Source organism: Salmo trutta, chromosome 35 (genome assembly GCF_901001165.1).
Source record: "Salmo trutta chromosome 35, fSalTru1.1, whole genome shotgun sequence".
Taxonomy (NCBI): Eukaryota; Metazoa; Chordata; class Actinopteri; order Salmoniformes; family Salmonidae; genus Salmo; species Salmo trutta.
The window spans coordinates 16,287,778-16,423,968 of record NC_042991.1 but is presented as its reverse complement, the minus strand read 5'-3'; the positions used below and the strand labels follow the sequence as shown (position 1 = coordinate 16,423,968).

The 136,191-nt window shown below is 41.8% G+C and overlaps 8 protein-coding genes, 2 long non-coding RNA genes and 1 other non-coding gene across 27 annotated transcripts in view; 4 read left to right on the top strand and 7 right to left on the bottom strand.

Moving 5' to 3' along the window:
- adgrf6 (adhesion G protein-coupled receptor F6) overlaps nucleotides 1–13,964 on the top strand; it is a 54,975-nt gene extending 41,011 nt beyond the window's left edge. For all 13 annotated transcript variants that reach the window (XM_029733531.1, XM_029733529.1, XM_029733536.1 and 10 more), the window contains 19 exons: nucleotides 3,868–3,942; nucleotides 4,902–4,976; nucleotides 5,341–5,391; nucleotides 5,487–5,561; nucleotides 5,750–5,824; nucleotides 6,275–6,409; nucleotides 7,722–7,831; nucleotides 9,106–9,167; nucleotides 9,255–9,397; nucleotides 9,510–9,737; nucleotides 10,005–10,205; nucleotides 10,328–10,465; nucleotides 10,539–10,720; nucleotides 10,987–11,151; nucleotides 11,428–12,801; nucleotides 13,008–13,049; nucleotides 13,142–13,201; nucleotides 13,455–13,524; nucleotides 13,651–13,964. In XM_029733531.1, coding sequence (XP_029589391.1) covers nucleotides 3,868–3,942; nucleotides 4,902–4,976; nucleotides 5,341–5,391; nucleotides 5,487–5,561; nucleotides 5,750–5,824; nucleotides 6,275–6,409; nucleotides 7,722–7,831; nucleotides 9,106–9,167; nucleotides 9,255–9,397; nucleotides 9,510–9,737; nucleotides 10,005–10,205; nucleotides 10,328–10,465; nucleotides 10,539–10,720; nucleotides 10,987–11,151; nucleotides 11,428–12,801; nucleotides 13,008–13,049; nucleotides 13,142–13,201; nucleotides 13,455–13,524; nucleotides 13,651–13,724 — 3,335 coding nt within the window. In that variant the 3' untranslated portion in view covers nucleotides 13,725–13,964. The remainder of the gene's footprint in view (nucleotides 1–3,867; nucleotides 3,943–4,901; nucleotides 4,977–5,340; nucleotides 5,392–5,486; nucleotides 5,562–5,749; nucleotides 5,825–6,274; nucleotides 6,410–7,721; nucleotides 7,832–9,105; nucleotides 9,168–9,254; nucleotides 9,398–9,509; nucleotides 9,738–10,004; nucleotides 10,206–10,327; nucleotides 10,466–10,538; nucleotides 10,721–10,986; nucleotides 11,152–11,427; nucleotides 12,802–13,007; nucleotides 13,050–13,141; nucleotides 13,202–13,454; nucleotides 13,525–13,650) is intronic.
- Nucleotides 13,965–47,951: 33,987 nt separating this feature from the next.
- On the top strand, nucleotides 47,952–66,894 carry adgrf3b (adhesion G protein-coupled receptor F3b). 4 transcript variants are annotated; one of them, XM_029733507.1, is made up of 17 exons: nucleotides 47,952–48,098; nucleotides 49,792–49,838; nucleotides 60,857–60,917; nucleotides 61,281–61,293; nucleotides 61,518–61,646; nucleotides 61,763–61,915; nucleotides 62,144–62,208; nucleotides 62,360–62,418; nucleotides 62,561–62,682; nucleotides 63,075–63,302; nucleotides 63,493–63,714; nucleotides 63,920–64,057; nucleotides 64,262–64,458; nucleotides 64,752–64,922; nucleotides 65,005–66,327; nucleotides 66,435–66,476; nucleotides 66,600–66,894. In XM_029733507.1, the coding sequence occupies exons 3-17, from the start codon at nucleotides 60,864–60,866 to the stop codon at nucleotides 66,738–66,740; spliced, it is 3,057 nt and encodes a 1,018-aa protein (XP_029589367.1). In that variant the 5' UTR covers nucleotides 47,952–48,098; nucleotides 49,792–49,838; nucleotides 60,857–60,863; the 3' UTR covers nucleotides 66,741–66,894. The 4 variants fall into 4 exon arrangements, with proteins under 4 accessions (XP_029589367.1, XP_029589366.1, XP_029589368.1 ...); XM_029733506.1 differs by lacking the exon at nucleotides 49,792–49,838; XM_029733508.1 differs by lacking the exons at nucleotides 49,792–49,838; nucleotides 66,600–66,894 and having other exon boundaries at nucleotides 66,435–66,586.
- A 285-nt stretch (nucleotides 66,895–67,179) lies between these two features.
- Nucleotides 67,180–68,826, top strand: LOC115174723 (uncharacterized). The gene is made up of 2 exons (XR_003871828.1): nucleotides 67,180–67,388; nucleotides 67,602–68,826. It is a non-coding gene; the product is annotated as an uncharacterized LOC115174723 (long non-coding RNA).
- On the bottom strand, nucleotides 68,822–78,190 carry mep1a.2 (meprin A, alpha (PABA peptide hydrolase), tandem duplicate 2). Its single transcript, XM_029733513.1, has 14 exons — nucleotides 78,090–78,190; nucleotides 77,959–77,983; nucleotides 77,818–77,871; nucleotides 77,638–77,678; nucleotides 77,469–77,544; nucleotides 77,261–77,378; nucleotides 75,848–76,023; nucleotides 75,356–75,577; nucleotides 75,025–75,171; nucleotides 73,163–73,378; nucleotides 72,563–73,012; nucleotides 72,151–72,327; nucleotides 70,036–70,249; nucleotides 68,822–69,525 (listed from the first exon to the last, which is right to left on the bottom strand). Exons 1-14 carry the CDS (start codon nucleotides 78,150–78,152, stop codon nucleotides 69,375–69,377), a joined length of 2,130 nt encoding a protein of 709 aa, XP_029589373.1. The 5' UTR covers nucleotides 78,153–78,190; the 3' UTR covers nucleotides 68,822–69,374.
- Nucleotides 78,191–80,664: 2,474 nt separating this feature from the next.
- Nucleotides 80,665–84,815, bottom strand: LOC115174714 (meprin A subunit alpha). The gene is made up of 14 exons (XM_029733515.1): nucleotides 84,706–84,815; nucleotides 84,601–84,625; nucleotides 84,324–84,380; nucleotides 84,179–84,219; nucleotides 83,859–83,934; nucleotides 83,599–83,716; nucleotides 83,221–83,396; nucleotides 82,909–83,130; nucleotides 82,602–82,748; nucleotides 82,212–82,427; nucleotides 81,924–82,058; nucleotides 81,490–81,816; nucleotides 81,088–81,258; nucleotides 80,665–80,997 (listed from the first exon to the last, which is right to left on the bottom strand). Exons 1-14 carry the CDS (start codon nucleotides 84,766–84,768, stop codon nucleotides 80,930–80,932), a joined length of 1,842 nt encoding a protein of 613 aa, XP_029589375.1. The 5' UTR covers nucleotides 84,769–84,815; the 3' UTR covers nucleotides 80,665–80,929.
- Nucleotides 84,816–86,669: 1,854 nt separating this feature from the next.
- mep1a.1 (meprin A, alpha (PABA peptide hydrolase), tandem duplicate 1) lies at nucleotides 86,670–90,916 on the bottom strand. Its single transcript, XM_029733516.1, has 14 exons — nucleotides 90,760–90,916; nucleotides 90,595–90,619; nucleotides 90,453–90,497; nucleotides 90,281–90,321; nucleotides 90,051–90,126; nucleotides 89,784–89,901; nucleotides 89,379–89,554; nucleotides 88,949–89,170; nucleotides 88,600–88,746; nucleotides 88,258–88,473; nucleotides 87,694–88,158; nucleotides 87,291–87,464; nucleotides 86,980–87,057; nucleotides 86,670–86,816 (listed from the first exon to the last, which is right to left on the bottom strand). Exons 1-13 carry the CDS (start codon nucleotides 90,817–90,819, stop codon nucleotides 87,008–87,010), a joined length of 1,815 nt encoding a protein of 604 aa, XP_029589376.1. The 5' UTR covers nucleotides 90,820–90,916; the 3' UTR covers nucleotides 86,670–86,816; nucleotides 86,980–87,007.
- Nucleotides 90,917–91,361: 445 nt separating this feature from the next.
- Nucleotides 91,362–92,940, bottom strand: LOC115174722 (uncharacterized). The gene is made up of 2 exons (XR_003871827.1): nucleotides 92,640–92,940; nucleotides 91,362–92,044 (listed from the first exon to the last, which is right to left on the bottom strand). It is a non-coding gene; the product is annotated as an uncharacterized LOC115174722 (long non-coding RNA).
- A 121-nt stretch (nucleotides 92,941–93,061) lies between these two features.
- Nucleotides 93,062–93,143, top strand: trnas-gcu (transfer RNA serine (anticodon GCU)). Its single transcript has one exon. It is a non-coding gene; the product is annotated as a tRNA-Ser (tRNA).
- A 4,512-nt stretch (nucleotides 93,144–97,655) lies between these two features.
- LOC115174721 (protein FAM177A1-like) lies at nucleotides 97,656–100,020 on the bottom strand. Its single transcript, XM_029733522.1, has 5 exons — nucleotides 99,600–100,020; nucleotides 98,806–98,961; nucleotides 98,653–98,707; nucleotides 98,397–98,491; nucleotides 97,656–97,995 (listed from the first exon to the last, which is right to left on the bottom strand). The coding sequence occupies exons 1-5, from the start codon at nucleotides 99,618–99,620 to the stop codon at nucleotides 97,801–97,803; spliced, it is 522 nt and encodes a 173-aa protein (XP_029589382.1). The 5' UTR covers nucleotides 99,621–100,020; the 3' UTR covers nucleotides 97,656–97,800.
- A 546-nt stretch (nucleotides 100,021–100,566) lies between these two features.
- LOC115174719 (BRO1 domain-containing protein BROX) lies at nucleotides 100,567–108,418 on the bottom strand. Of its 2 annotated transcripts, none has more exons than XM_029733520.1 (13): nucleotides 108,336–108,418; nucleotides 107,620–107,753; nucleotides 107,431–107,537; nucleotides 107,170–107,266; nucleotides 104,843–104,938; nucleotides 104,614–104,686; nucleotides 104,200–104,305; nucleotides 103,727–103,816; nucleotides 103,501–103,586; nucleotides 103,136–103,217; nucleotides 102,869–103,019; nucleotides 102,594–102,753; nucleotides 100,567–102,394 (listed from the first exon to the last, which is right to left on the bottom strand). In XM_029733520.1, exons 2-13 carry the CDS (start codon nucleotides 107,718–107,720, stop codon nucleotides 102,305–102,307), a joined length of 1,239 nt encoding a protein of 412 aa, XP_029589380.1. In that variant the 5' UTR covers nucleotides 107,721–107,753; nucleotides 108,336–108,418; the 3' UTR covers nucleotides 100,567–102,304. The 2 variants fall into 2 exon arrangements, with proteins under 2 accessions (XP_029589380.1, XP_029589381.1); XM_029733521.1 differs by having other exon boundaries at nucleotides 107,620–107,750; nucleotides 108,336–108,412.
- A 4,031-nt stretch (nucleotides 108,419–112,449) lies between these two features.
- LOC115174718 (alpha-1,6-mannosyl-glycoprotein 2-beta-N-acetylglucosaminyltransferase-like) lies at nucleotides 112,450–115,141 on the bottom strand. The gene is made up of 2 exons (XM_029733519.1): nucleotides 114,924–115,141; nucleotides 112,450–114,826 (listed from the first exon to the last, which is right to left on the bottom strand). The coding sequence occupies exon 2, from the start codon at nucleotides 114,573–114,575 to the stop codon at nucleotides 113,331–113,333; it is 1,245 nt and encodes a 414-aa protein (XP_029589379.1). The 5' UTR covers nucleotides 114,576–114,826; nucleotides 114,924–115,141; the 3' UTR covers nucleotides 112,450–113,330.
- Nucleotides 115,142–136,191: the final 21,050 nt, after the last annotated feature.

Genomic DNA, 136,191 nt, shown 5'->3' with positions numbered 1-136,191 from the left:
CCTCCACACTCTGGAGGTTAACTGGGGACCCCGATCAGACACGATGTCCTCGGGCACCCCGTAGTGCCGGAAGACATGGGTGAATAGGGCCTCCGCGGTCTGTAGGGCCGTAGGAAGACCGGGCAACGGGAGCAGACGGCAGGACTTCGAGAACCGATCCACAACAACCAGGATCGTCGTGTTCCCCTGAGATGGCAGGAGATCCGTTAGGAAATCCACCGAGAGGTGAGACCAAGGTCGCTGTGGAACGGGGAGGGGTTGTAGTTTCCCTCGAGGCAGGTGCCTAGGAGCCTTGCACTGGGCGCACACCGAACAGGAAGAGACATAGTGTCTTACATCCTCAGCCAAGGTGGGCCACCAGTACTTCCCTTTCAGGCCTCGCACTGTCCGTTCCACCCCAGGATGACCCGAGGGGGGTAAAGTGTGGGCCCATCGGATCAGGCGATCGCGAACACCAAGCGAAACGAACCTCAGACCCGCGGGACATTGAGGCGGAATGGGTTCTGACTGAACCGCCCGCTCGATGTCCGCATCCACCTCCCATACTACCGGCACCACTAGACAGGACGCAGGGAGTATGGGAGCGGGATCGATGGTCCTCTCCTCGGTGTCATAGAGACGCGACAGTGCGTCGGCCTTCCGGTTCCGAGACCCCGGAATGTATGAAAGGGTGAACTGGAACCTAGTAAAGAACATAGCCCACCTGGCTTGACGAGGATTCAGTCTCCTCGCTTCCTGGATGTACACCAGGTTACGGTGGTCGGTCCAGATGAGAAAAGGGTGACGTGCCCCCTCAAGCCAATGTCTCCACACTGTCAAAGCCTTGACCACGGCTAACAACTCCCTGTCCCCCACATCGTAGTTGCGCTCCGCCGGGCTTAGCTTCCTAGAAAAGAAAGCACAGGGGCAAAGCTTCAGAGGAGCGCCCGAACGCTGTGATAGAACTGCTCCTACCCCAGCTTCGGACTCGTCCACCTCCACCACGAATGGCAAAGAGGGATCCGGATGCACCAGCACCGGAGCGTCAGTAAACAGAACTTTCAGATGACGGAAGGCCCTGTCCGCCTCCGCCGACCACCGCAGCCGCACCGGACCCCGCTTCAGCCGTGAGGTAATGGGAGCTGCCACCTGACCAAAACCCTGGATAAACCTCCGGTAATAATTGGCGAACCCCAAAAACCGTTGCACCTCCTTCACCGTGGTAGGTGTAGGCCAATTACGCACAGCCGTAACGTGGTCACATTCCATCACCACCCCTGTGGTGGAAATGCGATATCCTAGGAAAGAGACGGCTCGTTTGGAGAACTCACATTTCTCAGCCTTGACGTATAGGTTATGCTCCAGCAGCCGCCCAAGCACTCTGCGCACCAAAGCCACATGCTCGGCGCGGGTGGCGGAGTAGATCAAGATGTCATTGATGTACACCACCACCCCCTGTCCGAGCATGTCTCGGAGAACCTCGTCCACAAAGGATTGGAAGACAGCGGGAGCATTTTTTAACCCATACGGCATGACGAGGTACTCATAATGGCCAGATGTGGTACTAAATGCGGTTTTCCACTCGTCTCCCTCTCGGATACGCACCAGATTATACGCACTCCTGAGATCTAGTTTGGTGAAGAAGCGCGCCCCGTGGAATGACTCCACTCTGTAGCAATGAGAGGTAGTGGGTAACTGAACCCCACTGTGATGGAATTTAGACCTCTATAGTCAATGCACGGGCGCAGGCCTCCCTCCTTCTTCACAAAAAAGAAACTCGAGGAGACGGTTGATTTAGATGGCCGTATGTATCCCTGTCTCAAGGACTCCGTGACGTATGTCTCCATAGCCACTGTCTCCTCCTGAGACAGAGGATACACATGACTCTTAGGAAGGACCGCGTCAGCTTGGAGGTTTATCGCACAATCCCCCTGTCGATGGGGTGGTAATTGAGTCGCCTTCGTTTTACTGAAGGCGATAGCCAAATCGGCATATTCAGAAGGAATGTGCACAGTAGAGACTTGGTCTGGACTCTCCACCGTGGTTGCACCGATGGAAACTCCTACACACCTACCTGAGCACTCCCTCGACCACCCCTTAAGAGCCCTCTGTCTCCACGAAATCTGAGGGTTGTGAGTGGCTAGCCAGGGGAGTCCCAGTAACACCGGAAATGCCGGGGAGTCGATGAGGTATAGGCTGATACGTTCCACATGACCCCCCCACGTAGTCATAACCAGTGGCACAGTAACCTCCCCCACTTGGCCGGACCCTAGCGGTTGACTATCTAGGGCGTGCACGGAGAAGGGGTGGTCCAGCTGAACCAGGGGAATCCCTAACCTATTAGCAACCCCACGGTTCATAAAACTCCCAGCTGCACCTGAATCGACTAGTGCCTTATACTGGGAGTGAGGGGAAAAATTGGGAAAACAAACAGAAGTGTACATGTGGTCGACAGGGGGCTCTGGGTGTGTCTGGTGCTGACTCACCTGGGGGGTCGATGTAATGCTCTGCCTGCCCTCCGGACTCCTGGGGGGACCCCTCCAGCACCGGTCCGCAGTGTGTCCTCTGCGTCCACAGTGGGTGCAGGAGAGCCCCCCCCCCCCCCTCCGGTCTTCCTGGGAGCAGCTCCTCCTATCTCCATGGGCAGTGGAGCAGGAGGGCTGGGAGGTGGAATGAACAGACCCCGACTAGAACGTCCCCGGGTAGCCAGTAGGTGGTCCAGCCTGATGGATAAATCCACCAGCTGGTCGAGGGTGATGGTGTGGTCCCTACAAGCCAACTCCCGATGGACATCCTCATTTAGACTGCAGCGATAGTGATCCATCAGGGCCCGCTCATTCCACCCCGATCCCGCGGCGAGAGTCCGGAACTCCAAGGCGAAGTCCTGAGCGCTCCTCGTCCCCTGTCTCAAATGAAACAGTCTCTCACCCGTCGCCTTGCCCTCCGGGGGATGATCGAGTACTGCCCGGAAGCGACGGGTAAACTCCGGGTTGTCGCCCCGAGCCGAGTCTGGGCCCTCCCAAACTGCGTTGGCCCATTCCAGGGCTCTACCCGTAAGACAGGAGACGAGGACGCTCACTTTCTCCTCGTCGGAGAGAGAGGGGCGGACGGTCGCCAGGTACAGTTCGATCTGGAGTAAGAACCCCTTACACCCAGCGGCCGTCCCATCAAATTCCCTCGGTGGCGTAATCCGAATCCCACTCGAGCCCACTTCAGGGGGTGTCGGTAGGGACGCCAGCTGAGCCACTGGAGCTGGTCTGGTGGAGGAGGTACCTCTCTCCCAGCTCTCCAGTCGGGTCAGTACTTGGTCCATCGCCGAGCGTAGGCGGTGGAGGAGGCTGGCGTGTTGCGACACCTGCTCAGCTACTGAAGTTCCTTCGGGTCCTGCTGACTCCATAATAATTGGTGGTGCGGGATTCTGTCACGGGTACTTAGGGCAGGAGGAAGGAGTAGAGTCAAATGCAGGAGATATCGTCCAGTAGCTTGAAGTTTATTCACACCCAAACACTAGGTGATCAAAAGGCACTGGGAGTGCACAATACCCAAAAGGGAAACAGGAAATCCACAAAGGGAAAATCACGCACGGGGCGCAGCCCGGCGAGAAAATAAATCCTCCTATATAAAAACGATAGAGAAGACACGGCCACAGCGTAAACCTGCTGACAAACAAACAATCCCGCACAACACACAACCCCAAAGGAACAAACTAAATACCCCCCCACTAATGACAGAAATGACAACAGGTGCGGACCTAGACAGACAAAACACAATGAACACAGAAACACAGATCGGCGGCAGCTAGTAGACCGGCGACGACGACCGCCGAGCGCCGCCCGAGTTTCTGTTAATCTGCTTCTTCTCTATCACTATGTTCCCTCCCTGCTGTAGACTCTAGTGCACCTGCACCCACAACACAACAGAGTACTACAGCTGACCTCACAACACAACTGACCACAGTTACCAGTAAGTGTACGCTAATATATTTTAGTTCAGAACAAAGTTGCATTAACGTGTCACTATCTGTCACAACAGAACTAACACTAGTGACCAGTAGACTAAGTGCATTTGAAAGGCTGATAAAAAATTATTTCTAAACATAGTATGAGTTTAAATTAATCTGTTTCTTCTTCAATCTATCCTTATGTTGCTTATCTCTTGGTAGACTTTACTATACCAGCAGCCACAGCAAAACAGACCAGTACAGCTGACCCACACAACACAATTTACCAAAGTTACCTGGAAATACAGTCATTAACTGCTGAAAATAATTTGTTCTGATCTTCAGTTCATCACACATTTGTCACAATCTCTCTCTTTGTCTTGCTCTCTCTCTCTCTCTTTCTCTCTCTCTCACTCTCACTCTCACTCTCACTCACTCACTCACTCACTCACTCACTCACTCACTCACTCACTCACTCACTCACTCACTCACTCACTCACTCACTCACTCTGCTTAATAAGACTCTACGACACCTGAGTCCAGCACCACACAACAAATAACTACAGTTGATCTCACAACACAATTTACCACAGTTACTGCTTCAAACAAGTTTTGTTCTCCAGAACTTGATGATACTTACTGGTTACTGTGGCCAGTTGTGTTGTGGGGTCAGCTGTAGTTATTTGTTCTGTAGCGCTGGGCTCAGGTGTTGTAGAGTCTAAAGCAGACAGACAGACAGACAGACAGACAGACAGGCAGGCAGGCAGACAGACAGACAGACAGACAGACAGACAGACAGACAGACAGACAGACAGACAGACAGACAGACAGACAGACAGACAGACAGACAGACAGACAGACAGACAGACAGACAGACAGACAGACAGACAGATAGACAGACAGCAAATATTACTTTCTGAGTTTATTAAGAGTTTCTGTTAATCTGCTTCTTCTCTATCACTATGTTCCCTCCCTGCTGTAGACTCTAGTGCACCTGCACCCACAACACAACAGAGTACTACAGCTGACCTCACAACACAACTGACCACAGTTACCAGTAAGTGTACGCTAATATATTTTAGTTCAGAACAAAGTTGCATTAACGTGTCACTATCTGTCACAACAGAACTAACACTAGTGACCAGTAGACTAAGTGCATTTGAAAGGCTGATAAAAAATTATTTCTAAACATAGTATGAGTTTATATTAATCTGTTTCTTCTTCAATCTATCCTTATGTTGCTTATCTCTTGGTAGACTTTACTACACCTGCAGCCACAGCAAAACAGACCACTACAGCTGACCCCACAACACAATTTACCAAAGTTACCTGGAAATACAGTCATTAACTGCTGAAAGTAATTTATTCTGAACCTCAGTTCCTCACACATTTGTCACAATTTCTGTTTCTCTCTTGTTAAGACTCTACCACACCTGAGGCCAGCACTACTGAACAAATGACCAAAGTTACCAGTAAGTTTCAAGTTCTGGAGAACAAAACATGTCTGAAGCAAAGTTCACCACCAAAAGAGCTGACACTCAATCACAATGTTTCTTCCCTGCTGTAGACTCTACAACATCTGCACCCACAACAGGACAAAGTACTACAGCTGACCTCACAACACAACTGACCACAGTTACCAGTATGACGGCTAACATTTTATTTCAGAACAAAATGGCATTTTTATTGTCACTATCTGTCACAACAGAACTGACCACATTGACCAGGCTAAGTGCTTCTGAAGGCTATCAAATAGTACTTTCTGAGGCATTATGAGTTTCTGTTAATCTGCTTCTTTTGTTTATCACTACGTTACTTCTCTCTTGGTAGACTCTACTACACCTGCAGCTGGAACAAAACAGACCACTACAGCTGATCCCACAACACAACCGACCACAGACACTAGTAAGTGTCATCAATTTCTGTATAACAAAACCTGTCTAAAGCGGACTTCACCAAACAGACCTAACAATCTATGTTACTTCTCTGCTGTAGACTCTACTGCACCCACAAATACATGAACTACTGAATCAACACCAGCATTAAGTACAAAAACACCAACAACAATTGCAAAACCTGCTGGTGTGTGTAAGAATAGAGGATGTTTCTGAACACTTCTAAATGAATCCTGACCACATTCACCAGTAGGTGAACCATAGTTCACCAAACAGATCTAACAATGTAACAGTCGGTCACTACTGTATATTACCGCTTTGTTGTAGCCTCTGCAACACCTACGCCCAGAACAGAACAGAGAACAACCAACACAGGTAGCACAGGTGTTGTTCTGTCATCCACCTACAGTTTTGTACTATAGCTTTCACCTACTGCTATGCCATGTGTCTCTCCCAACAGGAACTACAGCAACTACTGAACCAACACCAGCAACTACAAAAACGACACCACCACCACCAACAACAACAGCAATACCACCACCAACACCAACAACAACAGTACCACCACCATCACCAACAACTGCAAAACCAGCTGGTATGTGTAAGAATTGAAGATGTTTCTGAACACTACTAAATGAATCCTGATTATGCCATGATTATGAAAAATCCTGAATCAATCATGAATATTGATGGGTGAGAAGGTTACAGAGGACACAACAAAACATGTTAACCTCTCAGCATTAGCGATGGCATTTTTGGGGGGTATGATCTTTGTGCCTCTGTTAATTTCTCAGTCATTATTATTCACGACTCATTTACGATTATACATAATCATGGTAGCATCCACATTAATGTAGAAGTGTTCAGAGACATCTTCTAATCTTACTTACAATAAAAGTGTCTCCAAAATAACACAATGCGTTATTCACCATTCAGTTCCTATAGGGAAAAATATAATCTGAAACACAAACAAAACATTATGCAAATGCATTCAATGAGTTTGTAGAGTCACAAGCTTGATTTAGTCATTGAGTGCAAGGAATATGGGAACAAATACTACACTTGTGACTACTTTACTACACTATAAGTACATTTTTCCAAATACTTATGACTTTCTCAAATGGGGGGACTAGATACATAAAGTGCTTTAATTTCTTTATTTTTTAAATGTTTATTATTTTTCATTTATATATATAAAAAAAAATACACCCCGTTTTCTCCCCAATTTCATGGTATCCAATTGGTAGTTACAGTCTTGTCTCATCACTGCAATTCCCGTACGGACTCGTGAGAGGCGAAGGTCAAGAGCAGTGCGTCCTCCGAAACACAACCCAACCAAGCCGTACTGCCTCTTGACACAATGCCCACTTAACCCGGAAGCCAGCCGCACCAATGTGTCGGAGAAACACCGTACACCTGGCGACCCTGTCAGCTTGCACTGTGCCTGGCCAGCCACAGGAGTCGCTAGTGCGCGATGGGACAAGGACATCCCTGCCGGCCAAACCTTCCCCTAACCTGGACGACGCTGGGACAATTGTGCGCCGCCATGGGTCTCCCGGTCGCGGCTGGCTGTGACAGAGCATGGACTCGAACCCAAAATCTCTAGTGGCACAGCAAGCACAGCCTTAGACCACTGCGCCACTCGGGAGGCCCTGTGCTTTAATTTCTAAACGGTAAAACAAATATGTATGAAAATACCCTCAAATAAAAGGACACATTCTGTACTGTTGCCTCATATGAAACATTTGATCTCAGTTCCAAAAGGGTGGAGTATAAAACCAAATGTAACACTTTATCTTCACTGTCCAAATACATATGGAGGGGAGTGAATAATAGGGTATACAGTATAGGTAGCAACAATTCCATTCCATTTAAGCATGTTTGTCATTCTTCTTCTTTTGTTTCAGATATTCTGTTGTTGGCGATGTCCTTCAAAATGAATGTAGATTTCACTAGCGACCTAAATGATAAAAATAGTGACAAATACAAAAAGTACAAAGGCGATATTGAACCAGTTGTAAGTACATGACTCAAGTTATTGTTGGCCCAAGTAAATAATCAAATGCATTAAATAACTATTCATACAATTATCTAGCCAGGGTACATTTTCAGTGTAATAATTATGAATGCTTAGGAAGTACACTATATATACAAAAGTATGTGGACACCCCTTCAAATTAGTGGATTTGTCTATTTCAACCACACCCGTTACTGACAGGTGTATAAAACCAAGCCATGCAATCTCCATAGAAACATTGGCAGTAGAATGGCCATACTAAAGAGCTCAGTGGCTTTCAACATGGCTGTTATTGTGAAGTGGAAACGTCTAGAAGCAACAACGGCTCAGCCGCGAAGTGGTGGGCCACTCGAGCTCACAGAACGGGACCGCAGTGTGCGGGCGCTCATTGCGCGTAAAAATCATCTGTCCTTGGTTGCAACCCTCACTACCAAGTTCCAAACTGCCTCAGGAAGCAATGTCAGCACAATAACTGTTCATCGGGAGCTTCATGAAATGGGCCAAGCCTAAGATCACCATGCGCAATGCTAAGCATTGGCTGGAGTGGTGTAAAGCTCACCCCCATTGTACTCTGGAGCAGTGGAAATGCGTTCTCTGGAGTGATGGATCACGCTTCACCATCTGGAAGTCCGACAAACTAATCTGGGTTTGGCGGATGCCAGGAGAACGCTACCTGCCCAAATGCATAGTTCCAACTGTAAAGTTTGGTGGAGGAGGAATAATGGTCTGGGGCTGTTTTTCATGGTTCAGGCTCCTTAGTTCCAGTGAAGGGAAATCTTAACGCTACAGTGTACAATGACATTCTAGATGATTCTGTGCTTCCAACATTGTGGTAACAGTTTGGGGAAGGCCCTTTTCTGTTTCAGCCTGACAATGCCCCCGTGCACAAAGCGAGGTCCATATGGTTTGGTGAGATCGTTGTGGAAGAACTTGACTGGCCTGAACAGAGCCCTGACCTCAACCCCATCGAACCCCTTTGGGATGAATTGGAACGCCAACTGCGAGCCAGGCCTAATTGCCCAACATCACCTCACTAATGCTCTTGTGGCTGAAAGGAATCAAGTCCCCACAGCAATGTTTCAACATCTAGTGGAAAGCCTTCCAGAAGAGTGGCTGTTATAGCAGCAAAGGGGGGACCAACTCCATATTAATGCCCATGATTTTGAAATGAGATGTTCGACGAGCAGGTTTCCACATACTTTTGGTCATGTAGTGCATTGGAAATATTGCAACATTTCTTTTTTTTACATGATTAATGTCATTATCTCACACAGATCCAGGACCAGTATAGGAAGAACATGCCAGGGTTTATTTCAGCAGCATTGACAAGTTTCAGGTAGGTATCTACTGTTGTTACGGAAGTAAGCTGTTTCCATTCAACATGTATTTATTTCTGAATTCTCTCTTTGGTTCCTGTTAACAGCCGTGGAAGTGTTATAGCCAACTTTGATGTTAGGACCACAGCTGCAGACCCCACTGCAATTAGCAAAGCTAATGCTGGACTTGCAACATCACTTTCAGCTGTTTATCAAGTTGATATTAGCTCTTTCAATATTATTTATAACAGTAAGTCCTTAAAAACGTTCTCAAATCACATTATTGCAAATTCTTATGACCAAAAAAAAGATGCTTTAGATCTAAAAAACTGTTGACCACAAATGTCTCAATCTATTCCAAGGTAACACAGTATTAAGTTATAAACCAACTACCATTTACTCTGGTGGCACCATGACTCTGGAGTGTGGACCTCCTCCTGATACTGTAAAGATGGGCACTATTAAAAACGTTGAGTGGAAACAAAACGGAAGAGTTTTAACATCGACTGGAAGGTTCACCATCAATACAGATGATTTTGCATCACAAAAGACACAACTTATTATCAAAAATGTAATTGCTGAGGATGTAGGTAAGTCGAAGAGTGCATCTTTTACAATTATTTTTTTTATACAATTAAACTAGGGGAAGCAGGAGTCTATAATCTAAATATTATCAATTGTGTAATGACAGTTTTATTACCTTTTTTTAATCACTGTTACATTTTGGTTTCTATAACATTGAAATCTCTAGACCCAGAGCATACCCACCCAAAGTTACAGAAGACAAAGGATGCTCATTTTTTTTCTGTCCAGATATTGTTTCTTGACTCAACAATGTCAATATTGTTTCATCCCAGGGAAATACGAATGCACTCTGAAGAGTGACGAAATCTATTTCTACCAAACGGGTCAAATTGATATCAAAGACGCTCCCATTATTCAAACGAATACAGAAATCAATACCCAATGTGTGGTGGGGAAAAGTCAGCCATTGGAGTGTTGTGTGCAGACTCCCTATAAACTAATGTGGAAAGAAGGGGATGTGGAATTAATCACAAGTAAGTGTTAGTTGATAATCAGACTTCCTTTTCAATATGACAAGATACCAAATAAATGAATGCATAAACCATGTTGTCTACATTATAACAATCTGACATTTTTTTACATTTATTATTTATAGATGAGACTCCTGACAATTGCATTAAATTTAACTATCAAATTAAAAACTGTAACGGACCATCCATTGTCACATTAACATGCCAAGTGAAAGACCCAAAAGGATATGAAAAGACTACAAAATTGACTATTTTCGTAGGAGGTAAGTACAGTATTTGCTGTCTTTGAATACAGTATTTGCTGTTTCAAATTTCTGAATAAAATATGTTTTCTAGCTATGATTTGCATAGAAGATCCGGTATATGGTAGTGGCCAAGTGAAAGACACATCAGTGGCACCATGTGCTAAAGGTGAGGATGGAGAAAAGACAGCGATATGTGGAAGCGATGGAAAATGGAAAGTTCAGAGTAACACTTGTGTCTTGACTGCAATCAATGTGCTACTGGCCTCATCTCAGGTAATACTTTTTAATAACACCTACCATGATTGGTAAACCCTAGCAACCGTTGTCTTAACTGTATTTATAATTTGGAGCATAATTTTCTGTTGTTGTTATCCATTTGAAGGAAAACTAATTTGTATGACTTGATAGTTTTGTAAGCAATTATGATATTTATTTATTTTCAAACTTGATCCACAGTATGATATTTCTCTTAGATGTCCTAAATGTAAGTGTATGACATACAGTATATTTTCTAAGTATAATCATATCTTCCTCTGCAGGAATTGGAAGAGGCGACAGTTGGTGATTTCTTAACAAAACTTAGTAATACCTCTGGTAATCTAAAAGAGAAAATCGTTAGTTCAATTGCAACTATTTCGACCATTGTTGATATTCTGAGAATTGTTGCAAGTGTTTCAAAGAATATCAGCCAGTCTGCGATAAAGGTATGTTGAAAACAAACAAAACAAGCACAGATAAACTGTAAAGATCAGTGCAAGAGAAACAAAAATATACAGTATATCAGTTCACTTGGTTTTAGTATACTTTGAATGCATGAAGTTTGGAAAATAAGTTGATGCTTTAAATAAACTAAAACTAATGAAATACACTTAAGTTTATTGATAGTGGTGAGATAAGCATGAGTGCATGTATTGCTTTAAAAAAAAAAAAGGATTAACATTAAGTTTGGACCTAACTCAGATTTCTCATTGACTCCCCAGAACATTCTAGAAACAGTGAATGTCCTAGTTTCTGATGAAGCAAAAGATTCCTGGACCGCTCTCAATGCCAACCAAAGTAGAAACACCAGCTCTAGTTTACTGGGCTCCATGGAATTTTTTGCAGGTTCTCTCCCAACGAAGTCATTTAATGTGACAACACAGCTAATTCAGTTAAACCAAGACATATTTGACAACTCATTCAGCGCAAACTTAAATTCAAGTGTGTTAATAGAGATTCCAGAGACTAACTCCAATCACCTCACCATCACCACTCTAACGTTCTCCTCCCTCAGTAATGTGTTACCTGCCAGGAACGGCAGCAATCAAAGTGTCAATGACAACATCATCAATGGACTTGTAGTGCTGGTGAAGTTGAATGGAACGACTAAAAATGTCTCATTGGGCTTCGATAAGGTGAACAAGTCGCTCACATTCAACCCTCAGTGTGTTTTCTGGAACTTCAGCCTTTTTAACAGCCTTGGAGGATGGGATAACGCAGGATGTAAAGTGAAGTCTAATGACAAGGGCAAGGTCACCTGTCACTGTAACCATCTGACCTCCTTCTCCATTTTGATGTCAACTTCCATTCCAAAAGCGATTCAAGATGCTTTGGATATAATCACTTATGTTGGAGTTGGCATATCGATGGGTAGTTTAGTCATTTGTCTCATCATTGAGGCTTGTGTATGGAAGGCCATGACCAGAAACAACACCTCTTACATGCGCCATGTCTCCATTGTGAACATCGCTGTGTCTCTCCTGATTGCCGACATTTGGTTCATTATTGGTGCATCAATATCAAAAAATTCCCTTGAAAATCCAGGCGAGGACACCACAACACCTATACCGGCATGTACTGCAGCTACGTTTTTCATTCACTTTTTCTACCTTGCTCTGTTCTTTTGGATGCTGATCTCAGGCCTTCTCCTTTTCTACCGGACCGTCTTGGTTTTCTCCCATATGTCAAAATCAACTATGCTGGCTATTGGCTTCTCAGTAGGCTATGGGGCACCTCTTATCATTGCTGTTGTTACTGTGGCAGCAACAGCTCCAAGTGGTGGATACATCAAGGAAAACCAGGCATGTTGGCTCAACTGGGACAAGACAAGGGCTCTCCTTGCTTTTGTGATCCCTGCCCTGACCATAGTGGTCATCAACTTTTTGATCCTGATTGTGGTTCTGTACAAAATGCTGAGGAGAGGCGTGGGGGATGCTACCCAGCCAGATGAGAGAAATGCTGTTGTGGTCATTGCCAGGTGTCTGGCTATTCTGACTCCATTCTTTGGCCTTACCTGGGGACTGGGAGTAGGAACCATGGTTGATCCAACAAATAAGGGAATCCATATTGTATTTGCCCTCTTCAATTCACTGCAGGTAACTGAATACATTGGTGCATTATTTTCCATTATAGTGCCATACACTGAAATCATTATTTCATTTTTATTTTCCAACTGAAAGCTACAAGTAATGAGTTCTGATGTAAAATGTCAACATGTTTACAACTACATTTGTTTTCATGATGTCGAACAACATTTGCAACATTGTATTATGTACATTAATCTTTAATCTTTCTTAAAAAGGGTTTCTTTGTTTTGGTGTTTGGAACACTTTTAGACGGCAAGGTATGTGTTTGAAAAGTCCTACATTTTTTGTTTATACCCTCTTTGTATGCAAGAGTGTTGTGCTTTTTTATGAAATGGTCCTGTGCTTTCAGATCCGGTCAGCTATAGCAGGAACGTTCTCGTCCATCCTCCCAGGCTCTGACCGTACGAGGGTAAGTATATCTCTTCACACTGTTTCTTCTACATTTACCTCAAATGTTTCATGTTAATTACATGTGTATTATGTGCACTGATGATCCTTGTATTTAGACATGTTTTGCAATTTCAGAATTCGGAAGTTAAACCATGAGTTTAACGGGTTGCTTTTGGCCTTCCTCATAGGCTCGATTCTCTCTGATAAGACTTACTACTGTATCAACGAATATTGATTGCCCAATGAGTGTATATCATTTTTTTCCATTCCAGAGTACCAGTGGTGGTGCGGCAACATCATCAACCAGTGCATTAAACTTCATCCGAAGAAGGATAAGGAGGAGTAAGCTCACCATTTTTTATGAATTTTGAAATTATCACAGTTCTTTAAATATTTGTTTTGTTAAATAATCACTCCGCCTTGCTTTATATAACAAACCAACTGTTTGACTTCTCTTGCTTTTGACAGATGTCTACAATGTTTCGGAAGCTGCAAATTCTTCCAACAGCACTGGTGCTACAGAGTCTTTCATTAACACCTAAAAGTACCCAATTGTCATATTTGAGTAAAAGTATAGATAAATGAATATGAAGTTACTCAAGTAAAAGTCACCCAGTAAAATACTATTTGAGTAAAAGTATTTGTTTTAAAATATTCTTAAGTATCAAAATTAAATGTAGTTGATAAAAAATACTTACCTAAGTATCAAAAGTAAAAGTATAAATCATTTAAACTTCTTTCTTTTAAGCAAAGCAGATGACACCATTTTTTTGTTTTTAAAATGTATGGATAGCCAGGGGCACACTCCAACACACAGACATCATTTACAAAAGTCCGCCAGATCAGAGGCAGAAGGGATGACAATGTGTTTTCTTGATAAGTGTGTGAGTTGGACCATTTTCATGTCCTACTAAGCATTCAAAAAGTAACGAGTACTTTTGGGTGTCAGGTAAAATGTATGGAGTAAAAAGTACATCATTTTATTTAGGAATGTAGTGAAGTAAAAGTAAATTTGTCAAAATTATAAATAGTAAAGTAAGGTACAGATACCCCAAAAAACTACTTAAGTAGTACTTTCAAGTATTTGTACTTAAGTACTTTACACCACTAGGTAGTACAAGCTGTTATTCCGCTTGACAAAACGTATAGCCTTTGACCTGCACCTGCCATAAAACATGGCTTGGTCCAACACACAATTAATCTATTGATGTGAAGATTTGTGGACTTTTCTGGATAATGTTGTGAGTTCTACAGTGCCTTGCAAAATTATTCATCCCCATTGGCATTTTCCTATTTTGTTGCATTACAACCTGTAGTTTAAATAGATTTTTATTTGGATTTCATGCAATGGACATACACCGAAAAATCAAAATTGGTGAAGTGAAATAAAAAAAATGACTTGTTTAAAAAAATTCTAAAAAATATAACACGGAAAAGTGGTGTGTGCATATGTATTCAACCCCTTTGCTATGAAGCCCCCAAATAAGATCTTGTGCAACCAATTACCTTCATAAGTCACATAATTTGTTAAATAAAGTCCACCTGTGTGCAATCTAAGTGTCACATGATCTGTCACATGATCTCAATATATATATACCTGTTCTGAAAGGCCCCAGAGTCTGCAACACCACTAAGCAAGGGGCACCACCAAGCAAGCGGCACCATGAAGACCAAGGAGCTCTCCAAACAGGTCAGGGACAAAGTTGTGGAGAAGTACAGATCAGGGTTGGGTTATAAAAAATATCTGAAACTTTTAACATCCCACGGAGAACCATTAAATCCATTATTCAAAAATGGAAAGCATATGGCACAACAACAAACCTGCCAAGAGAGGGCCTCCCACCAAAACTCATGGACCAGGCAAGGAGGGCATTAATCAGAAAGGCAACTAAGAGACCAAAGATAATCCTGAAGGAGCTGCAAAGCTCCTCAGTGGAGATTGGAGTATCTGACCATTGGACCACTTTAAGTCATACACTCCACAGAGCTGGGCTTTAAGGAAGAGTGACCAGAAAAAAGCCATTGCTTAAAGAAAAAATAAGCAAACACGTTTGGTGTTCGCCAAAAAGCATGTGGGAGACTCACCAAACATATGGAACAAGGTACTCTGGTCAGATGAGACTAAAATTGAGTTTTTGGCCATCGAGGAAAACGCTATGTATGGCGCAAACCCAACACCTCTCATCATCCCGAGAGCATCATCCCCACAGTGAAGCATGGTGGTGGCAGCATCATGCTGTGGGGATGTTTTTCACCAGCAGGGATTGGGAAACTGGTCAGAATTGAAGGAATGATGGATGGCGCTAAATACAGGGAAATTCTTGAGGGAAACCTGTTTCAGTCTTCCAGAGATTTGAGACTGGGATGGAGGTTCACCTTCCAGCAGGACAATGACCCTAAGCATACTGCTAAAGCAACACTTGAGTGGTTTAAGGGGAAACATTTAAATGTCTTGGAATGGCCTAGTCAAAGCCCAGACCTCAATCCAATTGAGAATCTGTGGTATGACTTAAAGATCGCTGTTCACCAGCAGAACCCATCCAACTTGAAGGAGCTGGAGCAGTTTTGTGTTGAAGAATGGGCAAAAACCCCAGTGGCTAGATGTGCCAAGCTTATAGAGACATACCCCAAGAGACTTGCAGCTGTAATTGCTGCAAAAGGTGGCTCTACAAAGTATTGACTTTGGGGGGTGAATAGTAATGCACGCTCAAGTTTTCATTTTTTTGTCTTATTTCTTGTTTGTTTCACAATAAAAAAAATCTTCAAAGTGGTAGGCATGTTGAGTAAATCAGACGATACAAACCCCCCAAAAATCAATTTTAATCCCAGGTTGTAAGGGCAACAAAATAGGAAAAATGCCAAGGGGTGAATAAGCCACTGTATAAGGTGTCTGAGAGACTTGCCTCTTTTTTGTTGTACACATTTATGAGTCTAGACGCAAATGATAAATACATGTAAATGATGGACCAGCTTGAACCAACTTCTGAACAAGACATAGCACTGTAAATAATGTATGGTATTGAAGTACTTTTTCTTTTTTGCGATTCAGGTTTCCAAAGATACAGTAGTAATATTCAAATATAATAGATGACCAGACAATTACAGCAACGTCTGAAGGTCAATTAGCTGCATTGGTACAGACAAGTGTTAACTGTATGACAGAGAATTCGCCTTTTTTAAATACATTTTTACTGGTTTTCCATATTGTTGCCATTACCACTTATGTGCGTTGTATTAAGACATGTTATACATCTGCTATTGACTTTTCTTATGTAATGGCATATTTTAAATGTGTATAATTATATATCATGTTGGATACACAAGTAGTAACAAAGAGTTTTGTCTCGTTGCACCTGTCTCACAGACGGTGTTGCTGCAATTCGCTAAAAAAAGTATTGGTTCAACCATCTACCCAATAAAGATGCCGTGTTTGCCTTATTCACTGTACGATTTCTGCTTTCCTGATGACTTTGTACCACACTGATCAAATCAAATCAAAGTGTATTTGTCACTTGCGCCAAATACAACACCTTACAGTGAAATGCTTACTTACAGGCCCTTACCAACAGTGCAATTTTTCTGTAAAAAATACGTATTAGGTGAACAATAGATAATTAAGGAAATAAAAACAACAGTAAAAAGACTGTGAAAAATAACAGTAGCGAGGCTATATACAGGCACCGGTTAGTCAGGCTAATTGAGGTAGTATGTACATGTAGGTATGGTTAAAGTGACTATGCATATATGATAAACAGAGAGTAGCAGTAGCGTAAAAGAGGGGGTGGTGGGTGGTGGGACACAATGCAGATAGTCTGGGTAGCAAAGCGAGGGAGCAACAGTTTGTTGGGCTAAATGATGTCGTATGTACATGAAATGTATAGTTAAAGTGACTATGCATATATGATAAACAGAGAGTAGCAGCAGTGTAAAAAGAGGGGTTGGGGGTGGGGGGTGGAACACAATGCAAATAGTCTGGGTAGCCATTTGATTACCTGTTCAGGAGTCTTATGGCTTTGAGGTAAAAGCTGTTGAGAAGCCTTTTGGTCCTAGACTTGGCGCTCCGGTACCGCTTGCCATGCGGTAGCAGAGAGAACTGGGGTGGCTGGGGTTTTTGACAATTTTTAAGGCCATCCTCTGACACTGCCTGGTGTAGAGGTCCTGGATGACAGGCAGCTTAGCCCCAGTGATGTACTGGGCCGAACGCACTACCCTTCGTAGTGCCATGTGGTCGGAGTTGCCATACCAGGCGGTGATGCAACCCGTCAGGATGCTTTCGATGTTGCAGTTGTAGAACCTTTTGAGGATCTAAGGACCCATGCCAAATATTTTTTATTTCCTGAGGGGGAATAGGCTTTGCCATGCCCTCTTCACAACTGTCTTGGTGTGTTTGGACCATTCTACTTTGTTAGTGATGTGGACACCAAGGAACTTGAAGCTATCAACCTGCTCCACTACAGCCCCATCGATGAGAATGGGGGCGTGCTCGGCCCTCCTTTTCCTGTAGCCACAATCATCTCCTTAGTCTTATTCTGGCACCATCCGGCCAGGTCTCTGACCTCCTCCCTATAGGCTGTCTCGTCAAATCTCCGATTTGGCTCAAGGAATAAGGGAGAATTAAAACCTGTCGTTTCGCTATATGGGCCAGCAATTATAATGTGCTGAATGTTTTGCTGTGTCGTCTATAAGACATCTTAAGGAAGGATCTCTTACTTACAGTACGTTTTTTATGTCTAAACTACCTTTAGCCAAGTAGTTCTTGCAGAATGCTTATTCCATCTTTAACCAGGTAGGCCAGTTGAGAACAAGTTCTCATTTACAACTGCGACCTGGCCAAGATAAAGCAAAGCAGTGCGACACAAACAACAACACAGAGTTACACATGGAATAAACAAACATGCAGTCAATAATACAACAGGTCGATATACAGCATGTGCAAATGAGGTAGGATAAGGGAGGTAAGGCAATAAATAGGCCATAGTGGCTAAATAATTACAGTACAGCAAATAAATTAATAGATGTGCAGAAGATGAGTGTGCAAGTAGAGATACTGGGGTGCAAAGTAGCAAAATAAATCAAATAAATTACAGTATGGGGGATGAGGTAGTTGTTTTCTTGGTGACTATGGTCCCAGCTGCCTTGAGATCATTGACAAGATCCTCCCGTGTAGTTCTGGGCTAATTCCTCACCGTTCTCATGATCATTGCAACTCCACGAGGTGAGATCTTGCATGGAGCCCCAGGCCGAGGGATATTGACAGTTCTTTTGTGTTTCTTCCATTTGCGAATAATCACACCAAATGTTGTCACCTTCTCACCAAGCTGCTTGGCGATGGTCTTGTAGCCCATTCCAGCCTTGTGTAGGTCTACAATCTTGTCCCTGACATCCTTGGAGAGCTCTTTGGTCTTGGCCATGGTGGAGAGTTTGGAATCTGATTGATTGATTGCTTCTGTGGACAGGTGTCTTTTATACAGGTAACAAACTCAGATTAGGAGCACTCCCTTTAAGAGTGTGCTCCTAATCTCAGCTCGTTACCTGTATAAAAGACACCTGGGAGCCAGAAATCTTTCTGATTGAGAGGGGGTCAAATACTTATTTCCCTCATTAAAATGCAAAGCAATTCATAACATTTTTGACATGCGTTTTTCTGGATTTTTTTGTTGTTATTCTGTCTCTCACTGTTCAAATAAACCTACCATTAAAATTATAGACTGATCACTTCTTTGTCAGTGGGCAAACGTACAAAATCAGCAGGGGATCAAATACTTTTTTCCCTCACTGTATTTCATAAGACATTTTATTTGACCTTGTTTCAATGTTGGTAGTAAAATGGTATGGTTGAATCAATGTCATGTTATTAACCTAAATCGAGGTATATCTAAATAGAATGTGAAGCCAATTTCCAATGACTCCTACTGGTATGTGAGGGGTAATGCCCTTGAGTGAGAACAAGTCTACCATCCAGATGCCTATATCTATGTTCGCTGCTTAGCTTTAGAAACAAGCTGTGTTGGATTCAGCTGAGCTACATGTGCATGTACACGTGCACACAAATGCGTACACATCCCATGTAGTCCTCGCACATATCATGGTTGTGGCCCTCAGTTTTTCCATGTCAGATTACATTCTGAGGTAAATAATTAAGAAATTGCAAAGTTAAATACCAGCTCTTATACAGTAAATACATGTCACAGAGAATGTGTATAGGCTATACTCAAACACATTTTTTCCATCTGACACATCCTCGGGTACAGCACACAGCAAATGTGCCCAAGCAACTCTCTCACAAACCCAGGACCTGCATTTTGCTCTGATGTTTCCTTTATTTTTGTTTTCTCATTTTCATTAATGCTAAAATAGTTAATGCTAAAATAGACTAAAAGTCATGTCATGAGTGAGATCAGTTGATTAGTTGAACACAATAGACGTTTTGTTTTGTATGTATATAATGTATATTCTTCTACTGCTTAAGTCACTCTTTTCATGACCAACCTGCCTTTGCATCAGTTGAAGCTTGTGTGTATGTTCTTATATTTCCTTGAGTTTCTTTTTCCTGTTGGCTTTTTTCTCTCTTTCTCTTTCTTTGGGTGAATGGACAAAGGCAGATTCCTCTAAATTTAGTTTGGTGGGTGCTATCCGGAATCCTTGGGACGCCCCCATGTTGCACATGCGTTTGTAGGCGTTATCAAGTTTTGTAGGCGTTATCAAGTTTAGATGGCCAGAGATACAGTACTTAGACAAAGGAGCGGCTGGCTACTAAGAATCTATGTTTCGATCCTGTCAGGCAGACCCAAAAATCCTGACAGAAATATTATGATGTCGATAGCTAGCTAATGTTACTCCATCTTGTCAGGAGCTAGGCTGCTAGATAGCTAGCTAGTTAGCAGAGCAATGCAGCCAATTATACCACAGACAGAAGGGGTAACCCAGCTGAAGCGTCTGTTTAGAACATTTTCTCCGCCGTTTGGTGCGACGCAGACCCGGTGGTGAACGTGGTGAAACAGAGAAGACATTGTCTGTCCTGCTGAGTTTTGATGCAGAGTTTTGCCCAACAAGGTCAAGTTAGGATGTGTCAGTTATCCCGTGAGAGCTTTTGTTCGGAAAATACTACAGTGTTTTAGGTGCCTAACTTATGGTCATGTTGCAGCAGTGTGTAGGAGGGAGATTCCTAGATTTGAGAAGTGTGCAGAAGCGGCCCACTTCCGGGGGGGGGGGGGGGGGGGGGGGGAATCGGCCTGGTGTCGGACTCGGCCCGGAATCAAAATGAATTACATCGACCCGTTTCCGTCAACCGAATTCAGCCGACTTTGCTGGGATCTTAACAGAATCCCCCCAGAAGCGGCCCGATGCAAATTTAAATAAATGTATACAAAATGACCTGATTAAGTAATTTTAAATATTACTATTATACATTTTATACATACAAATTATACCCATCCACAACGTTTTTAATGCTGATCATTTGCCTTGCACACAGTATCTGTAAGGGGTGCGTACTGGCGGCAGAGAAGTCAGACGCAGGAGAGCAAAAACTGTTTTTCCAACAGCGCAGTTTAATAACAAAAACCACCGGAAAACAGAAAATCAATAAATGGGTACTGAGAACAATAAATGAGGTTCTCACCCAATTATTAGGAACCTTAATCACCTTTGTTGGCTGAATAGCTGGCTGGCTGCCGGAGGAAGAGCTGGGGCTACTGCTGGAATTAGCTGGCAGGCTAGAGAGACAGAGCAGAGATTTTTAGGTGTCAAATTGACTGCAAAAAACATTCATAAATTTGTGTCATTTTCAGGGAACACTCACCTTGATTAATCAGAAGAGGTTGATTAGCAGTTTGCTGTAAGTGAACATCACAGACAACGCAATCTGATTGCTGATTATGAAACTGGCCTCGAAACATGTTAGAAATCCCTTAACATTAGTAGTTTTATGCGTCGATATCCTAGTCTGTCCTATAAATTAATGTTAGGCTACTGTTAACCTGCCTTTTCACACTGGTAACTTAAGCGGCAGTAAAATAACATTTCAACATACTTTTCTGCAGAATATTGTTACAAAAATTATCCAGTCACTTAACGTCCAAATTGGATAAGAAATATTATTAACCGTTGAAGTTTTACTTTATATTGTAAACACAATCACAGAAACACATAACGTGAACATACTCTGATTTCCCAATTATTTTACCAGACCATTTAGCAAACGATACCACAAACAAAATATCATAAATAGATTACATTTAACATTAGAACTGTCAAAAAATAACAATAATTAGCTGGCTAGCTATTTTGTTTCCATCTTAACAAAAGGGGTGTCTACCTACCGTCTTGATGGTCGAGTTCCAGTGACAGTTTATGACAGTTGGAATAGCAAGCGCCTCATTAACCTCTTGACGGTCGCCTAGGATAGGGGGCACTACAGCGATTTTTGAAAGAAATTCGTGCCCATTTTAAACGGCCTCCTACTCAAACTCAGAAGCTAGGATATGCATATAATTAATACTTGTGGATAGAAAACACCCTAAAGTTTCTAAAACTGTTTGAATGGTGTCTGTGAGTATAACAGAACTCATATGGCAGTCGAAACCCCGAGACAGATCATAACAGGAAGTGGAATTCTGAATTGCGGACTCAACTTCATCACTTTGCCTATAAATCACACCGTGAGCAATGGTTCATTGAGCACTTCCTATTGCTTCCACTAGATGTCCCCAGTCTTTACAAAGGGATTTGAGCCTTCTACTGTGAAAACTGACAGAATGAGAGTCTGTGGAACGTGGTCACATGAGGAGGGCCATCACCATTATGACGCCGGCGCCCCTGGCTACCCTCCCCTTTCGAAACGTTTTGAAAGACAATGCAATCGTCCCCCTTGAATGTTATTGGAGCTCTGGTTGAAAAAGGCCCTAAAGATTTATATTATACAACGTTTGACATGTTTGAACGAACCTAAAAAATAAAAAAAATGCATTTTGTTGAGAGAGAAGTCCCGCGGCCGACGGTACTTTTGGAGCAGCCTTCAGAACGCGCTAACAAGAACAAGCTATTGGGACGTAAAGGATTAACTTTTTCGAACGAAAATACATTTGTTGTGGACCTGGGATTCCTGGAAGTGCCTTCTGATGAAGATAATCAAAGGTACGGGATTATTGACAATAGTATACAAGACTAGATTTGATATGGGATTGTTCCAAGATGGCGCTGACCTGTATTGCTAGCCTATTTTTTCTGAGTATCGCATCCCTTTTATCGCAAAGTGTGATTACCCAGTAAAGTTATTTTTAAATCTGGCATTGCAGGTGCTTTCAAGAGATGCTAATCTATAAATCTTAGAATGACAATATTACATTTTAAAAATGTTTTCGAATAGTAATTTAGTAAATTGTAGTGCTTTTTCACCGGACGCATTTGAGAGAAAATAGTTAGTCAACGTCACGCGCCGATGTAAAATGCAGTTTTTATATAGAAATATGAACTTTATCGAACAAAAGAATGCATGTATTGTGTAACATGATGTCCTAGGAGTGTCATCTGATGAAGATTGTCAAAGGTTAGTGCTGCATTTAGCTGTTTTTTGGTTATTTGTGATGCATGTGGTTGGTTGGAAAATGGCTATGTGGCTACTTTTACGATATACTCCTCTAACATAATCTAATGTTTTGCTTTTGCTGTAAAGCCTTTTTGAAATCGTACAACGTGGTTCGATTCAGGAGAGGTGTATCTATAAAACGATATAAAATAGTCCTATATTTGAAAAAAATATATATGAAATTTTGTTATGCTAATGGCGATAAATTTTTTTGCATACGGGACGGAGCCCGCCCAGAGGTTAACTCATGCACTGGTAGACAGGTTGAAGTTGATCTGCTCGAGTGCAGGTGGTGGTCCACCATGGATGGTCCATTTTGTTTTTCCCAATTTTGTATAATCGGAATTGAATGAAATGAATGTTCAATCGGACCAGTCATCAGCACTATCTGCAGTGTCTCTATTCAAATGACTCTCTCCTTGTCACGACTTCCGCCGAAGTTGGCCCCTCTCCTTGTTCGGGTGGCGTTCGGCGGTCGACGTCACCGGCTTTCTAGTCACCACCGATCCATGTTTTTGTCTTGATTATACACACCTGGTTTCAATTCCCTTATTATGTTCCTTATTTACCCTCTGGCTTACCTTTCTGTTTTGTCCGTGATTGTTCGTTGTCAGTGGTTGTTGGAGGTGTTTCTCCTCACCCTGTTGTTTTGCTGTTGGAGATTTTGATTGTTTTTTGAGTAAACAAGTCTGTTTGCACTCAAACCTGTGTCCTGCGCCTGACTCCGCTACGTCTCCAAACCAAAAGCGTTACACTCCTAACACACACGTCATACGTTGCTGCTACTACTTTTTTTATCCTGCTGCTCAGCAACTTTACCCCTGTTTGTATGCAGATAACTACCTCATCTATCACTGATATTGATATTGTTCTTGTACATATTGTATATTATTTGATCTATTTCTGATATTGCTACTATGCACGTAACCATTTGGCTGTACCGTTTACACCTTCTGTAGAGACCAATCCAATTGGCAATATGTGGCTGGGGATTTACAGCATTTCTTTCACATGACCCATCAATTTAGACAAGTGTGTCGGGGTAAGCGTCATCTAATATTTCTAAAATGTTTTTATCTGGACACTTTCTGTTTAACCTCTATGGGCTAGGTGGGACGCCTACTCAACAGCCAGTGTAATCCCGTGGCGCGATATTCAAATACCTTAGAAATGCTATTACTTCAATTTCTCAAACATATGACTATTTTACACCATTTTAAAGACAAGACTCTCGTTAATCTAACCACACTGTCCAATTTCAAAAAGGCTTTACAACGAAAGCAAAACATTAGATTATGTCAGCAGAGTACCCAGCCAGAAATAATCAGACACCCATTTTTCAAGCTAGCATATAATGTCACATAAACCCAAACCACAGCTAAATGCAGCACTAACCTTTGATGATCTTCATCAGATGACACGCCTAGGACATTATGTTATACAATACATGCATGTTTTGTTCAATCAAGTTCATATTTATATCAAAAACCAGCTTTTTACATTAGCATGTGACTAGCATGTGACTAGCATTCCCACCGCAAACTTCCGGTGAATTTACTAAATTGCTCACGATAAACGTTCACAAAAAAACATAACAATTATTTTAAGAATTATAGATACAGAACTCCTTTATGCACTCGCTATGTCCGATTTTAAAATAGCTTTTCGGTGAAAGCACATTTTGCAATATTCTGAGTAGATAGCCCGGCCATCACAGGCTAGCTATTTTGACACCCACCAAGTGTGGTACTCACCAAACTCCGATTTACTATTAGAAAAGTTTGATTACCTTTGCTGTCTTCGTCAGAATGCACTCCCAGGACTTCTACTTCAATAACAAATGTTGGTTTGGTTCAAAATAATCCATAGTTATATCCAAATAGCGCCGTTTTGTTCGTGCGTTCAAGACACTATCCAATGGGTAAAGAAGGGTGACGCGCCCGATGCGTTTCGTGACAAAAAAATTCTAAATATTCCATTACCGTACTTCGAAGCATGTCAACCGCTGTTTAAAATCAATTTTTATGCTATTTTTCTCGTAAAAAAGCGATAATATTCCGACCGGGAGTGGTTGTTTTCGTTCAAAGAGAGAGAAAGTAAACATGGTGTCGGCTCGGGCACGCGCCTCCAGTCTCATTGTTCTCAGATCGACCACTTACAAAATGCGCTAATGTTTTTCAGCCAGGGCCTGCAAAGCCACCATTCAGCTTTCTGGCGCCTTCTGAGAGCCTATGGGAGCGTTAGAAAATGTCACGTCATGCCAGAGATCCCCTGTTTTGGTTAGAGATGATCAAGAAGGCCATGAAATGGTCAGAGAGAGCGCTTCCTGTTTGGAATCTTCTCAGGTTTTGGCCTGCCAAATGAGTTCTGTTATACTCACAGACACCATTCAAACAGTTTTAGATACTTTATGGTGTTTTCTATCCAAATCAAACAATTATATGCATATTCTAGTTACTGGGCAGGAGTAGTAACCAGATTAAATCGGGTACGTTTTTTATCCGGCCGTGCAAATACTGCCCCCTAGCCCCAACAGGTTAACTGGAAATGTTCCTTATTGTAGGCTTCTACTTTGACCCCTTTTAGTCTTAATCTTTACTACACTACTCACTGCTTAGCACATGACCTCACATGTGAAGCCTTAAAGAGATGGATTGGGCTGGCTGAAGAGATTGTGAACAGTGCTGAAAATGGGTGTAGACAAAGGAGAGCTCTCCAGTAGGTATCAAAACATTCAAAGGCCATTTTCTCAAAAGTGAGTTTACACATTTTTCAACTTTCAAAGCAGAATTACTTTCTCATTGTTCTTCATGCAGTGTAGGATATATGATTTTGTAGCTCTGAGTCTCTACTTTTATCCAATGTAAAAATACCATTTCAAATGTTACTACATAAGACCTATTTGAGCCGGTCAGTCACATATATTTTTTTATTTCAATCCCTACCGTGGATACTATTGGGTGTTCCATTATTTGACTCCTCTATGGGAACTTTGTAATATGTGACTGACCACCTGGATTCGGTCTTATGTAGCAAAATGTTAAATGGTGTTTTTTACATTGGATAAAAGTAGAGACTCAGAGTGTCGGGTTCACCTAGGGGTCATGAAAAGGGTTGTACCAAAATGTTTGATGTATTAGAATAATTGATTATTCTTATGTAGTATTAATAGAAGGGAGGGGTTATAAGACCCCTCCCTCCTTACATGTATAGGGTCCTAGACTACAGATTAACAATATATATTCATTGTAGAGGTTTAGTATTCCACAATTGTTTTTTAGTTCTCTCTCTTTTTCTTATAAAAAGGCCCCTCTGAGAATGTGTGACTGTGAAGAAGGAGCTCTGCAGGGGAGTGGAGGAGATAAGACTAGTCAAACATTCCACAATAAATCAGCTTTGGGGAGTGGACGTTTACTGCTAAGTTTTAGATAACACTAAAAGCCATTGTTTATATAGGGTTTTGGTCTCAGGAGTAAAAAGGTAATGACGTAGGTAGTGACATCACCAGGATAGACTGAGGGTGTAACAAAACAACTGGAGACTTTTTGTTAGATGCAGAATTTACTCGGAAACATGTGTGCTATGTTCCTGATTGTCAACTTCTGTCTGCAATTGCATTAATAAAGGTTTTTGAATGATTTAATTAAAGATATTGTCATAATGCTAAATTCACCAATGAACCAATGATTGACGAGGACGAAAGAAATGAACCCTAACAAGAGCTATAAAATGGTATATCAGAAACTGCATTTGAGGAACAATGGGAAAGTAATTCTGCTTTGAAAGTTGATCAACTTGCAAACTCACTTCTGAGAAAATCGCCTTTGAATGTTTTGGTATCTAGTGAAGAGCTCTTCTTTGTCTACACCCATTCAGCATCGTTCAAACCCTCTTAAGCTTTAACCCCACCCATCTCATTTCGCTCTCAGAGTGCACACTTGACGCTCTGGCCGATGATTTGTTTACCTCTGGATAACACGAAAACAGCATAACCAGCTCTGATAGCAACAATTTCATTACGCTTTTTGCAGACGTTTACTGACACCGGCCGTATTCAATGGGTGTTGTACACACATCACGTAAAGTTAGCTAACGAGCCAGCCAGCTAACATTAGCTAGTTAAACAACAATGAACAAAGTGCAAACACTGCCTAACATTAGACTCCAACTAGAAAAGCAAACAGCTCTGGGAAACCAATAATAACGTCCGCTAGGTAGCCAGCCAGCTAACATTAGCTAGCTAACAGTACACTTTAGCTTAAGACATATAGCTAGCTAGGTAAACAATTAATCTAGCTAGGTAAACAACGTTTAAGTTCCCACCTGTCTTGTAACGTTAGCTAACGAGCCAGCCAGCTAACGTTAGCAATTAAAGAACAATGAACAAAGTGGTAACAATGCCACAGTGCTGGGAGCTAACTAACCACGTCCAATATTAGCTAGCTAACATTAGGCTCTAACTAGAAAAGCAAATGGCTCTGGGAAACAAATAATAACATCAGCTAGGGAGCCAGCCAGCTAACCTTAGCTAGCTAGCTAACAGTACACTTTAGCTTTAAATGAAACCACTTTCAAAATTTGAAATGTGTAATATCTGAAAATGTAGCTAGCTAACGCTAGACTATCTTACCTGTATACATCAACATGCATCATGGACGCGTCTCCCTGTCAGGAATGCCATACCACGGTTGCCCTTAGATTGAAGATGTAATCTGGGGACAGGTGTTTACTCCATCTCTTTAGCTATCATACTCTAATTCCAATGATTTCAAAACTTGATCCTTCAGAAAATGGAGAGCGACACTTACGCAGCTTCACTTCACAATACATTTTTTAAAAGCAGCATTCGACAAGATTACCAACACACACTGACGAGCTCAAATAGACAGATGACTTCAATATGGCAGACCAATCCGAACTTCTCTCTCGGCATGTCCAGCCCACTCATTATCTCAGCCAATCATGGCTAGTGGAAAGGTTGCTGGCTTTTTCTGTTGCTTAACCAACAAGGCTCGTAATTTCCCATTTTTATTCGTACTTACAGATGGCATGCAAGTTTGTTATTAAGACTGTTTTGCTCCATTCTGAATGTGAAAACTCAGTGGTACAACAGAAGCTATTTACAAAGAAAGCCCTCTAAAGTTTTGCTTTATGACATAATTGACTTACAATATGAATTATTACTTAAATGCTTACTTGTCATTTTGTATTAGGTTGAGATTAGTCTCAAAAGGGAAGAATATGGTGGCAAAATTACAAACTTTGCTATGCACATGCGCCATATGAGCCTTAAAACCTGTACATTTCCACTGTCTGTTTCTCTCATGTAAGAAGAAGCCAGTGTTTTTCTTCTTGTTTCTGAGCAACTTGGTCACGTGGCCAAAGACAAAGAGCCTCTGAGAGTGACCACAGTTTTTGGATCAACCTGTTCTTTTCGTATCTTTCAAGGGCACAGCTGTGTGGAGATATGAAGAGAACAGAGGCTTGCTTGAGCAGCAGCGACAATTCTATTAGCAGAAAGTAGTAACAAAACTGCCGTTATATTATTTGTTTGTGCACTATGCTCCCACACCTGCTAAACTGCCACATAGACAGAGGTTGTATTTTTTTAAATTTTATATATACATTTTTTTAACCTTTAATTAACTAGGCAAGTCAGTTAAGAACAAATTCTCATTTTCAATGACAGCCTAGGAACAGTGGTTAACTGCCTTGTTCAGTGGCAGAACGACAGATTTACCTTGTCAGCGCGGGGATTCAATCTTGCAACCTTTTGGTTACTAGTCCAACACTGTAACCACTAGGCTACCTTCCACCCCAGACACAAATGAGAGAACAGCTCACTCTGACCATTTTACTCACTCTAGCAAAGCTGGTTAGGCTGTTTTTATGGTATCCAGAGCGTTGGTGACTGTAACTGTGCTGCTGGCAACAATTTAATTATGCTGTTTTTGCCAACGTTTACTGACACTGGCCATATTCAGCAGGTGTTGAGCATTCGTAAATTTGTCAGTTATTCTGCACACTGGCACACTCAGACAAGAGTGCCCTGAAATCGGAGTAGGTAGCCAGAGTGAATTCACCAGCTACCTCTATCGAAAGTTGCCGCAGTGACATCATGCACATTCTATTGAAATAGTTACTTGCAAAGTGGAGTCTTGTTTAGACATGTAGCTAGCTAGCTAAACAATGAATCATATTCCCAACTCATAACGTTACTACCCTGCATGAATCTGCAGGTAGCTAACCAACCAGGTTCAATGTTAGCTAACATTAGCTTACTAACATTAGGCTATAACTGCAGCCAGAGCAAAGCGTCATTCCCGCACAACCGGCCCCACAACCCCAGCAGAAGCATATGTCTGTCCCTCATGCCTCAGAGTCTGCGCTTCAAAACTCTGACTCCGAAGCCACTCAACAACCCAAATAAACCGATGTGATATGCATAAGTCATCATCATCGAAACCGACGGACTACCAGAGAGAGAGAGAGAGAGAGATAAAGCCTATATGAATACTTTATGAAACCTCCACAAGATGCACTTCAAATCAAGAGTGACCATAATATCAATATGAACCATGAACTGTATGCAGACATTTAATTACCTGACATATTGGGCAAAGAAACAATTCATTAATACAATATCATCTGCTTAATCTTTTAAAAGAGGCAGTGGGAAAGTTAAACCATCTTTCCCAGTACTCTACCATTTTTCTATTTCATTTTGCAATACATCCTATTTTACAAATGTCTTGAACCTGTCTCTCTATTTGTACCATTTCTACCGAGAGTGCCATAAAAAATAAATAGCCTACTTCAACGAAGCGTATTTCCCATTGATTGATCATGATTTTAGAACAATTTGTTGGTCTATTTCAACACGGACATTTTGACTTATCTTGTTGGGGTGTAGGGGGCAGTATTTTCACGGCCGGATGAAAAACGTACCCAATTTAAACAGGTTACTACTCTGGCCCAGAAAATAGAATATGCATATTATTAGTAGATTTGGTTGGAAAACACTCTGACGTTTCTAAAACTGTTTGAATGGTGTCTGTGAGTATAACAGAACTCATATGGCAGGCAAAAACCTGAGAAAAATCCAAGCAAGAAGTGGAAAGTCTGAGAATTGTAGTTCTTCTTTTGATTCTCTATCGAAACTACAGTGTCTGTGGGGTGACGTTGCACTTCCTAAGGCTTCCATTGGCTGCCAACAGCCTTCAGAAAGTGGTTTGAGCATTCTCCTGTCACTGGGCAGATAATAAGAGCTCAGTTACTGAGTGGACTACCTGTGGACAAAGGGATTGGATATGCGCGTTCCCGCAAGCATGCCGTTCCTTATTTTTCTTCTTGAATGAATATGCTATTGTCCGGTTGTAATATTATCGCAATTGTACGTTAAAAATACCATAAAGATTGATTTTAAACAGAGTTTGACATGCTTCTAAGTACGGTAATGGAACATTTTGACATTTCATCTCTGGTATCGCACTCGTGCGGTATGCCTTTGGATAGTGACCTGAACGTACGAACAAAACGGAGGTATTTGGACATAAATGGAGTATTTCGAACAAAAACAACATTTCTTGTGGAAGTAGCAGTCCTGGGAGTGCATTCTGACGGAGATCAGCAAAGGTAAGACAATATTTCTAATACTAATTCTGAGTTTAGGTTTCCCCGAACCTGGCGGGTGTCTGTATAGCTCGCTGTGATGGCTGAGCTATGTACTCAGAATATTGAAAAATGTGCTTTCTCCGTAAAGCTATTTTAAAATCTGACACAGCGGTTGCATCCAGGAGTAGTCTATCTATAATTCTTTAAATAATTGTTATATACACTGCTCAAAAAATAAAGGGAACACTTAAACAACACAATGTAACTCCAAGTCAATCACACTTCTGTGAAATCAAACTGTCCATTTAGGAAACAACACGGATTGACAATCAATTTCACATGCTGTTGTGCAAATGGAATAGACAACAGGTGGAAATTATAGGCAATTAGCAAGACACCCCCAATAAAGGAGTGGCTCTGCAGGTGGGGACCACAGACCACTTCTCAGTTCCTATGCTTCCTGGCTGATGTTTCGGTCACTTTTGAATGCTGGCGGTGCTTTCACTCTAGTGGTAGCATGAGACGGAGTCTACAACCCACACAAGTGGCTCAGGTAGTGCAGCTCATCCAGGGTGGCACATCAATGCGAGCTGTGGCAAGAAGGTTTGCTGTGTCTGTCAGCGTAGTGTCCAGAGCATGGAGGCGCTACCAGGAGACAGGCCAGTACATCAGGAGACGTGGAGGAGGCCGTAGGAGGGCAACAACCCAGCAGCAGGACCGCTACCTCCGCCTTTGTGCAAGGAGGAGCAGGAGAAGCACTGCCAGAGCCCTGCAAAATGACCTCCAGCAGGCCACAAATGTGCATGTGTCTGCTCAAACGGTCAGAAACAGAATCCATGAGGGTGGTATGAGGGCCCGACGTCCACAGGTGGGGGTTGTGCTCACTCCATCCACCAACGCCACGTTGCACCACAGACTGTCCAGGAGTTGGCGGATGCTTTAGTCCAGGTCTGGGAGGAGATCCCTCAGGAGACCATCCGCCACCTCATCAGGAGCATGCCCAGGCATTGTAGGGAGGTCATACAGGCACGTGGAGGCCACACACACTACTGAGCCTCATTTTGACTTGTTTTAAGGACATTACATCAAAGTTGGATCAGCCTGTTGTGTGGTTTACCACTTTAATTTTGAGTGTGACTCCAAATCCAGACCTCCATGGGTTGATAAATTGGATTTCCATTGATTATTTTTGTGTGATTTTGTTGTCAGCACATTCAACTATGTAAAGAAAAAGTATTTAATAAGATTATTTATTTCATTCAGATCTAGGATGTGTTGTTTAAGTGTTCCCTTTATTTTTTTGAGCAGTATATTTTGTCAAGGTTTATGATGACTATTTTTGTAAATTGATGTACACATTCACCGGAAGATTTGGTGGGAATACATTTTCTGAACATCACGCGCCAATGTAAAATGCTGTTTTTGGATATACATATGAACTTTATCGAACAAAACATACATGTATTGTGTAACATAATGTCCTAGAAGTGTCATCTGATGAAGATCGTCAAAGGTTAGTGCTTCATTTAGCTGTGTTTTGGGTTTTATTGACACATGTCCTTGCTTGGAAAATGGCTGTGTGATTATTTTTGTCTATGTACTCTCCTAACATAATCTAATGTTTTGCTTTCGCTGTAAAGCCTTTTTGAAATCGGACAATGTGGTTACATCAAGGAGAAGTGTATCTTTAAAATGGTGTAAAATAGTTGTATTTTTGAGAAAGTTGAATTATGACATTTTGTTGTTTTGAATTTGCCGTCCTGATATTTCACTGGCTGTCCCACGTAGCCAATAGAAGTTAACAAGCCACTCCTGGACCTAGCTCCAAAAGCGAGCTACCTTAGGACAGTGTCAAAAGAGATAATCTATTGATTTTGTTTCCTCATGGCCTTTAATATCAGTTAATAAACCTGATGCCGTGGTATTGGAGCATCAATCATCTGTTCCCAACTATCTTGAATTTTATGTGGCGTAGTTGTCAAAACTCTCGACCTTAAGTGAAACTGATACATTTTACGATTTATACTAGTCATTTCAAGCCATGCATGGATTTTCATTGGAGACAGACAAACCAATTCATTCCTTTCTCTTTTGAGTAATGAATTGCCTCATCCATTTTCGTGGCAGAGCTGCGATGAGTTGGTTATAGTTTGTATTGAGCAAACATCTCCATACACCTTTGTTAATTGCTTGTGCAGTAGCATTGTGTGGGTAAAATCACTGGGGAAGCCAAGCCCACCCTTCCCCCCAAAAAAGCCATATTACAACCTATGTGTTGTGATAATTGCGTTGTTTGCTCTATAACTTGTTAATTCATATCAATTAACTGTGATATATATAGGCCTGTGATATACTGTGATATATATAGGCCTAAAGGCCGAGATAATAAGAAGACAGTGACAGAATAAATCCAACCATACCATTGTTTTATCACAAAACCGGATAGCAACTTCTGTATAGTGAAGTCCACAAAGCATATTGCATGTTTAGTAACAGACCTACAGCATGGTCAAGCAAGTTAATGTTTCTGACAATTTCGGACCACTAAACAACAATTGATTTAGAACCACAGAGAGATACCGCAAGTCGCAAAGAAAACAGGAGCTGCCTCTACTATTCCAGCAACATTTCAACTTCAAAATATCAACATCATCAAATCACCTCTGCTTATTCTAATACAGTGACAACTAAAAGATACCAAAAACTACTTAGTCTAATCAACATAAGATAGATATGATGTGGCTGTCCATGGTTCTAATTTCTGTGTGTGTGTGGGTGTTTGTGCATTTGTGCAAATAGAAAAACATGTTTACTCACCCTACTTGTAGAGAAATTTCAATGCCATCCTCTCATGTTGACAAAACGGTCTATCACTCTGTCATACAGTACACACTTTTATTTTTTGTTGTCCCTGGCTAACTGTCTAAAATGCTTGCTCGCTAGCCTAAATTCCATTCATGGGCAATATTAGCTAGTTAACATTAGCCTTCTACATCTAGCTACATATTGAACCTCCATCCTCTCAGGCCAGGGGCACAACAATGTATGAATTAATAGTTGGATCAGAATCGTCGTCATAGCTAGCCACCAGAGGACAACAGCACAACAAGATGCAACAATTCAAGTTTTTCTGTCAATGATGTATGCTCTAAATGGGATTTGATAGGAGTGATGCCAAATCCAAGCTGGCTTCCCTTGACACTTTTTTTTGGTGCGCCAGGACCATTCACAGTTGAGCTCGCTCAGTTTAGCTTAATGCTGATTGGCAAATTTTTAGACTTTTTTTGTCAAGGGAGACCAGATGCTCTCTGGCTTCCCTTGCATTCAATGTTACAGCTGGCAACAATGTCATACTCGTTTGGACCAGACAGCATCAGATAGATGGCTTACATGTAGTGAGACAGAGGGGCGCTGTTTCTCTTGCTCGGATGCTTTCTCCTGTGAGATACAGTGCATTCGGAAAGTATTCAGACCCCTTCCCTTTTTCCACATTTTATTACGTTACAGCCTTATTCTGAAATTGATTTTCCTTCATCAATCTACACACAATACCCCATAATGACAAAGCAAAAAAAGTTTATTTGAAATTTTTACAAATGTATTACAAATAAAAAACAGAAAAACCTTATTTACATAAGTTTTCAGCCCCTTTGCTATGAGACTCAAAATTGAGTTCAGGTGCATCCTGTTTCCATTGATCATCTTTGAGATGTTTCTACAACTTAATTGGAGTCCACCTGTGGTAAATTCAATTGATCGGACATGATTTGGAAAGGCACACACCTGTTTAAACATTGTTATCAGTAATATATTAAGAGGAATGTAAGATGGACCCCCGTACACACTGATGTACGCATTTGGCACAACCAAGTTGTTCTGTACCAAAATAATAACACAAGTTTTAAGAAGACACCACACAATGGTTGTGTAAACAAAAATATCAGTTGCATCATAACCATTGTGTCAAATTCCAGCTGTACAGCTGCTTGTTTGTGTTCTTGCTTGGTTGAAAGCATTGATACTGTAGCATGTTTAGTCCATGGATAATCTTAATCTCGTGTGGACAGATCTACGTAAACAACTGGTACTGTAGAATCTGTCGAGAAGGAATGGGATGCGTGGGATAATGAGCAGCAGTAGTTCTGGTGTTTGGGTTTTTCGTCACTGGTTAATTTGACAAATCACGATGTTGCAGATGTTTGCATCTTTAACATTTTGGAAGGGGATGGGACATTTGGCCTGTAACTTGGAAAGAGAGAGGGTGGAGCTCCTCGTTCCAGTTCCGCTCCTTGTTGTAGCATCTCTTCATTGCTTCTGTTAACACATATGGACCAGTGGAGGCTCCTCAAAGGAGGAAGGGGAAGACCACGCCATGCCATGTGTATCTATATGGATTGGATGCAGCCCTTTGTTGCTGCCAGTAACTATTTGCATATTCTCCATGGTGATGATGTGTTTGCACATTGCAGCTCTATAGCTACAGAGAGTCTGTAAAACATTCATCCCAGTGTTCCAGGAACACAACCTGGCCTTTGAGAAAATGCTTATTTAACTCAGAATTGTATGTTGTCATACCATAGAAGATGTTATTTTGTCCATTTGAAGCAGTATTGAAGTAGTTACTCAGGTCATTGTGGCTCAAATACAGTCAGGCCTCATCAAGCAATGTGTTCTGTAATGCCTAGCTGGTAAATATTTTCAATTAAAGAAACAAACACATTGGGCCTCTCACTGCTCCACTTGTCTGTACTCAATTAAATGTATAGGAATTACATCGAACATCCAGACAAATTTCCTCTTTACAGCCCTATTTGCACCGGACTTGTATAACTTACAGTTATGTAATTATTACCGCAGCATTTCTGTTTTTCCAGAGGACTATTTGGATGGGATTCGTTTTACAAAACTGACCCCTGTAAAAAAAGCTAAAGTACAGCAAAAAGCTAACTGCACCAGCATTGAGGCTAAGATCATTAAGGCACAACTCCAATGGACTGGTCACACCGTCAGGATGCCCCAACACCATCTCCCAAGAAGGACCTTCTTTAGCGAGCCCACAACCCCAATGGAAGCATATGTCTGTCCCTCAGAGTCTGCGCTTCAAAACCTGGACTCCGAAGCCACTCAAGAACCCACAATAATATAATCTGTTTTTTCTTTAATAATAGAGAAATAGGCACTGGGAAAGTTAACCCTTCTTTTCCAATACACTACCATTTTACTATTTCCTTTTGCATATATCCTTCTATTTTACTGTGTTGTCTTACGAGGGTCTGGAACCTCTCTATTTGTACCATTTCTAACGTGAGTGCCCTAAAAAGAGATACTTCATCTAAGAGTGTTATTAGTTAACCTAGGGGTTATGATTGGGGCTGGTCAAATGTTTGATGTAGTAGAATAATTGATTATGTTGTATTAATAGAAGGGGAGGGTTATACATTTACATATTAGTCATTTAGCAGACACTCTTATCCAGAGCAACTCACAGTAGTGAATGCATACATTTCATGCATTTTTTTGTTGTTGTACTGGCCCCCTGTGGGAATCAAACCCACAACCCTGGTGTTGCACACACCATGCTCTACCAGCTGAGCCACAGGGAAGACCCCTCCCTCCTTACATTTATAGGTTAAAGCCACTTTCTACCACTCTAAATTCCAAGCATCTGCCTCTAACCCTAGGAAGCTCTTTGCCACCTTCTCCTCCCTCCTGAATCCTCCTCCCCCTCCCCCCCCCTCCTCCCTCTCTGCGGATGACTTAATCAACCATTTTGAAAAGAAGGTCGACGACATCCGATCCTCGTTTGTTAAGTCAAATGACACCGCTGGTCCTGCTCACACTGCCCTACCCTGTGCTTTGACCTCTTTCTCCCCTCTCTCTCCAGATGAAATCTCGCGTCTTGTGACGGCCGGCCGCCCAACAACCTGCCCGCTTGACCCTATCCCCTCCTCTCTTCTCCAGACCATTTCCAGAGACCTTCTCCCTTACCTCACCTCGCTCATCAACTCATTCTTGACCGCTGGCTACGTCCCTTCCGTCTTCAAGAGAGCGAGAGTTGCACCCCTTCTGAAAAAACCTACACTCGATCCCTCCGATGTCAACAACTACAGACCAGTATCCCTTCTTTCTTTTCTCTCCAAAACTCTTGAACGTGCCGTCCTTGGCCAGCTCTCTTGCTATCTCTCTCAGAATGACCTTCTTGATCCAAATCAGTGAGGTTTCAAGACTGGTCACTCAACTGAGACTGCTCTTCTCTGTGTCACGGAGGCTCTCCGCACTGCTAAAGCTAACTCTCTCTCCTCTGCTCTCATCCTTCTAGACCTATCTGCTGCCTTTGATACTGTGAACCACCAGATCCTCCTCTCCACCCTCTCCGAGTTGGGCATCTCCGGTGCGGCCCACGCTTGGATTGCGTCCTACCTGACAGGTCGCTCCTACCAGGTGGTGTGGCGAGAATTTGTCTCCGCACCACGTGCTCTCACCACTGGTGTCCCCCAGGGCTCTGTTCTAGGCCCTCTCCTATTCTCGCTATACACCAAGTCCCTTGGCTCTGTCATATCCTCACATGGTCTCCCCTATCATTGCTATGCAGACGACACACAATTCATCTTCTCCTTTCCCCCTTCTGATAAACAGGTGGCGAATCGCATCTCTGCATGTCTGGCAGACATATCAGTGTGGATGACGGATCACCACCTCAAGCTGAACCTCGGCAAGACGGAGCTGCTTTTCCTCCCGGGGAAGGACTGCCCGTTCCATGATCACGCCATCACGGTTGACAACTCCATTGTGTCCTCCTCCCAGAGTGCTAAGAACCTTGGCGTGACCCTGGACAACACCCTGTCGTTCTCCACTAACATCAAGACGGTGACCCGATCCTGTAGGTTCATGCTCTACAACATTCGCAGAGTACGACCCTGCCTCCCACAGGAAGCGGCGCAGGTCCTAATCCAGGCACTTGTCATCTCCCGTCTGGATTACTGCAACTCGCTGTTGGCTGGGCTCCCTGCCTGTGCCATTAAACCCCTACAACTCATCCAGAACGCCGCAGCCCGTCTGGTGTTCAACCTTCCCAAGTTCTCTCACGTCACCCCGCTCCTCCGCACACTCCACTGGCTTCCAGTTGAAGCTCGCATCCGCTACAAGACCATGGTGCTTGCCTACGGAGCCGTGAGGGGAACGGCACCTCCGTACCTTCAGGCTCTGATCAGTCCCTACACCCAAACGAGGGCACTGCGCTCATCCACCACTGGCCTGCTGGCCCCCCTACCTCTGAGGAAGCACAGTTCCCGCTCAGCCCAGTCAAAACTGTTCGCTGCTCTGGCACCCCTATGGTGGAACAAGCTCCCTCACGACGCCAGGACAGCGGAGTCAATCACCACCTTCCGGAGACACCTGAAACCCCACCTCTTTAAGGAATACCTAGGATAGGATAAAGTAATGCTTCTAATCCCCCCCCCCTTAAAAGATTTAGATGCACTATTGTAAAGTGGTTGTTCCACTGGATATCATAAGGTGAATGCACCAATTTGTAAGTCGCTCTGGATAAGAGCGTCTGCTAAATGACTTAAATGTAAATGTTAAATGTTCCTAGACTACAGATTAACAATATATATATATATATATATATTCATTATAGAGGTTTAGAATTGTTCCACAGTAGTTTTTTAGTTTTCTCTCTATTATAAAGAGACTCCTCTGAGAAATGTGTGACTGAGACATAACTCTGCAGGGGAGTGTAGGAGATAAGACTAGTTAAACATTCCACAATAAATCAACTTTGGGGAGTGGACGTTTACTGCTAAGTTCTTAGATAACACTAAAAGCCATTGTTTATATAGGGTTTTGGTCTCAGGAGGAAAAAGGTAATGACGTAGATAGTGACATCACCAGGGCTAGACTTGGGGTTTAACAAAACAACTTCAGATCTTTTGTTAGATGCAGAACTTACTCGGAAACATGCGTGCTATGTTCTTGATTGTCAACTTCTGTCTGCAATTAAATTAATAAAGGTTTTTTTAATGATTTAATTATAGATATTGTCATAATGCTAATTTCCCCAATGAGCCAATGATTGACAAGGACGAAAGGAACGAACCCTAATAAGAGTATACTCATATTTCCCATTGATTGATCATTCTTTTTCAGATCTCCTAACAGTACTATTTTAGGTCCATCTGAACATAGATATTACGACTTTACAACAACTCCTGGACCTGACTCCAAAAGCGAGCCACCCAAGCATAGTACCAAAAGAGATAATCTTGTAATCGCTTAGTTTTTCAGGATAAAAAAGAAACGGAATGGAGGTAAGTACAGGCTATATCCTAGAGGAAAACCTGGTTCGGTCTGCTTTCCACCAGATACTGGGAGATGAATTCACCTTCCAGCAGGACAATAAACTAAAACACAAGGCCAAATCTACACTGGAGTTGCTTACCAAGAAGACAGTGAATGTTCCTGATTGGTCAAGTTTGAACCAGCAATGTTTGAAGCCATAGCCCATGGTTTAGCCGATCCTCAACCTCATCCACAACATCCTAGCCCCGTGGCTACTAGGTGATCACTGCCCCTGCATTGCCCCTGTTGAACGAATAATTGCTATATAAATAAATTGACCTGTCATCAAGAAACTTCTCTTATGCAAAAATGAGTCGATAGCGCCTAATCCACTGGACTTTGAGATTATATTTTGTCTTACAAAATAGGACTTGGGTTACAAAATACTGTAAACTCAACCAGATTCAACAACTGAGACATAAACTGAACAAGTTCCATCAGCTTCATTAAGTACTGCAGTGCATCTCCTCCTCATGGACTGCACCAGATTTGCCAGTTCTGGCTGTGAGATGTTACCCCACTCTTCCACCAAGGCACCTGCAAGTTCCCGGACATTTCTGGGGGGAATGGCCCTAGCCCTCACCCTCCGATCCAACAGGTCCCAGATGTGCTCAACAGGATTGAGATCCAGGCTCTTCGCTGGCCATGGCAGAACACTGATATTCCTGTCTTGCAGGAAATCACGCACAGAACGAGTAGTATGGTTGGTGGCATTGTCATGCTGGAGGGTCATGTCAGGATGAGCCTGCAGGAAGGGTACCACATGAGGGAGGAGGATGTCTTCCCTGTAACGCACAGCGTTGAGATTGCCTGCAATGACAACAAGCTCAGTCCGATGATGCTGTGACACACTGCCCCAGACCATGACGGACCCTCCACCTCCAAATCCCGCTCCAGAGTACAGGCCTCGGTGTAATGCTCATTCCTTCGACGATCAATGCGAATCCGACCATCACCCCTGGTGAGACAAAACCGCGACTCGTCAGTGAAGAGCACTTTTTGCCAGTCCTGTATGGTCCAGCGACGGTGGGTTTGTGTCCATAGGTGACATTGTTGCCGGTGATGTCTGGTGAGGACCTGCCTTACAACAAGCCTACAAGCCCTCAGTCCAGCCTCTCTCAGCCTATTGCGGACAGTCTGAGCACTGATGGAGGGATTGTGCATTCCTGGTGTAACTAGGACAGTTGTTGTTGCCATCCTGTACCTGTCCCGCAGGTGTGATCTTCGGATGTACCGATCCTGTACAGGTGGTGTTACACGTGGTTTGCCACTGCGAGGACGATCAGCTGTCCGTCCTGTCTCCCTGTAGCGCTGTCTTAGGCGTCTCACAGTAAGGACATTGCAATTTATTGCTCTGGCCACATCTGCAGTCCTCATGCCTCCTTGCAGCATGCCTAAGGCACGTTCACGCAGATGAGCAGGGACCCTGGGCATCTTTCTTTTGGTGTTTTTCAGAGTCAGTAGAAAGGCCTCATTAGTGTCCTAAGTTTTCATAACTGTGACCTTAATTTCCTACCGTCTGTAAGCTCTTAGTGTCTTAACAACTGTTCCACAGGTGCATGTTCATTAGTTGTTTATGGGTCATTGAACAAGCATGGGAAACAGTGTTTAAACCCTTTGCAATGAAGATCTGTGAAGTTATTGGATTTTTAATAATTATCTTTGAAAGACAGGGTCCTGAAAAAGGGACGTTTCTTTTTTTGCTGAGTTTAGTTGTTCTATCCGTGCTGCGTTAACTTTCTAGTACATGTAGGTCTTAGAAAGAGGCAGGTCTGGATTTCAATGAGCATTGCATACATAATGTTTGTTGATGTGCTATACTCGTGCACCTTTAGGGCTTTGTTTCCAACCTTTGCATGATTGTGAGTGGAACAACATAACATGATGCTTCTTTAAAGATTACAGTAAGCATAACTTTATGATAGTAAGTGGTGTCATGACAACAGCCTCTCCCTCTCCCTTCAGCAAAACAAAGGAGTTGATTGTTGATTTTAGGAAGTAGACGGGGGAACATGCCCTGCTCCACATCAACGAGACTGCAGTAGAGAGTCACAAGTTTTAAGTTCCTCGGCATCCACACTACCAAGGACTTGTCATGGACCAACAACACCACCACTCTGATACCAACAGGCTCAGAGACAGTTTCTATCTACAATCCATCAGACTGCTGAACGCTTGAACTGGACTGACCCCCTGCTCTGATTCTCTGCATCTTAGCACATATGCATTCACTCATGCACACACCCACACGGACATACACACACATACACTGAGTGTACAAAACATTACGACACCTGCTCTTTCCATGACATAGACTGACCAGGTGAATCCAGGTGAAAGCTATGATCCCTTATTGATGTCACGTGTTAAATCCACTTTAATCAGCGTAGATGAAGGGGAGGAGACAGGTTAAATAAGGATTTTTAAGCCTTGAAACAATTGATACATGGATTGTGTATGTGTGCCATTCAGAGGGGGAATGGGCCAGACAAAAGATTGAAGTGCCCTTGAATAGGGTATGGTAGTAGGTGCCAGGAGCATCGGTTTGTGTCAAGAACTGCAACGCTGCAAGGTTGTTCACGCTCCACAGTTTCCCGTGTGTATCAAGAACGGTCCACCACACAAAGGACATCCAGCCAACTTGACACAACTGTGGGAAGAAATGGAGTCAACATGGGCCAGCATCCCTATGGAACGCTTTAGACACCTTGTAGAGTCCATGGCCCGACAAATTGAGGCTCCTCAGAGGGCAAAAGGGCAACTCAATATTAGGAAGGTGTTCCTAATGTTTTGTACACTCAGTCTTTATACATCCATGCCCCACACACATCACAACTGATGCTACCAGACTCCTTTATATGGCTCAGTTTGAACACTTCCCCCCATGTGTAAATATTGGACTATAAAGTGTGCTTTCCTGTGTTATGCTTATGCTAAATTGTTTATTCTATTCCACTGAGCCATTTACTTTATGTTGATATTCTTAATGTTTTATTGTTTATTTTTATTGTTGCATTGTCGAAATGGAACCTGCAAGTAAGCATTTCATTGGACAATGTATGCCATGCGTGTCCCATACATACGACTAATAAAACTTGAAACTTGAAACTATGATAACCTTCAGTTTACGGTGCATTCGGAAAGCCTTATTCTAAAATGGGTTCAATTCATTTTTTTCCTCATCAATCTTTTCTATGAGAAATTAAGCTCAGGTGCATTCTGTTTCCATTGATCATCCTTGAGATGTTTCTACAACTTGATTGGAGTCTGTCAGGAGTTCACCTAGGGGTTATGATTGGGGCTGTACCAAATGAGTGATGTATTAGAATAATTGATTATGCTTAAGTTGTATTAATAGAAGGGGAGGGGTTATAAGACCCCTCCCTCTTTACATTTATAGGGTCCTAGACTACACATTAACAATATATATATATATGTTATGAGGGTAAAATATTGTTCCACAGTTTTCTAGTTCTCTCTCTCTCTGCCTCTTATAAAGAGACCCCTCTGAGAAATGTGTGACTGAGACAGAACTCTGCAGGGGAGTGTAGGAGATGACTAGTCAGACATTCCACTATAAATCAGCTTGGACATTTACTGCTAAGCTTTTAGATAACACACTAAAAGCCTTGTTTATATAGCTGTGTAGGCATGGTTTTGGTCTCATGAGTAAAAGATAATGACGTAGGCAGTGACATCACTTCGGGTTTGATAAAATAACATGGGACCGTTTCTTTTATGCGTAACTTACTCGGAAACATGCGTGCTATGTTCCTGATTGTCAACTTCTGTCTGCAATTGCATTAATAAAGGATTTTGAATGATTTCATTAAAGATATTGTCATAATGTTAATTTCACCAATGAGCCAATGATTGACAAGGACCAAGGAACGAACCCTAACATTTGGCGAGCTAGCCAGGAGTGAGTGTCACCCCGGTTGGAGGAGATTCCACACCACGGTGCCAGAGCTCAAAATGAAATAAGGTAAGCAGACACCCTTTAATCTAAGTCTGTAATTAAATGGCATTCACTGGTGTGGTTTCCCTCTAACAAGTAAGTGACACCTCACGCAATCTAAAATATAGACATCCACTTTGAATATGACAGTCGGATCCTAGTTTGGTAAACTTACGTAATGGGCTATTGGTGAAATGCATGATGTCAATATAGGATGAATGAAATGAAAGCTTGATGATTTTTATTTTTACTTGTTTACTAGTTATTTTATTGTGCAGAGGTGGTTTGACGAGGCCATCTAAGGCTTGCCCTATCCTACGGGGTTGCCGGTATTATTTGATTGAGAGTTATTTTTCAGAGGTGGTTTGACGAGACTATCTGAGGTTTGCCCTATCCTACGGGGTTGCCGGGAATTATTTGATTGAGAGTTATTTAGCAGAGGTGGTGTGACGAAGCTATCTGAGGCTTGTCCTATCCTACAGGGGTTGGCCGGTTATGAGTTAAGTACTAGTTAGTTTTACAGAGGTGATTCAGCGTTAATCATCTAATTTTATTTGAGGTAATTACCCAGATACTAGTTATTCTTTATTATTTTGTTGAGGTACCCAGTGAATGAGTTGAGTTGTTTATGTATAGTGCGTTGTATGTTTCATTGTTTGTTTGTCTGTGGATTATGGCAGGGTTTATTGGGTAATGGCCCAATAGTGTAATAAAAAGTTAGGAGTAGGACAGAAATTATTTGAATAAAAGGTTGAACGTATTTGTTCATAAAAAGTTACTTTGTATCACCACCAGGGGGCACTGGTATAACATACACCTGTCTATATAAGGTCCCACAGTTGACAGTGTACATCAGAACAAAAACCAAGCCATCAGGTCAAAGGAATTGTCCGTATAGTTCCGAGACAGAAATGTGTTGAGGCACAGATCCGGGGAAGGGTACCAAAAATGTCTGCAGCATAGAAGGTCCCCAAGACCACAGTGGCCTCCATCTGTCACGGCCGTCGTTGAAGAGAGAAGGGGACCAAGGCGCAGCGGGTTGCGTGCTCATCATTTTATTTATTTAAATTAAAGTGAACACGAAAACAAGAAACAGAGAACGACCGTTTCACAGGCTATAATAACAGCAGTGCAAAATACAACTACCCACAAAGAGACAGGTGAAAACAAGCTCCCTAAGTATGACTCCCAATCAGGAACAACGATGTACAGCTGTTCCTGATTGAGAGCCACACCAGGCCAACAAAGAAATACAAAACCTAGAAAACCTAGAAACCCAAAACAAGAACATACACCAAAAACCCCGGAACACATAAATACAATACCCCTCTACATACACATAACCCCCCGAACCATATAAAACAAATACCCTCTGCCACGTCCTGTCCAAACTACCATAACCAATAACCCCTACACTGGTCAGGACGTGACACCATCATTCTTAAATGGAAGAAGTTTGGAACCACCAAGACTCTTCCTAAAGCTGGCTGCCCAGCCAAACTGAGCAATCGGTGACCAAGAACCCAATGGTCACTCTGACAGAGCACCAGAGTTCCTCTGTGGAGATGGGAGAACCTTCCAGAAGGACAACCATTTCTGCAGCACTCCACCAATCAGGCCTTTATGGTAGAGTGGCCAGACGGAAGCCACTCCTCAGTAAAAGGCACATGACAGCCTGCTTGGAGTTTGCCAAAAGGCACCTAAAAGACTCTCAGACCATGAAAAACAAGATTCTCTGGTCTGATGAAACTAAGATTTAACTTTTTGGCCTGAATGCAAACGTCACGTCTGGAGGAAACCTGGCACCATCCTTACATTAAAGCATGGTGGTGGCAGTATCATGCTGTGGGGATGTTTTTCAGTGGCAGGGACTGGGAGACTAGTCAGGATGGAGGGAAAGAAGAATGGCACAAAGTACAGAGAGATCCTTGATGAAAACCTGCTCCGGACCTCAGACTGTATCACGGTTCAGAAAGGTCAGAACTGGGACGACTAAGAAAAACAAAAACTAGAGCACAGGAAACACGGGAACACGCTGGTAGGATTTGATGGGACAAGACGAACTGGCAACAGACAAACAGAAAACGCAGGTATAAATACACAGGGGATAATGTTGGGAGATGGGAGACACCTGGTGGGGGGTGGAGACAAGCACAAAGACAGGTGAAACAGATCAGGGTGTGACAGACTGGGGCGAAGGTTCACCTTCCAACAGGGCAACGACCCTGGGCACACAGCAACGACAACGCGGGAGTGGCTTCGGGACAAGTCTCTGAATGTCCTTGAGTGGCTCAGCCAGAGCCCAGACTTGAACGCGATCTAACATCTCTGGAGAGACATGAAAATAGCTGTGCAGCGACGCTCCCCATCCAACCTGACCGAGCTTGAGAGAATCTGCAGCGAACAATTAGAGAAATACAGGTGTGCCAAGCTTGTAGCGTCATACCCAAGAAGACTCGAGGCTGCAATTGCTGCCAAAGGTGCTTCAACAAAGTATTTAGTAAAGGGTCTGAATACTTATGCAAATCTGATATTTCATTTTTTATTTTTTTTATACATTTTCAAAAAAAACAACCTGTATTTTGCTTTGTCTTTATGGGATATTGTGTGTAGATTGATGAGGGGGGAAAAAACCTTTTCATCCATTTTAGATTAAGGCTGTGACGTAACAAAATGTGGATAAAGACAAGGGCTCTGAATTCTCTCCAAATGCACTGTAGTTATGCAAATCTGTGAGGTCAGGAAAACACATGGGCTTACCCATAGACAGTATAACCACATTTATGGTTGACATTACAGTAAAGTAGTAACTGAATCCAAAGCAAAAGTTAATGCTAAAATAAGACTACAAGTCATGTCATGAGTGTGATCAGTAAATTAGTCTAGCATGATACATTTTTATGTTCAACCTGCCTTTGCATCAGTTGAAGATTGTGGAGGTATGAAAGACAACTTATTTCAGTTTCAAGTTTTAATGTCATGTACATAAGTACAGTGAAATACCTTTCTTGCAAATTCTAAACCCAAAAATGCAGTAATCAATATAAATGTAGTACTAAAAAAGGTAAGCCTATACTTGACAACCAGAGTCATGACACTTTATGACACGGTCATAATCATGTCATAATATGTCATAACCGCTGACATAACGTGTCATAACCTGTCATTATATGGTCATAACACTGTCATGACCCATATATTTACACCTGTTGTGACATACAGGATATTGTATTATTTTATGGCTGGTTATGACACCAACATAATGTGTTTTTTTCCCTCCCACAAAGTTTCCTTTCGTTTGAAAGTTTGTGTCTTAAGTCCTTTGTTGTTGTTGTTGTAATGCATTCTTTACAGTCATCTGTCTTTTGATCTCACGTTGTACATCTCTTACCGCCTGTCTATCACCCTCAGCATAAACTGCCTTCTTCCTATTAAGTTGTAATTTCATATTTTTTGATACCGAAGACTTATTGTTAGGGAAGATTTTACAGGTTTTAGTAGGCACAACTGTAAAATCTTCCTTAATCTACCCGGACTTTGAACTACTCCCCTCTAGGTGCAGGTATAGGGTATCCCCCTGGCAGGAAAAACAGAACAAGGCAATCATTTGTGCCAGGTGTGATATCCCTCTTAAACAGCTCAGGCTAATATTCCTATCTTTATTTATTTATTTGTATTTATTTAACCTTTATTTAACTAGGCAAGTCAGTTAAGAACAAATTCTTATTTTACAATGATGGCCTACCTCGGCCAAACCCTCCCCTAACCCGGGCGACGCTGGGCCAATTGTGTGCCGCCCTATGGCATTCCCGATCACGGCCGGTTGTGATACCCAGTAAGGCCAGCCAGCTAGTCTCTTTTTATTGGTATGTAACTGTTATGAATGTTGTATTGTCAATTTATTTTCTACTGTATTTAAATGCCACTTTAAATGTGTACATGACACTGCAACAACATGTCCCCATTGGGACAATAAAGTCAGTAAGGTAAAGTAAGATGTGTTTTTCACTGACAAGACGTTTCCTTTCTTAAGTCCTTTGTTGTTGTTGTAATGCGTGCTTTACAGTCATGTTTTTTAATCATATTTTAAATAACTTGTAGAAAATATGACCATCATGACCATTATGACCATCCTGTGTCAATTTACTTGGACTAAGAAAATACACTTTATGACACTGTCAAGAAGCATTATGACCATCCTGTGTCAATTTACTTGGACTAAGAAAATACACTTTATGACACTGTCAAGAAGCATTATGACCATCCTGTGTCACTTTACTTGGACTAAGAAAAAATACACTTTATGACACTGTCAAGAAGCATTATGACCATCATTATCAAATAAGCCAGATAGTCCTATCACGTACATGCCCTTATATAGGTCATCAGTCAAAAAGAGGGTGTCTTGTCCTGCTCCTGAAATCTGCTCCTGCATTCATCCCAGTCATCAGAAACAGAACATTGGGGTAGGTGCATGTCTGACATCAATGTGTGCGCAATTACAATGATAATTTTATATGATCAATTTCAGAAAATTATATATAACATAAACATACTGTTGGCAAGTAGGCTTTGGTGTAATGGGATGTTTTGCCTTGTGTGGTAGATTTTGTGGGTTTTGTGTCATGACAGTGTTTTTAGCCCCAACGGTTCGGACACTACAGACAGAAGTTGGCACATCAGCTTTACCTACTTCAGATGAGTCACGTTCAGACGCTACAGACGTTTTCATTAGATTTTCTGGATGTCTCATGGTCTGACAAACACCGCTGTAGCTCAGCCACCTTCCACCGCAGATGCGGAAGTCCGACAGGCAGATGTGGTGGGTATGTTTGTATTACGTTGCTTAGATTGACACATGGGTGCGTCAAAAGACTCTTAATTAACCAGTATTGAAGTAGTTACAAGGTAACTGTGGCTCAATACAGTCAGGCCTCATCAAGTACTGTGTTCTGTAATGTCTAGCTGGTAAATATTTGTAATAAAATAACTAAACACATTGGGCCTCTCACTGTTCCACCTGTCTTTCCTCAATTGAATGTATAATCATTACATGTATAGGAATTACATGTAATGTCCAGGCAAAATGTCCTATTGATATAGTCTGTAACCTCCTTAATGAAAAAGCTGGATTTGGTAGCCAAATGTGGATGGAAAGTTGAAGGCCTGAAGGCCCGTGTTGACCAGTTCAGATGGCATTGGGAGATACAAGCCATGCAAATGGCAGGGAACACTGTCAAAGCAGCTTCCTATCGTCATCTGACGCATCTCCTGTGATGCTTTCAAGCTTTTTTCACTGTGACCGTTCAGTCTACCCTGAAGGCCTCCTAGTATCATGGATTACAAACTGCATCCCACCTGTTGATCACTGGTTTCACAAGTAAAACCCAGGTTTATGAGCAGATTTCTTAAGTCAAGGTCAGTATCTCCTCTTCCTGAAAATATATTATCTTTCATCATTTCTATGAAGGACTGCATTTACAAATGATTCATACTGCTTAATACTTGGTGTTTGCAGTGTATATTCTTATTCAAACATATGCCAATATGTTGTTTGAAAATAACTTTAAACAGAACATTTTATTGTGTGAGTGAAACATTTTGAATATTGTGACATTTTTTAAATTTAGTTACCAATAATTAGTTAGGCTAGCAAAATGGCTGTATTGTACTGATGTTGAAAAATAGTTTACTTTTAGGGGAGATTTCCAAGACCCAAGACCTAAAAAGTGCTTTCAATTGAGACACTTATTTCTGCTCAAGTTCTTTTTAAATAAAGTGAGCTTCCATAGACAGAAAAGAGATATGTCTGGAATAATGTAGTCTGTTTATACAGGCTGCTTCTGCATAGTATTCTGTTCTATTCACACTACCTGGTGTACCATCTCATTAATGCTCAAATTAATGTCATATTGAGAGGCCATACATTACTTTATAAAAGTGGCATAATTACTTTTTCTGTGCTGTGATAACCTCTATAAACGCACCAGGATGTTTTGTACACACTAAAAAAGTAGGGTTCCACAAGGGTTCTCTAGGAAGGGTGATGGTTCTAAATCAAATCAAATTTCATTGGTCACATACACATGGTTAGCAGATGGTAATGCGAGTGTAGCGAAATGCGAGTGTAGTGAAATGCTTGTGCTTCTAGTTCCGACCGTGCAGTAATATCTATATCTGCAGTAATAACGAATGTGGAACCATACTGACTCAATGGTTCTTTGCCATTCAAAAAATGGTTCTATCCTCTTTCAGTGATTATAAAAATGAAGGGGTGGCTAATTAGAATATTTGAGGCGTGGTTTTTCATAGCTATTTTTGTGCAACCATGAGTGAGACTCATTCCAGTTTATCTGATCTGTTGCGTTATGCTATTACATTTTGTACAGTATATGTCCAGTGATGGTGTCTTGTGAAAGACTAATGTATAGACTTGTGTCAATTGAGAATGTTTGACTAAGTCAGTAGTTCTCAATTCTCTCCTTAGCCATTCCAGAGCTAACACACCTGATTCAATTTGTTAATAAACACAATAACACAATGAACACAATAATGAAACATATGGTGTTTTAACAATATAATATGACTATTAAACCAGAATAAAAAACGTTATAGTTGTTAAAAGAACCTTTGAGATAGAGAACCTCCATAAAGGTTATTTAACCCCTATAACCTCCATAAAGGTTCTATAATGAACCATAAACAAAAATTGTTCTATAATAGCCCCAAAAGGGTTGTAACCATCGTGGAACCCTTTTTTGGTGCTATGTTGAACTTTTTTTTTTAAGAAAAGGATTCTTTATAGCACCATGCAAGTTCCATTTAGAACCTTATGAGCATGGTTCTTTATTTACAAGGGTTCTGCTATGGTTACAAGCCAAATAACCCTTATTTGGCACTATATAGAACAATTTGTTTTTATTGTGTAATTGTGCGATCCCATAGGTTTAAGTATCATGGAAGATCGTGTAAGATCCAGCTGAATGTGTAGGCTAACCCTTTTCATTGTTAAATTACCTTAATGTTGAGGATCTTTAGTTAATAACCATTTATGTGTGCCATGGCATTCTACACTGGAAAAAATGAAAATTATTTAATGATTCATCCTCAGCTCTTAAGGTTCCTTGGAGAACTCTTACGCGATAAAGAACCTTTGAGGTAAGTGTGAGGTACTTGACGTGGCATCTACGGTTCTTCAGAATTCTAAAAGTTTCTTGAAATATATGGAAGCCTGCAGATGTGTCCCTTTCATATCAGTTAAATTAACACTGTAAAGAAGTACAGTAACCCCCAGTGTAGGTGTCAATAACCAGAGTTGAACCAAAACTACACCATCACTATATTTCCCAGCATGCTTCATTGCAGTTACATTTTTAGAAATGTTTTTATCAATATCAACATTGCCTTCAGAAAGTATTCAAACCCCTTGACTTTTTCCACATTTTGTTGAGTATTAAATTGAGATTTTATGTCACTGGCCTACACACAATACTCCATAATGTCATAGCTTGCTATGGCAAGCCTATATAAGTTCATGAGTAAAAATGTGCTTAACCATAGTGATGGGCATTCCGGCACTTTTCAGTGAGTCGGCACATTCGGCTCAGCTCACCAAAAAGCTGCTTCACTTTAGAGGGGCTGATGCGGTTTCTTCTCTCAGTAATTATTTGTCCCGTTTTCGAGAAGACCCTCTCAGAGGGAACGGATGTGGCCACTATGCAGAGTGTCCCTGTCATGACTTTAGTAAGCCGTGGGTAGACAGAGGCCTTGTTCTTCCACCAGCTCATCGAATCTCCATATGGCATCTGCTGAGGGATTCCTGTGTGCTGCATCCCCAGTTGCTTTCTCGTCAAACAGCATCCAAGCAGCAGATGTTTGTGGCACTACTGCTGGTGCTTCTGCTCCATCTGATCCTTCTTCTTCCTGTTGCCCCTGTGCCTGAGCCAGCTGACTGCTGGAGCTGTCCCTCCATGCTGCTGAGGTTATTCTTTGAAGAGCCTCATCAATCGCTCTGGCATCACTGAAGGCTAACTTCTTAAACCTGTGGTCAAGTGCAGCGGTTTCTGATAGTACATGATTATATTCCGTTCTGTGGAACTTTCTGTCCGTTGATGAACATAGGGTGTCCATCAACTCTGTCACATGTCCTGTGGTTAAATTTGCTTCTCTCTGGCGGCTGGCTGTGATTCGCTGCAGACCCTTACACAGGAGTATCATTTTTGAGGCTGTCAAATAGCTGAAAAGAGAGAACAGTAACTTATTAGTTCAGGTTCATGTTTTGTCTACTGATACTACATTCTCATCTACAATTCATATACATATAAAATACTGGATTAAATAATGATGTAGTAATAACTGCTTACTGTACCTCTACTGATCTCCACAGTGACCTGCTCAAAGGGTTCCAGGACTCTGCACACCTCCTCCACCACCTCCCATTCCTCTTGGTTCAGAGCATCAACAGGTGCATTGACAATGGCCAGGGTAGAGGTGATGGCATCCTTTGACTCAAGAAACCGCTTCAACATATAAAATGTTGAATTCCACTTTGTAGTGCAGTCTTGTTTAGGCCTCAGCTCAGGCATCCCCATCTGGCGTTGTGTAGACTTTAGTTTTTCAGCACTACTGTGCTCCTGTGGATATATTCCACAGCTGCTTTCACTTTGTCCACAGTGGGCTTCATCACCTTCAGAGCATCTCTTACAATCAGGTTGATTGTGTGGCTAAGACATGGATGATGGGTCCATTTGAACATTTTCATGGCTTTGGTTATGTTAGCTACACTGTCGCTAATACAACAGACCACTTTTCCATCTACTTGCCATTCTCTGGCCACTCTCAACAGTTCCTCTGCCAAGTTCCCTGAGGTGTGTCTGTCACTGAACTCAAGGTAGTCCAGAAGACAGCTGGACATCGAAAAATCTTCAATGAAGTGACATGTAACCGACATGTAAGAAGTGGTTACCCTTGATGTCCAGCAGTCAGTGGTAAGGCAAACTGCAGTAGCTTTTTAAACTCTTTCCCGCACTGGAGCCTGTGTGCTCTCGTACAGTTGTGGAATAAGTGATTTTGAAAGGGTTTTCCTGCTTGGAATTGTATACATTGGATTTAGATTATTGCTATAATTTCTAAAACCTCTGTCCTCCACGATCGAAAATGGCTGGAAATCGGTGGCGGTCATTTTAGCCAATGCAATATCAATTTGGCCTTGTTTTGCTACAGACATAGACTTTGGCATAAACGGGTCAATAGAAGACCGTGTTGCTGTGGATTGCGGAGTAGGCCTACTTGACTGAGTGGATACAGGTGCTGGCTCCACCACTATCACTAGCAGGCCCGCTAGTTTCTCGAAGCTCCGCTACAGCTAGCTTCACAGTTGGGTGCACAGTTCTCATATGCCGCTGTAGGTTGTGCATAGAACCGGCTTTATATGAGATTTTGTTTTGGCAAATTCTACACTGTGCTCTAACATTGTCTATATTATTAAAATGCATCCAAATGTTACTGTGCTTCCGACTCATTTTCCAGCTGTCGTTTTCACAGCTGTCCTTCCTCTCTCTCCTCGGCTGCTAAGTGTGTGACTGTGAGTGAGTTGGCTCGGCCCTCCCTCACGCATCTTTGGTTCATTGGTTGACACTCCATGTCTGATTGACAGGAACAACAGGTGAGGCTGTTAGTCTGAGCAGACAGTCAGAACGAATGTCTGTGCGCTTGAGCATTTAGGCCTATATTATTTTATTTATTTTTTCGTTCTTTGAATTAGTTAATTCTATTCATTCAAATCTTTTGATTATTCACATCTTAATTTTTGTATAATTTTATAAATTGATTTGGCTCTTCTGATATGCGAGCCGGCTCCCAACGTTCACTCTTAGAGCCGACTCGTTCACGAACGACCCATCACTACTTAACCTGTTGGGGCTAGGGGGCAGTATTTGCACGGCCGGATAAAAAACGTACCCGATTTAATCTGGTTACTACTCCTGCCTAGTAACTAGAATATGCATATAATTGTTTGATTTGGATAGAAAACACCCTAAAGTTTCTAAAACTGTTTGAATGGTGTCTGTGAGTATATGTCACGAGTCCTACCGACGGTGGCGCCCCCTCCTGCTCGGGTGGCGCTCGGCGGTCGTCGTCACCGGCCTATTAGCTGCCACCGATTCCCTTTTTGTTTTTCCCTTTTTTTATGTTTTCTCACCTGCCCTGAGTTAGTCATTAGGAGGGCTATTTAGTTCAGCTGGCCCGCTTCCTATTGTGCGGGATTGTCTTTCTGTGTGTCGACTATAGTTTGTTCGACTGTGCTTGTTTTGCTGTAATTTTCCCTGTTGTTGGGAGCCCTTTAATTTTGTACGTTGTGGTTGATTAAAATTACCACACCGTGTTCGCTGCTTCCTGCGCTTCTTTCCACCACAGACAAGCCGTTACAGAATCCCGCACCACTAAGAGCATGGAATCAGCGGGAGCAGCGGGCACTCCACTACCCTCGATGGAGGAACGTGTCCTTCATAATACTTCGGTCCTGCATCGCATCGGATCCGCCATGGACCAGGTGATGGAGAGGATGGACCGATGGGAGAGGAGTGGTATCCTCTCTCCACCTACACCCCCCCCGATACAACCATCTCCTCCTCCTACGACGTCTGGCGCTGGCGCGCTTCGCCTGGCACTCCCGAGGGAGTACGATGGGACGGCGGCTGGGTGCAAGGGGTTTCTTCTCCAGTTAGAGCTGTACCTGGCCACCGTCAGGCCTGCTCCTACAGGAGAGGAGAGCGTGAGTGCCCTCGTTTCCTGCCTGACGGGCCGAGCTCTGGAGTGGGCTAACGCGGTCTGGAACGCTCCGGACTCGGCGAGGGACCACTACCCAGAGTTCACCCGCCGCTTTCGGGCTGTTTTCGACCACCCCCCCGAAGGTAGAGCGGCGGGTGAACGGCTGTTCCACCTCAGGCAGGAGACGAGGAGCGCTCAAGACTTCGCGCTGGAGTTTAGGACCTTGGCTGCTGGAGCGGGGTGGAATGACAGGGCCCTCATAGACCACTACAGGTGTAGTCTCCGGGCGGACGTCCGCAGGGAGCTGGCCTGTAGGGACACCAATCTGTCCCTGGACGAACTGATTGATATGTCCATACGGTTGGACAATTTGCTGGCTGCCCGCGGGCGTTCGGAGAGGGTCCTGCCCGTTCCACCCCCGGGCATCCCCGCCCCTACCCCTATGGAGGTGGGGGGGGCCGTGTCAAGGGGCACCGGAGGAGGTGGCTTCTCCTGCACCAGCTGTGGTCGGAGAGGACACATGGCCGACCGGTGCTGGAGGAGCCAGTCTGGGAGTCGAGAAGGCAGGCAGAACACTTCTCGGTCACCTCAGGTGAGTCAGCACCAGACTCGCCCAGAACCCCCTGTTGGTCATGTGTTTTTGCCTGTTTTATTTTCTAACTTTTTTCCCTCTTCCCAGCATAGGGCGCTAGTCGATTCAGGCGCAGCTGGGAACTTTATGGACCGTGGACTTGCCATTAAGCTGGGCATTCCACGGGTGCCGATAGATTCCCCCTTCCCCGTGCACTCCTTAGATAGCCGACTATTAGGGTCAGGGCTAGTCAGGGAGTCTACGGTGCCGCTGGACATGGTAACGCTGGGGAGTCATAAGGAAAGCATTAACTTTTTCCTTATTGATTCACCTGCGTTTCCGGTGGTGCTGGGGGTCCCCTGGCTGGCTGGTCACAATCCCCTCATTTCATGGAAACAGGGGGTTCTCCAGGGGTGGTCGGAGGAGTGTTCAGGGAGGTGCCTAGGAGTTTCCATAGGTGCCACGTCGGTGGAGAGTCCAGACCAGGTGTCCACCGTGCGCATTCCCCCTGAATACGCCGATTTGGCGATCGCTTTTTGTAAAAAGAGAGCGACTAAATTACCACCTCATCGACAAGGGGATTGTGCGATAGATCTCCAGGTTAACGCTACGCTTCCCAGGAGTCACGTGTACCCCTTGTCACAAGAGGAGACGGTGGCTATGGAAACATACGTCACGGAATCCTTGGGACAGGGGTACATTCGGCCCTCCATCTCACCCGCTTCCTCGAGTTTCTTTTTTGTGAAGAAAAAGGAGGGAGGTCTGCGTCCGTGCATTGATTATAGAGGTCTAAACGCGATCACGGTGGGGTTTAGTTACCCACTACCTCTTATCGCTACGGCGGTGGAATCATTTCACGGAGCACAGCTCTTCACAAAATTGGATCTCAGGAGCGCGTATAACCTGGTGCGTATCAAGAAGGGAGATGAGTGGAAAACCGCCTTTAGTACCACATCAGGCCATTATGAGTACCTCGTCATGCCGTATGGGTTGAAAAATGCTCCAGCCGTCTTTCAATCCTTTGTTGACGAGATTCTCAGGGACCTGCACGGGCAGGGCGTGATTGTTTATATCGATGACATTCTGATATATTCTGCCACCCGCTCCGCGCATGTGTCCCTGGTGCGCAAGGTGCTTGGTAGACTGCTGGAGCATGACCTATACGTTAAGGCTGAGAAGTGTGAGTTTTTCAAACGAGCCGTCTCCTTTCTGGGTTATCGCATTTCCACCACGGGGGTGGTGATGGAGTGTGACCGCGTTAAGGCCGTGCGTAATTGGCCGACTCCAACCACGGTGAAGGAAGTGCAGCGGTTCTTGGGCTTTGCCAACTACTACCGGAGGTTTATCCGGGGTTTTGGCCAGGTAGCGGCTCCCATTACCTCACTGCTGAAGGGGGGGCCGGCGCGTTTGGGGTGGTCGACGGAGGCGGACAGAGCCTTCAAGAAGTTGAAGACACTGTTCACCGACGCGCCCGTGTTGGCGCACCCGGACCCGTCTTTAGCGTTCGTAGTAGAGGTGGACGCATCCGAGGCTGGGGTGGGTGCCGTGCTATCACAGCGCTCGGGTGCGCCACCGAAACTTCGCCCCTGTGCTTTCTTCTCAGGGAAGCTCAGTTCGGCGGAGCGTAATTACGATGTGGGGGACAGGGAGTTGCTAGCGGTAGTCAAAGCCTTGAGGGTGTGGCGACACTGGCTTGAGGGGGCTAAGCACCCCTTTCTCATCTGGACCGACCACCGAAACCTGGAATACATCCGGGCAGCGAGGAGACTGAATCCACGTCAGGCAAGGTGGGCCATGTTCTTCGCCCGGTTTAGGTTTACCATCTCATATAGACCGGGTTCCCTAAATACTAAAGCCGACGCGCTGTCCCGTCTGTATGACACGGATGACCGACCCATCGATCCAACTCCCATCATTCCAGCGTCAAGGCTGGTGGCACCAGTGGTGTGGGAGGTGGACGCGGACATCGAGCGGGCACTGGTGTTGGAACCTGCGCCGACGCAGGTGCCCGAGGGGCGCATGTATGTGCCGCTCGATGTTCGCGATCGGTTGATTCGGTGGGCGCACACGCTATCTGCGGCGGGTCATCCTGGTGTAGAGAGGACAGTGCGGAGCCTAAGGGGGAAGTATTGGTGGCCCACCTTGGCTAAGGACGTGAGGTCATATGTTTCTTCCTGTTCGGTGTGTGCCCAGAGTAAGGCTCCTAGGCATTTACCGAGAGGGAAGTTACAGCCCCTCCCCGTTCCGCAACGACCATGGTCCCACCTGTCTATTGACTTCCTGACAGATCTTCCCTCCTCTCAGGGGAACACTGCGATCCTGGTGGTTGTGGATCGGTTTTCTAAGTCCTGCCGCCTCCTCCCTTTGCCCGGTCTCCCTACGGCCCTGCAGACTGCGGAGGCCCTATTTACCCACGTCTTCCGGCACTACGGGGTGCCGGAGGATATTGTCTCTGATCGGGGTTCCCAGTTCACATCCAGGGTCTGGAAGGCGTTTATGGAGCGGCTGGGGGTCTCGGTCAGTTTAACCTCCGGTTATCACCCCGAGAGCAATGGGCAGGCGGAGAGGGTGAACCAGGAGGTGGGCAGGTTCCTGAGGTCGTATTGCCGGGACCGGCCAGGGGAGTGGGCGAGGTATATTCCCTGGGCAGAGTTAGCCCAGAACTCACTTCGCCACTCCTCTACTAACATGTCACCCTTCCAGTGTGTGTTAGGGTACCAGCCGGTCCTGGCCCCATGGCACCAGAGCCAGACCGAGGCTCCTGCGGTGGAGGACTGGGTTCAGCACTCCAAGGAGACCTGGAGAGCAGTACAGGACTCACTGAAGGAGGCCAGTGCCAGGCAGAAGAGGAGTGCTGACCGCCACCGCAGTGAGGCGCCGGTGTTCGCACCGGGTGACAGGGTCTGGCTCTCGACCCGGAACCTGTCCCTCCGCGTGCCCTGCCGGAAGCTGGGGCCGCAGTGTGTGGGGCCCTTCAAAGTCCTGAGGAGGATAAACGAGGTGTGTTATCGGTTGCAACTCCCTTCCTATTACCGTATTAACCCCTCGTTTCATGTGTCTCTCCTCAGGCCGGTGGTAGCTGGTCCCCTACAAGAAGATGAGGTGCCGGAGATCTCTCCACCCCCCCTTGACATCTGGGGGTCCCCGGCGTACAGCGTAAGGGCCATTCTGGACTCGAGACGCCGGGCGGGGGGCCTGCAGTACCTCGTGGACTGGGAGGGGTACGGTCCGGAGGAGAGGTGCTGGGTACCGACGGAGGACGTCTTGGACCCATCCATGTTGAAGGAGTTCCACCGCCTCCGTCCGGATCGCCCTGCGCCTCGTCCTCCGGGTCGGCCTCGAGGCCGGTGTCGGCGCGCTGCAGGAGCCGCGCGTCAGGGGGGGGGGGTACTGTCACGAGTCCTACCGACGGTGGCGCCCCCTCCTGCTCGGGTGGCGCTCGGCGGTCGTCGTCACCGGCCTATTAGCTGCCACCGATTCCCTTTTTGTTTTTCCCTTTTTTTATGTTTTCTCACCTGCCCTGAGTTAGTCATTAGGAGGGCTATTTAGTTCAGCTGGCCCGCTTCCTATTGTGCGGGATTGTCTTTCTGTGTGTCGACTATAGTTTGTTCGACTGTGCTTGTTTTGCTGTAATTTTCCCTGTTGTTGGGAGCCCTTTAATTTTGTACGTTGTGGTTGATTAAAATTACCACACCGTGTTCGCTGCTTCCTGCGCTTCTTTCCACCACAGACAAGCCGTTACAGTATAACAGAACTCATTTGACAGGCCAAAACCTGAGAAGATTCCAAACAGGAAGCGCTCTCTCTGACCATTTCATGGCCTTCTTGATCATCTCTAACCAAAACAGGGGATCTCTGGCATGACGTGACATTTTCTAACGCTCCCGTAGGCTCTCAGAAGGCGCCAGAAAGCTGAATGGTGGCTTTGCAGGCCCTGGCTGAAAAACATTAGCGCATTTTGTAAGTGGTCGATCTGAGAACAATGAGACTAGGGCACGCGTGCCCGAACTGACACCATGTTTACTTTCTCTCTCTTTGAACGAAAACAACCACTCCCGGTCGGAATATTATCGCTTTTTTACGAGAAAAATGGCATAAAAATTGATTTTAAACAGCGGTTGACATACTTCGAAGTACGGTAATGGAATTTTTGTCACGAAACGCGTCGGGCGCGTCACCCTTATTTACCCTTCGGATAGTGTCTTGAACGCACGAACATAACGCTGCTATTTGGATATAACTATGGATTATTTGGGACCAAACCAACATTTGTTATTGAAGTAGAAGTCCTGGGAGTGCATTCTGACGAAGAACAGCAAAGGTAATAACATTTTTCTTATAGTAAATCTGACTTTGGTGAGGGCTAAACTTGGTGGGTGTCTAAATAGCTAGCCCTGTGATGCCGGGCTATCTACTTAGAATATTGCAAAATGTGCTTTCACCGAAAAGCTATTTTAAAATCTGACATAGCGAGTGCATATAGGAGTTCTGTATCTATAATTCTTAAAATAATTGTTGTGTTTTTTGTGAACGTTTATCGTGAGTAATTTAGTAAATTCACCGGAAGTGTTCGGTGGGAATGCTAGTCACATGCTAATGTAAAAAGCTGGTTTTTGATATAAATATGAACTTGATTGAACAAAACATGCATGTATTGTATAACATAATGTCCTAGGTGTGTCATCTGATGAAGATCATCAAAGGTTAGTGCTGCATTTAGCTGTGGTTTGGGTTTATGTGACATTATATGCTAGCTTGAAAAATGGGTGTCTGATTATTTCTGGCTGGGTACTCTGCTGACATAATCTAATGTTTTGCTTTCGTTGTAAAGCCTTTTTGAAATCGGACAGTGTGGTTAGATTAACGAGAGTCTTGTCTTTAAAATGGTGTAAAATAGTCATATGTTTGAGAAATTGAAGTAATAGCATTTCTAAGGTATTTGAATATCGCGCCACGGGATTACACTGGCTGTTGAGTAGGTGGGACGCAAGCTTCCCACCTAGCCCATAGAGGTTAACAAGTCACATAATAAGTTGCATGGACTCACTCTGTGCGCAAACATAGTGTTTAACATGATTTTTGAATGACTACCTCATCTCTGTACCCCACACATAAAATGATCTACAAGGTCCCTCAGTCGAGCATTGTTTTTCAAACACAAATTCAACCACAAAGACCAGGGAGGTTTTCCAATGCCTCGCAAATAAGGGCACCTACTGGTAGATGAGTAAAAACAAAATGAAAAAAAGCAGACATTGAATATCTTTTTGAGCATGGTGAAGTTATTAAGTTATTACACTTTGGATGGTGTATCAATACACCCGATCACTACAAAGATACAGGCGTCCTTCCTAACTCAGTTGCCGGAGACAAAGGAAACCATTCAGGGATTTCACCATGAGGCCAACGGGTGACTTTAAAACCGTTGCAGAGTTTAATGGCTGTGATGGGAGAAAACTGAGGATGGATCAACAACATTGTCGTTACTCCACAATACTAACCTAAATGATAGAGTGAAAGAAGGAAGCCTGTACAGAATAAAACTATTCCAAAACATGCCTCCTGTTTGCAACAAGGCATTAAAGTAAAACAGCAAAAAATGTGGCAAAGAAATTTACTTTATGTCCTGATACAACGTGTTATGTTGGGACAAATCCAACACAACACGTCACTGAGTACCACTCTTCATATTTTTAAGCAATGTGGTGACTGCATTATGTTATGGGTATGCTTGTAATCGTCATGGACTAGAGAGTTTTTTTAGGGCTAAAAATAAACGGAATAAAGCTAATCACATGCAAAATCCTAGCGACAACCTAATTCAATCTGCTTTCCAACAGACATTGGGAGACAAATTCACCTTTCAGCAGGACAATAACCTAAAACACAAGGCCAAATTTACACTTGAGTTGCTTACCAAGACGACATTGAATGTTCCTGAGTGGCCTAGTTAGAGTTTTGACTTAAATTGTCTTTAAAATCTATGGCAAGACTTCAAAATGTCTGTCAAAGCTATTTTTTATAATAATGTATGATCCAGGTGTGCAAAACTCTTAGAGACTTATCCAGAAAGAAATGTATTGACTCAGAGGTGTGAATACTTATGTCAATTAGATATTTCTCTATTTCATTTTCAATACATTTGCAAAATTGTATAAAAACTTTCACTTTGTCATTATGGGGTATTGTGTGTAGATGGATGAGAAAAAATTATATTTATTCCATTTTGAATTCAGGCTGTAACACAACAAAATGTGGAAAAAGTTAAGGGGTTTGAATACTTTCTGAAGGGACTCTTCCGACATGTAAATGATTGAGAGGACATACAGAACAGTGTACATAGTACGTGCATTGTTCTAAGTTTTGTTTATTGATCAGAGAGATTGACAAGAGCCATTTAGTGCACCATCAGCAGTTCAGCAGGACAAGCTCACTGCCTGCTATGTTTGTGTTACGGGGAAAATGCAAAGTAATGCAAAGGAAAGTTTGTCTAGTTAAATTATGACTTTGTGTACTTCAGGGAAAGGAGCACATGAGATAAGAGGTTAATAATGGTTATGAAGTGTATTTGTTATTTAAGTAGCTACCTCAGAGGGAAATATAAAAAAAGAAAAGGAAATACATTCCCAGAGATGGATAATAACATCTGAATAGAATAATAACAGCAACAAATAGACACAGACTCAAATGAGACAAATATAACAACAATGGGTATTGACTATCAGAAAATGTATGTTATGTCTTCACTTTTTGTTTCACTCGAAGAGCCAAACATTGTAATTAAGTAATGTGTCCAAATTATTGAAGCAGTGTCCATCTTCTTTACCTCCATCAGACAAACGATGTGGGCCAGAGCTGTAATACTTTTCATTGGTGTGGTATTCCACTACAACCAGGTAAGCAGTACATTGTAATGGTTTTTGAAATGAGCCGGTAAGACAATTTACACAAGAGCCATGGATGTTATCCAAGTAAATCAAGTATAGCACAGATAAAAAGAAAACATGTTATAGAGAAATGGAAGTAGCCTAATTAATGTATATTATCTCACAGATTAATTCTAGTGGTCAGAGGGGGTGTGGTATATGGCCAATATACCATGGCTAAGGGCTGTTCTTATCCACAACACAACCCGGAGTGCCTGGATACAGCCCTTAGACTATGGCTGTCAGCCAATCAGCATTCAGGGCTCAAATCAGCCAGTTTATAATGTTCCTTTAGTGATGAAATATAATGTGTCCCTCTCTTCATTGACACAGGCCTTAGCAGTGGGTGAGTTATTTATACATTTATGTCTGAATACATAACAAACCAAGCAGCTTACTCTATGAAAAGAACCATAAAGGGAATACATGAGGAAAGGTGAAATTACTAAGTAACTCACACAAGCAGATGCACACTTGAAGACCCTCTCCTCTTATCATTTAAATCAGAAGTCGAACAGGCTCTCATGCCTATTTGCCAAAATGTTTCCTTTATGTCACGGATTGTTTTAGATACCTACATGGCTGAGTTCATGATAGAAAGCAATGCTACGTTCAACGTATCTGGTGCTCTATCAGCAATCAAGCAAATAACAACACCTAATATAACAATGACTATTGGACTGCTTGAACTAACAGCAGGTACAGTATCACTATTTCTACCAAATATGGTTTCATAGAGAAAAATGTGTTTAAAAAAATGCTCCTCTATCAGTGTTTCATCCATAGCCCGATTGATAATGTGTGTTTCTTTGTAGAATGTCAAATTGTTGGGAATGCTTCTACATGTAACTGTTCATCAGCGTACATCTGGAGTAACGACGTGTGTGGCAATTTCCACTGTTGCAATGACTCATATTGTAACGCAAATATTTCTCACTACCCAGCCCTCTGCATACCCAAAGTGAAAGGTACTATTGCTGATACTGTTATTTCTACTATCATTCTTCTATATGATCAATAGCCTAGCCATAGTTGATATTATTTTAAAAAGTATTGTTATGATTCCTTCTTCATTGTATCATTGTTGCTGTTGTTTCTACTAATTGTCATCCACTGCTATTATTAATGTAGTTATTGTTATTGTTGCAGTGTTACTGTACATTTTACTCTATTATAATTGTTTTTTTTTTACATAGTTTGCTTTAATGGAACAGTCCAAGTGAAATTAACAATTAATCAAACTGATACTATCAAAAAACAGGTACATTTTTATTTTTATTTTAAGGAATTCAAATTCGCTGAAATAGTAGTTTTGGTTTTGATAAAAATGATTAACATGTATAATGAGTTAAAGTGACACCTGAACACACAGTATATATAATATTGATGATAACATTTCCTTTTTCTCTCAGCTTACAGATGGTTTTAAACAATTACATGGGTTTGGGTGCCTCAATGTGTCTGGACCGAGGTAATGAAATCTAAATGTATTAGATGTATTTACTCATTGCTTAATATTTGGCAGAGTGCTTGTTTTTCTCCCCAAAGGTGCAACATCAATTTCTGTTTTTGTCTCCCTTTCACCCATTGGCAACTCAATACTGACACATAAGGGATTATGGACAAATTGTTGATTTCAAAGTGGATCTCAGTGTCATATTTCTGACTGATACACTTGCAAAAATAATAGCTGACCTGGAACGTACTGTTGGCAAAATAGCTGTTGAAACATCAGGTAAATACCCTGCCCTTTCCATTACAGTACAGTCATTTCACATAGTGATATTAAGACCATGAGTAGATCTGCCAAAAACACCCGGGCATTAGGCTCAGATAAGTCACAAGAGGAAATATTATATACAGTATATATATAGATTTTTTTTAAATGGAGTCTCTGCACACTCCAATCAGTTGCAGTTTCAGAGTTTAACTTGCTAAGCTTTTGGTACTATGATGACCTTCGCCGGATCATACAAACAAGTGCAGAGACCAGTTTCATATTGAGATATGTGGCAAGGATTATGGTATGAAATAGATGATGTTATGTTGGAAATGATTATGTAAAGCGTGTAAGGATGTATTGTATTGTTTATTGCATTGATACTGTATGTTTTTGCTTTTCCACAGGACTCGTGAGCATTCAGTATCCAATGGGCAAAGTGAAATTCTCCTCAACACCGACGCTAAACTGCAGATTTGAAGAGAAAACAAACGGCTCTTGGAGCTGGAACCTGTTAAAAGGAAATAAGACATTTGATCTGAACACTGGAAGCAGCATAACCGTCTCATTCCCCAATGAAACGTCACCCAATTGTACCACAGTCCAAATTATAAAGTTGTCAGGGAACTGGGCAGGTGAGTCTGAGAGACCTATGATGCTTGCCAATATAAGTCGAGGGTGTAGGATTCTATTTCATGTTTATGAAGTCATTGTAAATATAGCATCTCATTTTGTTCGATGCTGAAATAGGCCGACTGATGATAATGTATATTGCTTTTTGAGTGATGATTAACTATTTTATCCCTCTTTTAAATGCTTCTGAAGGGATTTATAAGTGTGGATTTTCCAAAGGGTCCATTGTGCACGCAGCCTCTGCAGAGTTGAAGGTAGCCCTGCTACCAGATAAGATCACCATGACGATTGACCCACTGACTGTAGAATGCCAAGATGCAGCGCCTTCTGTGACAGTCACCGCAACCATCGATAAAAGCACAGAGCAATATACGGTCACTTGGTTATACCAAAATCATCTCCAAACTCAACCAGGTACCAGGAACTCTTAGTCTTGTGTCTTGAACTATGTATCACCTTGTTTATTTTTGTGCTCAAAAGGATTCAAGTTGCAGTAACTTGATTAAAATAAGCAGTTGCTTATCAACAGATAGTTTGTTGATAGTATGACCATCTGTAGAGCATCTACAGATGGAAAATCTTCACTATCCAAATAAAGTGTGACCACATTCTATTCTAGTACCACCAGCGGGGACAGCCTACACCACAGTGATATCTCTAAATTGCAGTCCATCAAGCTCACCCCATGTTGTCGTCAGCTTTAAAAACGAGATGAATGAGATCAAGAGTGCAAACATAACTATCCCAGTGATATATGGTATGTTCAGATTGTATGACTCCATAAAAGTAAATAAAAAAATAAAAAGAAGAAAAGCCATACCAGTTAATTACTATCCCTCAAATGTGTTTCTTAATTGATTTGTTAAAGTCCCCTTACATCCAGAAGGGATGAAGAAGATGAATTAAGTTCACTCAATGAAGTGGAGGCTTATTAATACTCTTTACTGCTGTTTATATTCAGCTCAGGACAAGAACCAGGCTTGTCCTGAAGAAAATAATGTTTGGCCAAAAACCCCAAAAGGTGTAACTGTTACCATCCGAGAATGTGATGTGAATAGAGTGGGGTACAAAGAGCGGACATGCAAGGGGCCTGAATGGATGAGTGTGCTGGATAACTGTGTTAATGAGGAGCTAAACAAAGTTGTCAATGCAGCAGCAGTGAGTATGGCCTTTCACATTCTGCACTCACACAACTCGTATACTGTAAAGTTGATATGGAACATTGGTAATGTTTTGGTGAATGCCTACATTTTCTGTAAAAGTGCTTGCATTCCTGCCATTTAGTAATATGACAACACTACTCACGGGTTGGTCATATGATATCTCACATTCTTCTACTACACATCCAGCCACTGGAATGATGTGTGACTTGCGTTGAATTACTCTGGGCCTGTAGAATGTGTTGGTATAGGAAACAAAGTTACTATTCCATGTTTGTTTTTACATCACAGAATTTTAAAGAGGGACTTGGGGCCACTCTGCAGGTTGCTATTCAAATCTTTTCTGATTTGAAGAAGAGCATGGTTGCTGACTCAGCTGCTGATCTGAGTGCATCCATCAATGTTCTGGATATCATGTCGAGAGCATCAGAAACCATCACCCTGGATAACTCCATTTTAGATGTGAGCCATACCCCAAACAAGAGTTATACAGTCGTGTACAATATATTTCATACAGAAACATAAACGTATATTTATTTTTCAGACATTTCTTGATGCAGCAAGCAACATGTTAAATAACTCTTGGAAGGCAGCCAACAAAACCCTTGAATACGACATGTCCTCAAAATACCTCTTGTCTGTCGAGGGTCTGGTGAATAACATCAAAATGAATACCAGTGACGGAAATGACACCCCAAATATACAACTCAAACTCTGCAATGTTCAAAACAGCACATCTTGCAATGACATTGTGTTTGGTGTAGAGGTCAAATTGGCCCTGTCCTCAGGAATAGTGAAAACTGTGGGAGTAAAAAACCTAGCTGACAAATTAAACAATTCAAATTTCCCAGGCTATAACTTCCCTGACATTGTGGTGTCAGTCACACTGCAAAGCAGCAATGACTCCAAAATAGACATCAAATTGGACTTTCCCATCAACCAGTCGATGGCTCAAGACTCCAACATCCTCTGTGTGTTCTGGAACACCACGTTGAACGAATGGTCTGAAGAAGGTTGCAAGTGGAAGAAAATCGTCGACAATAGAAGCTCTTGCGAGTGCACCCACCTGACCTCCTTCTCAGTGCTGATGTCAAAGATCCCGGTGACCCTGCTCTTTCAGGATGAGATCACCTACGTGGGCCTCGGCGTGTCCATCTGCTCCCTTCTCATCTTCCTCATCATCGAGGCGCTGGTGTGGTCGGCCGTCGTCAAGTCCAACCTCTCGCACTTCCGCCACACGGCCTTGGTCAACATCTCTCTGTGCCTGTTACTGGCCGACTGCAGTTTCCTGGCCGCCTGCTTCTCCAGCATCAAAACTTCTACTTGGTGCCTCATCCTGACCGTGACCAAGCAGTTCTTCTTCCTGGCTATGTTCTGCTGGATGCTATGCCTCAGCATCATACTACTACACCAGCTCATCTTCATCTTCCACCCGCTGAGGAAGAGTGTATATCTGCTCCTGTCCACCATCCTCGGCTACATCTGTCCCACAGTGATAGTGTCAGCTACCTATGTGTACTACAAATACACAGGGAAACCCTACCACAACACGGAAACCTGCTGGCTCACTTACGAGGGACTTCTGAAGGGGTCCATTCACGCATTTCTTCTGCCCGTCGGGACGATTGTTTTGATGAATCTCTTCTCCATGGCTGTTGTCATCATGACACTCCTAAAGTCCACTGTCTCTGATGGGAGTAAAGCCGATGAGAAAGAGGCAGCCAAAAGCATCATGAAAGTGATGGTCTTTTTAACACCAGTCTTTGGGGTAACATGGGCTTTGGGATTCTTTGTGCTGCTCACTGATGTCAAAGCACCAATGGGTGTTGTGATGCGTTATGCTTTCACCATCATAAACTCCTTTCAGGTACTTTTTCATCCATTTTCCATTACAGATATTCCTGTCTGAAACTATTGAGTGAAATTAGCTGTAATTAGTTTTTACCATTGTATTCAATGTGTGATGTTTTTCAGGGCCTCTTCATTTTGCTGACTGGATGTTTTGCAGAGAAAAGGGTATTTGTCCATCCTTAAAGATCTTATATAATTTAATAGTGTTACAATAGTGAATAATGTATACTAACTGTATAGATATTATGTACCCTTACTACTACTCCTTCTTTGTCATGTTAATACCAGGTGAGAGATGAGGTCTTGAAACTTTTTTTGGCTGGGGTGAGTTCTGCTCTTTTTTTTCCTGCTTTTGTTTTCTTTCCTTTCAATTATAGAGCAGTGAAATGTGGTTCAATCTTTCTTCAAGTTGCTCTTATACCTGTGTAGGAATGCTATAACTACGCTAGTTACAACATTGTACTTCCATAGTACTATGGTAGTTTTCTTGTAATGACATAGTAATGAAAGTGGATGGTTTTACACAAATGGAATACTTAAGCAATAATGCGGAGGAGGTGTGGTATATGGCCAATATACCATGGCTAAGGGCTGTTCTTAGGCAAGGCGCAATGCGGAATGCCTGGATACAGCCCGTAGCCGTGGAATATTGGCCATATATCACAAACCCCTGAGGTGCCTTATTGCTATTATAAACTGGTTACCAACTTAATTAGAGCAGTAAAAATAAATGTTTTGTCATACCCGTGGTATACAGTCTGATATACCACGGCTGTCAGCCAATCAGCATTCAGGGCTCGAACCACCCAGTTTATAAAGACTGTTAATTAACAAAAAACGCCCAGTTCTACTCCTTTGTAATTAGAAAGCAAAGCAAAATAAAGCACTATGTATCAATATTGTAATGCCAGTGTAATTACAGTGTTACTACACAGAAAAGCAACATAATGTCATGTGTTACTGAAAGCACAGATATAAATCTGCCCACCTCTCTCACCAGGCACTTACTACCAAAGGGAAAAGTGAGAGTATAAAAAACCTGACAAAGTCCACTTCAAATAATTGATGAACATCAAGGTTTGTACAGTCTTGATACAAGACAAGCATGTCTGCTGCTAAACACGTGTAATTTCAATAATTCAGTTAACACCTAACTCTTAACCCCTGGAGCCCTTAATTAGTTAAATCAGGCACGCTAGTACTGGGCTGTAACAAAAGCCTGCACACTTTAAGGGTCTGCACGATTGGGGATTGAAAGACACTGTACTCATCATATGTTTTCTGCCTCAGAAAACTAGCTATATACTGGATCAAGTTATATACTGGATCAGGACCAACCCATATGTCTGCCACTACACTCATCCAGACAGAAACATCCACCCGGTTGGTTCCTCAAAGACAGGGATGGCTGTGGTTTAGGTGGTGTTTAGACAGGTCTTATCATGATTTCATTATATTATGTCAATTACCTATCAAGTTTCATATTAATATCTGAACTCCTAGACATGAATCAATTGCTAAACACATCTTTGGGATTTCCTGTAAACTTAATTCTACAAACAATACAGTAGCATACTATGATGTCTGAAGAGATGTCATAATATTACTGTGGTGTTGGTCAATGGCATTTGGTTAATATTACTAATGATTTAATTTATTGAGTTGTCCTGTACTTGCATTATTTATGACTGTAGATGAAATGTGTCAATCAAAGTTATTGTAATAAAGGAAGGCCAGGATTCAATCAGAGGCATGTTGTAGACAAAAACATTGCATACTGACAAAGTGCCTTTTAAAGGAAATTTCCCCAACATTTGCAAAGATTGCATTCACGGTAAACACTGCAGATAACGGCTCAAGCAGAAATGACCTTGAAAATGCCCTTCAAGTGCTGTGCACTTGTAGACAATGTGCCTTTTAATGAATCCTGGCCTAATTGTTTGTTTAATCTAAACCCACTGCCACCAATTTATTGTTAGGAATATAGGAGTATCATTTGTGGCTGTACAGCAAATGCATTATTTAATAGAATGAGAAACCTAGGGCTGGATTCAATCCATTTCGACAAAGTATCGTGGAAGATCCACATAAAAATGTTAAGGTCATTTCTGATTGAGCTGACATGCAGTCTCTGCAACCGCGGAAACGCTGCCTTTAATTTTCAATTGCACTTATAAAGTGGATCTTCAGTGCTACGGAATGAATAGAGCCCCTAGATTAACTAGCTTTATTAGGGAAGGGAGGTATCTCCATTAGTCTATGGCCTAGATTCAACCCAGAGTGTGATTGACATTTAAAGGCAATGTTCCGACATTTCTCAGAGACTGCATTCACAGTAATGTCAGTCCAATCGGAAATTGCCTTTAAATGTCAATTGCGCTGTAACATGGATCTTCCGCAGTCTGAATTAAATCTAGCCCTATGTTAATGTTTAATTGTTACATTGTTATCTGTATGTGTGTGTGTGCTCTTGCAATCATCTAATAATCAATAAAATAAAGAAACATAAATCTCACAGAAGCAATTATTTCATTATTTCATTCAGGCTCCCGAGTGACGCAGCAGTCTAAGGCACTGCATCTCAGTGCAAGAGGTGTCACTACAGTCCCTGGTTCAATTCCAGACTGTATCACATCCGGCCGTGATTGGGAGTCCCATAGGGCGGTGCACAATTGGCCCAGCGTCGTCCTGGTTTGGCCGGGGTAGGCCGTCAATGTAAATAAGAATTTGTTCTGAACTGACTTGCCTAGTTAAATAAACAATTATTGAGCAACTTGCCACAATATTGTTTTAGTTCATGTTATAGACAATTACAAGCGTCCAAACCTAACATAAACATAAGTCATTAATAAATCATTTCACATACAGTGGAGAGTGAACTGTTCTATGAAAAGTCACTCTCTGCAATTAATTGATTGAATACCAGCCATGGTCAAGGAGTTCTTATTGATTCAAACTAACGATATCAAATACAATAAGCATGGCAATCTATTATCACTGTTTCTTAAAGAGGCATTGGGATTGAGGTGGTACATAAGTATAGCTGTGACGCAGTATGGTGACTCAGTGAACTCTCCGGATGACTGAGAAGATGGCCAGAGTCAGAACGATCGTCCCTGTGGCTCCACCAATCAGAACGCCCAGAATGCGGCCATCGATATGTTGCTTCTCACACGTCTCACCAGCATAGTATGTGGCCTGGCCAGGGGCACACCTTAGTGAGAATAACAGCCATTATGAGTCAGTGATAACAGTGAATACACATACTCACTCCTTGTCTCCTATACCATATTGTACTGTGCTTTCATGGAAGCAAAAACTCTAGCAAAAATGCAGAGGGCATGTCAAAATGATAATGCAAGTAGTGACCCAGATGTGAGGTGCCCATGTCAAACTTCACAATTACAGAATCAGTCAACATAGACAAAGATCTGGCAGATTTTGGAATGGAAATGTGTGTATGAAGAAACAGAAAAGGAAATTAGTGTATGCTTTGTCACACAGTAACTACAGTATCAATTCAGCACTATAGCGCAATTAACATGTAAAGATCATTTCCAATTGAGCCGACATATGCAGCGTTTTCCATGAATGTAGTCTCTGCAAACATGGGAACATTGTCTTTAAATTTCAATCACGCTGCAGCACTGAATTTCCGAAATACAGATTTAATTGAGCCCTAGGTGTTGATATGGGGTTGTGCAGGTCATCATTATAAACACACCTGCACGTGGCTTTCCCATGTTTCTCAACCACACACACTCCCCCGTTGAGGCAGGGGTCAGGGCTACACGGGTCACTAGGGACGGCCCGTGCCTGTCTGTGTTTCGGAACATCAGCCATCTCCTTCTCCTGTCTGGGGGTCTCCTCCTCTGAGAGGTCATCACTGGGACTCTTTGGCTGGACAGGGACCTCCATCTTCACCAGGTGGGTCAAATCTGGAACACATCCACAAATAATAATTGTTTAGTGTTAGGAGAGAGAATGTTGTGTTTTTGTTGTTTTGTGGTGTAATAATCCAACTGCTAAATTATTCAACTCTATTTTGTCTCTTGCTGTAAAGTGACCATGTCAATTGATTGCTTTGCACAGTTTTAGGGTGATGTGGGTTAGGTTAAATAGTAACAGTCAGAAACTGTTCAAATCATCACATAACAATATACACTATATATAAATATACAGTATACAGTGCATTCGGAAAGTAGTCAGACCTATTGCCTTTTTCCACATTTTGTTACGTTACACCCTTATTCTAAAATTGATTAAATAGTTTTTTCCCCCTCATTAATCTATGCACAGTACCACATAATGACAAAGCAAAACCACTGAAATATCACATTTACATAAGTATTCAGACCCTTTACTCAGTACCTTGTTGAAGCACCTTTGGAAGCGATTACAACCTCGAGTCTTCTTGGGTATGACGCTACAAGCTTGGCACACCTGTACTTACCATTGTTCTCTGATGATCCTCTCAAGCTCTGTCAGGTTGAATGGGGAGCGTCGCTGCATAGCTATTTTCAGGCCTCTCCAGAGATGTTAGATCAGGTTCAAGTCCGGGCTCTGGCTGGACCACTCAAGAACATTCAGACTTGTCCCAAAGCCACTCCTGCGTTGTCTTGGCAGTGTGCTTAGGGTCATTGTCCTGTTGGAAGGTGAACCTTTGCCCCAGTCTGAGGTCCTGAGCACTCTGGAGCAAGTTTTCATCAAGGATCTCTCTGTACTTTGCTCTGTTCATCTTTCCCTCGATCCTGACTAGTCTCTCCAGTCCCTTCCGCTGAAAAACATCCCCACAGCATGATGCTGGCACCACGATGCATCACCATAATGATGGTGCCAGGTTTCCTCCAGATGTGACGCTTGGCATTCATGCTTCTAATGGTCTTTTAGGTGCCTTTTGGAAAAAAAATTTGGCTCTCATGTGCCTTTTACTGAGGAGTGGCTTCCGTCTTGCCACACTGCCATAAAAGCCTGATTGGTGGAGTGCTGCAGAGATGGTTGTCCTTCTGGAAGTTTGTCTCATCACCACAGAGGACCTCTAGAGCTCTGTCAGAGTGACCATGGGTTTTTGGTCACCTCCCTGACCAAGGCCCTTCTCCGCCAATTTCTCAGTTTGGCCAGGCGGCCAGCTCTAGGAAGAGTCTTGGTGGTTCCAAACTTCTTCCATTTAAGTAATGACGGAGGCCACTGTGTTCTTGAGGACCTTCAATGATGCAGTCATTTTTTGGTACCCTTCCCCAGGTCTGTGCATCGACATAATCCTGTCTCAGAGTTCTACAGACAATTCCTTCAACCTCATGGCTTGGTTATTGCTCTGACATGCATTTTCAACTGTGGGACCTTATATAGACTGGTGTGTGCCTTTCCAAATCATGTCCAATGAATTGAATTTACCACAGGTGGACTCCAATGAAGTTGTAGAAACATCTCAAGGATGATCAATGGAAACAGGATGCACCTGAGCTCAATTTCAAGTCTCATAGTAAAGTGTCTGAATACTTACATAACTAAGGTATTTCATGTTTTTTTTTTATACATTTGCAAAAATTTCTAAAAAACTGCTTTCCCTTCGTCATTATGGGGTATTGTGTGTAGATTGATGAGTAAAATGTTTTTTGTAATCCATTTTAGAATAAGGCTGTAACGTAACAAAATGTGGAAAAAGTGAAAGGGGTCTGAATACTTTTCGAATGCACTGTATGTCTCGCTATTTTGTATGGGAGCAAATAAACTGATGTTGTTTATTTTATTTTTTTTATTTCACCTTTATTTAACCAGGTAGGCAAGTTGAGAACAAGTTCTCATTTACAGTTGTCAAGTTTGATGTACAGGCCCTCACCGTCAAAGTCAGCAACAATGATGAGATCATCGTTCTTGAGAAAGCTTCTCCTGTGCAGCTGGTCATGAGAGAGGAATGTAGTCCATCCATACTCAGATCCTCTGTAGCAGTTGGAGCTCGCGTCCCACTCTGCCCCACTGGTGCTGGTGGGCTTGACCCAATATGGGTTAGTAGTATCTGGAAAAAAACAGTTTAAGGTATTAACATGTTACAAAGCCAATTATTTTACATGTATCAAAAGATTGCCTGGTGTATACATTTGATATTATATTTTATGGTGGACTAAGATCAGACAAGCGTATAGATTTTCACAGAAAATCAGTAAATACTGAACAATACCGTGCCTGTTTGTATGCGATGCAAGACATATTTTACGTAAGGGACTCATAAGCACATAATTACATTAACTGACCGGTGGTGAAGCTTCTGGTGGCAGACATCCTCAGCTTAGCGTCGGGGTCCTGGTCCATGGCAGTGACGGTGGCCTGCCTGTTGATCACTGGCCACTCCATCACACCATCGTTCTCCCCGCTGCATAGATGGAAGGTCACACCCACATAGTCAGGATATGTGCCATCTCTTCCCTTGGGGTAGAGGCTGATCCCGTAAGCATAACCCTCAGCGCTGTAGAACGGCTTGCTCCTGATGCGCCCTCCGGCTGGAGTTGTGGCGAGCAGGCCAGTGAAGTTCTGAATTCTCCAAACGCAGCTGGGGCAGGTGGTTTCTGTTAATGTGATGTCATCGATCAAGATGGCCCCCTCTGCATTGTTGTTGGACCCTACCATGCCCTGGAAGAAGTAGCGGAACCTCTCTTTGACCTTCAAGGTCACGTGGGCTACATTCCAGGAGTCATCTCCATCACCTGAGGAAATAAGACATCTGATCAGCTTCCTGATCACCTTCCTATACTCCTGGAGTAACATGCAACACAGACACTATTACAACTTTACAAACCATATGTGTAACATATTTATGTATTTTGTTGAAAGTGGGGTTATCCTGAATACAGTACCTGTGATGGTATGGACCTTCTTGACACTGCTGACATTTCCCGTCCCATCGTCTGTTCTGACCCACACAAACAGCCTGTCCCCGGCGGGCCCAATCATCTTGTAGAAGAACTGCAGACACTGCTCCTTCCTCTTAGGGTAGAGGATGCGTGACTCTAGAAGAGCACTTTTCCCCACTGTCGCTTTAGATGTGTCAAACCTCATGAAATAGCCCGCATCTACAGAGAGGGTCATAGATACAGTACAAATACTTAACCAACCACATATGATTGCTAACATCAAGTGGAAGGATTGTCATGACTGTCCTGTGAGGATCCAAATGTATAGGGGGAGGAGGGAATTGGTGTGGGGGGTTGCCCTGTTGTGAATTAAAGGAGAGGAGATCCAGTGTCTCCCTCTCCAAATTCACAAAGGAATGTGCTTTTTCTCCAGAGACTTTTCCCGCTGAAACTTTAACTCATTCAAAAGTGAATACTGGAACAATAGTCTTAACAGAGAACGTGGGAATGGTCATATTGTTGGTTATTTTGTGATGTCATTAAAAATGTTATAAAGGAAATACTGTAACTTGGAAAGTATACCCACTACATGTGTGAAATCTCCATCTGATACGTTGTGCATGAAATATGAACAATGATGAAAGTGTTTTTGTTAAGAGAAGGATGTGATGTTAGAAAATATAAGAGGAAATTGTTTCTATTACTTTGTACAAGTGAGTAGTCACCCACCCCTTGAGGGAGGTCAGAGAGCGTGTCAGCCTCTCGAACAACCCCATTTTGAATGAACTGTATAAAATGAGGGCTTAAGAATTAACATATGAGACCAGAAAGGCGTCTCAAGTGGTTCGAACTCTGAAATCTCAACCCGAGGTAGAGACGATAGTCACATCCCGGACAATCACTGGTACAGCTGATTAGCTGTCCTAAGTAAAGTATCTAGAAAAGTGAACTTAAGTGGGACCATACTACTACACTTCTTAATCTCATCCCCCAATGGGAACCACCGACATGGCTGGCTACACTATCTTCAAAGAGAAAGGTTCAGGAGCGAATGGAAAGTAGAATAAACTCTGTAGTTCTGTTCAGGACTATACAACAAGTCAACGGATACTGGACAACGGCAGAGGACAACAGTAGAAGAGACGGGTGGAGACCCTTTTGGAGCATTACAAGCATGCTGTGGAAAGGCCCAAACAAAACCCCTTCTGTGAAGGCTTGGTTCCGACCGAGATACCCGGCGAACCAAGGCATTTACACATGAATACATTCACGCTTTCTTACTCCAAATGGGCGGCGGTTCGTGTGCAAAGTATATGATTACTGTGAAAGTAGTTTCTAAATGTACCAAAGTGTTATGTCTCTGCCCCTAAACCTCGCCCTCTCCATCTCCTTTGTAACAAGCTGCAATATTGTGACAGTCCGCTAGGGACCTGTTTCTAATGTATTAAGTGTGTATGTTTAACCTGTGTTATCATTTAGTTAGCTAGTAAATAAATAATTAATCCAATTTGTGTACTACTGAATCATAAGTAAGGCTGAGGTTTTTGCAGATGCAGGAGGTTACGACTGTTCAGAATGATGATATGATACGAGGGTATGATTAATACATTGACTGTTTTATGGATGTGGCAAGTAAAGACCTTTTAGAGTTTAATTCGGAAGATGGTAACTCTATAAACAACCGCTCTTGTGGTGCCCCAAATTCCTTATGAGTTAATTGTAACATTATTCATTTAATCAGGTAACAATTAAACATAGTCAGTTGATTAGATGAATAACAGTCATCAGATTAATGAAAGTGAAGTCACGACAGGATGAAGAACGTGAAAGATTTTGTCTGTGTGTGTAGGTAGTACTGTAGGAACCTCTGCAACGGCCTGCCAGTGTGTGGTCTGGCTCCTCAGCGCTGCTCAGGGTCTGGACCCAGTCTGCCTCGTCAGTCTCACCCTGGATCATACCACAGATGTTGATCAGCTCAAAGGAACACTGGTCCAGGAGAGTGTGTGTATTGGCTGCAACAACAGCAACTCTGTTAGCTGTTATTCATAATCACCATCATCAAATCTATATCAGAATGGCAATGTCTAAGGCTGTGGTTGTTCATCATAATTTCCTTATACTTTATTTGATGCTACTGAGAAAAGTTGATTGCTCTTGCAATTTGATCATATAGGTCATTCCATATGGGTCACTTACTGCAGTCGTACATGCGGTTTAGCCTGAGCAGGTCTACAGCGCTGAAGTCCAGACGCTGTCCGATGATCTCATTGAACGCTGGGATGGCTGTGGTGATGGTAGGGATGGTGGCGTTCTTGTTGAAAGACAATGGCCTGTAATGCATGACGGACTCATAGTCATATGGCGTGTTCAGGTCTGTGATGAAGTCGTCCTCATACTTGTTAAAGTTGTGCTCCTTTCCTGTAGATATGCAGGTTACAGAATGTGTTATTCAAAATTGTTAGACGCTTGTAAATCACTTTTCCAAGTAAGATTTGCTCTTATTCTTTTGTGTGGATTGTGTTTAGTTTTTTTCTAGGTATTACTGCGCTGTTGGAGCTAACAACACTAGAATTTTGCTCTACCTGCAATAACATCTGCAAACCTGTGTACACCACCAATAAACTTTGATTTGATACACAACTGATACTTGTATCTGCCATCGTCTGTGCTTAATTCCATCATACCCACCTTCTATGATTTGGTCCCACCAGATCTTGACGTAGTCGTCTCTGTCAGAGCGTGACTGCTCATGGTAGAAGCCCAGAGCGTGGAGGAGCTCGTGCTCCACGATGGCCTTGGTGTCACAGCGCGCCCCTATGGAGAGGTTCTGTCCTACCTTATCATCTCCTACAAATGACCAGCATCTGTGGCCGTCACAGACAGGATTACGCATTAGGACACGAGAGTAAACACATTATCAAATCAAATGTTATTCGTCAAATACCGAGAAATGCTTACTTAATAGACCTTAATTATCCCTAAGAGTCGATTGATACAATCCCCATCAAAATCTGTTAATTTAAGCTAGAGATATCCGTTTTTTTGCATTGGATGTTTCTAAATCCACCTCCGCAGATGTCACGGTGGAAGGTGTTTGTCACACCATGAGACATCCCAAAAAATTGGTCTTCTCACGAAAACGCCTGTAGCGTCTGAACTATTTGGCCTATTACATACCTATTATAACCCCCACAAGTGTCAGGGGACTCATCTGAAGTTGGTACCGTCGATGTGCCAACTTCTGTTTGTTAGTGTCCGAACCGTTACGGCTATAAACTAATGTGACCCCACTGTGGAAAGGGGAGATTCTCACAAAAACGATGGTGTCATGGGACTCATTTGAAGGTAACCGGTACTAGTTTAAAAAAATGAATGGAAGTATGAAGGTAGTTTTCTGCCTACCCCAAAAAGGGGTTAAATATGTGTATAAAAAAGCGCAATATTTCCTGAGCTCCTAGATATGACGGACACTTAAAAAACATTTATGAATGTGTTTTTCAATGTGTTTCTATGGGCTATAGTAGTAAAAGCCTAATGTAATATTTTATCAAGAATTTTTTTATATATCTTTTTTTGACCTGAAGGGGTCCTAAAATTCTAAATTGAATCGCTAAATGATCCATAAATGATCCCCTTAACCAAGAAGCCCTTAGCCAACTATGAAGAGTTTCAAAAAAGTAGGTAAGAAAAATATGCTAAAGGGAAAATAGGAACAATCTACTATACAATGTTTCCTAATTTGTTCTGTGGAGAAAACTGATTTACAATCGTACATCTTACTTCATATTTCACCATAACATTACTGTACCGTGGTCCACACAGAATATGTACCTCATCATAACAATGATGACATGAAGGACTGTATTCAACAAAGTGCTTTTGCACATTCCTCGACTTTACACACTAAAAGAGGGGTCACCATTTATTACAGGTTTGGAATCTGTAGACGCATAGAACACTATGATGAATGTAATTTCCTTAGATAAGCATTTTCTAATCTGTGCTCGCCATAAAACCTTGTATTTTATGCTTTGGAGGGACAGACGGTCCATCAAGTTAACCAAGAGCTCATGACATTACAGTGTATTTGGCTGAACTCACCCACTCAGCTTTGTGAAGGAGATGTATGTGCTTTCTCCCTCATAGGGCTTGAAGTCCACACAGGATTTCAGGCGGTATGCTTCGAATGCCTGGTGAATAACACCTTTTGCATTCAGCTCTGAGGGAGTGAATATGACCTGGTTTTCAGAATGTTGTCAATGCCTGTATTTCATTTAGCATTGAGACATGGTTGGTAGAGCCTACATACCCAAAGAATCTGTCAAGATGTAAGGAATGGGAAACTTCCATCTTCTCGTTTCATCCAGGATTGCATTTCGCCTTGGCTGCAAAATCCATAAAATAAATTAAGTAGGCTAACTGATTTATGTTTAGTCAACTATTACATAGAACAAGGCTATGAAGAGAAGTGTACTTACATCACCTGCAATGTCTCCCTCAAAGAGGTTTAGATCTGCTTCTGAAATATCAGGAAATAAACAAACCTATCACTCTCAGTAAAAAAAAATATTGCCAGATTTGTGAGATTATTGCACATATTATTATATAACTTCAGTAATGTTACAGTTTAATAACTGAGAGAGTGTACAGATAATTACCTGAATTGATATCAAGTATATCCTCTCGCAATTCACCTGCATCTGCATCACCACCTATTCATTCAACAGAGAAACCGTTCTGTAAGAACACAGAGCGTTATCACACATCCACCCTTATGCACGAGACGATCTAGAACTTACCATAACGTGTCGGAACAGCTTGCACCTACAACAAAAAGAGACACTGCTTGACTCACAACATATAATTGATGAAATGTACAGTTATTATAATGAAGTCAATTCCTTTCAATAACATAGGACGTGTGCCCTACCTTGAACACAACCAGAATTGCAATGAAAGCGGTGATCCTCCATGGCGCATTGACAGAGCCCATGTTTAATCTGGAGGAGTTGGATATGTATTTATCTGCTATTGTAAACAGGCCAATAAAGTCAGAGTCTGGATGAAACTTTGATCTATACAGATGTAGGATCTTAATTTGACCACTATTTTGTTGCTAAGAATTTTCTTGCACAGCAGGAAATGCAAAGCTATAAATAGTGTATTCCACTTTAAAATATCAGACTTGATTTGCTCTAATGAAAATGTATCAATCCCTACAAAAATGTCCATTAATTATAATCCACATAATAATTCACATTTACTGTTGCTGGAGCATTCTTTTCCTGTTGTAACAAACTGGCACAAATTAACATCCTACATCTGTTTATAATGACTGTAATGAGTAACGTGACCTTAACACTTGACCATCACATCTCTCTCTCTCACTTTGCTGTTCAGTCAGATGTGTCTTGTCATATCATTATCTTCAATGATCTTATCTTGTAACCTTGGCAGATAAATATGTTTTTGTGTTTTGGTACTGTGTCAGCAACAGTTTCAAACATGATTTAGTGTTTTCGATTGAGTTTCTGACATGCACTTTAGCATGCAGGTTTAAGTTTCTTAAGTTTAAACTTATTTCTAAATTGTTTTAATATAAAACAAATAGTGTTTTAATTGCAGTTGTGTTTTCTCCAGGTTTGTGTATTTACTCGTCTTAATTTATCCTGAGCTACATGGTGTTATTAAAGACAGGCAGAGTGGTTAATAGTGTGTCAGTGTGTTTGAACATACAGTGAGCTCCAAAGGTTTGAACATATGTAACAGTATAGCTTCCGTCCCTCTCCTCGCCCCTACCTGGGCTCAAACCAGGACCCTCTGCACACATCAACAACTGACACCCACGAAGCATCGTTACCCATCGCTCCACAAAAGCCGCAGCCCTTGCAGAGCAAGGGGAACAACTCTACTTCAAGGTCTCAGAGCGAGTGACGTCACCGATTGAAACGGTATTAGCGCGCACCCCGCTAACTAGCTAGCCATTTCACATCGGTTACACTCACCCCCCTTTTCCGCAGCAACCAGTGATCCGGGTCACGGCACCAATGTAACAGTATAGCTTCCGTCCCTCTCCTCGCCCCTACCTGGGCACGAACCAGGGACCTACTGCACACATTGACAACAGCCACCGTCGAAGTATCGTTACCCATCGCTCCACAAAAGCCACGGCTCTTGCAGAGCAAGGGGAACAACTACTTCAAGGTCTCAGAGCGAGTGACATCACTGATTGAAACACTATTAGCGCGCACCCCGCTAACTAGCTAGCCATTTCACATCGGTTACACATACAGTACAGTGAGTTCAAAAGTATAGGGAAAGTGATATATATATTTAATGTCGCTGTACTCCATAACTTTTGGATTTGAAATGATACAATGACTATGAGGTTGAAGTGCAGACCATTAGCTTTAATTTGAGGGTATTTCCATCCATATCGGATGAACTGTTAAGAGATACAGCACTTTTTGTACATAGTCCAAAAGTATTAGGACAAATTCACCTATGTGTATTAAAGTTAAATATTAAACTATTTATTTGGTCCCATATTCATAGCACGTAACAACTACATCAAGCTTGTGACTATACACATTTGTTGGATGCATTTGCTGTTTGTTTTGGTTGTGTTTCAGATTATTTTGTGCCCAAAAGAAAGGAATGGTAAATAATGTAATGTGCCATTTTTTAGTTCATTTTATTGTAAATAAGAATAGAATATGTTTCTAAACACTTCTACATTAATGTGGATGCTACCATGATTACGGATAATCCTGAATGAATCGTGAATAATGATGAGCGAGAAAGTTACAGATGCACAAATATCATAACCCCAAGACATGCTAACCTCTCACCATTACAATAACAAGGGAGGTTAGCATTTTTGGGGGTATGATATTTGTGCGTATGTAACTTTCTCACTTATCATTATTCACGATTCATTCAGATTAAAGCTGACGGTCTGTATATTTTATTATATTGTTATTTATAGTATGTCATTAATACTAAGCATGTAAACTGATTCAAAATGATTGATATTGTACTAATAAATCATATGTAATTTTATACAAACAATGTAGATAATGAAAACATTCTGGCAATTTTCTTTAATTATTAATTACCTATTTATCTCTTGTTCTTGAAAATTTGTTGCAGCCCTCCCATATATGCAACATTTGTGTTTAGGTTTTTTGTTAGGATGACAGAAATGAAAGTATAGAAATGTGCCACTAAAATCAAAATAGGATGAGAGAGAACAATGTGGTGTCGTGTTAACATGTGGTGTTTTTTGTTGTTGTTTGGTTAGTGTTGTAAAAAGAATTGAGTCTGCACTTTAACCTCACAATCATTGTATCATTTAAAATCCAGTACAGAGTTAAAACAACAACAAAATGTGTCACTGTCCCAATACTTTTGGAGCGCACTGTATATCCTTATCTTTTATTCTGGTTATGGGTGGCAGGGCGGCAGGGTGGTTAACTGGTGAACAGACTAATTTGGAGACAATACTTTGAATAGTTTGATTTTAATCAGATAAAAGCTGCATGAAGATGCATTTCACAGGCTACAAATAAACAAACCAGTTTCCAGATGGAGGCCACAGACAGATTGTCAAGACAGTCTTTAACATTACAACTGACAAATTGACTTGTCAATAGGCCTGCTTATGTTTACTTCCACTGCCTTTATGTAAATGTTTGAAATAAAAAGAAAAGTGAACGTTGACATTTAAAAATGCATAAAGTCTGCATCTGATAAATGTTCTGGACAGCCTCAGTCCTGACTCCGGAGCTGAACTGGAGACTTGACTGGAACTTCACTTTTGATCAGCGGAGTAAGATCTGGAAATACAAGCAACAGGGAACATGTTTAACACAGTTTCAAGTGGTCAAGAAAATCTCAGAGCCCGTTGAAAGTAGAGTCAGGCGCACCTTCAAACTCAACGAAGAGAATGAGGTCATCATTCTTCAGGTAGCTCCTACTATTGAGGTGGTAGTGGGAGAAGTAGGCGTTCCAGCCCCAGGTCCAGCCATGATAACAGTCACAGGACGGGTCGTACGTCCCCATCTTGGACGGGTTATCCCAGTACAATATGTTGGAGTCTGAAAGATTGTTATAAATAAGCAGACAATCTGCATATAGATTATGTGAAGGGAATTGATTTCCATGTCCTGACGTATATAGATGTATAGATGTCTTGTTATGCTGACTCATAAAAATGTTGGTAATGCTATGACGATTGTTTAACCAAAAGCTTTAATAGCCACAATCATCTGAGTGTGAGGAAAAAAATATTATGTGCCCCTTTGAACCAACATTAGCCTGCCCCATACCTGGAATGAGATGAGTGGGACTTGTGGTGAAGCTGTAGGAGAAGGACTGCCGATGCCTGACGTCAGAGTCCTGGTCCAGCAGTGTGATGGTGACCTGTCTGTTCCCTGCCGGCCACTCCAGGGCCTGGTCGTTCTTCCCGGTGCTCAGGTGGAAGAAGGCCCCAATGTACCCATTGTAGTAGGAGTTGGGTAGCAGCTGGATGCCGAAGGCGTAGCCCTCGGGGCTGTAGAAACGTGGGCTCTGGATGTACTCTCCTGTGGCGTAACTCTTCATGTACTCGCTAAAGTTCTTGATACGCCATGTTCCACTGGGGCAGCGTGTCTCCGCTAATAAGAATAAGAATAAAGACAATAAAAACTTCATTCACATAGCACCTGTCATACACACCGAAGGGTTTTACAGTTACTTAAAATGTTAAGACAGAGTACCGTACCTAGGGTGATGTCATCCACCTGAATCCCCCCCAAGGAGTTGGCTGGGTCGCCCCTGATCCCCTGGAAGGCATAGCGGAACTTGGAGTCCATCGTCAAAGGAACGTGGGCAATCTTCCAGGAGTGGTCGTCATCACCTGTGAAAACAGATGCAGGGTAATGATCATTTTTAAGGTTGAACATTTTCAAACAGTACCTGTTGAAGCTATGTTATGATGCTACAACGCATAGCACAGCCGTGGTTTATCAGATTATTGAGCATGGCTGTTCACCAGTTTTCTCAAGCCTACCTGTGAAATTCCCAGCTGCAGTAGGGGATAAGACTTTGCCCTTAGCAACCTCCTTCCTGGTCCAGACCACCAGCTTGTCCTTGGAGCTTCCTGTCATCTTGTAGAAGAACTGCAAACACTGCAGATTCCTCTTGGGGTGCAGGACCCTGGATTCCAGAAAGGCTGAGTCGCCTGCCCGGCCGGTGTCAGTGTAAAAGTTCATGAAGAACCCTGCGTCTACACAGATCACAAACAAGATGTTATCATAGATGTGTTATGGTAAAATAGTCATGAATGCCATTCAGAATGGTTGATAGACCTGTGTCCACCCTTGCGATGTGTAGGGGCAGGAGTTTTTTTCCGGACAATGTCAAGGATCCTGACCCTAGTAATACTGTATGTTAACCCTACCTTTGCACTGGCCAATGAGAGTGTGGTCATGAGACCCTGGCTGGCTCTTGGTGCGTACCCAGTCACCATCATCGTTACGGTTCTGGATCATCCCACAGGTGTTGACGGTCTCAAAGGCACACTGGTCCAACAACGTCAGAGAGGAGGCTACAGGACAGACATCATACACAAGCACACTAAGCAAACTTAATCAGTTAAACACAACATAAGTTAAACACAACATCAGCAGTTTTTTCTGGTCAAATCAAGTGATTAGGAAAAAAGTGATGGTCCTCCTGATCATGTGACCTGATCAGGAAAGACTCACAGCAGTTATACATCCTGTTGAGCCTCAGTAGATCCAGGCTGCTGAAGTCATTGTACTGGCCCAGCACTTTGGTCATCTCTGGGTCCTTGGCTGTGATGGTTGGGTACCGTGGGTCTTTGTTAAAGGAATATGGGCCGTAATGCATGATAGACTCGTAGTCGTATGGCGTGTTCTGGTCGGTGATGAAATCATCAGCGTATTTATCAAAATTGTGGTCCATACCTGTAGAATGTACATACAAAGGTTGTGGGAAGTTTTAAAATAAGGCTTGCCATGCGAAAATGTTTTGGGTGTTGAGCTTTTGAACCTTACCAGGCAGGACCTGGTCCCACCAGATGTCCACATAGTCATCTCGGTCGGTGCGAGACTGTTCGTGGTAAAAGCCCAGGGCGTGGAGGAGCTCATGCATTATGGTGCCTTTGTAGTCACAGGATGGGCCCAATGACAGCTGTTGCCCTGTCTGTAGGTCTCCGACCATAGACCAGCACCTGCAACAATTCCGTGATGCCACAGCAGTGAATTATCTCTTGAACACGGGAGACCAATCTTATCCACATAGTGCCAGTGTGGGTGCAGACCTTTGTTCCAGCCAAGCAGTAATGCACAAGATTCAACTAAGGCTGTTAAGACTGTGATCATTAGCAGAATCGAGTGGAGGAGCAGACTCGTATATCAGAAAACAAACTATACCCATCTAGCTTTTCAAATTTGATAAAGCTCTTCTCTCCTTCATAGGGTTTGAAATCCACACAGGACTTCAGCCGGTACATCTCAAAGGCCTGGAAAATGACCCCCTTGGCATTCAGGTCTGAAAAACAAACAAGGGATTAACGGACTAGAAATATTATAATCTGTATGTGTATTGATTATAATGGTTTAGTCTTCTTTAATCATGGTTTATCACCAGTGTATATCATGTTACTAGGATGAGAGATGGTGCACATTTTTACCAAGGCTGTCAGCCAGTATGTAAGGGATGGGGAATTTCCACCTGAAGGCTGGATCCACAAGGGCATTGCGTCCAGGCTGATAGAGTGATATAACTTTTATTGCAACACTTAATTATTGATTGCACTGGACGTACTATCGTTCTCTTTGTTGAAATCACATCAATCAAAATCTAGATAGTTAAAAGGTCAAAGTTTCATTTATAGAGTGCGGGCTATTTATCACACTTATTTTTTTATTGAAAGCCCTATTTTTTCTTCTAAGCGGAAAGACAGCAAACTTACTTGCAGACAATGAAAGATTTAGCACAGTATTAACTTACGTTCAATGCAATGTCGCCCTCGACAACAGGGGTCTTCAATCCTATGGAAAATCAAAGATTATAGAAATGGAAGATTGTTTTAAAACACCACAAAATATAATATAAAATACATTCACTGTATACCAGTACGCACTAAGAAAGTTACCTGAGTTGATGAAGGGGATGTCTCGTCGTATTACCTCATCAGCATCAATGGCAAAGGCTACAGTAAGATCCACAATGTTAGACGATGAATGTATTTTCATTTTGCTATAAGCCCATTTGAGCACTTTTTCTTAGACCTGTCTTGAACTACAAATATGTGTTGTTATGTAAAATAACTCACCAATGTGACATGAGCACCATAAGGATGGGATACATTACAAATGTATACAAACCATATGATTTGATGAATTATAGGTTAAATAAAAAATAGTTCTCACATTTCTCCTTTGACATCCGCCTAATCTGTGAAGTGAGATGAGAATGTTGTTTTCAAAATCACGCATTCATGGCAAATGTATTAGATAGAGAGAGAGAGATCTTACCGTGAATGCAGAGGACGGAGACAGCAGCAGTCCCAGACAGCACAAAACCCCCAGTAGTGACATTTTGGAGAGGTTGACCACAGACCTGATACCACAGCACTAATTAAAGCCCTTTAAATACTCTTAATACAGCAAGCTGGAAGGGAAACTTTGACCCACAGGTGATCATGTTGCATATTCAAAACTTCAATACAACACCAATACTTTATTGTTGTGTGGAAACTGTCTTGTCAGGTTCAGTGGAAAGTTTTGGTTAATAATCAGATATGGCCATGAAAGTGATTACTTTGATAAGTGTGTTCAAGAGTGCAATAGTGGGGTTTTGAGTTCTGCTAGCGTCCATTGGTAACAACATAATAATTACACTGAACCAAAATATAAACGCAACATGCAACAATTTAAAAGATTTTACAGTTAATTTAAGGAAATCAATCAATTGAAAGAAATTGTTGGTCACAGATACCTTAAAAAAAGGTAGGGACGTGGATCAGAAAACCTGTCAGTATCTGGTGTGACCTCATGCAGCGTGACACAGCTCCTTCGCATAGAGTTGATCAGGCTGTTGATCGTGGCCTGTGAAATGTTGTCCCACTCCTTTTCAATGGCTGTGTGAAGTTGCTGTATATTGGCTGGAACTGGAACACATTGTCGTATTCGTCGACCTAGAGCATCCCAAACATGCTCAATGGGTGACATGTCTGGTGAGTATGCAGGCCATGGAAGAACTTGGACATTTTCAGCTTCCAGGAATTGTGTACAGATCCTTGGGACATGGGGCTGTGCATTATTATGTTAAAACATGAGGTGATGGCGGCAGATGAATGCAACGACAATGGGCCTCTGGATCTTGTCATGTTATCTCTGTGCATTCCAATTGCAATCGATAAAATGCAATTCTGTTCATTATCCATAGCTTACGCCTGCTCATACCATAACCTGACCACCACCATGGGGCACGCTGTTAACAACGTTGACATCAGCAAACTGCTCGCACACACGACACCATGGTTTCTGACAGCTTGTGCAGAAATTCTTTGCTTGTGCACAGTTTCATTAGTTGTCTGGGTGGCTGGTCTCAGATTATCCGGCAGGTGAAGAAGCCGGATGTGGAGGTCCTGGGCTGGCAGGGTTACACTTAGTATGCGCTTGTGTGGCCGGTTGGACATACTGCCAAATTCTCTAAAACAACGTTGGGTGTGGCTTATGGTAGAGAAATGAAAATGAAATTCTCTGGCAACAGCTCTGGTGGACATTCCTGCAGTCAGCATGCCAATTGCACTCTCCCTCAAAACTTGAGACATTTGTGGAATTGTGTTGTGTGACAAAACTGCACATTTTAAAGTGCCCTTTTATTGTTCCAGCACAAGGTGCAACTGTGTAATGTTCATGCTGTTTAATCAGCTTCTTGATATGCCTCACCTGTCAGGTGGATGTTTTATCTTGGCAAAGGAGAAATGCTCACTAACAGTGATGTAAACACATTTGTGCACAACATATTATAGAAATAAGCTTTGTGTGCTTATGTGTGCTCATGAAATATGGGACCAACACATTACATGTTGCGTTTATATTTTTGTTCAGTATATATTTCTATGGGTAATATAACACGCTATGGTAACAAATGCAAACATATTTTATATGATGTATATGATGATTGAAGTGTGTGAGATAAACTGTATTACAAAATGGACATTTTGAGATACTAAAAGTGAATCATAATAATCCCCCATCATTTAAGTGACATAGATATAAAGGAGCCATGATCCTCATACGTATATGACTTTCAAAATCAAATTTTACTGTGATAATATCTACGAAGTGTTATGTGATATTGATTTTTATTTCATAACAAAAAATCCTGTGCAACAGAAAAAACATAATAAAGCATTTATTTGAAGACTCAAACTTTAATGAAAGAATTGTGAATAAGAATTTTTGAACAGTAAAAACAAATACAATTTCAAGAGTTTTTAGTTATTTTATAAAGTTTGCAAGCCAATCAAATTTTTGACAAAATAATTTATATTTACTCACAACATTAGTTTACATAAATTGTGCTGTTATTTTCTGTACTCTTCTTGAGTCTGTCCAAATCCTCAGGACTGCCGGATCTGCCAAAATATCAAATACATAAACACAAAAAACTAAATTGGAACAATATTAATGAAAATACAAATGTCAGTCTAGTTTAAAAAGTGACTCTTGGAAATATCCCACAAAATCCCCAGCACAAAAAGAAAATAAATTTGAAAGAATTTAAAATAAACACCTTACCTCGCCTCGGTGGTAGTAAAATACATGCTCACTCCTTTGGGTTTATGGGAACCTCTGTTTTTATCAGAGATGTTATGTCTACAGAGACATTAAAAGCAGTGTGGCCATTCAATCAGCTGACCTCAAAATCTATCAAGCTCCTTTATTGCTCTGGCTATCGCAAAGCATTCAGAAAGTCAAATCCTGATATCTGACAGGGATGTAAAACAAATGAGTGTTGTAATATCTGACCAGTAATGACACTAATCCTCCTCCACATTTTTTTGTAACCTTTATTTAATTTGGCAAGTCAGTTAAGAACAAATTCTTACCTTCAAAGTCGACAAAGATGATGAGGTCATCGTTTTTCAGGTAGTTCCGTCGTCGCAAGTCGAAATGCTTGATCATGTTGCGCCATCCCCGCGACTCTCCCCTGTAGCACCCACACCCTGGGTCGTAGGTCCCCACATTGGTTGGATTATCCCACCACAGCTTCCCATCTGGAGCTGGTGAACACAGAAACATTCTGTATATCATAAGACTATTAAATCACATTATAGCTGTTTCATTGCCGTTGTAATCTGACCAGATTATGGGCCAGATATAACAAACTAAGCATTTCCTGATTTTTTCCAGATATAATTAAGTTAAGCGAAGAGAAAATACTTTAAGGTAAAGTGTACATGAAGACAAATTTAACCTAAAGTGTATTCTCTAAACACAATAATGACATACTCTTAATCAGGTCTGTAGTCAGACTGCGAGCAGACGACATCCTCAGTTGGATGTCAGGATCCTGGTCCATGACCACGATTTTAGCCTGCCTATTCAGGGCCGGCCACTGCATGACCACGTCATTCTCCCCGCTGGCCAGGTGGAAGTACATCCCAGTGTAGCCACCAGTGTGGTCACTGTAGTCAGAGACGGGGCGGACACGTACACCGTAACGATAGCCCTCTGGGCTGTAGAAGACTGGACTGTCCATGACGGTGGTATTGTTTGCAGTGTTGAGGATTCCAGTGAAGTTCTTGATCTGCCAGACAGCGTTGGGACAGCGAGTCTCAGTCAGGCTGATGTCGTCAATGAAGATTCCTCCACTGGTTGTAGATGGATCTCCTCGGACACCTTGGAAAGCATAGCGGAACTTCTCTTCGATCTCCATGGAGACGTGGACAATCCTCCATGTGTGGTCGTCATCTCCTAGTTTACAAATCGAAATGAAATCGTGCAGTAACAAAGTTTCAACCAAAGAGGATAAACAATACATATATCAGTGATTGTATATTTGAAAATGAATACCCCAGATGGTGTGTATTTTCTTCAGTTTGCGAACTGTCCCAGTCCCATCGTCCATCTTCACCCAAATCACAAGTCTGTCCTTTGGTCCGCCTGTCATCTTGTAGAAAAACTGCAGACACTGCAGGTGTCTCTTGGGGTACAGGATGCGAGACTCTAACAGAGCTGACTCGTCCTCCTTCCCGGTCTTAGTGTTGAAGTGCATGTAGTAACCTGCATCTAAAAGACCACAAAGATATCACACATACAATGTTAGAGCTATTCACTCTAATGGTTAGGATTGGGGGTATGGTAATCTACTCCTAGAAGTGGTTGATCTGAGGTGATGTATTGTTGAACTCTGACCTCTGCATTGGCCAATGAGAGTGTGATCCTCGTTCCCAGTGCTGCTCTTGGTGTGGACCCAATCTGCATCATCAGTGGGGCTCTGAATCATCCCACAGATGTTGATGTACTCAAAGGAACACTGGTCCAGGAGAGTGAGAGGGGAGGCTGGCAATGGAGGAGGGGCATATCTCAGTTGACACGTGGATCACAATGAAGCAACTATAATTTCATCATCACATCTGACACTAGAACATTTTAACTTGACAAAAACGGAGTGGTGATCAGCTGCATTTTCCTACACTGCTGCCACACAGCTATGTCAGGACAAATAGGTAATACTCTCTGTCATATGTCTCACAACACTTACAGCAATTATACATCCTGTTCAACCTCAGCATGTCCAGTTTGCTGAAGTCCAGGTACTGGCCAATGATGTTGTTGAATTCTGGGATGTTGGTGGTGATTGTGGGAATGTTGGGGTCCACGTTGAAGGAGTATGGCCGGTAGTGCATGACAGACTCATAATCGTAAGGAGTGTTCTGGTCAGTGATGAAGGAATCATCGTATTTGTTGAAATTATGTTCTAGCCCTGCAAGAAAGGATAAAAGACATGTCATACTAAAATGTTCCCACTTGACTAATAATGGTATTGCATCTAGGCAGTCACATGTTGTGAATAGTGCTAGGCTGAATAGTGTTAGTGCTAGGCCGTAACAAAACCCTCCACTTGGCCCTTTGTGGCCAAGATACACCACCCTTGCTGTCTCTCATCAACCAGAGGCCTGACTGATACTGACCTGGAGTGACTTGGTCCAGCCAGATCTTGACATAGTCGTCTCTGTCCTGGCGAGACTGCTCATGGTAGAAGCCCAGAGCGTGGAGGAGCTCGTGTTCGATTACAGCCTTGTGGTCACAGCCATCGCCCAGGGACAGGATCTGTCCATTCTGCTGGTCCCCAACGCTGGAGAAACACCTTGCAAACACAGTTCAACGTTGAGTTATATGGATGTGTGAGGGCAGACATGTTTAAAGTTGAATGTTAAAACGTTGCAGCAGTTATGCAAGAAGGCAATTGTTTTGTGTAACAAATTGACTGAGATTTGTTCATTTAGTCTGTCCTGGTGAATGCATACATGAAAGCTATAGAGCGTTCTGTGTAAAAGCAATGGCTGTTGGACAATATGTACACTGTCAGCTCATACCCGCCTCTCTTTTCAAACTTGATGTATGTCTTCTCGCCTTCGTAGGGCTTGAAGTCTATGCAAGATTTCAGACGATACATTTCAAATGCCTGATGGACACAACCTTTGGCATTCAAATCTGAAAGACAAGGAAGAACAAAGCTAAGACATTACAAGTGGCTTACAGTGTAATAAATTGATAATATGCCTTTTATGTTGTGTTGCATGTAAATAAATGAATTCAAGTCATTTTAGTTGGACTCTATATCAAGTTCAACTTGCACTTACCCAAGTCATCTGACAGAATGTAGGGTATGGGAAACTTCCATCTGTATTTAGTGTCAATCAAGGCATTGCGTCCTGGCTGTTAAAAGGAAGAAAAAGAGTCATGTTCTAATTGGACTGAATCTTTCTGGACTCGGGGAAGACATTATAAAGATTATCAAAGGACAATCAGTTTTTTTAAGCAAAAACAGCTATCTGATAACATATAGCAAAATAACACCATTGGTTCTTACCAGAATGAGCATATCCCCTTCAACCAAGTCTTCTTCTGCTCCTGTCAGGCCAAATATAATTTGAAAACAATGAATTCAACATTTGATCATTATTCATGTCATGAACATCAAACATTAAATGTTTAATCAAAATGACCACATACAAACATCCGGTTAAGTTCCTCAAACTCACCCAAGTTAAGTAAGGGGTTATCATCTTCACCGTTTCCGTATACCTCTGCACATAAAAAGCATGGCTCAGATCAAGACATGGAGGTAGAATCATTTTTATGTATTTGGAATTGACTTTATGGTAAGATATTTGGTTGACATACCATGCACACGAGATGACAGAGGAATCTGTTCCCCCAAAGAGAAACAAATATTTAGCAAATAATAAATATGCTATAATTTCAATTCCACTATTCCTGTAAGCACTACCTTTACATGTCTAGTAATCATCTTCACAATCATAATTCAAATGTATTGACAGTACTTACAATGTATGAACTGGACAGCGCAACCAGCCCTGTCAAGAAGAGAAGTGTCTGCATGGACATGATGAATATGGCTAGACTAGAGTTTCTGCTTTGGTTTAAGCGTCCAAGTGAACCAGAGGACCTTTAGCCCTTGATAAAGTTTATGTCTGCTATGGTAAAAAGTAACTGGGGGCCTTGAATCTACAGTGCTGCTGATATGTGGGATGTTATAAAACCAGTTCAGAGTGCCTTCCCAAACAACTCAGGGAAAACAAATGGGAGACAACACTCATTGGCTGGGGGGGAATAACACTTTTTTATATGACAATCAGTGAGACTGCCACCACCTGGTAAGTATTGAAAACTACCCCACTCTGCTTATGTGTTAAAAACAAATACTGACTTGTGTTGGTGCTTCTTCTAAAAAAGCATGCAAAACAGAGTCAAAGCTGGCTAGTGAGATCTTCCCTCCCCGGATTTGCCAATGATTTGCATTAATGGTTAACCTTGCTTAACTGGTAGCATCCCCATTGCCAATGGTTTCCACATCTGCCCAGAAGAAAGGGTGCAGTATTTCATTATTCTGAGCATTTGGGAGAATTACTTGCAGACACAGCAATCAATTCAGGCACTCAAATATATAAAGTATTTATTTGTTAACAATTGACCTTGCAATCACCATAAACAACAGGCATAGTATCAAACTGAGTAGATTGGTAACATGACAAAATGTAGGCTTATGCTTTACAAAACACGGTAAACAGAATTGAGGAAAGGAGGGGCGTGGCAGGGTAGTGGGTTATTGTAATGCTGCTTCATGTAAAAGTTGGTGTATTTTCAGTTTTACAGCACTCTTTTTTCCATGGGGGAGCTTCCTAAAATACGGGAGCAAACTAAAGAACATCTCGTCCTCCATTCCATCCATCCCATCCATCTGCCACCTCATCTTCTGGCTGGGCCCATTGGATCCCGATGTAGTGTCAGGAGAGGGAGCATCCTCATCATCTGCCTAGTCCCCCTCGATCTCGTGAATAATGAAGGCTGATTTATCATCCACGCCTTCTGTGGCACTTTCCCCGTTCCCCTCCATTTCCTTATCATTCTCTCCCCTATCCTCCAAGTCAAGTGTGGTGTCTCCTTGCCAGCTCTTGGCCTGAATGAAGGGGGTGAGGAAGGACATTCTCCTGCTGTGCATCCAGTTCTTCTTGTGACTATCCGTCCCCAGAGGCTTTCCTCTGCTCTTCAGCCCGCTTGAATCTGATGAATGTGTCCCTCAGGTTCTTCCATTTCTTCTGACAGTCACCAACTGAACACACCAAATGACGCGTCAGACAAAAAGAAGAGGGGAGACAGGTAAGGATACCTGCATCTTACACAAATAGAGCAATCTCAATCTGAGCTATCAAAGGTTCAGGGAAATACACACCATGCCATTTCTTTAATCTTATGTAAACATATTTTATTTCTAATTTACCTTATTGCAGGGATCACATTGTTGTTTTATTAGGAAAATAACAATTGGCAGGTAGCTAGCTAAGTATGTAGCTGGCTATGTATGCAGCTAGCTACCTACTAGGTGAGAGAAAGTTGGGTATTTGGTCAACAACACAGTTCAAGCAGGTAGCTAGCAAGTTGGCTAGTTTACTTGAGGTTATGGCTAGAATCTATACTGCTACGGACGGAAGTGACGCAAATACCGTCTAAATCTTAAAAAGAAAATGTCGTTTCGGGAGAATTTCTGCATTTGAATTATCCCTAAACCTAACAATTGTCCTACCCTTAACCGAATTATCCTAACCTGCTACGAAAAGTCCATTCTCTTCGTAGTTGTATACCATCTAGTCCTCACCCTTACGAGTTAGCTAGCTACGGTTATCTTGCTAGCAGCAAGCTGTCCTTACCAGGCATTTCCACTTGCAGATGTAAAGCTCTCCATGCCCCTTGCCTTTCTCTGTGAGTCCTTGTACTAGTTTAAAGTTATGTTATACAACTCACGATAATCCGAAACAGCCTAAATTACTCTGTCAATCATTTGCATGTTGGCTTTCAAAGCACTCGCTGCTGCTACTGGATATTTGTTGAATTCAGAATGCGCCTGCGTTTCTTGCGCTGATAGGTCCAGTTTACAAATTATAGCTGGCTAACGTTAGCTATCTACCACAATGGAATGATTAAGACAGATGTGGCTAGCTAAAATGTATACATTTTATTTATACAAATCAGAACGATTCTGAAATGCAACGTTATATGTTGTGAAAACATGTAACGGGGCACTATATGTAGCTTGGTTTGATAACGCTAACTGTTTAGCATTGGGTAGAACGACGAGGTGGCCGAGTGGTTAAGGCGATGGACTGCTAATCCATTGTGCTCTGCACGCGTGGGTTCGAATCCCATCCTCGTCGAACACTTTTGGCCCTGTCCTGAAATGTAGTTATATGTAGCCACTAGCTTTGCTCTACAAAATATGTCCGACATTTGCTCGCATACTGTACAACCGCATTTAGTCAGAAATTCAATCAAATTGAAGGGATGCATGGAAAATGTATATTTTTTTTCTTCAAATCCAGCATTTTATTAATATAGACAGATAAAGTGCAATAGAGTAGAAACCAGCCTGAGGTCAAATGCTGTTTCAGGTATTTAAATAACTTTTCAATACATTTCAAAACAATTATTCATACAACTTTTATTTGAAAAAAAATAAGTAGTTTAATATTGGAAAGTATTTTAACATAATCAAATTCTGGCTCCCATGAATTTAACCCAGGTATTTCAAATAAGTACTTTCAAATACAATTTGGAAGACTATTTGTTTGTTTTGTCAAACAACCATTCAAATACTAAAATTACCTTCTGAGAGCTGGGGGAAAAAATAAGGGATATATTATATATATACACTGAACAAAAATATAAACACAACATGCATCAATTTCAACGATTTTACATTTACATTTACATTTAAGTCATTTAGCAGACGCTCTTATCCAGAGCGACTTACAAATTGGTGCATTCACCAAAATATCCAGTAGAACAACCACTTTACAATAGTGCATCTAAATCTTTTAAAGGGGGGGGGGGGTTAGAAGGATTACTTTATCCTATCCCAGGTATTCCTTAAAGAGGTGGGGTTTCAGGTGTCTCCGGAAGGTGGTGATTGACTCCGCTGTCCTGGCATCGTGAGGGAGCTTGTTCCACCATTGGGGTGCCAGAGCAGCGAACAGTTTTGACTGGGCTGAGCGGGAGCTGTGCTTCCTCAGAGGTAGGGAGGCGAGCAGGCCAGAGGTGGATGAACGCAGTGCCCTTGTTTGGGTGTAGGGCCTGATCAGAGCCTGAGGTCATATAAGGAAATCAGTCAATTTAAATAAATTCATTAGGCCCTAATCTATGGATTTAACATGACTGGGAATACAGATATGCATCTGTTGGTCACAGAAACCTTTTTAAAAAAACATAGGGACATGGATCAGAAAACCAGTCAGTATCTGGTTTGACCACCATTTGCCTCATGCAGCGTAACACATCTCCTTCACATAGAGTTGATCAGGCTGTTGATTGTGGCCTGTGGAATGTTGTCCCACTTCAATGGCTGTGTGAACTTGCTGGATATTGGCGGCAACTGGAACACACTGTCGTACACGTTGATCCAGAGCATCCCAAAAATGCTCAATGTGTGACATGTCTGGTAAGTATGCAGGTCATGGAAGAACTGGGAAATTTTCAGCTTCCAGGAATTGTGTGCAGGTCCTTGCTGAAACACGAATTGATGGCGGCAGATGAACGGCACGACAATGGGCCTCAGAATCTCATTACGGTATCTCTGTGCATTAAAATTGCCATCAATAAAATGCAGTTGTGTTCATTGTCCGTAGCTTATGCCTGCCCATATCATAACCCCACCGCCACCATGGAGCACTCTGTTCACAACGTTGACATCAGTAAACCGCTCGCCCACACAACGCCATACATGGTTGGCGTCATGTTGTGTTGCTACCTTACTGTGTTGTCATGTGTTGCTGCCATGCTATGTTGTTGTCTTAGGTCTCTCTTGTTGTGATGTGTGTTTTGTCCTATATTTTTATTTAATTTATTTTTAATCCCAGCCCCCATCCCCACAGGAGGCCTTTTGGTAGGCCGTCATTGTAAATAAGAATTTGTTCTTAACTGACTTGCCTAGTTAAATAAAGGTTAAATAAATAAAATTAAAATACTGTGTTGTCATGTGTTGCTGCCATGCTATGTTGTTGTCTTAGGTCTCTCTTGTTGTGATGTGTGTTTTGTCCTATATTTTTATTTAATTTATTTTTAATCCCAGCCCCCATCCCCACAGGAGGCCTTTTGGTAGGCCGTCATTGTAAATAAGAATTTGTTCTTAACTGACTTGCCTAGTTAAATAAAGGTTAAATAAATAAAATTAAAATACACGCTGCCATCTGCCCTGTACAGTTGAAGTCGGGATTGATCCGTGAAGAGCACACTTCTCCAGTGTGCCAGTGGCCATCGAAGGTGAGCATTTGCCCGCTGATGTCGATTGCGACGCTGAACTGCAGTCAGGTCAAGACCCTGGTGAGGACGACGAAAACGCAGATGAGCTAACCTGAGATGGTTTCTGACAGTTTGTGCAGACAATTCTTTGGTTGTACAAACCCAGTTTCATCAGCTGTCCAGGTGGCTGGTATCACGATCCTGCAGTTGAAGAAGCCAGATGTGGAGGCCCTAGGCTGGCGTGGTTACACGTGGTCTCCAGTTGTGAGGCCAGTTGGACATACTGCCAAATTAAAACGACGTTGGAGGTGGCTTACATTAGAAAAATGAACATTCAATTATCTGGCAACAGCACGGGTGGACATTCCTGCAGTCAGCATGCCAATTGCACACTCCCTCTACTTGAGACATCTGTGGCATTGTGTTGTGTGACACAACTGCACATTTTAGAGTGGCCTTTTATTGTCCCCGGCACAAGGTGCACTGTGTAATGATCATGCTGTTTAATCAGCTTCTTGATATACCACACCTGTCAGGTGGATGGATTATCTTGGCAAAGGAGACATTTTTCTATTTATTTAACTAGGCAAGTCAGTTAAGAACAAATTCTTATTTACAATGACGGCCTAGGAACAATGGGTTAACTGCCTTGTTCAGGGGTAGAACAACAGATTTTTACCCCGTCAGCACGGGGATTCAATTTAGCAACGTTTTGGTTACTGGCCCAATCTCTAACCACTAGGCTCTAACCACTAGGCTCTAACCACTAGGCTCTAACCACTAGGCTAAATGTTCACTAACAGGGATGTAAACAAATTTGTGCACAACATTTGAGAGAAATAAGCTTTTTGTGCAAATGGAAAATGTCTGGGATCTTTTATTTCAGCTCATGAAACATGGGACCAACACTTTACATGTTGCATTTATATTATTGACCAATACATATATATTTTACATAACATAAGTGTTTAGGGTGAAAAAAAAACATGTCACCTAGAAAATAATATTGTTATCTTTTATTGTACGTGCAAAATTGTCCCCTGTAGTGGTCATTAGGACGTAAATATGAAAAAATGGACATTGCAGTCAATGGGTACAGTAGGTGAAAACATAGTTGCGGCATCCGGGTGGCCACTTCAGAGGACATTTCTTGATAAGCTCTTATTTAGCCCTTATTTAATGTGAAACATTTATTACACAGTCCTGACAACTCACTTAACTATTCCTGAGATATTCACTTTCTAGAAACAATTTGAATATCAAACACAAAAATAATTAATAATTACACACACTTAAAATATTCCATAAAATTACCTAATTTTGACGGCAGCCATTTTTTTTAAACCAGGAAGATATGTCAAGGTCACACCCCCACACGTGATATTTACATTTACCTCATTTAGCAGACGCTCTTTTCATCGAAAAGCCCAGAATGTCCTCTCAAAGGGACAACAGGACTTAATACAGTGGCTTGTATGGCCTCAGTGATATGAACCAAGAACTGATGTCCACTAGAGAAGACAAAAATGTATTACTGGGTCTCAGGAGTATAAAGGTACTGGTTTTGGGCAATACTTGTCACGCCCTGACCTGAGAGAGTTATTTTTCTCTGTTTGGTTAGGTCAGGGTGTGACATGGGTGGGCATTCTATGTGTTTGTAACGGTTGTCGTCGGGAATAGAGGACCAAAACGCAGCAGGAATGTGGATGCTCATCTTGTATTTATTTTTAAATAAAGAGAACACCAAAATAACAAAACGAAGAACTCACGTACAACAAAACAGTCTTGTCACGCTCACACAGGCAAAACAAGAAACAATCTCCCACAACACCAAACCAAACAATTACCCATATATAGGACTCTCAATCAGAGGCAACGAGAAAGCACCTGCCTCCAATTGAGAGTCCAACCCCCCATCAACCTAAACATAGAAATACAACAAACCAGAAAGAACATAGAAATACAAAACATAGAACATAGACCAAAACCCGGAAATAATAAATCAAACACCCTACTACATACACCACCACCCCGAAACACATAAACAAAATACCTTCTGCCACGTCCTGACCAAACTACAATAGCAAATAATCCCTAAACTGGTCAGGACGTGACAGTGGTGTATGTCTATGTTGTTTTTCTTTATTGGCCGAGTATGGTTTCCAATCAGAGGCAGCTGTCATTCGTTGTCTCTGATTGGGAATCATACTCAGGCAGCCTTTTCCCCACCTGTGTTTGTGGGTTATTATTATTTCTGTGTGTGTACGCCACAGTTGTGTTATGTTTCTTTCTATTTACCTGTTTATTGTTTTGGTTTGGGTTTTTTTTCAAATAAAGATGTGGAATTACCGGCACGCTGCGCCTTGGCTCATATATGACAGGGAATTTGAAGATTCAGAACGTGACAACACTCAAATACACAGAAACAAGTATTTTAAATATCAAATATACATGTATTTGATCCCTGGTTTGGTAGAAACCATAGCGAGAGGAACAGCAAAAAATACACACATCAACATGAATATTAGCTTTCTTAACACATGTTAATATGTTTAATTCATAATAGCTAGTTCTTTCTCAGTGCTCATTATCATTTTGATAGCCCTTGATGTGGGATCCTGTAGTTCTGTGCTCAATGTTCTGGGAGGCTTGAGAACCAGCAGGGAGTCTGTGGGAGCTTGTGGCCCCATACTCACTGCTCATCCTTGAAGAAAGGTGAATTCTCTCTGTTCCTTCCTCATAAGAGCATTCAGTTTCTTTACTGGGTTTGGTCTAGAAGTGATCAAAACCGTTGGGTTATCAATGTTTCAATTAGGTTTAGAAACTCAGACAGAATTTACTTCTGTCTGAGTTTGATTGATAAATTATTAGAGTTGATGTGAAGTCTAATCAAGAGCTAAAAATGACTGATGAATGGAAACATTCATATGTGGCCTACATTTATATGTGGCCTACACATGTGGCCTACATTTCTGAATATGTCGTGCAGGCTTTATATGTAGGTCTAGGAGCTTTTCCTGGCCACTTGGCCAGAACAGGAACAACTGTGGGGCCTAATGCCTATCACCAGGTTGTACCTGGTCAGCTCACATTGTCAGGAAAAACTCATGCCTGGCCCTATGTGGTCAAGAAAGACTATGTGATGTGTTATGTTATGTGTACAACTACCTTACCTTAATGGAACGTTGATATTCGTCTACAGCATACTGGTATTTGGCAGTGTTAAGGCCAAGTAGACCAGCCAGTTTTCCCCCAAGAAAATCACAAGCTAAAAGACAAAAATACTTTATGTAAGACCTTTTCAAAAATGTATTTAATTGACATACAGTGGTAAAGCAGTATTTCTATACAATGACTGAATTATATGGAGTACACTGCCTTGCTGAATTTGAATGTTTCAAGAGCACACTGGAATGGAATGCAACTTACTGCGCAATGACTTCCTGCCCAGAGACCAAGTATATGCTCTCCACGGGAGTTTAAGCTAAAACACACAGGTTATTGCTACATTTAGACTACTAATGGACAAAAAAAGTATTTCTACTAAGAATCTAAATCTTATCTGTTTGAATACTTCCATACCATGTCTTCAGGCTCCCTAAACACCTGCTCATGTGATGTATCCTCCTCTGTCTCACTGTTATCTTCCTCCAGAGTCTCACCGCTGGAGAAATGGATGACCCTCCTCTGCTGGGACAGAGAGGGACCCCTGAACTGTGTCCCCTGAATGTCATGGCCCTGAGAGACACACTGTGAATTACTCCATATCCTCTCGAATACCCCTGTTCTGCATAAATAATTCATATAAGGTCTGTGGTTGTGGTTGTGCTTGATAATGGTGTCTGTGTGCGTACTACATTAGCTTATGGTTAGCAATTTCCAATGGCGCCATCTATTTGTCAAGGGATAGTCTTAAAGCTAGAATCCGCAGTTCAAATAATAACAAAGTGGTTACCCCACCTCTGTTTTGGTAAAAAGCTGAAGGAAGGGTTTAGAATAATGCAACCACTCAAATACATAGCGCTATGGATGCACCCATGATATCGATATGATAGTTTTAACCATGTTTTGAGGCTATACAGTGTTTGTTTACATTAACAAGCTCACATTTTTGATTCTGATAGGGTATGACAGTTCAACTAAGGTCATGAGGCATGTGTACGTTATATTCAACGAGTATATATCATACATCTATAAATCCAAAAATGGATGTAGCAACTGCAGATTCTAGCTTTAAAGAGCTATTAGCATGATCCATACAGGTAGCAATCATAAAAGTAGATCTGAATCGAGAGATACTGAAAAAGTAATTCTAAAGAAAAGCCTGTAACCCTCCGACAGGTGAAGCCTTTAGCATATATATGAACAGCACTTACTTCCTTGAAACCTTCGCTCATTCTTCACTGAAGAAAATGTTTTCCTTTCCTTGTGCTGCTGCCTGTAGAGTATAAATGTTTTCTCAGCTCAGAGTAAATACATTTCCTCCACTTTGATGCTACTGGAATGGTCAATCAAGGCAAAAGAAAAAAGCGAGATACTGGGTCCTTCATTAGTTTTGAAACCTGATACACACCAGAAACACACATTTGAGTCATGATTACTGTGTACACCAGTCAGACGCTGCCTTTGGATGACAGGCTACTCATTTCAGTTCCTTCTAAGGCTGAGGGTTGGGCTTTTTCAAATGGCAAGGTTTATTGTTAACTGCTATATGCAGTACTGTTGTTCCTCTGGCTAATGATACTAACCATAGAGATAGAAAGAGGATGCTAGCGCCCAAAAGCCATTTTTTTGCATGGGCAGAGCCATTGAAGGCTTTCACCATTTTGAGGTAGTCAACTGGGTGGGACGTCCTATGGTTTAAGGAAGGATCACACGAGGAGTGATCAGCCAATGAATTGTACTCTTGAGCAAACATTCAATAAATGCAGGTGGCAGTAAATCACCAACCTTGTCTTTATACCTGTTCAAGCAACACACTACAGGTTGCAGTTTGTTTGCCAACCCATAAAAGTAGAACAAAATGGACTACTTCAAAATGGAGATGGCCTCTATGCCCATGCCCTCACATAAACCATAATGGGACATACAATGATGTGATGTCTATCTAAGGCTATGACTTCAACTAGGGTTGCAAAATTCCAGGAACTTTCAATAAATTCAGTTTTTCCTAAAATCCTGGTTGGAGGATTCCGGAGTTCCTGCTTATTTCCTCCTGATGCTGGGAATCTTCCAACCGGGATTTTGGGAAAACCAGGGATTTTGAAAGTTCCTGAAATTTTGCAACCCTAATTACAACACACGCCAGGAAATGTAGTGTTTGAACTTAACATAAAATAGTAATTCAGGTTTCTTGATGTTTTTATTTCCATTTGAAACACATTTTCAATGAAGGACACCATTTGAAGAAGAGTAATGTTAGACTGGTGTATACATTTTGATACAGGAAACGACGTGTGTTCATTCAAATAAATACAATTGGTCCTTGAATGTGAAAATCGATTGTTCCAAGAATAAAAATGGCTTGTAAAGATAATATATAGCCTAATGTATTATTTTAATTCTAATTTAGAGCTGGATACAGTACATCTACACTGAGTTCTGACATGTGTGTGACTAATAAGATTTCAAATGTAAAGGCATTTAAATGGGCTCTGAGGTTGCACAGAAAGAATGCAAAATTGTCTTCCTTGATTGGCAAATTAGTATACTATACTAGTGGTTACTTGTCCCTCTATTGTACTGCCTCAGTAGAGGCTAGTTGTCATTAGTTCTAAAAAAAAAAAACTGTTAGGAAATGATGGCGAATCAGTACTCTGAAAGCTACAGTTATGCATACATATGGAGTATATCATTGTCATATACAGATAAAATAAAAATGAGTAAATTAATTTGATAGATTTCCATACATAGTGTAAGACCATGTGCCAAAGTACAACATTCTCTTCACTGAAATGGTTTGAGCAGGTTATGATTGACATATTTGAATTTCTTTCTTCATTAACCATTATTCTATTGTTCCTGCGCTCATCAATCAGTCTTAACAGCAACCATGGCCACTAGTCTGGGTTATTTAAAACAGTTTTCTGAGATCACAGGAAGATCTGTAGGTTACAATGTTATGGAACGTTCAGAAAACTATTTTGAGTAGAACAGGCATGCTCATATCAGCTTTATGAATTACATTTATTATCTGCAACATTCAGCAAATTGCGCTCTCCTGAGTGCTTTCCAGATGTTGTTCCCTGTTCCTGCTGAACAGTTGGCCTTGTTATGGTTATTATGACCCTAGACAAGCACCGCCTTGTCCTCAAATCTCTTATAAAAAGAGGGGAATATTTCACAATGGTTACTATAATAAATACAGGCCCTACCCAGCAATGGAGTGTCTTGAGAGAGTATGAATAATATGATACTGTATGTACAGGAGTGTCCTTTCAGTTGCAAGAAAACTGATTAAATTAGAGAATCTCAGACACAGAAAAATAAAATAAATGAAAACATACTATTTGCTCAAATGATTGGATATTCATCATGGAGTGTTAAGTTCTTACTAAATTATTTGTCAGTTTGTTAAATGAGCAATAAATAAAGATCCAATATGACGGGGGCTTTTAACAAAATCCCCAACAGCACTAGTGAGAGAACAATTCAGCTGTAAGTCTGACCCAATAATATTTTGTCCCAAAAAATATGAAAACAGCTACGTATAAAATGAAGTACAACAGATGCTACTGTAAATCACTGACCATAAAACACTACAGATAAAACAAGCCCATGCATGAATAAATCCATGCTTTTCTTCTGTTCCTTGTTGATTAACATTTCTACTCCCATATCTATTATGTTATCCCCCCATCACCAATAACCTTTTCTCAGAGGGCATTTTATACTCAATGACTGAATAGTCTGGCTTGGTAGCACTGCATATCAGCATAATGTAAAACATTTTACCATAAATCAAAGAAACAACAAGGCCTTTCCTATGGTTTACTTTTCATGGAAAGGAAATGGGACTCCATATCTCTGTTAGGTGGAATTTAAGCATGTGTACAGTATGGGAGTAGTGTCTTCCTGTTGTTTAAGAGATTATGCAGCCTGTATCTTTCTGAGGCTTCAAATCTGGTTCCTTCATTGGCTTAATAACCTCTTCTTCCCGTTTTGGTTTGGCCTGCAATCAAAATAGTGAGGGGGAAAAACATTAAACCTTCTGTCCCAGCCAAGCAAATTAACAAAACCCTATCACTGTCTTTATATGATTATTATCAGTAACAAGACAAAATATGTGAAGACATAACTTCAAAACAAAATCAGAGCACATAACTTGATTACTATAGTTTATGTTTCAGTGCCAAATGGCACTGCATTACCTTCTCGTCTTTGGCCCCCTTGGTGAGGTCAAAGGTAGCGTAGACTTCAGGGGTGCATTGCTCGCTGAGCGCTGGGAACTCAAAGGAGATTGGCTCGGCAAGGCCATAACTGGCCTTCAGCTCCAGCTGGGGCGCCTCGGCTGGGACCTTGTGGAAGTATCTGGAGAAATGAAACATTTCTGTATAAATGCTACAATTGCTTAATGTTATTTACTCTAAACAAATCAGTGTTCTTCTGGAGGTGTGTGTGTGTGTGTGTGTGTGTGTTAACTCACATGAATCCGTTTTCTCTCTCGCACTTCTGCAGGGTATTTTTGATCAAGCCACCCAGCTTGGTGAAGAAGAGCTGCTCAGAGGGCTTGGCCGTGCTACCCGGCCCTTTGGTCTGACGGTACTCTTTGCACAGAGTCTCGGCTCTGGAGTAGCCTAAACACAGTAAGCAAGACCTGTAAATATTTACACTTCTTAAGCTGTAGAGACACCTGTTAAGTGCTTAAAAAAAGCAAAACATGATGTATCATCTCTAGAACAGAAATACCAACATTTTTCTGCCTCTTGGAGAGATCTTATTGACTCCCCACACTTGTCACTAGAGAGGAGAGTCTGTCCGTGGTAGCAGTATGCCTGAAAAAGTGACAAATGAAGGGCATAAGCATTATTAGAAATGCATTTCGCCTCCCGAGTGGCACAGTGGTCTAAGGCGTGGGCATTGTGTCAAGAAGCAGTGTGGCTTGGTTGGGTTTCGGAGGACGCACGGCTCTCTACCGTCGCCTCTCCCGAGTCCGTACGGGAGTTGCAGCGATGAGACAAGACTGTAACTACCAATTGGATACCACGAAACTTACAGAACAGTCAAAAACAAAACGAAGACTTTCTCTCAACTGTCTAGAACTGCTCAATGACTTACATAGGACATGTAGAAGTGCTGTTTCAGCTGGAGGTACTTCCTCCACTTACTGCTGCACTCTGGCTCCAGGGTGTTCAGTGTGCCGTCTGGGAAGAAAGAGAGGATAACATTCATTTGAGTGATCAGGAGGACCAACAGTGGTTAGATCCAGACATTCCAACACAATTTAAGATCATTACAAAAATGCCACAATTCAAGAAGTGACAGGACAGACCTAAATACTTACCAGCTTTCTGGTAGAAGTTTGCAGTCTCGAAGGCCAAAGCTGCAATGAGAGTGGCGTTATGCTTGAGCTCAATCGCTCTGGCAATCGTCACTGCAAACAGAAAAAAAATGGGCTAATATCATATTCATTACAAACACTTTCATAAGTAGGCTATTCTCCCTCTCTCACATACACAGTAATACATGGGAACATTGGCCTTCTCTGTAGCTCAGTTGGTAGAGCATGGTGTTTGCAACGCCAGGGTTGTGGGTTCGATTCCCACGGGGGGCCAGCACAGAAAAAAAATGTATGAAATGTATGCATTCACTACTGTAAGTCGCTCTGGATAAGAGCGTCTGCTAAATGACTAAAATGTAATGTATATGTAACATGAGTTTGCCCTAAGACCCCAGAAGTTTTCCTGGCCAAGTCACATTGTCAGATCCTGACCCTAGTCATTAAGCAGAACAGTTGACTGGGTCCAGTGTAGCTACCTTCCTGTGCCTCTGCTTGGCACTGGACAATGTAGGTGTCGATGACTCTGGGTTCCAGGTCCCGGCCCTTCTCTGCTGGGGTGATTAGGCGGGGGATGTGGACCTCCTACAGAGGAGAGACCAGAGAGGAGAATGAGTCTGCTGCTAAACACAACCATGCACCAACAACCAGTGACCTGTGTCCAGGTTGATGATACTATAATTTATTCACATAGTTCACCATGTGTTGAGGTTAATGTAAAGTGGGCAATATAGGAACCATATTTGTTAGGTTTATCAGAGTGTACTTTTTAACTTGCTGATTATCTCTCTATGTAAAGTGACTTTGGGTGTCTTGAAAAGTGCTTAAAATAAAATGTATTATTATTATTATTATAATAATAATAATATTAAGAGATAATATGAGCTTATCACCTTGAGGTGTTTGAAAATCCCAGCAGCATATTTCAGGCTCCTGTGGACATCTTTTGCATCTACCTCTGTTACACTGAAAAGGGAAGAAAATGACAATGTCAGTGTGTACCCTTTACAATATTGATATGTAAATAGAATGAGTGTGAATTGACAAAGTCATAAATGACCTAATTTGCATAATCAGATGCATTGTATGATAAATTAGTAACGCAGAAAATAAAACACTTACTTTTCCTTTCCTGCAAGTCTTGAGGCAAACTTGGTTTGCCAAATTGCAACATTGTAGGCCATGGAGATCAGTTCAAAAATAGCATCTTGTTGGGCACTGTAAAGAGGCAATGGGACAGGATGTTAATAACAATAATAGTATTGAGAGAGAGTGTATTTCTATAATGAACGGAGACATCTGTTTGCAGTGAGAAAACTATGCCAATGTTGAACCTGAGTAATGATGTAATAACGCGTGTGACTTGTTTCAGGAAACGAGGCGTATGTCACGCGTCACTTCACAGGAGAGGCATTTGAATGTAAACATTTTCTATCAAAATGTGTTTGACAGAAATGCCTTCTGGAACATGTGAACTTCCATGTGTCTTAATAACAAATGTGTATGCCATCTGTAAATATGAATACAATTGTTAAAATTACAAGCCTAGTTGGTTTAGCCACGGGAAAAAAAACAGGAACCTTCCTGCTAGCCATGATTGGCTGAGGTAATGGCTGGGCTGGACATGCTGATATATATCACGCTTCTGTCTATAACATGAGCTGCTCAGTATGTGTAGGTAATCCTTTCTAACACAGCTTTTTCGAAAGACGTCACGCAGAACTGCAAAAGTGTTGCTAGCTAATGCTCTCTACTTCCTGGAGGTCCAAGTTTTGAAATCAGTGGAATGTCCGGTGGAAGCAGAGTATGATAACTAAGGAGATGGAGAAATTCTGCCGTTTGATTGCAAATATGCGGAGGGAGTCGAAAAGAGAACACAGAAGGCTGTTGTATAAAACACTTGTCTCCAGATTACATCTTCAAAATAAAGGCAACCATGGCATCCATGACAGAGAGGGAGAAGCATTCGTCCATGTATATGGTTAAGAGAGTCTAGCTGGCTGTGTATTAATATTAGTTGTATCTCAGAGCCATTTGCCTTGCTAGTCATAGTTGGTTAGTTTAGCTACCAGCAGATTCATGCAGGGTAATAACATAATGAGTTGGGATTATGGTTCAAGTACATCTGGTGCTGACAGAGATGGCCGCCTCGCTTTGCGTTCTTAGTAAACTATGAAGTATTTTGTTTTTTTAATGTATTATTTCTTACACTGTTACCCCAGGAAATCTATTATTTGTTAGATATTACTGCACAGTCGGAACTAGAAGCACAAGCATTTTGCTACACTCGCATTAACATCTGCTAACCATGTGTATGTGACCAATAAAATCAATTTGATATGGTTAATTGTTTAGCTAGCTAGATGTCTAAACAAAAGACTCCACTATGCAAGTGACCATTCCACTGTACCGTGTACACCTTCTGTATCCTATGCATGTGACAAATACACTGATTTTATTTGATATAGTGTGTGTTTACCAGAGACAGTAATTTGAAAAACAACATGACCTGCACCAAAGTCAAAGGAGGATATAACGTTAGGCCAACGAGACCAAGTTCTAAAATTCTCTAAAATGACTTGTAAATAATGATTGTGAGTTTATTTTCCTGTAATAATTAATACAAATTAGCTGAAGTTAAGACGCTGTCACCTATATGATATGGTCATTATTTTAACTGGCTAACTTAAGGTGTGAACGATGCTGAATTGGTGTAGACAAGAGCTCTCCAGTATATAAGAATATGTCAAAGATAAATACACAATGCAGAGACAGAGGACGAGAGGTCAAAAGGACGAGAAGTCAATAGAGTAATAACGATTAAGGGAAATAGTGTTTTTTCTGTAATAGGAAATTATTGATCAATGGTTCAGAGACATCTTCTGAAATAGGATACTTGTTATTTGGCCATTGGCTAGTTTTAATGGAAGGAATTCTAATTGGTCAACCACAGGCTAGGACTGGGTTATAAAAACTACATGCTGTCCCTTTGTTATGGAGAGAGAATCGCTGGAGAGAACCAGTGAGGACAGGGGAGAATGACCATCTACCTCCCCGTATGATTTGTCCTCTTTGAATAAACCTATTTTCCTCCCTCTGATTTGCTTTGGAGTTTGTGTTATTGAAGAATGACATAAATTGCTAACAAGTAGGTGTACCAAAACATTCAAGAGTCAACTTTCAAAGCAGAATTACTTTCCCATTGTTACTCAACGGTGGAGTATGATATACCATTGTCTAGCTCTAAGTCTTTACTTTTAAACCAATGTAAAAAACATTTCGCTTCATAAGACCGAATCGAGCCACTCGTCACATTTATAAAACAGGGTCAGCAGGAAATGCAAAAGAACCAAGACAAGCCTATTGTAACTAAAATGTATGTGTTGACTGGAGATCTGACTGTGGGGCTGATGGAGGTAACCAACCACCTATGGGCTAGAAGCCTTTACCTTGGGGTGTTTCCTTGCAAAGTGTCAGTCCACTTGAAGTTCTGCATGAACCGAAGCTTGTTCTCTTGTGTGGTGCCATCCAGAGGTGCAATGAATCCTGTGTCATCAAAAGACCGCCAACTAATTGTTAATAACAACGAATGGAAAATAGTTAAGCATGATGAGCTGAGCGTAGCGTAGCTAAAAGATCACACAAAAACACTACAAAACAGTGAGCCCGGCTAAAGACAGAGGAGAAAAGGGCACAAACAGAAAATTCACCTTGTAAGAGGGAGAAATAAGCATCGGTGGCATTTTTCATGATTTCGGGATTGCAGGTGGTATCTGTGAACATCTCCAAGAGTCTTGCCCTTGTTGTTCTCAAGTCACTGATGAGGAAGATATACATGTAAGCAAACTTGTTTTCAATTGCCATACTAAGAATGGATATCAATTGCCAAGTCTACATACTTGCATATCTTGTTTGCTGATGGGCTTCCAGCAACTCCATAGAAGTTGAAGGAGACAGGTGCAGTTGCTTTCAATGGGTTTCGGTGGAACCAATGAGTCATTCTGTGGCTTGGATGGTAAAAGCTGGATGTCTGCTAGATGAAGCACAGGCACATCAATTAACAATTCAATACATAAATAATTGGACATATAACGGCCTGATTAGCTACAAATAAAATACTTATGTTATGACAGTAAACGTATCTTAACTGCTGGCTGTGCCTTGATGACAACCATCAACAACTGACTGTCTTGATGGCCTACTGTAGCTAGCACACAAATAGTTAGCTAGCTACAATAGCTAAGCGTAGTTAGCTAACTAACATTAGTTTCCATATAGGCTAGTCGGGTTAGCATATTGCAGGACGACGTAGCTATTGTAAACATATTACACACCACATTGATCGTATAATGTTATTAGATAATGTTACCAAAAATAAATAGACAGCATATTAATAAGTGGTTTGTTACGTAACCTCTATCCAAATGTGACAACAGCAACTCCAACTAACGTTAGCTAGCTAGCTAGCTTGCTAATGTAAACAAATTGGCATCTAGCTTGCTATTTGCCTAATGGACTAAAAATATCGAAAATCTAAAACCACAAAATTCAGATATTTTTCATGATGGATCATTAAGCTAGTTTGTACAATATTGTGGAAGTGATGTTTACGAACCTTGGATCTAGGAACTCTGACAATCTGAAGATGCACTTCCGGAAATAAAGACACAGAATGGTTCTTGACCAGTGGAAAGAGCGTATTGAGTCATGTGACCATACGTTGCTTCTTGGGACAGGTCTAGGATCCGTTTTTCAGCTCTAGCTGTAATGTTAATCAATCTAAGTTAAAATGTTAAAATTGATCATAAACCAGTTAAAACGATAGACTGTACCAAATATGGGAGAGTTTTGGGCAGAAAGTAATTTCCTCACATCGAGACATGTTATTCAAACCAAGCCCATTTATACAAACCACTGGTTGACAATGCCATCTTTTATTTCCCCATATTGTTAAACATTAAATGATGAGATGAGAAAGCAAATAGACAGCTATGCTGCCTATAACAGAACTATAGTAGCCTACAAGCTTTTTGTCTGAACATAATTTCATAAAGCAATTTCCCAAAAGGAATGTGGATCATCCACCCAACAAGAAACCGTGGTAAAATGAAAGATCTTAGAAATATTGTGCTTTATAATAAAAAAAAGTGGGGGAGTAACCGTTCATGACATTTAGCATTCATTTGCATTCAGCATTCATATAATATATTGCATATGCAATCTTAAACTAGACATGATATAAGAAGCAGAAAGGGGCATCTCTACAAGGCACTGAAGGGAAACTCATCAGAGCACTGCAGGTTAAATTTCCACCTCTATTTAAAGACAGATCCAATGATGTCATCTGGTTTTCAAAAATACAGGTACATTGTCAAATTCACAGGCATAGGAGAGGGAAGTACAAATATTTCCCTTTTAGGCAAATTATGTGAAAATAATGTTTGCCAATAGAGGAAGATCGTGGAAGCCCATGGAAATATTTGCTCAAACTTAAATAGCTATAGTGCCTTGCAAATGTATTCATCCCCATTGGCATTTTCCCTATTTTGTTCCATTACAAACTAATTTAAATGGATTTTATTTGGATTTCATGTAATGGACATAAACAAAAATAGGCTCAGTATATATACGCCTGTTCTGAAAGGCCCCAGAGTCTGCAACACCACTAAGCAAGGGGCACCACCAAGCAAGCGGCACCATGAAGACCAAGGAGCTCTCCAAACAGGTCAGGGACAAAGTTGTGGAGAAGTACAGATCACAGTTGGGTTATAAAAAAATATCCTACCCTTTGAACATCCCACGGAGCACCATTAAATCCATTATTAAAAAATGGAAAGAATATGGCACCACAACAAACCTGCCAAGAGAGGACCGCCCACCAAAGCTCACAGACCAGGCAAGTAGGGCATTAACCAGAGAGGCAACAAAGAGACCAAAGATAACCCTGAAAGAGCTGCAAAGCTCCACAGCAGAGATTGGAGTATCTGTCCATAGGACCACTTTAAGCCGTACACTCCACAAAGCTTGGCTTTATGGAAGAGTGACCAGAAAAAAAGCCATTGCTTAAAAAAAAAGTGGTGTTCGCCAAAAGGCATGTGGGAGACTCCCCAAACATATGGAAGAAGGTACTCTGGTCAGATGAGACTAAAATTGAGCTTTTTGGCGATCAAGGAAAATGCTATGTCTGGCGCAAACCCAACACCTCTCATCATCCCGAGAACACCATCACCACAGTGAAGCATGGTGGTGGCAGCATCATGCTGTGGGGATGTTTTTCCATCGGCAGGGACTGGGAAACTGGTCAGAATTGAAGGAATACAGGGAAATTCTTGAGGGAAACCTGTTTCAGTCCTCCAGAGATTTGAGACTGGAACGGAGGTTCACCTTCCAGCCTACTGCTAAAGCAACACCGAGTGGTTTAAGGGGAAACATTTAAATGTCTTGGAATGGCCTAGTCAAAGCCCAGACCTCAATCCAATTGAGAATCTGTGGTATGACTTAAAGATCTCTGTACACCAGCGGAACCCATCCAACTTGAAGGAGCTGGAGCAGTTTTGCCTTGAAGAATGGGCAAAAATCCCAGTGGCTAGATGTACCAAGCTTATAGAGACATACCTCAAGAGACTTGCAGCTGTAATTGCTGCAAAAGGTGGCTCTACAATGTATTGACTTTGGGGGGGGGGGGGGGGGGGGGGGGGTGAATAGTTATGCACGCTCAAGTTTTGTTTTTTTGTTTTACAGTGAGGGAAAAAAGTATTTGATCCCCTGCTGATTTTGTACATTTGCCCACTGACAAAGAAATGATCAGTCTATAATTTTAATGGTAGGTTTATTTGAACAGTGAGAGACAGAACAACAACAAAAAAATCCAGAAAATCGCATGTCAAAAATGTTATAAGATGATTTACATTTTAATGAGGAAAATAAGTATTTAACCCCTCTGCAAAACATGACTTAGCACTTGGTGGCAAAACCCTTGTTGGCAATCACAGAGGTCAGAGGTTTCTTGTAGTTGGCCACCAGGTTTGCACACATCTCAGGAGGGATTTTGTCCCACTCCTCTTTGCAGATCTTCTCCAAGTCAATAAGGTTTCGAGGCTGACGTTTGGCAACTCGCACCTTCAGCTCCCTCCACAGATTTTCTATGGTATTAAGGTCTGGAGACTGGCTAGGCCACTCCAGGACCTTAATGTGCTTCTTCTTGAGCCACTCCTTTGTTGCCTTGGCCGTGTGTTTTGGGTCCTTGTCATGCTGGAATACCCATCCACGACCCATTTTCAACGCCCTGGCTGGGGGAAGGAGGTTCTCACCCAAGATTTTACGGTACATGGTCCCATCCATTTGATGCGGTGAAGTTGTCCTGTCCCCTTAGCAGAAAAACACCTCCAAAGCATAATGTTTCCACCTCCATGTTTGACGGTGGGGGTGGTGTTCTTGGGGTCATATGCAGCATTCCTCCTCCTCCAAACACGGCGAGTTGAGTTGATGCCAAAGAGCTCCATTTTGGTCTCATCTGACCACAACACTTTCACCAGTTGTCCTCTGAATCATTCAGATGTTCATTGGCAAACTTCAGACGGGCATGTATATGTGCTTTCTTGAGCAGGGGGACATTGCGGGCGCTGCAGGATTTCAGTCCTTCACCGCGTAGTGTGTTACCAATTGTTTTCTTGGTGACTATGGTCCCAGCTGCCTTGAGATCATTGACAAGATCCTCCCGTGTAGTTCTGAGCTGATTCCTCACCGTTCTCATGATCATTGCAACTCCACGAGGTGAGATCTTGCATGGAGCCCCAGGCCGAGGGAGATTGACAGTTCTTTTGTGTTTCTTCCATTTGCGAATAATCGCACCAACTGTTGTCACCTTCTCACCAAGCTGCATGGCGATGGTCTTGTAGCCCATTCCAGACTTGTGTAGGTCTACAATCTTGTCCCTGACATCCTTGGAGAGCTCTTTGGTCTTGGCCATGGTGGAGAGTTTGGAATCTGATTGATTGATTGCTTCTGTGGACAGGTGTCTTCTATACAGGTAGCAAACTGAGATTAGGAGCACTCCCTTTAAGAGTGTGCTCCTAATCTCAGCTCATTACCTGTATAAAAGACACCTGGGAGCCAGAAATCTTTCTGATTGAGAGGGGGTCAAATACTTATTTCCCTCATTAAAATGCAAATCAATTTATAACATTTTTGACATGCGTTTTTCTGGATTTTTTTGTTGTTATTCTGTCTCTCACTGTTCAAATAAACCTACCATTACAATTATAGCCTGATAATTTTTTTGTCAGTGGGCAAACTTACAAAATCAGCAGGGGATAAAGTACTTTTTTCCCCTCACTGTATTTGTTTGTTTCACAAAAAAATATATTTTGCATCAAAGTGGTAGGCATGTTGTGTAAATCAAATGATACAAACCCCCTGAAAAATCTATTTTAATTTCAGGTTGTAAGGCAACAACATAGGAAAAATTCCAAGGTGGGTGAATACTTTGTAATCAAAAGGGGATTGCGCTCTCCCAGAAGTTTGGTTGGTTCAAAAAATAATAATTATATATATATATATATATTTTTTTTTTTTCATTAAGTAAGTTTATGCAACACTTTTTTGAGTGTGGACCCATCACACTCTTTTGCTCTAGCAAGAATAGGCCGGTCATCATTTTAAGGTCATAATGATAAGAAATCCTAACCATTACAATAATTAAAACACACACACACACGCGCACACCAATATCAGTAAATTCCTGTTGTTCCCATGTAAAACATGTTTTATTGTACCCACACATTTGTCAAACAAATGACTATGTACAGTAAGTATTTCACAAGTAAAACCAATTGTTAGATACAAAGTGAACATTGGTTTATTGACAAATATATAAAACTACTAAGTAATTTCAAGATTGTCACTTTTATTGTACAATATAACCTATAGGTTTGTTCATTGCATACCGAACAATGACTGTTGCTGTTATTTTTCTATTTGTACCATATGCACCACATATAAATTAAAGGAAAAATATTATATTCCAGATTTTGTGTGAATGGGTAAGAGATCCTGAAGTTGGACAAGCGTGACCACATTAAATGGGAAAATGTCTCAACTCTCTTATTTGTTCTGAAGGATGTATACAAATGGCAATGATCTAACATGTAGTCGAAGCCAAGGATGTATCACTCTGATTTAGTCTTGTTTTCAATATGAAGTCATTTATGTGTACCATAATAATTAGCTGCTGGCATTGAAACATTGTATGTTCTTTTCATGAAGTCTAACATAGTCATTTTACTTCAACAAAAATGTGGTCTTCATTTTTAGAAAATATAAAGCAAACGATGTTACAGTCCATAAGAATAGGCTTGCATAATCTGTTTAAAAAAAGAAAGAAATATATTTGGCAATCATGGTACTTTTGGTAATAACAGTAATAACACCAAGCTATAAATCATGCTGCTGCATACACACCAAAACATTCCAAATTTCGCTAACCCTTGGAAGACCTCATTAAAAACCACAAGTAAAACACAATGCGGTCTTTGGAACTCTGAATGTATGAATGGCACTTATTTCCTCAATCCTCAGTACATCAAAAAGATGAAAGTTAGAAGCCCTTAGCTCATAGACGTTTAGCATAGTTATTACAAAGAACATGGTCCCGGATATCACCCCACCCGCCGTTTTTCATGTGAGCCTTGTGCTCCATTGACTCTGTGTTTGTTAGGGCCACGGACTGAGGGAAGAGGGAGACTTTGGCAAGCTTAAGAGACTCCTGTGCTTTCTGTAGGGCCAGCTCAGGCCGACAGGCCTCCTTGTTCTGGTGCAGCCCACAGTTCCCAGTATGGAGAACCCTGGATCCCTGGGCCACCAGCACTTTGAGTGGCTTGGAGATGCAAGTCCCTGACAGGTGCTGGAGGGTCCAGTCCCAGTTGTAGTCATCATAGGTGCAGAAGTCCTCATTGCAACCCATCAGCTTGTAGTACACCTCTCTGGAAATGCCCATGCCAATGTTGTGCTTAGTAGACATCCACCCAGCAGTCTGCACCTTGTTGCTGAGCTTATCAAACTCTGCCAGGCCATTGTGGTTGCCTAGCGCCAGCATGTCACAATCAGGGCAGCTGCTCTTCCTGTATCCAACCATCTCCTTGTAAAGGTGGTAGAGGTCGGGCAAGATGTAGTTGTCCTCCTCGAGGAAAACTGCGAAGCCACTGTATCCATGAAGAGCCTGCACTCGCTCCCACAAAAAGTGAAGTTTCCACCACCAGTGGTGTTTGGTCTGTGTGATGGAGGCTTCCCTATAGTGGCCATATGAATCTGGATGCTCAGCGTTGAGGCATCCTGTTTTTAAAGCATCATCCTTGGATATGTCTCGTGGACAGTCCCGTGGATCCTGCCCAGGAAACTCACTGGGATAGAGCTGTGTGCTGTAGGGGAAGTATATTTGTAAAACCTTGCAGAAAGTTATCCCTTGCACTATGTCATTGTTTTCCTCTGAAAAATAGTCATGGCTGAAAATCAGCAAAAAGTTGTGGACCTCAGCTGCATCTTCCAATGACTTGATGAGTATTTTGAGGTAGTCTGGTCTGTTGTGAACCTGAATAACCAGGACCAGTTTAGGCTCCCCAGGATACTTGTCCGCATTCTGAACGTATTGGTGGTAATTGGCATTGTAAACCGACTTCATCAATTCAGGAACAGAACCATACTGAAACTTCGCCATATCATCAGACAACATGTTTTCCTGAGCGACAACACCCGTGACTTCATCAGAAATTAATACACGTGTTATGATCATGACAGTGGCAATAATTAAAGAAACACCCATGAGAATGAGCAGGTTCTTTTTAAAGAATCGTAACCTCATTTTCGTAACGGTAAAGGCAAACTTTGAATACAATAACAATGACTTGAATCACCTGACTATTGAAAGCGTCCACATCGTGTGTTTCATCTTACTTGCAGTTGCAACATTGTAACTTTCGATAGAGCCCAGAGGCAGCGGGGCTTATAAAGTGTATTGATGATGACTCCTTTTGCTACCACAAATATCTGTCAGTTCGGTTGATATCATCTGTTGCTATTGCAGTTTAGAAGTTTAGCGTTCGGTGGTATCACCTGAGAAAAGTAACAAGATAATGAAATAATGTATTGTCAGACATATTAGCTTTGTTTCCATTCAGGTAGTTCATTTACAGTAGTTGAGTCGACTTACCAACAGAGTGTCATGTGTCAGTAAACCGCTATCAGGAAGTAAGGGTTTTTTAGAACTATTGCCGCGTTCAAGTGATAGTCGGATCTAGAAAACTCAAAAATATACGACTTTCTAACTGGTTAAACGCGGCACGTGTATAACTACAACCTATTAGCAAATCGGAGATTTCTGAATTTCATAATTACCATTAGCATGTGAACGTGGCATATCTGCCGTACAGCGTACGAGTAACCTACAAAATTGAGTGCTGACGTGTACTATTCAGCCAACAGGAACAGACTGGCTTCTTCGTCAACGAATAAGTGTCCTACCTATGCTTATGTAATCCTACACTATAGGCTACATCCATTACTTTGGAGGAGATATGTTGAGAGTAAAGGAAGGTTTAGGACCAGCAAGTCATGGTATGATTTATGCTATTAAGTGTTATATGAATTCTATGAAGAATGAGATTCCAGTCTACATAAGATTACATTTTTCCAGGCTTTGGTCCAGGCTTTGGCAATAAGGGCCTCTTCAGCCAGGCTGAACTGGTTAAAGCTACCCAGCTGGTATGAATGAGATGTGCCCAATACCCACATGGGGTGTATGTGTTAAGGGCTGTTGATTACAGTAGTTAGTTGCCTAAACATACTTGTTAGAGAGTTACACAATGAAAACAAAGTTGTTTTTAACACAGCTATTTACATTCTCCATTCACTGTGTCAGTTTGTGGGTGTGTCTGAGTGTGATGGATGCTGCAGTGCTGAATAAATGATATAGCTGTGCCTAAATTTTCCCGAAGACAAATGCTCCTCATCAAACTAAGCCTCCTGTAACTATTCAATCCAACATTTAACTAGTCTCGGCACACATGTACACTTGTAGTCTTCCATACTAGTGATTACATAGGGTATTAATTCCACCAGGCGGCTGTGAAATTCTGTCTACAGTTGGATGATATTCCAGAGGACAGAGAAACACCCATATTCATTTGATGATAATCACACACATTTACATGGAGTGTTGTTTTGGATTCCATAACAGAAAGCGGATCTGGCGTGGATCTGTTAACACCCCACCCGGCACTGCTGTCATCTGTCTGTTTCCCCCACCCATACCCTAATCAGCATGGTCAAACCCACCAGTGGCACCAACCCTCGTCAGTATAGCCAACTTTCCAGGTCAGACTCAAGCCTAAAAAATGTTGCTGAGTCATAAGTAACTAAGTAATGAGTCACTAGGGAAAACATGTTAATCACTTTCACCTCTAGATGGCGACAGCAGACAGAAAATACAGTAGCTCGACCAGGGTTGGGCTATTGATGGCCCCCCCTTTTGTAGGCCCCACGATCAATCCCCCTTGCTCGGGGTCTCAGCATACTGTTGACAGGATAGTAGAATAAACAAGGAGCAATTTCGAAATTTGATTGTGTATCAGCAGTTTTCCTCATGGTGTCAGTCACTGTCAGTCACTCAATTAGCCCATGTCAGCTATTTTGTTTTTTAGATAGCTAAATTAGTCTAGTGCATTTATTTTAAGAGGCTAAGCTTTCGGTCAGTCGACCTTCATCAGAGCATATCTCCACATAGCCCTACAGAGCTCGCCGTCACATATACAGTTAATAACAGTAAGTACAGTTATTTTAACAGTAACTTTTCATCTTAGGGAATAACATTGGAGAAGCATTCAATTAATTTTTATTTGTTTAACTAGGCAAGTCAGTTAAGAACAAATTCTTATTTTACTATGACGGCCTTCCCCAGCCAAACCCTCCCCTAACCCAGACGATGCTGGGCCAATTGTGCGCCGCCCTATGGGACTCCCGATCATGGCCGGTAATGATACAGCCTGGGATCGAACCAAGGTCTGTAGTGATACCTCTAGCACTGAAATGCAGTGCCTTAGGCCCCAACGAAGGAGGCAAATGACTGTACCTGTTTAGCAGCACGTGTCTGACGAGTTATTTGCCAACCCGGGCCTCTGCCTGTTTGGCGACACTTTTCCTATGTCCGAATGTACATCTGAATGTACATCCGAATGTACATCTGTAAGATTAAGAGGTTGACATTTGCAGCGTCGAGCAGTACCCAAGAAACAATGAAATCCAATAGTTAGATGCTACCACCCCACTCCATATCAAAACAGAACATGGATGTCAATGTTTGCGCACACACGTCCATTCTACTTCTTGTCTGCTTCCTGTCTGCGGCACATGATGCCCATATTGTGAGGCTGATTAGCTTGGACAGTCAGGTGTGAAACACAGACAGCTGTGCACACAAAGTGAGAAGACAACATGGAATCCATGTTTGGTTTGGTTTTGGAGGGAGGTGTTAGCATGTTAGCATCTAGCAATGTTAGCATCTAACATTTTTATTTATTTATATACTGGGCACTGCTCGGCGATGCAAATGACAACCTCTTAATCAGAACCGTCTACAAAATGGGAAATGTGTTGCCAAAGAGTCAGAGGCACGGGTCGGCAAACAACTTGTAAGGTAGGTATACTGTACATTATAAGACCCGCATTCCACAGAGATAATTATAGACACCTGTGATAATCTGACGTATCCATCTTTTTTATTTATTTCACCTTTATGGCCAAGATAAAGCAAAGCAGTTCGACACATACAACAACACAGAGTTACACATGGAGTAAAACAAACTTACAGTCAATAATACAGTAGAAAAATAAGTCTATATACAATGTGAGCAAATGAGGTGCGATAAGGGAGGTAAAGGCAAAAAAGGCCATGGTGGCAAAGTAAATACAATATAGCAAGTAAAACACTGGAATGGTAGATTTGAGGTGGAAGAAAGTGCAAAGTAGAAATATAAATAATGGGGTGCAAAGGAGCAAAATAAATAAATACAGTAGGGGAAGAGGTAGTTGTTTGGGCTAAATTATAGATGGGCTATGTACAGGTGCAGTGATCTGTGAGCTGCTCTGAGAACTGCTGCTTAAAGCTAGTGAGGGAGATAAGTGTTTCGAGTTTCAGAGATTTTTGTAGTTCGTTCCAGTCATTGGCAGCAGAGAACTGGAAGGAGAGACGGCCAAAGGAGGAATTGGCTTTGGGGGTGACCAGAGAGATATATAGGACACTGATGTCATACTATCAGATAGAAATACCAATACTAGATAGTACAAGACATAGATGTAGTTCTACTAGAACAAAGCACAAGTAAAAAATGAAAGCATTTGATGTTTGTAAAAGGATTGCCGTCCTATTTTGGTTTGTTAGTATAAGGAACCCATACTCTCAAAAAGAGAAAAATTAAGCCAAGAATCAGGAAAGAAAGAAAACACATAAACATGTAGAGCCTGGAGAAATGTAGAAAACAACTAGGTAAAGGTAAAGGTTACCTGTTGGGGAAGTATCGGGCCACTAGGGCCATCTTAAATTCAGGAAACCCATGGAAAACGCTCTGTGCTTGTAAGACCAAGGAGCTGATCGTGGACTATAAGAGAAAGAGGGGAGAGCATGTCCCCATCCACATCAACAGGGCTGTTGTGGATCTGGTCAAGAGCTTCAAGTTCCTTGGTGTCCACATCACTAAGGACTTAACATGGTCCACACACACCCGCTCAGTCGTGCAGAGGGCACAGCAGTGCCTCTTTCCACTCAGGAGGCTGACATTTTTTTGGCGTGGGCCCTCAGATCCTCAAAAAGTTCTACAGCTGCACCATCGAGAGCATCTTGACTGGCTGCATCACCACTTGGTATGTCAAATGCACCACCCTTGACCACAAAGCGCTACAGATGGTGGTGTGGACAGCCCAATACATCACTGGGGCTGAGCTCCCTGCCATCCAGGACCTCTATATCAGGCAGTGTCAGAGGAAGGCCCGAGAAATTGCCAAAAACTACAGCCACCCAAGCTGTTCACTCTGCTACCGTCCGGAAAGCGCTACAGGAGCATCAGCTCTCAGACCAACAGGTTTCGAGACAGCTTCTACCCCCTAAGCAATAAGACCACCAAATAGCCAGACTACCAAATAGTCAATTAATGGTACCCAAACTATCTACACTGACTCTTTTTCACTGACCCTATGCACACCCATTACACTTTATATACACACCATATACACTACATTGTCACTCCCACACAAAACCCACACACATTCACATACACTAAATACACACACATAACACACACACGCATACAGACACAACACAAACACACATACAGTAATACTGTACACACATCCACACTCACACACACACACACTTTTACACTCATCATATGCTGCTGCTACTCTGTGTGTCATGACTCAGGATATGACCCAGATGCAGACACGGGAGGTGGATAGTACAGTTCTCAGATGATTTAGAAACACGGGGCAGGCAGAGGACAGGTCAAGGGCAGGCAGAGTTTCGTGATCTGGTCAGAGTCAGGCAGGTACAGGACGGCAGGCAGGCTCGGGGTCAGGCCAGGCAGAAAGGTCAGAACCGGGAAAAACTCGGAAACAGAGCTAGAGAGACAGGAAGGCAGGAAAGACTGCTGGTAAGACCTGACAAGTTTAGACTAACTGGCAACAGACAAACAGAGAACACAGGTATAAATACACAGGACAATAGGGAAGATGGGCACCTGGAGGGGGGCGGAGACAAGCACAAAGACAGGTGAACGGGATCAGGGTGTGACACTGTGGTTTATTTTTACTGTTATTATTATCTATCCTGATGCCTAGTCACTTTACCCTGCCTTCATGAACATATCTACCTCAAATACCTTGTACCTCTCCACATTGATCTGGTACCGGTACTCCCTGTATATACCTCCACATTGATCTGGTACTTGTACTCCCTGTATATAGCTCCACATTGATCTGGTACCGGTACTCCCTGTACATAGCTCCACATTGATCTGGTACTGGTACTCCCTGTATATAGCTCCACATTGATCTGGTACTGGTACTCCCTGTATATAGCTCCACATTGATCTGGTACTCAAATCAAAATCAAATCAAATGTATTTATATACCCCTTCTTACATTAGCTGATATATCAAAGTGCTGTACAGAAAACCAGCCTAAAACCCCAAACAGCAAGCAATGCAGGTGTAGAAGCACAGTGTCTAGGAAAAACTCCCTAGAAAGGCCAAAACCTAGGAAGAAACCTAGAGAGGAACCAGGCTATGAGGGGTGGCCAGTCCTCTTCTGGCTGTGCCGGGTGGAGATTATAACAGAACATGGCCAAGATGTTCAAATGTTCATAAATGACCAGCATGGTCAAATAATAGTAATCACAGTGAACTGGTCAGGGTTCCATAGCCGCAGGCAGAACAGTTGAAACTGGAGCAGCAGCACGGCCAAGTGGACTGGGGACAACAAGGAGTCATCATGTCAGGTAGTCCTGAGGCATGGTCCTAGGGCTCAGGTCCTCCGAGAGAGAGAGAGAGAGAGAAAGAAAGAAAGAAAGAGAGAATTAGAGAGAGCATACTTAAATTCACACAGGACACCGGATAAGACATGAGAAATACTCCAGATATAACAGACTGACCCTACCCCCCGACACATAAACTACAGCAGCAGAAATACTGGAGGCTGAGACAGGAGGGGTCAGGAGACACTGTGGCCCCACCCAATGATACCCCCGGACAGGGCCAAACAGGCAGGATATAACCCCACCCACTTTGCCAAAGCACAGCCCCCACACCATTAGAGGGATAACTTCAACCCCCAACTTACCATCCTGAGACAAGATCGAGTATAGCCCACAAAGATCTCTGCCACAGCACAACCCAAGGGGGGGGGGGGGGCTCCAACACAGACAGTAAGACCACGTCAGTGACTCAACCCACTCAAGTGACGCAACCTTCCTATGAACGGCATGGAAGAGCACCAGTAAACCAGTAAGCCCCTGTAATATGGTTAGAGGCAGAGAATCCCAGTGGAGAGAGGGGAACCGGCCAGGCAGAGACAGCAAGGGCGGTTCGTTGCTCCAGTGCCTTTCTGTTCACCTTCACACTCCTGGGCCAGACTACACTCAATCATAGGACCTACTGAAGAGATGAGTCTTCAATAAAGACTTAAAGGTTGAGACCGAGTCTGCGTCTCTCACATGGGTAGGCAGACCATTCCATAAAAATGGATCTCTATAGGAGAAAGCCCTGCCTCCAGCTGTTTGCTTAGAAATTCTAGGGACAATTAGGAGGCCTGCATCTTGTGACCGTAGCGTACATGTAGGTATGTATGGCAGGACCAAATCGGAAAGATAGGTAGGAGCAAGCCCATGTAATGCTTTGTAGGTTAGCAGTAAAACCTTGAAATCAGCCCTTGCCTTAACAGGAAGCCAGTGTAGGGAGGCTAGCACTGGAGTAAATATGATCACATTTTTAGGTTCTAGTCAGGATTCTAGCAGCCTTATTTAGCACTAACTGAAGTTTATTTAGTGCTTTATCCGGGTAGCCGGAAAGTAGAGCATTGCAGTAGTCTAACCTAGAAATAACAAAATCATGGATTAATTTTTCAGATTTTTGCAATGTTACGTAGATGGAAAAAAGCTGTCCTTGAAACAATCTTGATATGTTCGTCAAAAGAGAGATCATATACATATATACTCCCTGTATATAGCTCCACATTGATCTGGTACTGGTACTCCCTGTATATAGCTCCACATTGATCTGGTACCGGTACTCCCTGTATATAGCTCCACATTGATCTGGTACTGGTACTCCCTGTATATAGCTCCACATTGATCTGGTACTGGTACTTCCTGTATACAGCTCCACATTGATCTGGTACTGGAACTCCCTGTATATAGCTCCACATAGATCTGGTACTGGTACTCCCTGTATATAGCTCCACATTGATCTGGTACTGGAACTCCCTGTATATAGCTCCACATTGATCTGGTACTGGTACTCCCTGTATATAGCTCCACATTGATCTGGTACTGGTACTCCCTGTATATAGCTCCACATTGATCTGGTACCGGTACTCCCTGTATATAGCTCCACATTGATCTGGTACCGGTACTCCCTGTATATAGCTCCACATTGATCTGGTACCGGTACTCCCTGTATATAGCTCCACATTGATCTGGTACTGGTACTCCCTGTATATAGCTCCACATTGATCTGGTACGGGTACTCCCTGTTTATAGCTCCACATAGATCTGGTATTGGTACTCCCTGTATATAGCTCCACATGAATCTGGTACTGGTACTCCCTGTATATAGCTCCACATTGATCTGGTACTGGTACTCCCTGTATATAGCTCCACATTGATCTGGTACTGGTACTCCCTGTATATAGCTCCACATTGATCTGTTACTGGTACTCCCTGTATATAGCTCCACATTGATCTGGTACTGGTACTCCCTGTATATAGCTCCACATTGATCTGGTACTGGTACTCCCTGTATATAGCTCCACATTGATCTGGTACTGGTACTCCCTGTATATAGCTCCACATTGATCTGGTACTGGTACTCCCTGTATATAGCTCCACATTGATCTGGTACTGGTACTCCCTGTATATAGCTCCACATTAATCTGGTACTGGTACTCCCTGTATATAGCTCCACATTGATCTGGTACTGGAACTCCCTGTATATAGCTCCACATTGATCTGTTACTGGTACTCCCTGTATATGGCTCCACATTGATCTGTTACTGGTACTCCCTGTATATAGCTCCACATTGATCTGTTACTGGTACTCCCTGTATATAGCTCCACATTGATCTGTTACTGGTACTCCCTGTATATAGCTCCACATTGATCTGTTACTGGTACTCCCTGTATATAGCTCCACATTGATCTGTTACTGGTACTCCCTGTATATATCTCCACATTGATCTGATACTGGTACTCCCTGTATATATCTCCACATTGATCTGTTACTGTTACTCCCTGTGTATAGCTCCACATTGATCTGTTACTGGTACTCCCTGTATATAGCTCCACATTAATCTGGTACTGGTACTCCCTGTATATAGCTCCACATTGATCTGGTACTGGAACTCCCTGTATATAGCTCCACATTGATCTGTTACTGGTACTCCCTGTATATAGCTCCACATTGATCTGTTACTGGTACTCCCTGTATATAGCTCCACATTGATCTGGTACTGGTACTCCCTGTATATAGCTCCACATTGATCTGTTACTGTTACTCCCTGTGTATAGCTCCACATTGATCTGTTACTGGTACTCCCTGTATATAGCTCCACATTAATCTGGTACTGGTACTCCCTGTATATAGCTCCACATTGATCTGGTACTGGAACTCCCTGTATATAGCTCCACATTGATCTGTTACTGGTACTCCCTGTATATAGCTCCACATTGATCTGTTACTGGTACTCCCTGTATATAGCTCCACATTGATCTGTTACTGGTACTCCCTGTATATAGCTCCACATTGATCTGTTACTGGTACTCCCTGTATATAGCTCCACATTAATCTGGTACTGGTACTCCCTGTATATATCTCCACATTGATCTGTTACTGGTACTCCCTGTATATAGCTCCACATTGATCTGGTACTGGTACTCCCTGTATATAGCTCCACATTGATCTGTTACTGGTACTCCCTGTATATAGCTCCACATTGATCTGATACTGGTACTCCCTGTATATATCTCCACATTGATCTGATACTGGTACTCCCTGTATATATCTCCACATTGATCTGTTACTGGTACTCCCTGTGTATAGCTCCACATTGATCTGGTACTGGTACTCCCTGTATATAGCTCCACATTAATCTGGTACTGGTACTCCCTGTATATATCTCCACATTGATCTGGTACTGGTACTCCCTGTATATATCTCCACATTGATCTGGTACTGGTACTCCCTGTATATAGCTCCACATTGATCTGGTACTGGTACTCCCTGTATATAGCTCCACATTGATCTGTTACTGGTACTCCCTGTATATAGCTCCACATTGATCTGGTACTGGTACTCCCTGTATATATCTCCACATTGATCTGGTACTGGTACTCCCTGTATATAGCTCCACATTGATCTGGTACTGGTACTCCCTGTATATAGCTCCACATTGATCTGTTACTGGTACTCCCTGTAAATAGCTCCACATTGATCTGGTACTGGAACTCCCTGTATATAGCTCCACATTGATCTGTTACTGGTACTCCCTGTATATAGCTCCACATTGATCTGGTACTGGTACTCCCTGTATATAGCTCCACATTGATCTGGTACTGGTACTCCCTGTATATAGCTCCACATTAATCTGGTACTGGTACTCCCTGTATATAGCTCCACATTAATCTGGTACTGGTACTCCCTGTATATAGCTCCATTCCTGTGTATTTTATTTTATCCCTCTTGTGTCACTATTTTCTTAAACAGGCATTTCATGGGAAAGTCTACACCAGTCGTATTCGGAGCATGTGACACATATAATTGGATTTGATTTGTAACTTTAGCCACATGGTGTTTTTAATCTAAAGGTTCAATAGGCTGTTTTGTGGTCTCAGTCATTGAAAGGTTGGATGAACATGCGGAATTTCTGAGCCACACACAGCATGGAATCAGACACAACCTCTCACATGGTTGTATTTTCATTTGTTTTAGCATCAATAGGTGCATCATGTTTCAAGGAACCTACCAGTAGGCTGTACTGCATTGTTTAGAATGCGAGTGGTGAAAAGGTAGGAAATAGATCTCATAGACAGCAAGCTTTGTGTGTAACGATTAGGACCTCTTGTCTGTGGCTTATGAAATAAGGAACTGCAGCAAATAACCAATCAAGCGGGATACATTTCATTTTAGGACAATAACATCTCACATCAAATGTGATAACTTTCAGCAGAAATATATTACAGTAAAATACATCTAAATGTTGTATGAGTACACTATGTCCCTTGACCATTAACAGGAAGAATGTGGAACTAATCATTAAAGAACATGGCTGTGCTTTAAAGCAGATTTGAGGTTAATGTCATTCATACATTTCTGCAAAGGCATCATGTTATAGGCTACACATATTATAACATTTGACATGTTATACAATAATGTAGGCTACTCTGTTTATCATGTGTTTGCTATAAAATACATAAAAATGGTTTATGGCATTCCTTTGAGCCAAATTCTGCATCGTATTGTATGTCATTAACAAGCACTTGTAGTAAGGAGGGTTTGGACAAAAGTGACTTGCAGTTATACCAACCAGTTGGAAACTCTCTCTCTCTCTCTTATTTAGTAAGTGTTTTCCAAAACTATGACTGACTGTATGTTTAGAGTTATATCTAAACATGAGCAGTTCTCATGCTGTCTCACCTCAAGAACACTTTAAGCCACACAATCATTGTTATGACTACACCCAATGCATTATACTGTAGGTATTGCTAATGAATGAAAGTTTTGCTTCCTTATTCCAGTAAACAATTCAGAGGCAGTGATTGGAAACATTAAAGCACTGAACACATGCCACTCCCAGCATTTGGAAAATTTTACTGCGTTTTTCCCCCAACTAAAATAATGTTCAAAATATACTGGTTTTCATTTCTGGTTTTATTGTAATGGAATAATTGTTTGGAGAGCCAAGGACATTACTGGCAAACACTAGTGTACAAATACAATGTTTCTGAAGCAGTTTTTTCTGCCAAGTCTAAAACTGCCTGGGTTTAACATTGCAGTAACATCTGTAAACTGCTAATTGTAGTAAACACAGCACTGACAAAAGTTGTTATGATCAACATACATTTTACATACTATTAAATTGCTTTTGATGGACACTTGATATTTTACAACACTTTACATTAAATTGCTCTTATACATGTGTAGTAACAATGTAATTACTACAATAACAGTGTTGTTACATAGGCTAGTACTTGTAGAATAATCATTCAATTGCAAAAAGGACAGTTCCGAGATTGCCACATCAAATGTAATGTCATCAAGCTCATGACAAGCTATTCCACTATACACTAACCAATTTACAGTCCAGGCTATGGCCCTGAAGAGTGGAGTCAAAAGAGTGAAAATAGAGACGTGTTAAGAGATCCAGAGGCCACAGCGGTGGATTGTCTTTCCAAATGGCGTACTTTCCACAGGGCCTTATGGTAATGGGTATTGCCTCATAATAAGGAACTGCAACAAATAACCAATCAAGCATGATAAATGTCATTTTAGGACAATAATCTCTCACTCTCAACAGAAACACATCTAAATGTTGTATGAGTACACTATGTCCCTTGACCATTAACAGGAAGAACGTGGAACCAATTAACAAAGAACATGGCTGTGCTTTAAAGCAGATTTGGGTTAACGTCATTCATAGATTTCTACAAAGGCATCATGCTATAGGCTACACATATTATAACATTTGACATGTTATGCAATAATGTTGGCTACTCTGTTCATCATGAGTTTGTTATAAAATACATTCAAATGATGATGGATGGTTTTTGGCAGGCTTCCCCAACTGAAGTACCGACAGTCCTTTTTAGATGTTTTAATGTTGGACACGAAAGACAATACAAGACCAGCAAATCAGCTCCAATTGATTTACATTTTGGAAATATGTAAGCAAGGTTTGAAATTATTACGTTTTAGTCAAATATTATATCTGTCTGGACTTCTTGTTATCAATTTGCAGTCTACAAATTATTTGTAATTATGTTCCAGTCCCCTGACCAAAGAATCGGCCCGAGGCTGAATCTAATTGATGTTCCCAGGTTTATGGCATTCAATCGGGCCACATTCTGCAAATTAATGTAAGTCTATAACAAGCACTTACGTTAAGGGGGGTTTGAAAAGTGACTTGCAGTTATATGAACCAGCTGGAAACTCTCTCTCCCCCTCCTTCTGACTTTTTGTGTTGGATTGTCACGTCCTGACCAGTAAAGAGGTTATTTGTTATTGTAGTTTGGTCAGGACGTGGCAGGGGGTGTTTGTTTAATGTGTTTCGGGGTTTGTTGGGCAATGTTCTATGTTAGTCTATTTCTATGTCTGTGTCTAGTTTATCTATTTCTATGCTGAGTTTATTGGTTTGACCTTCAATTGGAGGCAGCTGTTTCTCGTTGCCTCTAATTGAAGGTCCTATTTAGTAGGGGTGTTTTTTTGTGGGTTTTTGTGGGTAGTTGTTCCATGTGTAGCTGTGTGCCTCACAGGACAGTTTTTTCGTCGGTGTTGTTTTGATTAAGTGTTTTGTTTCGTTTTCTTCTCAATACACAAGAAGATGAGCATACACATTCCCGCTGCGCCTTGGTCTAATCAGTACGACGAACGTGACATGGATAAACTTTTTATGCACAAGGTTATTAAGTGTTTTCCAAAACTATTACTGTTGCATAAAGTTGTATGTAAACATGTTCAGTTATGAAGAATTGCTCATTGTGCAAAGACATATGGTATTTCCTCCCATAATAATTTGTACTTTGTTTGGTGTAAACGCTCTCATGATTCTATGAAACATAAAATTATTTTGTTTTGTATTACATTTCCTTATTAGCTTTTGACGATCAAGGAACTGTAATGTACCTTCCCTCAGTTTGACATGAACACAGAACCAGCCTCTCTAGCTCCCAAATTGAGAAAGTGGATCCAAAGGTTTTAAACATTCTTGATTGCAGCTGATGTTAGGATCAAAGCTAGAGAAGAGCGATGCTATACAGTACAAACATGTTCAAAATACCTATGTAGATTGTAATTTATGGGCATAGTGACAAACCCCCGTCTCACAACCCATGTGATCCCAAACTGTTCACACCCCTCTTGTTGGCGGAGGGAAAATTGTGCAGTTTTAAAGCCAATTTCCTGCAATTGTACACATTTTGCCATGTCTTATGTGTGTTCATTCATTCAGTGTCACGCTTGTCGTTGGAAAAGGAGGACCAAAACGCAGCAGGTATGTGTACGCTCATCTTGGCATTTATTTACTCAAAATGAACATACAAAAATAACAAAACGAAACGAACGACGAAACAGTCTTGAAAGGCTCACTCAGCAAAACAAGAAACAATCTCCCACAAATGCACAGACAAACACACCCAACTAATATAGGACTTCCAATCAAAGGCAACACCAAACAGCTGCCTTCAATTGGAAGTCCACCCCAATTAACCCAACATAGAAACACACTCACTAGACTACACATAGAAATACATAAACATAGACCACAACTCAAAACCCTGAAATAATAAATCAAACGCCCTCCTAACTAACACACCACCCTGAACCACATAAAACAAATACCCTCTGCCACGTCCTGACCAAACTACAATAACAATTAACCCTTATACTGGCCAGGACGTGACATTCAGGCCCCTGGGCACGTAATCTGGCCATGATAATTGTAAGGTTTAGACAGCTGTTTAGCCTAATTTGCCGATCTAGCTAACATGGGCTAGTAGTTGATCATCTGGACATTTCTGACAGGTTATTTAAATAGCTCTTTAAGTCTAACATCTGTCAGTGAATGACATAAGAGGGAAACTGTCTATGCACTACCAACTTTCGAAAGTGCACATTTTGCATTCTGCTATTGCAACTCTCAACATAGTAGATTTCTGTTTTTGAATTGACCCCATTCTGGGTCCAGATCCGGACCGCGGTCCACCTGCTGAGTATGGCTGATATATACACTGACTGTACAAAACATTAGGAACACCTGCTCTTTCCATGACATAGACTGACCAGGTTAATCTAGGTGAAAGCTATGATCCCTTATTGATGTCACTTGTTAAATCCACTTCAATGAGTGTAGATGAAGGGGAGGAGACAGGTTAAAGAAGGAGTTTTAAGCCTTGACACAATTGAGGCATGGATTGTGTATGTGTGCCATTCAGAGGGTGAATGGGCAAAACAAAAGATTGAAGTGCTTTTGAACGGGGTATGGTAGTAGGTGCCAGGTGCATCGGTTTGAGTATGTCAAGAACTGCAACGCTGCTGTTTTTTTTACGGTCAATAGTTTCCTGTGTGTATCAAGAATGATCCACCACACAAAGGACATCCCAGCTAACTTCACTCAATTGGGGATCAATGGAGTCAACATGAGCCAGCATCCCTGCAGAATGCTTTCGATGCCTTGTAGAGTCCATGCCCCGATGAATTGAGACTTTTCTGAGGGAAAATATTAGGAAGGTGTTCCTAATGTTTTGTGCAATCAGTACATGATCTTCTCTCTGCTAGTAGTTCTCATGCTTTCTCACCTCAAGACTGCTTTAAGCCACACAAGCATTCTTATTACTACACCCAATGCATTATACTGTAGGTATTGCTAATAAATGTAAGTTTTGCTTCCTTATTCCCGTAAACAATTCAGAGGCAGTGATTGGAAACATTAAAGTATGGAACACATGCCACTGCCAGCATTTATACAATTTTATAGATTTTTTTTCCCCAACAAAAATTATTCATTTATGGTTTTATTGTAATGGAATAATTGTTTGGAAAGCCAAGGACATTACTGGCAAACACTAGTGTACAAATACAATGTTTCTGAAGCAGTTTTTTCTGCCAAGTCTAAAACTGCCTGGGTTTAACATTGCAGTAACATCTGTAAACTGCTAATTGTAGTAAACACAGCACTGACAAAAGTTGTTATGATCAACATACATTTTACATACTATTAAATTGCTTTTGATGGACACTTGATATTTTACAACACTTTACATTAAATTGCTCTTATACATGTGTAGTAACAATGTAATTACTACAATAACAACAGAATTGTTACATAGGCTAGTATTTGTAGAATAATCATTCAATTGTAAAAAAATAACCTATTTTCCACAGGGCCTTATGGTAATGGTGATTACCTCATCATGCACAATTTCACAACAGTATTCTACAATGTGATATTCTCTTTGGACTTGAGCAGCTGTTTCTACTCAGCAATGTCTCTAAGCAAGCTAACCACGTTTATGTGTCTGCATAGAAAAAAGAGAAGGGAACTGGACGCGGTGTAGCACCAAGCCAAACAGAGAATGGCGGCATCATGACATGAGCTGGTGAGGCGTAATTGAAAGCAGATGCGAGCAGAGCACGCTGGAGTTGGAACACAGAGTTATGCAGACCCGCCCCTCTGACACTTGAACTATCACTCGAGCCAGGAAATTGAGAATGGGGAAAGGGGGGTGTGCGTGCATGTGTGTTTAGGTGGGGATTCCACTTTAATATCGTCAGAGAGCAACTGAATCATGAGCAGAGGGCAAGTCATTCTCATTATGTGTACAACAGAAATTATGAATGTTTTCCTGTTTATTTCAAGGGCCTTATACTATACAGACTTTCTACTGCATGACATTTCAGTCACAGATTGGATATTATGCAAAAACATGTTTATTTTGCAAGGGGAAGTCAACCAACCAATTCAGGTTACTCAAACCAAGTCTCACTGTTTGATGCAAAACGGTGTGGAAAGGCCCAATCATCTCTTAAATAATTATGAATAGATCCACCATTGAGCACAATACAACACTTGTTACAGAATATTTTACATAGAAATAACATCTGTCAGACAAACCATGCCTGACAACATGATCCAATAAGACAGAAAAATAGAAGAACATTTTAAGGCTGTGGACATTGTGAACTGCAGTCAAGGGTGTGTGAAAGAATCAATGATTTGACGACAGGTTTCCACAGAAGACCTTTGTTATATCTTATGGGGATCAAATTGTATGGATGTGCCGTAAAATGGAACCTTTCAATACGTTTTCCAAATCCCTCCAAAGTCCTCCGTTCATTGGGGGAAAAAATCACCTAGGACCATACACACTATAGTTGTGTTATATAGTGTTTTGTACACTCAGTATATATAAAAAGTGTGTAAAGAGTATTTTTGTTGTCTCTTGGTGTCTTTCCTATATATATATAACTATTTATATTTATTTATTTTATTTTATGTAATATCTTATGTTGTTCTTGTTCTATACTTTGCTTTGTCATGTATTTGTATGTTTTATGTGGAACCCAGGAAGAGTAGCTGCTGCATGTGCAGAAGTTAATGGGGATCCTAATAAACTAAACTATTCTGTATTTCCTTCCTTCTATCTCAAATCAATCTAACTACTAACATTCTGTTTCTACTTTAATTGAACAGCAGATGTTATTGCCACTCTAAATAAGATAAACGCCTTTGACAGATTTTGCGACCATCTTCAGTTGTACTCCCCTCCTCATGGCTGCATTGGAAGGTTAGGAAAACAGTGCCCTTTAAACTGGCTTTGATTATGACAAGAGTCAACCTAACAGTTTGTTTGAGCCACAGTCTTGTTTTGATCCAGTCAATTATCCTTAACAAAGTTTACTCTGGTCCTAAACATGAGGACACATTGAGAGTCAGAGAGTTCAGCTTATCGGCTCTTTAGAGCCAGAGAGAGAGACATTTAATTTAACCTTTATTTAACTAGGCAAGTCAGTTAAGAACAAATTCTTACCTACAATGACAGCCTACCGGGGAACAGTGGGTTAACTGCCTTATTCAGTGGCAGAATTACAGATTTTTACCTTGTCAGCTCAGGGATTCAATCCAGCAACCTTTCGGTTACTGGCCCAGCGCTCTAACCACTAGGCTACCTGCCACCCCACATCTGGTTTGAAGTTGCTCCCCCTCTCTGCATGTAGGCTTGTTGTTGTCAAGAAGGGCCTTGTTCTTTGATGCACTAAAACTACTACAGCTGTGAGACAGCAGTATTGAACTGTTACCCAGTCTTGTGAGTCCTAGAAGGAGAGGAATGTTTGAAAGCCAGCGGATATGGGCAGTGTGGCTAACGTGTATTAAAGAAACATTCAAATTTGGGGACAGTCCTTGAGGGAAACAGATCATCTTATGGAGGTGACAGAAGAAACACGTTAATAAGTACTTTCCTTGCTAACAGCTAAACAAAATAAAAGTTTGTTTGTTATTTGTTTACAAAGCTACGGAAGCAATAACTTCATCTAAGTGTAATGTACAAATACTGAGGATTTGTCCAACATCTAGACACTTAATAATAATCGACCAATAACAACTGGTGGAGGTTTTAGGTGTTTATTAAATATGTTGAATACATTTACATTTTGATCATATCTGTCATGACCTTCTGGGCAATGTGAGTAAAACAAATGTGTGTTTCAAATGAGCAAATAAACAAATTGGTGAGAAAGAGACAGACTTTCCCCAGTGTGTAGTAAAACTGTCACATTACATAACAGAAAAGTTCAACAAACTGACTGGATTTGAAACCCCTTCTAGACCACTCGTTGTCTGCCAATTTCAATAATGTCAAGAGACTCATTTTCCGAAATATCTAATTTTGATTGTATGCTTTGATGGAATTCAGAAACAATTTATTTCTACATCCCTCTAGGTTAGCCTGTCTATTAGACAAAGAGGGAGTGACTGAGGTAGCTACAATTAATAATTCCATGAGTCTGGGTGTTTAGGAGCCTCCTTGAATATGTCGTACTCTTTAAGATATGTATGTGGGAGAGCTTCACTACATAGGCCTGGCCTACATATAGTAATATGTACATCTGGTACCACTCTGTGCCAGACAGTGACATTTGGGACCGGACACCTTTTAACCCTGAGATACTCCTCTCTTTCCTTACAGTATATAGAGATTTATCCTTGCAGGTTACCTGTGGAACCAAATGCACAAACTCTCAAAACCTCTGTAAATTGTGAAGTGTCATCACATGGCGTACTTTAATAGGAATGCAAAGGTAAACTCCTCGCTCTTTTCGAGGCTTGATGTTTCATAAAAGTCTCAACAAAGAATCAGGACACAGATGATGTAGGATTCCCAAAGAAAGCAGCTGGCCCTGTTGAGAAAATGCCAGCTTCTGTAGAACACACACAGCTTGCAGAACACTGGCGTGGTAAACCAGCGGCTACTGTGGAGAAGTCCTGGGAAAATAATAGAAGAGACATCTATTACTTGAACATCAACAGCTCCACTCTCATAATTCACCATGGTCTGGAGGGGCTCCAAAAGCCAAAAGGTCATTTTGATTACGAAAATGAGCTGAAATGAATTGATGGTCACCTTGATTATAGACTCTGGTAATCTGAAAGGAATTATAGTTGTTTATCACAACTACCAATATGTCAAGCTCAACAAGGCAAGAGCATCTGATGACCCGAAACTATCTTTTTTCTTCTTCTAAACGACTTATTTAAATTGTATCAAATATATCTGGCCTAGTTACACAGATGCATCTGACTTAGCTGCACATATATTTGAGCAAAGCCTCAATTGACCTTTCGCTAAACCCCGCCCCAGAATTTTGGGCAAGCAATTACAGCACTCCAATGGATAGCAACTGCCGTCAATTCCGACACCTCGGACAAGCTCACGTTTAAATCGCAGAAAAGCCAATTAGTGCTATGATAAAAACTGAGAGTTTTCTTTTAAAAAATCAATGTTTAAATTGATAAACAATTGAACAGTGCACCAGGAGTACTTGTGCTTAATTTCATTGTGTGGTTGAATGGGGAATTGTGCTTCCATGGAAAATGCTGTCCTAGGTTGCAACAGTAACCAAGGTGGGCGGGACTTAGCCAAGGGTCAATTGCCCTTTAAACTAGGGCAAACTTTAAATTTGGATTTCACAGCAAGAGTGCAACAATGTGTTGTTGTGGGGATTGAAGCACTCACTGTAAATTACAGTGTTCAATGAGCATAGTCATTTCATGTGAAAACTATCATTTTTAGGGACTAGGGACAGAGTTTTTCCTGCTCAGGTCTCATAGTCAGAACCAACTCCTGGCTCTAGTGTAGGTACACCATGCCATTGGCTGTGCTTTTAGAACAGATGACTCATCATTGGTATTTCCATGGTTAAGCCTCACATAAACTGAAACAAATCAGTGAAGCCAACACAGAGACAGAGTGATATCAGAAAGGCTGCCTGGGCTGCTGCGATACAACAGATTCTGACTGCTGGTGAAGTTGGCAACAGCCCTGAGAAAGAAAGAAAGGAACTTCCTGTTTCAAAATTGAAAAAATATGTAGTGGATGGAACTTCTCATGAATATTTACAAGAGCTCATTCTACCTTCTCTCTCGCACACACAGACTCTCTCTCACTCTCTCTAGAAGAACATGTCAACACTAATGGGTGCGTGTGTGTGACCTAATGTCTGCAGCTGTTCCTAATGTTTCTGTACTGAATGTTCTGTTACATCCCCAATGCATCATTACATGTAAGAATTCATATGTGAATGTACTGTGTAGTAATATAGCCAACGAAACACACAGAATGTCAGGAACTCACTGAGGAGTGCAGTAAGGGGTAGCTGGAGTTGTGTTATGACCTTAACACCACAGGCCATGGTTTGTTATACCAACACCCATTGGTTGTTATAGTTTGGGGGCATACGTTAAGCGCTCTTGTGGCATTTACATAGAAGTCAGAGCAAATGTTGTGTGCTACAGTTGTATACACTCATCCATTTATGGGTTGTTCTCACGTTCTAAAGGAGGCATCATGGAAGCAATGGTAACCCGAATTCAACCATAATCGCTCCATTGAAGATGTAGTTAAAAAGTCTTAAGATTTACAAGGAACATTAGCCTGCTGATCTGAAGTCTTACATTTAACAAATAAATTAACTGGAGCGGAGAGCAGCTTTCAACCCGTCTGTTTAAAATTAGTTTAGATGAGAATTTGGCTGATACTGCCATGTTGTTGCTTCCAACACGGTATTAGGAAATATTCTGTTATTGGTCTCCACACTGATTTTAGTCACAAGATGAAACACAGGGATAAATTAAGCTCAGATACATGCCCAGACTGTGTGGAATCATTTCCAAGACTGGGGTATTTTGAAACTTTTATATGGAGACAATTTTGTGCGAAGTCAGTATCCTCTGTTCTTCTAGTCGTTTTTTCTTCTTCCAATAAATCAACAGACGGGAAGACTAGCAGGAGACTGTTAGGTGATTTGATACTTCTGTTCAGTTTTGAAAAATAAACCTTTGACATTTGAACACCTGGAAATCTAAGTATGTTACATACTATCAATACAGTTTCAAGATATATGTCAGGATTGTCGTATGAAAGAGACCAAGGCGCAGCGTGCGTATCGTTCCACATCTTTATTTCTATGTGAAACTATGCAAGACAGACAATAAACTGTAAACAAAAACAAACCGTGACAAAGAGATGCTACATGCATAAACTCTAAATAATCTCCCACAAACACTAGTGGGAAAAACAACAACTTAAATATGATCCCCAATTAGAGACAACGATGACCAGCTGCCTCTAATTGGGAATCATACGAAAACCCCAACCTGGAAAAAAGAACCTAGAACACAACATAGAAAATGTAAACTAGACAAAAAACCCAACATAGAAAAAATAACCTAGAACACAACATAGAACATTTAAACTAGATAAAAACAACAACATAGAAAAAATAAACTAGAACCAAACATCTAAATGAATAAACTAGACAAAACCCCCCAGTCACGCCCTGACCTACTCTACCATAGAAAGATACGTGACAATATAACACATAAAGGATGTCCTGATGGGGACACGGTAACAATGGTCAATGTTTTTGTGGAAGGACTCAATCATCCTGTCAGCTGCTGGAAAATATCAGTAAAAAATGACAGAAGTGCAAAAATACGGATTTATAAGGTATATTTATGGAGTTCAGCAGTCCCTATGCAGGTTGGATTCCATGTACAAGGAAACAATAACTTGGCATAGGGATGCTTGAGGATGTGGTGGAATATGTTCAGACCTGTGCAAACGTTTTCATGGCCTGTTCAAACGTTCCCATGGGTTTGCTTGTCATTGCCAAACACAACACCCAAAGGACATTGGAATTGAAAATTTGTTTTTTCAGGCCAAGATGGCCATTTCCCCCACTTACAATATTGGAAAGCTAAATAAGTCAGAGCTAAATTAACAAGAGCTTTGGGGAAATAATTGTTTTAAGGTTTTAATGGGGTTTGATGTCATTTAAATCAGTCGTTAAATCAGTGGTCAAGTCGTCAAGACAGGATAATTGTGGAGTCCAACATATTGTGTACTTGAATGATCTGAAATTCTCTTCTTTCATAAACTTTATGTGTAAGTCTAAGGCACACCAAGCATATTATACTGTACCTAATCACATTTTCCTCCTAGTGCCCAAAGGAATACTGAATCACTGACCATCCCAATGTAACTTCTCGTAAATACAGAAAATAATGCCAGGTAATGCCGAAGAAAATGTCATGATTAACATGGTTTTGGACCAAATGTGAGAGGTTGTAGATCTCGAAGTGTAAATGATTAAATTAACATTGAAATATCAATACCTTGTAACCATGGATTGGTCTGTCAGCTGAGTAATTTGGCCACAGTTGGACTA

Coding starts and splice junctions, on each gene's coding strand:
- mep1a.2 (XM_029733513.1), bottom strand. CDS start 78,152: ATGGGCTCTGTCAATGCGCCATGGAGGATCACCGCTTTCATTGCAATT. Junction 77,679..77,817: donor TATACTTGATATCAATTCAG/GTAATTATCTGT, acceptor CTGATATTTCAG/AAGCAGATCTAAACCTCTTT. Junction 69,526..70,035: donor CATGGGAAAGCCACGTGCAG/GTGTGTTTATAA, acceptor ATTCTCACTAAG/GTGTGCCCCTGGCCAGGCCA.
- LOC115174721 (XM_029733522.1), bottom strand. CDS start 99,620: ATGAGCGAAGGTTTCAAGGAA. Junction 98,708..98,805: donor TTAGGGAGCCTGAAGACATG/GTATGGAAGTAT, acceptor TGTGTGTTTTAG/CTTAAACTCCCGTGGAGAGC. Junction 97,996..98,396: donor AATATCAACGTTCCATTAAG/GTAAGGTAGTTG, acceptor GATCACTTCTAG/ACCAAACCCAGTAAAGAAAC.
- LOC115174719 (XM_029733520.1), bottom strand. CDS start 107,720: ATGACTCATTGGTTCCACCGAAACCCATTGAAAGCAACTGCACCTGTC. Junction 103,817..104,199: donor CCAAGCAGAGGCACAGGAAG/GTAGCTACACTG, acceptor TTCTGTTTGCAG/TGACGATTGCCAGAGCGATT. Junction 103,218..103,500: donor AGCACTTCTACATGTCCTAT/GTAAGTCATTGA, acceptor TCACTTTTTCAG/GCATACTGCTACCACGGACA.
- LOC115174718 (XM_029733519.1), bottom strand. CDS start 114,575: ATGAGGTTACGATTCTTTAAAAAGAACCTGCTCATTCTCATGGGTGTT.
- adgrf3b (XM_029733506.1), top strand. CDS start 48,076: ATGAGCAGATTTCTTAAGTCAAG. Junction 62,683..63,074: donor AATAGCTGTTGAAACATCAG/GTAAATACCCTG, acceptor GCTTTTCCACAG/GACTCGTGAGCATTCAGTAT. Junction 66,477..66,599: donor GATGTTTTGCAGAGAAAAGG/GTATTTGTCCAT, acceptor TGTTAATACCAG/GTGAGAGATGAGGTCTTGAA.
- mep1a.1 (XM_029733516.1), bottom strand. CDS start 90,819: ATGTCCATGCAGACACTTCTCTTCTTGACAGGGCTGGTTGCGCTGTCC. Junction 90,498..90,594: donor TCTGTCATCTCGTGTGCATG/GTATGTCAACCA, acceptor TTTTATGTGCAG/AGGTATACGGAAACGGTGAA. Junction 89,902..90,050: donor CATTCTGTCAGATGACTTGG/GTAAGTGCAAGT, acceptor CTTGTCTTTCAG/ATTTGAATGCCAAAGGTTGT.
- LOC115174714 (XM_029733515.1), bottom strand. CDS start 84,768: ATGTCACTACTGGGGGTTTTGTGCTGTCTGGGACTGCTGCTGTCTCCG. Junction 83,935..84,178: donor AGGGCGACATTGCATTGAAC/GTAAGTTAATAC, acceptor TCACTCTATCAG/CCTGGACGCAATGCCCTTGT. Junction 80,998..81,087: donor TCTCTTCGTTGAGTTTGAAG/GTGCGCCTGACT, acceptor TTGTATTTCCAG/ATCTTACTCCGCTGATCAAA.